Source organism: Arvicola amphibius, chromosome 3, assembly GCF_903992535.2.
Source record: "Arvicola amphibius chromosome 3, mArvAmp1.2, whole genome shotgun sequence".
Classification (NCBI taxonomy): domain Eukaryota; kingdom Metazoa; phylum Chordata; class Mammalia; order Rodentia; family Cricetidae; genus Arvicola; species Arvicola amphibius.
In genome coordinates, this window is record NC_052049.1 from 23,031,310 (window position 1) to 23,175,488 (window position 144,179).

Genomic DNA, 144,179 nt, shown 5'->3' on the forward strand with positions numbered 1-144,179 from the left:
GGATACCATGCAGATAACTGGATGGGCTTCTGACAGTTCACTGATCTGTCACTGGGGTGAGAATCAAGAACTGGAACTGACCAAAATGGCAAGGAGTTTAGAGGAAAGGCTGCAGGAGAGGAAGGACCTACTAGGAGGAAAAAGAGGTAAGGTAGAAAGTTCTAGAAATTAATAGAGAATTCATCCTCACCCCCTTTATCAAATTCTAATCATTTCATGCATGTAATAAAATTACCTAAAGCAAGACAAAAAAGAAAATGTTCACACGAACAATGCTGGCAATTTCATGTAGCTGAGAATTCTAAGTGTTACAGCTCTGAGTGGGAAGGAGAGGAAGGAGGATGAGAGGATAATAGGAGTGAAATGACTAAAATTTATTATATATGTGTATGTGTATGTGTGTGTGGTGTGTGTGAAAGAATAAAAAAGAATATTCAAAGGAACATCAAAGGAGCCATTATCCAATAAGGCAAAGTTTATCTTATGTATTATTCAATTAAAAATATTATTTCAGAAGTTGGGGGTTTAGTTCAGTGCTAGAGCACTTGCTAGCAAGCACAAGGCCTCAACTTTGCTGGGTTTGTTCCTCAGCACTGGAAAAAAAACAGACAAAACAATAATACCAAAAATTACTTCAAAGAAGCAATTAAGGACCTGGGTTTGGTCCTCAACTCTGAAAAAAAGAGACAAAACCACAACTACTACTTCAAAGAAATGAGGAGAAACAGACCCAGAAATGATTTTGTTGATAATTATTAGTAAAGAAGGATAATTTTGGATTCAAGTGACTAGATTATTTAGGAAAAAGGCAAAGAAAGTATAGGCATGATAAAGAAAGACTTGAGAGAGATGAAAAAAGCAAGTCAAACTTCTAGAGATTAAGAAAACAATGTCTGTATTACATTGATGTGAGATCCTCCTCTGTATGCTATGAATATGTTTTATTGCCAATGGTTAGTAAAGAAGCTTCTTTGGCTTATGGCAGGGCAGAATATAGCAAGGCAGTAAATCCAAGCAGAGATAGAGGAAGAAAGACACCATGTAGCTGTCAAAGCAGAAAGACACCAGAACCTCACTAGTAGGTTAGAGTCTCATGGTGATACACAGATTGATAAAAATGGGTTAATTTAAGATGTAAGAGCTAGCTAGGAATACATCTAAGTTATTGGTCAAACAGTATTATAATTAACATAGTTTCTGTGTGATTATTTGGGTCTGGGCAACCAGTAAATGAAGGAGCAGTCTCTACTTACATTACATTGTATTGTTAGTTAATTAGATACTGCAGATCAAAACCTAAATGCTGAAAACAAATACAAAATGTGAAATCTAGTTTGTAACCAGAAAAGTAGGGTAAGGCATTCCACATGTGAGCACAAAGGAGAATGAGACAAATTTTCATCCAAAGCAAAGCAAGCCAGAAGACAATCGAGCAGTCTCTCTGAAATCCTGAAAGAAAAAGGGAAAGCTACCAATCAACAGAATCCATCCTCATCATCCTGGAGGCTAAAGAGTTTAAAATCAGGGCCTCAGAAGATCCACTGTCTGCTGAGTATCTGCTTTCTAGGTTATTTGGACAGTGTTATTCTGTTTCCTCACATAATGAGTTGAACTCTAGATTCTCCATACCATTTGGGAAGATTGAGATTCCAAAGGCCTCATCTACTGACAACATCCATTTAGAATTTCAATTTATAACGTAGAAGGATAGCAACATTTAAACATCTTGAAAACAGCTTACCAGTTTCTTAAAATTATAACTACTCTACCATGACTTAATCCATTCCACTCTTTGGCACTAGCCCAATAAAATGAAAGCAATTACGTATCCACCCAAAGATATAAGGACCATCATTGTCTAAGTTAGGGTTTCAATTGCTGTAAAGAGACACCATGACCACAGTAACTTTTAGAAAGGAAAACTTTTAATTGGGGTGGCTTATAGATTCAGAGGTTTAGTCCATATCATCCTGGTGTGTCATCATGGTGGGACATGGTGGCGTGTAGGCAGACATGGTGCTGGAGAAGTAGCCAAGTATTATATGTCTTAACTACAGGCAACAGGAAGTAGTCTGAAACACTGGGTATGGCTTGAGCATATATGAGATCTCAAAGCCCACCTCCACAGTGACACACTTCCTCCAACAAGACCAGACCTCCTAATAGTACCACTCCCTTTGGGGACCACTTTTTTTCAAACCACCAGATTCCACTCCCTGGCCCCCTAAAGCTTGTAACAGTATCGTAATGCAAAACGTATTTAGTCCAACTTCAACAGTCCCCATAGTCTATCACAGTCTCAACAGTGTTTAAAAGTCTAAAGTCTCTTTTGAGATTCATGCAATCTCTTAACTATAATCTTCTATAAAATTAAAATAAAAAACAGATCACATATTTCCAACATCTAATGCCACAGCATATACATTACCATCCCAAAACATAGGGAAGGGATATCATAGTAAGGAAATATGAGCCAATAGAGTCACTCCCTATGAGCTTATGGGAGTCATTATATTTGAACTACCACAATCATCTACAGCAGTGATTCCCATGAAAGCTCCAACTGGCAATAATCCAAATCTGCCATAAGTAAACTTTATACACATCTTGTAGAATAATACTCAGCAATAAAGAGAGCAAACTACACTCGGAAGTGCAAATAAAACCATTCAGACCTAAGAAGCCAGGCCCTCGCCTCCTCATATATCAACAAGCATGATGCAGTGTGATCTCACACTGATAAACACTTCTAGGGAAAAGAAACTACTTTGCAGTGACAGAGGCACACTAGAGTGAGCAATTCAAAACTGGAATCGATTACAAAGGGGATGAGAGGAAGCTTTTGGATGTGTTAGACTCTGAAGCAGTAAATGTCAGCTACATCAGTTTTAAACATGCTTCCGTAATAGACTCTAATAAGTGATCTGTCTTCTTAAATGGCACCATTGGCCTCATTGGAAAATAGACCTCTGACTCCTCTCTGGCTTTGAGTTCTGTGCCTCCAGCTAATCACATCTTTCTGACAAATCTTTATTTCATTCTCCTCAAGTGATTTTTGGTAGAGACTGGTGAGACTCATTGAGCTTGTGGGACAAGATAGATGGTTCTTTTATTTTCCCTTATAAGGACATAGATAAAGCGAAAGTTGGCATTAAGTACTCTTCCTTGAAACCTTGGAAAGAAGTGTTAGCTACAGGCAACTATTGAACTGTTGAAAGGAACTAGGGGTCAGGTTAGGTGCTTGCCAATGTAAGCCTGGAGTCCTGAATGTAATCCCTGGAACCCACTTAAAGGTGTAAAAGGAGAACCAACCCCACCCAAAAAAGCTGTTTTCTGAGGCGGAAGAAATGGCTCTGTCTAGAAGAAAGAGCATTGACTGCTTTTTCAGAGGACCCAGGTCCATGTAGGCTCACAGCCTTCTGTAATTACACTTCTGTGGCCATGGACCCAGGTCCATGTAGGCTCACAGCCTTCTGTAATTATACTTCTGTGGCCATTCAACACTCTGTTCTGACCTCTGCTGACACCAGATATGCACATGGTGCACAAACACACATGCTAGTATTAATGTATACAAAATAATGTCTAATTAATTAATAGAGTTGTCCTCACACCTTTAACTGCACACCATGGCATGCATGCCCTCTATTTATGTGCTCATGATGCTCCCACATTCACACACACAAACACAAGACCCTAAAAGCTGTACATGAAAATCCAACCAGGTTAGTTAAGCCACATTTGACAGGTTTAGAATGATAGTTAAATTGACATTTTATTTTGTTCTCAGAACTTTGTGAAGTAATGAAGACTGGCTGCAATTTCTTCTGCTAGAACAAGTCTCTATCAGTTCTTTGGGAGTCCTAATGATTAGCCTGAATATAAAAGCCTCCTTATAAGCCGGGCGGTGGTGGCGCACGCCTTTAATCCCAGCACTCGGGAGGCAGAGGCAGGCGGATCTCTGTGAGTTCGAGACCAGCCTGGTCTACAAGAGCTAGGTCCAGGACAGGCTCTAGAAACTACAGGGAAACCCTGTCTCGAAAAATCAAAAAAAAAAAAAAAATAAAAAAAATAAAAAAATAAAAGCCTCCTTATGGCAAATGAGACTGTGCAGGCCTCTCTATGCAAGAAATCACTTCCTATGCTTTAAAAATGTCAGCATCCATGTGTGCAAGGTGTGATGGGGAAACCTGGAGAAGTGTTTGAAACAGAGCTTCCTCATTACTGTAGGCTATTCTAACTGGAAATTGCTTCTTTTTTTTCCTATTGTTAAATGGATGTTGGTGCTCAGGAAAGAACTGGAACTAATGACTCATTCTTGGGTTCAAGCCCCATATAGCTTTCCAGGCCCCTTGTCAAGAGCTGAGGATACAAAACCAGATTAGACATGACTACACTGCTCATGATGCATTCAGTTCAGAGGGCTGTGTCATTGTGGTTTAGTGAAAATAAACACACTAGCGGATGTTCACACAAAGTCCTATGGGAACATAGAAAGAGTGATCGCTTCTCTTTTGGGAGCACTGAGAATTACAAAATCCTCCAAAGAAGAAATAATGTGGAAGTTGAATCTTCAAGACAAATTATTAGTCCAAAGTCAAAGTGTTGAGAATACCTAACCATGGACTGCTCAGTCCTACATGGGACATCTCTATCAATCCCCTGCCCATGCTCCCGGCTCAGGGAACATCAAGGAAGATGGGCAGAAAGAATGTAAGAGCCAGAAGATGTGTAAGAGTGCTTGGAAACACCAGAGGCTGTGGTCTCAGCTGTGGTTACAAACTGCGAAAGACTGAGCCAATCACCATTTCATTTTGCATAGGGAAGGAATTCAAGACATTCTCCAATACCCACTGAGGGACTTGGGCATCTAATGGTTACTAGTCCCTCAGCCCCTCTTCAGTGGAAGCGTCACTGATAAGTTGCCAGTGTTCTGGGAAATAGCACCCAAGTCATGCTCACACAAGTAACTGCAGCTAAACTCGGTGGGGGTGGGGGGCTGGAAGTAGGAGCATGGGAAGGAGAGAGACAGGGATGAAAGAGGGAATGGGAATGGAAAAGACAAAAAAATCCTTATACATGTGTATATAGTTTTCAAAAGAAAAGCTGACAGTGGCAACAATATCTCTAAGAAAGAGAACTTCCGGTTCGGACAACAGAGACGAGCTAGAAATCCCCACCTGAGTGAAAAGAATGTACGTGGAGGACAAAGCAAAGGAGCGAGGTTGCTGTGGCATATGGTGAATGGCTGCTGAGTTGATATTCCTGTAGGCCAGGGCCTGGGAGCTCTAATGACAAGATAATGCACAATACTCTGAAGATCCATGTTTGTCACAAATTGAGGTGTGCCATGCTGGACATCAGAGGCTTCCAAGAAGCATGCATATTCCTACCTACCTATCAGCTATCCTCTTTCCCAGCACCCAGATGCTCTGGCCTCCTCCTGAGACCTCTCTACGAATACCTCTCTGACATAGCAGTAAGAAAGTCAGTCCCTAATACAACTGAGGCTCTGTCCGTGTTTCTCTGGCCTGACCTTCTGAATATAATTTATTGGTCTTCTTCCAGTATCTTGAGTTGGAAGCTTAGATCATTAATGTTAAACCTTTCTTTTTAAAACATATTTTGTGCTTATGAACTTCAGGAATGGTCACATACATCTTCCCTGCAGGAAAAAAAAGCTGTATAGAAAGCTACAGAATCCATTATGTGGGAAGTGTGCCCGAAGAGAAGTACTGGCAAGGTCGGAAAGATGCCTGCTTCTCAGTGAGTTAGGGAACCTTTCTCAAAATGGTAGCATTTTTTTGCTTGCGCTTGAAGCGTACGTGAGACTGAAATATTTTGACATGGAAAAAGAGAAGAAACATTTGCAAGCCTGCCTTTAACAAAGGCAGTGCCAGCCAAAGAAAACAACTTGACATGTGAACGCCCACGGTGGCAAAACTTGATAATCAAAATAATGGACTGGAAGTGAAGAAGGGGCCATGGCTGGCTTAAAATCAAACCGCTGAAGAAAGCAGCCTCTCTTTTCATTTCTCTGCAGGGCTTATGCTCTTGAATAATATCAACAAATTATATATTGTTCAATGTTCATTGGGAGGTTTTCATTTTCAGCGGAGGGATTCAGAGGGCAAATCATATGATTGGTGTTGTTTTTAGCAGCACACCTAACGACATTTCACCCTGACAGGCTTTTCTCCCTTGAGTCTGTATGTGCTGGCTGAACAAAATAGGCTCAACACTGTTCAGAGACATGGTCGAAAGTTTAGCTTTCTCTGACCGTGAATTTCTTTGAAAAGGGAATTTGCCCTTCCATAATTCAAACCTAGTCAAACACAACTGCAAGTTTGTACACATTATCTGTGATTCATTTGGAAAAATAGACTAAGAAATGAAGATCTTTCTAGGCATGCTGGCACTTTGGCAACGCTCTGTGGAAGTGCACATGGGGACAGCCATCTCTGAGGGTTTAGGCTGAGTCCTGTGTTAACTAGTCCTCGTAGCTACTCTGCAGCACAAGACCCTTTCAGATCGACAGGGGCTTAACTGTGACATTAAGAGAATGTGACGAAGCCTTCTCCATATCTCTGTCACCTCCCACCAAGTCAAGTGTGCAATAAACTGGCATGGAGACCATTCTTCTCAGGAACTTAAAATGATCTGACTCGGCGTCTGGAGCTTGCCTCCGAGGTAGTAGAGAGGTGCAAACTTAGGAAAGTTAGAGTCGCCTGACAGAATGTCAAATTGTAGACCTCTGGGCTCCTTTCCAACCCCTTTGAGAGTAAGAATCTCTGGTGTTGGTGTGGGATGTGGAAAGAGGTCTGTAGTCTGTATTTTTAACAAGCTCCCCAGTAGCTTTCATGTTGCATGCCCAGCATCCACCTCAGGCTACTCCCAAGTGCCAGTTACTTCCTTACACGGGAGTCTGAGGCTAGCAGCATCCCTTAACTGTAGAATGGAATCATTAGCTGATTGCTGGGGGTCAGCCCCAAGTTCACTCATTTCCAAGCAAGAATAGCGGAGTTGTAGACTTCTCTTTTCCATATTCAAACATCTACTAACTTGGAATGCCCGTTCCAAGGAGGAGTCTAACCTGATACTTCATTGGGAGGCATCTAAGAATAAGATTGCAGAAACAAACACTTGCCTTTTGTTCTTTCCTTTGCTTCCAAAATGGGCTGTGCTTATCTAGAAGCAGGGTATCCCTGGCTTTGTTTACAACCCCTGGGTGACCTGAAAGAGCTCTCAGCTCAACAATAGTGGAAGGAGAATCGGGGGAATCAACGTGCCTCACTACAAATGGGGCCCTGTTTTCCCAAACTTTTCTTGATTCAGACAAGGCCGGGAGTCTCAGCTATCATGTATGAACCAGAGCTTCTGGCTTCCTGGGAAAATCTCCCAGTTTAATCAACACTCTGATATAATGCCTTTAATAGGATTATCAACTCCATTTAATTTAATTGAGGAGCATTAAGAAGAGAGACAAGGCTGAGATTTGTACATATGTAGCCTAAGAGAGTATACCATGGTATTTTTCTGTATACAGTCTTAACTTTCACCTGAAGGCAAGGCCCTGGTGAATTATTTTCCTAGCAAAGGGAATGTGGTCCCAAGGACTTTTCTGTACCCTGTACACCACTCTTCTACCATAATCTGTCATGAGATTCACAGTTTCTTAAAAATAGAGGAAAAGAGAATGCGTGCAACAGGTAAAACCTGGCCACGTACACAGGCATTTCAGGGATAAGAGATGTTACTGATCTAGTGGGGACAGGTCAGGAGTGCTGGTCACCCTCCCACAATGAAGAATTACCAGTCTCAGAATGTCCACATTTTCCAGAGTTGAGACATTGGAATTGAGCGACACAAACTGAGGACCTGGGAGCCCAAACTCATGACTTTTTCTTTCTTTTTGGTAGTTGTTTAGGTGAATCTTTCAGTCTCTGTCATAGATCTCCAAGAGCAAAATACTAGTCAGCATCTCTGAATTCTTTCTAGTTCCCTTGGCTCCACTTCTTTAGTGGCCAGAAGTCAATGAGACTCTCTTCTTAGTAACATTAGTGGCCCCTTTGCCCAGCATCTTAGACACAGCCTCTTCTTTCCTCTTTTACATTTATGTTTCTTGCCTTCCGTGTCACGTGGTCTCAACCTTCTCCCTTATTCTACCTGTTATTACCAAATTTAGACTTACTGTCTTCTTTGGTTACTTTAATTCTCAAGCTTCCAAAGACAACATGAAACCTGTGATTTCCAACTCTGCTATTAACTCACAAGGTTTTATCTTAGATCTAGAGTTCAGAGTTACGGACTCATATCCCCAGCTGTCCCCCAGTTTCTCATGAATAGTGTTATAAGCATCTGCAGTCTCATTTGTCCAATCTGATTTGTCATTTTACCATCAATTCTTCTCCTCAGTATCCCTCCCACCCAGGGGCAGAGTAGATTCCCACGGGCTTTTGTCTCCTGCTCACTTGTACCTTTGCAGGCCACCCATCAAGAGCCTAGAAGTCAGTTTTCAAAGCACCCACGTAGATTTCATTTGGTTCTTTTCCATCACAGGTTGAACTCAGCCACCTCTGTCATGCATCTTGCTTTAGCTGTTTAATTGATTAAACGTTCCTCTGTGTTCCTTCCATCCAACCCACCTAAAGGGGTTGCTTTGGATATGCAAAGCTGATCTTGCTGCTTACTTTTATGATTTTTTCCTCTCATTGTTCTGCTGTTGAGAATCACAGTTCTTGGGTTAGACACTACCTGACTCAGAAGACCTCACCAGTCCCACTTGCTGGGCCTGTGTCGCAGGAGTTTAGTCCCCATTCTGGCCTACAAAAGCCACCTATTCACCACCAGCTGCTGTCTTCACCCACAACATCCCTTCTGCCCAAATGATCTTTCTTTTCCTGTGGAAAGGGAGGACCCCTTTACATAGTTTCTGAATTTTCTTTCCTTAAGACATAGTTTCCCATGTACACCATTTATTAATTTATTAATAGTTTCCCAGAGAGGAAAACCCTTATCTCATTAGATAATCCTACAGTGATTGGAAATTATTATTGATTTTAAAATGTTTAATTTGAAGAGTTGCTAAATAGATAGAATCAGAAAGTTCAAAATTCCTTGTAGATGGTTTATAATTCATTTTACTTTGTTTTCCTTCCTGAAATTGCAATCAAATAACTTCTAAATATGTGTATCAGCTCTCTGAATATGCAGTTTAACAGATTGTATTTACCACGAAGTCTTCTAGCCCTGGACTAATACCTGACACAAAGCAACATTAAATAAGTATTTGTTGAATGAGTGAAAAAATAATAATGATGAACATCATTAAAATAATAGTAAAATAAAATAATGCAACAAAATGATATGCTTGATCAAGAATTGTTCTAGCAATTGTGCCGCGACAAACTGTCACAAATGTAGTGCCTTAAAACAAAGCAGACCCAGTCTCTCCTGGGACTCAGAATTCCCAAATCATTGTTCAGAGACAATCAAGGGTGCTACTGCATTCTGGAGGCCCCAGGAGAGGGTCCACCACCTGCCTCTTTTCACCTTTTAGTGCCTTAGGTTGTGCTCCTTTTCTATCTCAAAGCAGAGCCTCTTGCTTCTGCTTCACTGTCACGCTGACTTCTCCGATCTCCGCGTCTTGTGCTGCCCTTCGTAAGGGCTTTTGTGGGTGTCTCAGGTCTGTCTTGACAGTCAACGAACATCTCTCTCATCTCATGACCTTCGGTCACATCCGTCTGATCCTTTTGTCCACATAAGATAATATCTGAGGGCCCAGAGTTTAAGATGCATATATTTTGCAGAAAATATTACCTACTTTGTCGTCGAAAGCTCTGGGACAGTTAGATTCAACTTGGGAAGAAAAGAATGATGGAAAAATGCATCACACGAAAGTCAGGAGAGTTATGGCTTAAACCTGCCAGAGCGACTTGTGAAAATGAGCTCATAGTGAATCCCTTCACCTCTTCAGGCCGCCCTTGCATAGCGTCAGGGCTACACTCATGATTCTAGGTGTGCAGAGCTACATACTCCAGTACGTGTGGTGCCTCTGTCCTCACTCAGGATGTTGTGTGGCCCACATAAGTTCAGATATACAACCCAGCTCAATAAAAAAAAAAAAAAGTATCAAGATCCCATATCCAGCCTCTCTGGAGGAAAATGAGCTTCTTTATGCTAACGTGTTTCTCTGTAGGCTTTCCCCTTATATGGTTTATCCAAAGTTAAACCCCCAAATAACCTCCAGCCCCAATCTAAGCAATTGCCCATGATAGTACAGTAAGCTACTTATTACCTACCCACTTCCTGACATACGGGAAAGAGCTGAAATTATTGTCCAGGCATCTGTTGCAAGTCAATTGTATTCCGGATGACTTAATCACACGTAAGCCTAAACAAAAACTTCAGCCACAGTGCTCCTAAACTGCACATTCATTTAGACTGAGTTCCAGAGGAGACCAAAATAAAGGACTTACATCATGGTAGCGTTTCTCTCAACTTAGCTCAGAGCCCAGCCAAATGTGAGATGGCATGAATCTCCTGCAATAAGCTTCACCAAGTGTGTGACTCCTGTGTGGTACTTGGGGCATATCAAAAATTCATGGATGAGACTGGAAGCATGGAGACAACGAAGCTATTTGTGTGGCTTAGGGAGTATTGATGTGAACACACTAAAAACTTAACTGCAGAGGGCTTTTGGTATTGCCACAGGCTTCCTTGTTTTTCAATAGCTTTTGAAATATAAACAAAACAAAAGAAAAAAATTGATAGAGAAGGAAAAAGCTTTTTAAAAATGAAAAAGTGAGCTTGAAGATGGCTATAAAGCAGGGATGCCGAGAGACACGAGTATCCACAGTCGCACACAATTACCAAAGCTTCTTCAGATGATAACGCAACAACTGCTGTTCGGTTTGATTTTTACTAAAGCTCTGGCGGCCTCTATTGGTAAAATAGAGAGTTGCAGCGACTGCAGCCAAGGGCCCTTTTCAGATGCGCCTTGGAATTAAGACATTAAACTTCCTAAGGCTGTTGAGTATCTCTTGCCTTTCTTGTTGTTTCTTTGTTTGGTTAAATGTCTTTACCTCTTCCATTCCATCTGATGCTACACCCCTTAACTGCTGTTTTTAAAGTCAGGAACCCTTTATTATCCCAGAAATTAGGCCAATTTCTGCATACTTAACATAAAACAAACACCCCAAATTCATTAGGTCCTTCTTTAAAAGTGTAGTTTACACCAGAGAGGCTAGTCTGGCATTTAAATATATTATATTCTGAGATGTAACTCCCACAGCACCCCCACACTTTCAGTTTTCCAAACACACCCAATTCTAGGCAAACACCAACCCTTGGAATTCTGTCACGGGCAAACACCAACCCTTGGAATTCTGCCAATCTGCTAATTTAAGGGGAGATGGAGGTCCGCTTTGAGTATTTGGAAAGGATTGATTGCCACTTAGTTTAAAGAAAAAAAAAAGGTGCCACTATTGGGTTGACTGAATGATTTCAATATTGAAGTGAAAGGGAGAATGGGGGGGTGGGAGCCAGAATAAGAAAGGAAGAAAGCATACTCACTCCAGCCATAAGAGAAAATAAAAGGTCAAGACCGCTCCTTCTGCAACTAGGGAGAAGAAAAAGGGGAGTTACCCTTGGAAGCTGCCTCCCCTCTGGGAGGCGCGCGGGGTTCAGCACCTCGGAAAGCACCCCCTTCTACATAGGGATTACGCATGCTCTTTGGGGCTCTTCGCAGAGGCTCTGTGGGTGCGAACGCAACTCCTGTAACTCTGTTAAGTCATTGGGGGATGACAATATCGGACAAATAGAAAACACCAACGGAGCTCCAGGCAGTGACGGCGTGAATCAACCTCCAGGCAGTCAGCGAGACACGGATGTTCCCGATCACTATTTTCCTCTAAAAGGAGAGAATCTCGTCCGGGCAACGGCAGAAGCCGACAAAGGTACTGGGAAGAGAAGCGGCAGGAGACCTGTGCTCTTGAGCAGGGGGGTGTGTCTAAGTGACAACGGGAAAAGGAAGACCCTTGATCCGGGCCACTTTCCTGGAACTGCCCTCCTCTGCTCTAAACCCATTAAGACCTGATGAGCTCAGCCAACCCTTGAGCCAAAGGCGGTTCTGGGTGCGAGGATTCGGCTCAGCATCCTCTTTCCAGGTGTAATCTTCAGTGGCTTCTTAGAAAGCTTCTTGGACCATTTGGGTACCACACCCGGAGCGAGCGGTGCCTCTCGGATAGTTGGCCCGCAGAACATGACCCAGAGGCACCTGCGCACGCAGGTGGCTTCTGCAACCACGGTCGCCACCATGAGTAAGGCGGCTGCGGGTGATGAGCTCTCAGAATTCTTCAGCCTCATCCCAGACTTGCTGGAGGTTGCCAACACAAGCAATAACGCGTCGCCGCAGCTTCCCGACTTGTGGTGGGAGCTGGGGCTGGAGTTGCCGGATGGTGCGGCGCCCGGGCATCCCCCAGGCAGCGGCGGGGCAGAGAGGGCAGACACTGAGGCCCGGGTGCGGATTCTCATCAGTGCGGTTTACTGGGTAGTTTGTGCCCTGGGACTGGCCGGTAACTTGCTGGTTCTCTACCTGATGAAGAGCAAGCAGGGCTGGCGCAAATCTTCCATCAACCTCTTCGTCACTAACCTGGCGCTCACTGACTTTCAATTCGTGCTCACTTTGCCCTTCTGGGCGGTGGAGAACGCTTTAGACTTCAAGTGGCCCTTCGGCAAGGCCATGTGTAAGATAGTGTCCATGGTGACGTCCATGAACATGTACGCTAGTGTCTTCTTTCTCACCGCTATGAGCGTGGCGCGCTACCACTCTGTGGCCTCGGCTCTGAAGAGCCATCGGACCCGAGGGCTTGGCCGTGGCGACTGCTGCGGCCAAAGCTTAAGGGACAGCTGCTGTTTCTCAGCCAAGGTGTTGTGTGGATTGATATGGGCTTCTGCCGTGTTAGCCTCGCTGCCCAATGTCATCTTCTCTACCACCATTAGGGTGATGGGCGAGGAGCTGTGCCTCATGCATTTCCCGGACAAGCTGCTAGGCTGGGACAGGCAGTTCTGGCTGGGTTTGTACCACCTGCAGAAGGTGTTGCTGGGCTTCCTGCTACCGCTGAGTATCATCAGTTTGTGTTACCTGTTGCTGGTGCGCTTCATCTCTGACCGCCGCGTAGTGGGGACAACGGATGGAGCCGGAGTCGCAGCGGCTGGGGGAGGCCTGAGTGCAGCCGGGGCTCGGAGGCGGTCCAAGGTCACCAAGTCAGTGACCATCGTAGTCCTGTCCTTTTTCCTGTGTTGGCTGCCCAACCAGGCGCTCACCACCTGGAGTATCCTCATCAAGTTCAACGCGGTGCCCTTCAGCCAGGAGTACTTTCTGTGCCAGGTGTACGCGTTCCCAGTCAGCGTGTGCCTAGCGCACTCCAACAGCTGTCTCAACCCGATCCTCTACTGCTTAGTGCGCCGCGAGTTCCGAAAGGCGCTCAAGAACCTGCTGTGGCGCATCGCGTCGCCTTCGCTCACCAGCATGCGCCCCTTCATCGCCACCACCAAGCCAGAGCCGGAGGACCACGGGCTGCAGGCCCTGGCGCCGCTTAACGCCGCTGTAGAACCTGACCTGCTCTACTATCCGCCCGGTGTAGTGGTCTACAGTGGGGGACGTTACGACCTGCTTCCTAGCAGTTCGGCCTACTGAGACCTGCTAAGGCTCTAGAGGGCCTTCGGCCGGCCGACAAGGAGAGGGGAGAGCAGTTTGGGGGCTGGAAGAGCGGGATTGGAGAAAAGAGTAGGAAAGGAATGTTGCTGGAAAGAGCGGACTGTGAAAAGGCTAGAGGACTGTCTGCAGAAATCAGGTTAAGGGAGAAACATCCGTACCTGGGTAGAGCCAGCAACCTCGGCTCAGGCTCCCCAATCCCCACTCCCCTGTCCCTTACTCCAGCTCCCTCTCCCCCACCCTGCCAGTACAAGGCTGTGGGACACCTAGGAGCCATGGGAAGTGGGAACAGCACTGGGAAGCGGAGAGATTGGGTTGCTTAGGAGCTGGGCTTAGCTAAATGACGTCCAGACCAGGGATCATTTGGCCCAGAGACTTTTATGAAGAACTTTATGAGGCCTCAAGTAAAATCCCACAGGGTAAGTTGCCCATAAAGCCCACCTAACTGCCCTTTGATCTGCTAGACTGTCCCAAGCAAAGATCTAACTTGTGACTGTCTGGAAAAAGGAAAATGAGAACTAGAATCTTTTATCCTTTATCATCCTGGACAGGGCTATCGTGCACAAGCTGACCCTGATCTCTCTGTTGTGCCTCTGAGCACAAATGTCACCCGTGTCACCAGGAGTCTCTAGGGAGTGATGTGGGGCACCAGAAAGAGTGCTGTGGTTAAAAGGAATGATGTAGAGGAGCCTTTTTCTGATGCAGCCTCTGAAGGAAAGGGGGGACTAGATACAGGGTGGGGAGTGTAGTGTCTCCTCTGAAAGCCTGGGTACTACCCAGAATCTGTTGAGGACAGTGTGGATACCTGGCATGTTGGCTATTGCTGCAGGTGAGGCAGCAAGCACCCTGAAAGCTCTCCTGAGAGTCAGGGTGCTTTAGCAATCCCCCCACTCTTTGGGAATGGACTGATAGATGAGAAACTGAAGTAGCAGATAGAGGGATGGCTCGGTGCTGTTTGGAACTTAGAAGAGCAGGAAATGTTGTCCAGTTGTCTTCTAGAAGTTGGGGGTTTTGATCTTTCCAAGAGGGAGGGTGGATTTGAGTAAAATCTGTCCTAAAGAGAAAGAAGGGACAGTTCCCAAGAGCACGAATGTACAAGTGAAGCTATGTAGCTGACAAAAGGAAAGACTTGGAATTTGAGTAGTAGACTAGCTAACCAAGTTCCAGGTACTCTTGTGTGTTTTGCTCATTGTGCATGCAGGCCAGCCACAGGGCTGTCTGGAAGGAGTGAACAGACTCCTCACGACACCCCAGTTCTAGTCACAAGGTAAGAGACTGCTCTGAGAACTGACATCAACCCCTTCCTCAACCAGGATCAATAGAGAGGCTCCTTTTCTATTTGCCTTTTTCTGGGGTTAAGGGGCTGGTAGAGCAGACACCTCACACTGCGGTGTGCTCACTTGATGAAGTCTCACTAGAAAAGCACAGCTGCTTAAATGGCCTCCTGAACGATAGGACTGCTTGGTAATTTTGTCAACATTGTACTGTTATTTGTGAGACTTAAAGCTTAGCCTACGGAATCTACATGCCTGCCATCAAAACCACATTTTCTGCAACACAGGTCCAGGCACTCAGATACCTTCCCACAAAAAGAACAAAAGCAAAGCAAGCCCTGAGGCCTTGTTTAGAAGCAGTCACACCAGCCCTCCTTTGCTCCTTGGCATTATTAATGCTGGCATTGACTAGCAACCAGGCTAGCACCTGTTGGAATGTGAGCCCCAGTGCTCTGTGCTGGCTAATTTTATGTCAGTTTGACACAAATTAAAGCTAACTGAAAAGGGAGAACTGCAATTGAGAAAGATGATGCTGTAAGATCCAGCTGTAAGACATCTTCTTAATTAGCAATTCATAGGGGAGGTCCCAGAACATTGTTGACTGATGCTGTCCCTAGACTGGTGGTCCTGGGCTCTTTAAGCGAGCAGGCTGAGCAAACCATGTGAAGCAAGCCAGGAAGTTGCACCACTCCATGGCCTCTACATCAACCCCTGCCTCCAGGATTCTGCCCTCTTTGAGTTCCCATTTTGGCTTCCTTTAATGATGAACTACAATGCCAAATAAACCCTTTCTCTCCAACTTGCTTTTTGGAGTGTTTCATTGCAGCAATAGAAACCCTAACTAACACATGTTCCAATTTACAAAATAAATAAAAGGGCAAACATAAGAGGAAACAGACAATACCACGTCCATGTACAGCATCGGTATTAGACTGTTCCTGGAAGATTAACGTCACTTACTGTTCTAATTCTGAGAGTGCCATTGTTTGTGGATAGCCTAGAATTCTTAAGTGAAAGTACTGATGTGTTTATTTTTGCTGTGGGCGTTCGAGAAAGAGAAGATACTGAGCTGGGGCTAGGACTTCATGCAAATCTCTGTAAAAGGAGCCACTCTGTCCAAATCTAAGGCTGAGGGCTTCAGAGAACACCACAGGGGGAGTCAAAGACTATGGATTCTGTCCACTCAAAGACAGAACTGCAGGAGGTGACTGGGCAGCCCCTCTGTGTGCCTGTGGTTAGGGCAACAACCAGCACAGTCCAGACTTCACAGTTAGAACAAACAGCCAGAGAGTCAAGCAAGACAATGCTTAGAACAATGATTTGGACATTACATTGAGGCTACAATAAAAGAAAGGAGTATCAGAATCCAGGAAGAAAAGACGGATTTTGCTCAAAAAAAATATTTTAGCGGGGGTCTAGGTAATGTGGATGCAATGTTGACAAAGATGCTGAGGGTGGTGGGGGAAGGGGAAGCAGAAAGCAAACAGTGTACCCTCCCTTTATCTGTTAGGAGTTCCCTGGATTACTACTGAAAGTGCATACACCCCCTACATTAATTTTGTGTACAGTTAAGATGTTTTTTTTTGTCAGAATGAATTTTATTTGTCAAAGAAAATAAAAATTTGGGTTTTCAGAGGTGGTTAAAGGCTTTTAAAAATTGGATTATGTCCACTCATTCAAATTTAATGGAACTGAGTTCAATGGGTCAAGTATATATGTGTGGGGGAGAGAGAGAGAGAGAGAGAGAGAGAGAGAGAGAGAGAGAGAGTGCTCTAGGTCCTTACTCCAGATCAGTACTCTATCAAATGTTGCAAAATCGACATTGTACATTGATATAGTCATATTTATTGCCTCTTGTGTTAGCCTTTTTTCTCCAAACAATGATCCATTGATGTCTGGTCACTTGTAATAAAGTCCATGTCTTGTGACTGATCAGTGGTGACCGTGTTTGACTTCTTTAAGGTCCAATTAGCATGGCCCTCAGATGAAGGACATTCCCAGCTGAACCATTCATTCATTCCCAAGCCCTCAAAGACCAAAACATGTCCCTGGAATTACACCTAAGTATGACATGAAACTCTCCAGGTTCCGTAAACCTTGTAGAGGTGAGCATATGTAGATGGAGTTTTCCTGTCTCAGCCCCCTGCTCCCAAACAACCAGCAGCCGTTTCTAAAATAACTGACTTAATATCAAGTCAGAGACTTAATATAATTTATAAATACTCGGTTGATAGCTCATGCTCGTTGCCACCTAACTCCTACATTTAAATTAACCAATAATTCTTAACTATGTTTTGCCACGTGGCTCATGGCTTGCTACCTCATTTTCTATACATCTGGCTTCCTCGGTGGCTGTCTGGGGTCTCCTCTGATTCTGTGCTTCCTCATCCCAACATTCTCAGTTTGGCTTTCTTGCCTAAGTTTATCCTGTTCAGCTATTGACCAGTCAGCTTGTTTATTAAGCTAATCACAGCGACATAGATTTACACAGTGTACAGGAGGATTATTCCATTATTCCACAGCAGGTATAAGTAGGAAGAGTGGTAGCTTGGTCTGCTTCTTTTATCAGGGGGACTGACAACAGGACCTCTTAGAAGCTGCTCATCACCGTCTCGGGCTACAGAGTTCAGAGGAGGTGCTGCTTTCCAGGGTCACATTTCTAGTCTGTCAAGTGTTCAGTTCTCCCACATAGATCATGGTGGTTGGGATAAAAACTAGGACAGTTGGGGTGACTTTATGTACACCCCCTAAGAAGACGAGATGATTTTATTTGTGAATTAATGTACCAATAGAACACAGGGAGACCTGACTGAGGGGCAGCCAATGAATGGCACCTATGTGGGCAAAAAGTGTTGGGAGCAATGAGCCCCCAGATCCTGAATTTCTTGTAAACAACTTGTTCTCCCCTGATCTGAGTGCCTTCAGCTGCTCTGAGCAGGAGACCCTCGGGAGTTCCTGATGGCAGGGAAATGGTTTCTGGTGCGTTTGGCTGGGGCGTGGCTATCCCTATATAAGCTGCCCCTGGACACAATTAAGGGGGCATTCTTGGAGCATTCTGGCTTCAAGGGTGACCCGTGTCTCTCTCTGTCTGTGCTGTCTGTGAGTCTTTGTGTGTTTCAATCTCCAGCCCCTTGCCCAGTTCATCAACTGTGTGGCGCATAGAGCGCAGACGGACATCGTGGACCGCAAAAAAAAGGAGAGCAAGGTAGCAGGCAGATTGATAAGTGAAGCAATAGCACACTCAGGTCTGGGAACAAAGCCCAAAAAGCCAGAAAAACCAGGGATCCAAAGAGAATGAGTTATTATGTGGAATCCTGGGGTGCCTACCTTCTGACAAGAAAGCTGTATGTCCTGTAGATGACTGAGGAGGGAGACGAGGTGATGAAGGGACGCAGACAGGAAGCAGCAGTTACTTTAGCACAAGCGCCCCCTACCTTCCACCTACTGGCCACAACTCGGGTATGCGGAATAAATTTAGCCAGAGGCACAGGAATCCAGGTCGCTCCTTGTTCTATGATAACAGAGCAGCGGCGAGCAGGCTCCTTAAATACAAAGGAGACCTCTGGGAGATTGTGACAAGGTGGACATCAGGCAGCAGCCGGAAGGAGAGAGTGGGCGCGAACTATTTGGGACCACAGAGAAACAGGAAGTGGCAAGGAAGCAAGACACACGGTGTCCCTTGTCCGGCTGGGTTCTTAGGCCAGTAGTCTTCAGTGCTGCCCCGTTCACAGGCAATCAGGGCCCACGCCCGCACCACTTCACTAGAAGACGAGGGTCAGCTTCCATCCTCCTAGCAGGGCCTCATGCAGGAACGGAATGTCCTCAGCCCATACTCTCGATCCCAGAAACCCCCACGGAAACAACTCGTGTGGCTATTTGAAAAACCTTCCCAGGCCTTTACTGAGCTCATGGCTTTTTGCCTCAGTTTCCTCACCTAAAAGTGAAGACCAACCATAGCACTCATGGTCAAAAGTGCTGTATCAACAAAGTTTAAATCTGCCGGGCGGTGGTGGCGCACGCCTTTAATCCCAGCACTCAGGAGGCAGAGGCAGGCAGATCTCTGAGTTCGAGGCCAGCCTGGTCTACAAGAGCTAGTTCCAGGACAGGCTCTAGAAACTATAGGGAAACCCTGTCTCGAAAACAAAAACAACAACAAAAAAAAGTTTGAATCTTTGCAACCGTGGGAAGCACTCCCCAAGGGTTAGGCACCAATTGTTACAAGGCTCTAAAAATGAAATTCATCATACCAAATGCATGCATGAGCACGTGTGGTTTGGGGACGTCAACTACGTTGCCACTGAGTACCAAGGAAAAGGATCAAAAGTAGGCAGGCTCTAAAGTTCATAATTAATTTTCCTATTAAATAATGTGCTCTTTCAGCATGCTATCAATGCAATCTCTTCAGGCTGCTAAAAATTCCCTACATGGGAGCCCACTGAGGAATTTGGCTAAAGAAAAGGTGCTTAGTTGGGGTGAGACAGAATATCTTAGGAGGAACCCAGAAATTGTTTCTTGAAAGTGTCAATTCCAGAGGATGAAATGACAGTAAAAGACTCAAGAAAAATATGTTTATTGCATCAATGAAACAGATGAACACTCTTAAGTTGCACAGCTTTCAGAAGGAAACATTCCAAGCAGATCTGTTAAGAGTGCCATACACTAACAGGAACTAATTATGAGCAAATTAAATGTAAATAAATCAACACCATAAAACAATCAGCAATATTTAAGTATTTTTGAATTTGTTGAAATATGTGATTTCCAGTGATATATGGACTGCTTTTTAAAAATCAGATTATAACACCACAGGTAGGATTGATTTGCTCCTCAGATGTTATCCAGGCCGGAAATGACCTTGAGAAGGGGAAGCTGACTTTTCCCCATCCCTGCATCTAGGAGCAGGTGGCAAGGAAGATGCAATGAGGCAGGCAATCCTACCACACTCACCTTTCCCATGTGTGCAGGCACAGTGAGATTCCAGCATGGGACGTACAATTCCCCAAGCCGAAGAGTCCAAGAACACACTGGTTTCTTGCCACCAGCCTCACCTCCTCGTTTGTCCGAGGTTTGATGTCTCTTTATAAACCTAATCTACATATCTAACAAAGAGAGCCACAAAGCAACAGCCTATCAGTGCCACTGCAGAGGCTGTGATCACCACCACAATGACACTCCCAGCCATGTTGACCAGGAGGCCCAGACCGACTCCAACCAAGATCTGAGCCAGCTGCACCATGGAGGTGAGGGCAGCACAGTCCACGCCTTTGCCTCTGCCACTGCTGTCAGAGACTCCTGGGGCTCCCTGCTGCTTCTGCAAGAGAAACACAGGGAAAGATGAAACACTGTCACATGGGGGAGGGAGGGGGGTGTCAAGGGTCAGCTTACTTTTCCTGGGAAGAGTCCAATGGTAAGTGCCTTTGTGTTTCATGGGATCTTGGTTGGAGCTGACTCTGAGCTCACAAATCAAGAATAATTTCACGTAAGAACAAACTACATTCCAATGCAACCTTATTAGATTCCATGCCATTTTTATGCATCACAAAACAGCATCCTTCTTTGAATTTATCAATCTTTTAAAAACTTAAAAGGGATTATCAATCTTATAAACTATCTGAAAACAAACAGTAGGCTGCCTTTGACCAGCAGGCCATAGTTTGCTAACTCCTGACTGAGGGACTCCAGGGAACTCCATTGTTGCTGGCTTCCTTATTTCCAAGGAAGCCTTTTCCTCCAACTTTAGTGACAGCTTAAACATGAACATGGGCAGGATTCTCTTTGTAAGAAGTACATAAATACAATGTTGTAGAAACTCAACGTGATGTCCATTCAAATATTTTTGTCTACCTTGGTGTTCAAAAGGCAAGCGGTTTCAAAGAATGTTAAATTACTTTTAAACATAGGAGAAGAAAATTTCAACCACTTCTTAGCATGGTTATTTGGTTAATATGTTAACACTTGGTAGATATTTGGCCTCTGTTCATTCACATTGCCATTTGGTGTCTCTTACATACATGCAAGGCCTTGCACAAGGCTGTGTTGCAGTTGGGACCTTATTTTGTTATTAGCATTCACCTAGGGCAGATGTTGCTGTCACTGTCTCCAGGACAACAATAACTCTAGCTGTCATTTTTTTGAGTTCTGTGAGGTATTAACTAGGTACTATGCTGAGCACAGTAGTATATATACATATACATATATGTATATTACACACACACACACACACACACACACACACACACACATATATATATATGTCCATCTTTAGTTTCCTACTCACTTTAGGTAGTAAATGTTAATAATCTCTCTTGACTGATAAGGGTATCTGGTGTCTGAATGATCATTCCCTCTACTCGTAAGCAAAATAAGCCTTGGTACAGAAAAAAAATAAATATTATCTTTTCAATACAAATGAATAAATAAGAAAACACATTCATGTTTGCTTTATTTTCATTTAAAAGTATTGAAAGATAAACTTTAGGAACTCCAGCAAGAGAAGTAACATAGTATGTGTGGGTTGGGGGTGCAGAGAGAAAAATTAGGGAGGGAGTGACTTCATTAGAATACTTTTGTATATTGTTATTATTGAACCTTGTGAGACTGTAACCTTTGTAAAAAATGAGCTCATTTTAAATGTTACTTAATGACTAAATTAACAATATAGTCATCCCACACATCTTCAAAGGGGACAGAATTTCAACTTAGTTTTCTGTGACTCTAAAGCTTGTTAGTTTTTTCTTTGCCTTGAGTTAAATACAAAGGAAACTCCATTTCCCCCAGATTCTAGCGGTTAGACCAAAGCCAGTATTTCCCCTTGTGAAGCCAGTTCTCCTCTACCAAAAGGAGTCATTTCCCTTCTCACTGGCAGAATGGAGCAATGAACAGCTATGATGGCTATTGGCATACCAAAATGCTGGCCTCTGGGCTCCCTCAGGATCACAAGAACCTGTTACACATTTCAGAGTTCATGCTAACATGCTAGCTCTTCTCACCTCCTCCCCCACCCTAAACTCCTCCAGTTCATAGACTTCCCTCCTGTATCCTTATAACCCTGCTATTTCAGTCCCTTTTGTGCTCTCTCTCTCCCTCTCTCTCCCTCTCTCTCTCTCTCTCTCTCTCTCTCTCTCTCTCTCTCTCTCTCTGTCTGTCTCTCTCTCTCCCCTTGTCTATGTCCTATCTTTTATTTCCTCTCTGGTCTAAACACTTCCATATACCTCTGGGTATTTTCTCTCCCTCATCCTCATTAAGAAACCCCTTGATGATGGAACAACCATCAAGTAGTTTCTCTACTGCGCCCCTTGAATGCAATCAAGGGGACAACTTAAGGTCTTGCCTTGCAGTCTGAATTCCAAGCCCTAGGTAGATGGTATCTCTCCACGAAGCGTGGTAAAGACCAAGTCATGGCTCCAACCCATAACCGCAAGAAATACCAACATGCTCCTCCTCAGTGCTTGTAACTGCTAAGACATCATTGTGGGCATCTAGAAATACTAAAGTGGACAGGGAATCCCTGTAGGGTAGTTTCAGAAGAGTTTGGTCCCCATTCCTTTCTCGGTCTGATCATGGACTGGTTTCTCAGCATTGCTAAGACTACCTTCTTTAATCAGATAGTTAGGAGTCACAATCATGGTCCTAAAACTCAAAAAGTACTCCACGGTTCACAGCAAGGAGGAGGGAAGAACTCATCTAGGCTGGCCGTCATGTCTGCATGATGATAATAGTTTATGCAGCCTTCTTCCAAATTCTCCCCTCCCCCGCCCCATTCCTCAGGTAAATTCCCTTTGCTACCCACCTCTTTCTCCTCCTCATGGTGGTACTCGGCAATGAGGTTAAAGGGCACAGTGTACAATGTGCTGGACATCACACCAAACATAGAACAGAGGACCAGCGTAGAGTAGACATTCGGGAAGAGTCCTATGAATCCTGTTCCCAGGCCAAAGAGCAAATAGCCAATGAAATAAAGGCCCTTTAATCCAATGTAGGAAACCAAAGCTTTATGAAAGTCTGTTGAGAGAATAAATAGGAAAAATTACAGCTGGCAGGTGCCTCACAATATCTAATAATTTCAGATAATCCTTTCTTTTGAAGATGCATATTTTTAGACAGCTTCCTTTGATACTAAGTCAGGAACAAAAACACTTCCTTATCTGTGTGCAAGAAACAGCAGAATTTGGGGATCAGTTTTAAAGCCTTTGCATAAAAGGCAGCATAAAATTGCCTTGCTGGTTTATTGTCCATAGAAGAGAACCAGGTACTTTTTAGCAGTCAGCCAAATATCAAATGAATGTGAAAAAGAAAAGGCGCAAAAGCAGACCTTGGTAATGGGACCCAGAGCACAAAATACACAGAGGAAGAGTCATGTCCATTCTGATGAGAGGGTTCTGGCCCCAGTGGACCCAATGGACCTTGTGTGCCTATCCTGACCCTACCACCAAAAGTCAGGTTGGAAATATTAAAACAATCAGATTTTGCAGAACCATTCAAATTATTCTTAGTTTCTTAATCCCAACCCGAAGGCAGTCTGCACGGGTAAGAAAGCTGTGAGGTTCTCTGCAGACATTTTCCCCGCCTTGTCAATCACACAAAGGCTGGGAAAGGGTTCCTACAGTTCCCCCATGGCTGACTCCGTGATGGAGACAAGTTTCTTATTTACTCATCATCTTGTCTTTCTTACCTAAAAAATGGAAGTAAAATGTTAGTTAGAATCAAATGAGGTGAAATATATGAAAAATCACCCAGTCCACGATAGGACACATAGAAGATATTCAGTTCATGTGGCTGTTACCATTTTACCAACTGCAGGGTGGGCCAAAGATACCTGACTTTGGACTTGGTACTTCTCTTAGCATACACTTTGCACATACAAATATAAAAAATACAGAGGCTGGGTTATCCCTCTTCTGCTTTAGTTTATTGGTCCACATTAGCCAGAGAATAAATGATAGATGCTTGAGATGCACCCACGAAGAATAAAATGTTGCTCAGCCACTGGAATTATTATTGAACTTACGCTTCAGGGACAGGAAACAAATCTGTATCAAATTTGAATCAATTACAAAACAAAACACTGTCTTGGGTCACTGGATGAAAGACAAGCTGCAGAAATGGCAAGCAGACAACATTACTTCCCCTATCAGATGCATTCCACGTCTGGAGTGCTGTTGCTGAGGCTTGAGAATGGAAGCAGTGCAAAGCTAGGTCAATTTCAGAATAACCCCTGACAAGCCTGTTTGTTTAATGGTTTATGTTTATGCAGAAAATGTAGTCTAAGGTGTCTCAGTGCTCAAAAGATATCAGTAATGCATAGCTCTTTTCTAGGTGTGTACAGCAAGTCAAAGAAAAGCAAAGAAAGATGAAGAAATACTTGAACATATCTATAACAACAGCGTAAAGGTTGAAAGTCTAGCTTAAAGTGCTCTATTTGTGAATAGAAGCCAATACATCTCAGGGACAAAATTCCCTTGCCTCTGCTGCCTATGATATCAGGATGGGCCACATCCTCAGCAGTACTGTCTTTGTAGTGGGAAGAAATGACTGAGTTTAACATTAGCCATGAGCACTGGTATAGGATAGGGCAGGCAGCTATGTCTCCGCGCTCAGTTCTTGCAATAACTGCTAGAAGGCTGTCTCTTGGCTGTGTGGATGGAGATGAGAACAAGTCCAGTTCTCTGTCACCACCCCACCCAGGGATCCAGGTTGACCTGGGGAGCTCTGTGGAGCTGGAGATTCTGGAGATCTACAGATTTGCTAAATCACCTATGAAATCCACAAAACACCTATGGAACCACAAGGGGTCTTGCTCCTACAGAACACGGAGCTGCTGGAATTCACATCTCATCCGTCCAATATCTCACCATCTTACTCACAGAATCCCCTTTTGTTTTCTAAAAAAATATTCCCTAGAAGCCCACTGATTACAAGCACAACTCAAGGGCAATGACTCTGAGAACTGACTATGGAAAATGACACCGCACATGATCCTCTCTACAGGACTAGCTTTTCCTTGTTTCCTAAACATGATCAAGAGTCTAATAAAGAGAAGAAAATAGACTCTGAAGTATAAAATCTGGATCCCGCTGCCAGCCTGTGGAAGACGTTCTTAGGAAAATACTTACACGAATAAAGTGAAGAGAACAGGGAGTTGATGCACAAGCCCCAGCATCCAACCTCAACTCCTCTCTCATAGATGAGGAACTCAGTGGAGTTGTGGGAACTGTAGGGATCCCCATGGTACACAATCTGAAAGAGAGGGGCCAGCGGTTGAGTAACAAGTGCAGGATGGTGCAGCTCTTCTCTTGCTTCTTAAGCCTTGGGGGAAGGGGCCCTTCATCAGGTCCAGAGTCCAATCAGACATCACCAGGTCACTGTATTCATCTAGTATGCCTCCTTCAAGGACCTTCATGATAAATAGTTATGCATCAGATACAAATAATATTTCTCTGGGGTGATCTTTGATGGTCCTCCCTCTCATCCTAACTCCTGGCCCCACCTGACTTAATCCCATTCTCTAGTATGGCTAACAGACTTCCTACTCACCTCTGCCTGTAGTAGGGAGGGCCACTTGTTTGTTCCCAGCTGCTCAGCCCCGAAATAACCACACAGAAACTGTACTAATTAAATCACTGCTTGGCCTATTAGCTTATGCATATTTATAGCTTACTCTAATATCTTAAATTAACCCATTTCTATTATTTTATATTTTACCATAAGGCTCGAGGCCTACCAGCAAGCTTCTAGCTAGCAGCTTGCATCTTTACCCTCTGGTGGCTACATAGCATCTCTTGACTCTGCCTTCTTTCTCCCAACATTCAGTTTAGTTTTCCCCACCTAACTCTCCTCTGCCCTATCACAGGCCAAGCCAGATTCTTTATTCATTAACCAATAAAAGCAACACATACACAGAAGAACCTCCCACACCATCTGCCCACACCCTTCCTATTCCCACTTAGAATTCTTTCTTGTCCTGTTTTAATCTCTGAAACTCTGAGCCATCCCTCAAGGCCAGGATCATGCCATATATCTCTTTTATGAAGCTTGACATGAGCTCCGAGATCATACTTACTCTTGTCAAGTTGTTGTATTTGATCACACAGTGGTAGATCTCAGATTATTTAGGTTTAGGGGGTGTAGCAGCCTACTTCTAGAACATATCTGTAAACCAGTTCCTCGAAGACACCCTTGGCTGTATCTATTTCAAAGGCCTGACAGAAGAAGCTCCCAATGAGTGTGTGAACATAAGGCACAAGTTTACCTGTCCCATGAAATCTGTGAAGAAGAGCATGTTTGACAGGAAGGCCGTCCATCCAATGAGGTGGCTGATGCAAAGGCAGCGATAATGGGAAGGCATGTTCACTAACGTCCTCAGAAGTGACTTCATCGACATTGCCCTCTGACTCTGGAAAAAAGCATGGGTCTTCAGCGTAGGTGCCCCGGCAGCAGAAGGAGTCAGAGCAAGAGCCATGTGACATCTCCGTCACTTGTCTATCATATGACATCATATGTAGGTTTCCACAGAAGAAACTTATTGATAATGTGCTGTTAAAAAATGAATGACTGCTTAGCAGTTCTAGATCCATAAATAACTTTTATAACCTAAGGCTTCAGAGTTCAGGGATGGAGCTACACTCAGTGCAAGGCACAAGTGACAGCTGACACTCTGTCTTTAAATGGTATTCCTGCAAGAGGACGAAGCCCACAAGCCTAAACTGTCCATTAGATAATTATTGTTATTGGAGCATGGTAGGCTAATTCAAGATGAAGTTCATGATCTCTTGTCTGGACGGTAGCCACAATTATGTTTTGTTACATGTAAAAATGGATCTGGAAAATACGCCTAAGGTTACTAGTTAGTGGACCCTGAGGGAATTAACAGATGGTGACCTGGTTAATACTAGCTGAATCCTACAAGTCCTTAGAAAGCAGAGGGTTGTTCTTGTCCCAGTTTGGAACAGAAACAGAATTCTGAGCAACTTCAAGCATGAGGGTTGAAAACAGAAAGGGTCACATGGAAAGGAGCTTGAGAGGAGCCCTTCAAAGCTTAGAAAAGTTCCTGGCCAATGATGCACAAGAAAATGCGGACCTTACTCTCATACGACAAGGAACAGGGCTCTGCCAATGACCTGAATGAGCTGGAAGACAGGTTCCGTGCAGCTGAAGCTCCAGATGAGAACACTACACTGTCGACATCATGACTGCAGGGATGCAGGACACTGAGCAGAAAACCCACGGGAGCCCACCAACACTTCTGACCTACAAAACTGTGAGATGACTGGCGAAAGCTGTTCTAAGCTGCTACATTTGCAGTGATGTTCTAGGAAGTTAACACAGAGAGCCAGTCAGTTCCCTTTTCTAGGTAGGTTCCTCTCTGAGGTCACTTCTCTGCCTCTTGCCAGTGATGGGCAGGTGTACGTGAGCTTTACAGTGCGTTAAAATGTGAACAGTATAAACACACACACATATAAAACATGAATACTCGTGCCCCAGATTCCTCACTATAGATTTATGCATTAACAGCAGGGGCTGTAATTATTCTTATTATTTGCTTTCCACAAGCTTGAGAGAGCTAGAATTGACACCATTGATGACATAAAAAGTCTTTAACATCTTGTCATATAAGAGAAGAAAAAATTAAGCAGTCAGCCTCCCCGAGGACGTCAAGTGAGGTGGGTTGATGGCTCTTTCTTCTTGAGTTTTTTTTTTTAAATTCTGAGTCTTGATCTAATAATAATTAAGACCTAATTAGTAGAGTTATCAGTTTCCTGAGATCGTCTATTTCTTTATAATAACATATTGTCCTAAATCGCCTTTTATCATCTATTGTCATATATTACTGTATTATGGAATATGTTTTTTTCATAAATGGAAATGTGAGTAAAGGAAAAATTTATGATAAGATAACCATTCATTCTGTTATATTAAATGTCACATTCTTGGTAATTTTCTGCACACAAGACTTCTTTCTTGTCCTTGTTCTGTTCTATAACTCTTTAAAAAATAACTTATTATTTTTTATTTTATGTGCATAAATATTGGTATTCAGCCTGTATGCATGTCTATGTGAAGATGTCTGATTCCCGAGAACTGGAGTTACTGGGAGTTGTAAGCTGCCGAGGGGGTACTGGGAATTGAACCCATGTCCTCTGGAAGAGCAGACAGTGCTCTTAACCACTAAGCCATATCTCCAGTCTCCTGTTTTATAACTCTTAAACTTATCTGATACCTTTTTTTATTTCTATGATGAAAATATTAGATTTAACAATTCTATGCTCATCATATGGTTGCTACTTTCAGTTTCATCACCCTTGTTTGCATTTTGTGTGTTGAGACAGGATCTCAAGTAGCTCAGGCTGGCCTTAAATTTTCCAGGTCCCTGAGGGTGAGAGAATGACCTTGAACTCCCAGTTTTAACTTCCCCTCCTAAGTGCTGGGACTGTAGGTGTGCACCATCACACCCAGCTAACTCTACTCATCTTGTGGTATTTAACCCACTGGTGGGGACTATGCTAATTTCCTTACACACACACACACACACACACATATCACTCTCTTACATTTAGAAAAAATAACAATATTCTGTATGAAGAATATAGAACCTAAAATAAAAGGTTACTGTAACAAACATGTAGAATTACTTATTCTTCTTCCTAGGGAAAGGTAGCTATTGTCCATGGAGTGGCAGCTGATCTTTGTGCTTTTAACTGAGCACTTTCTCTTCATTTTGTTTCTCCTTTCACCTAAAAAAACACACACTCAGCCTGGTAAGCAAGCATTCTGCCTCAATCCAAATATTAATGGATCTTTCTTCTTTCCACATAATTTTCAGCCTTCTCCATTGTTAACATAATTTCTCCTTCCTTCCAAAAATAAATGTGAGCCTTCAAATTGAGCTTAGCATTTCTGTAAAAGCTGGAAATAAAAATATTCAGTTTTTAACTCAGAATGAAAAAATCTAGCTGGCATCTTACCCCTGACCCATCAGATCCTTGAGAAAAGCCCTTACAATGGCTTGGAGGCTCTAGGAGTTGTTTTTGAGAGGGTTGGGGAGCCAGGCAAGGGCAACGACAGCCCTGCTAGTAGCCCTCGGAGACCAGGCCTTAATTTCAGTTTACTGGAACCAGCTGGGGCTGAGAAGGCAGTTCTCTGGGTAAACCACACCGAGGAGCAACCAATTAGCAGGCATCCCATAGCCTTCTGCTAGCTCTGCAGAGTTCTATGCCTCCTGCTAGCTAAAGGTAGCTTTCCTGTCCCTGCTGCTGGAAAGTTCCTAACCATTAGAGCTGCCCACAGATCAACCCCAAGACGAATCTCTCCTCTCTGGAAACCCCAACCCATCTTGAAAGGGGCCCTGGAAGCCTCTCCAGCTGTCGCTGTTAGCCACCCCAACATGCTGGCAGGTTATTATTATTATTATTATTAGTAGTAGTAGTAGTAGTAGTAGTAGTAATTATTAATAAACATTTTTGCTGACTGTATATGTGACTGGCGGTCTTTTATGGAACTTCTCGCGGATTCTAACAGTTTTATTGCACAGACTCTACACCATCCATCAGCTGGTGACTGGAGAGTGGTGGGTTTGCAAGTGAACACACTTCAGGGTCCTCAGGAGGAAGGAAGACACACCACACCTGGTCTAGCTTGTCTCTTAAGCCAAACAACAAAAACGATTCAGATTCTAAAGCTTGTATGTGACACACACTGCTGTTGTTTGCCTCATTTTTCTTCTTATTATTCAACTGAAATACACTGTTTGACATGTGCTACACTATGATTGGAAATATGAATACACCATGGAATAACTGGAGAGGATTAACTGACTATGCCTCGTTGCCTGCATTTATCTTTTGTTTTCTCTCTCCGTCTTGCTTCCTCCCTTTTCCATCTCTCTCTCTTCCTCTCTCTCTCTCTCTCTCTCTCTCTCTCTCTCTCTCTCTCCCTCTCCCTCTCCCTCTCTCTCTCTCATTCTCTCTCAGAATGAAAACAGAACAAAACAAAAAAATGAAAATCAAAACCACCAAATCAAACAATAAGATAAAAAAAATAACAAAGGAAAACAAAATGAAAAAAAACTCACACACTCACTAACCCCAACCAAAACAACAACAAAAACCATGGAATCCCTCATTTGATGAGTTCCTTTTGGATGGTAACCGATTGCCAGAGTATATAGTTTACAATTTTTTTTCTCATCTGGCACCTTGCCTGCTCACGCTGTTGATAGTATCCTTTGCTGCGCAGAGATCTTTCTCTCCTAACTTTGCACGTTGGGATGATAACTAATGAAGAGTCTCTGCTCCCAGATTAAGGTCCCATAGTTTTCCCTGCTGTCTTCTTCTAATTGTTTTACTTATGTTTGAGGCTTATGTTTAAGTCTTTGATCCATTCTCGTTGGCTTTCGATGTAGGATGCCACTGTGATCTCGCTTCATTCTTCCATGTGTGCATATAGAGATATTCCAACACTATTTATTGAAAACTATCTTTTTTTCTATTGGGCATTTTGGCTATGTTTTTTGTAATCGATCAAATATGAGGATTAATTCTTGGTTGTCTGCTCTATTCCATTGATCTACACATTGGTTTTCATGCCGTACCATGCTTTGTTAATTATATAGCTTCACAGTAAAGTACTCAATGCCTCTAGCTTTGTTCTTTTTGTTCAGGCTTTGGATATCTGTGGTCTTCATGATTTTATATAGTACTAGAGATTTTTTTCCATTTCTGTGAAGAAAAGTTATTAGAATTTTGATAGTGAGGATATTGAATATGTAGACTTTTTGAGTAATATGGATATTTAATAATGTTAATTATCCTCATTTCCATTTAATTGTTTTCAATATTTTTCATCATTGCTTCATAGTTTTTAATTACAGATATTCCTAAGTATTTCTGTAGCTGCTGTATATTGATTTTAGTTCTAGATAGTATCCTGGTTTACTTTCTATTGTTGTGATAAAACACCATGACAAAAAGTTACTAGGTGTGTTGGCGACTCTTGTGTCAAGTTGACACAAGCTGGAGTCATCCGAAAGGAGGAAACCTCAGTGAGAAAATGAGTCTTTAAGATCCAGCTATAGGACATTTTCTTGATTAGTGGTTGATGCAGGAGGACTCAACCCATAATGGGTGTTGCTATCCTTGGGCTAGTATGGGCCTGGGTTCTATAAGAAAACAGGCTGAGTAAGCTATGATGAACAAGTCAATAAGTAGCACCCCTCAATGGTCTCTGCATCAGCTCCTGCCTCTAGGTTCCTGCCCTATTTGAGTTCTGGTCCTGACTTCCTTCAGTGATAGATTATGAAATGGAAGTGTAAGTCAAATAAACGCTTTCTTGCCCAACTTGCTTTTGGTCATGGTGTTTCATCATAGCAATAGCAACCCTCACTTGTGGAGGAAATGGTTTATTTGACATTCACATCCCAGTCACACACCATCTTGAAGGGAAGTCAGGGCAGGCACTTAAGGCCAAACCTAGAGGAAAGAATAAAGTAGAAACAATGGAATAAGGCCGCGCTTACTGGCTTGTTCCCCTACTTTCTTATATAATCCAGGCCCACCTACTTGGGCCTACTTGCTCACAGGCCAATGTGATGGAAGCATTTCCTCAGTTATGGTTCTTCCTCCCAGATGACCCTAGCTTGGGAGAAGTCGCACAGATAGCCTGCTGGAAATGTTTCCCAATGTACTGACTTATGTATATCCTCATCTCTACTTAATTCATGTTCTTGTTCTAACAGATTTTGAGTTGTGTTGTGAGTCTTATGAATATAAGAGTCTATCCTCCACAAACAGAGGCAATTTATGCTCTTTGTTTCCACGTGGACACTTTCTTTTTTTGACCCTTTCTATTTCCTTCTCTTCACTGCTTGCCCCACTACTATGTTACATAGAACTGACAGTGGGTATCCTTAGCACAATTTATTAAGAGCTTTTAATCATTAAACGATGTCAAATGTTGTCTAATGCCATTTCCACATTTCTTCCCTTAATCACAGTGTTAACCCTTTGTTATATTAATGTGATACACTATGCCACATTTATAAGGAGAAAATTCTTCTTGATCACGGTAAATAATCATTTGGGTGTGTTGCTGTATTTGTGTGTGCTAGTATTTTGTTGAGGCTCTCTACACCAGAGTTTATTAAGAACATCGACCTGTGACTCTCCTTTTGCTTCCCTGTCTTTGGTATTGGCATAGTAATAATTTCACAGAAGCATTCAGAAGTTTCCGCTTTTTTTGGATTCCTTTAAAAGACTCTGAGAAGAATTGGCACTGGCTATTTACACGCTTGGCGGACTCCAATAGGAGCTCATTCAGCTGTAAACATGGCATTGGATACTGTCACACTTCTCTTGAAACCTCTCCTGGGGCCCACAGGCTGCTTACGAGAACGTTGTTCCATTTCAATATGTCTGTGAATAATCTGAAGTTCCTTGTGTTATTCATTCCTAATTTTACACTACTCAAGTTGTGAAAGACCCTCAGTCTGGGGGGGGGGGAATTCTAATTTCTTTTTAATTATAGGTTTTATTTAAATTTGTAATAAAAATTTTTAATTTTCCTCTTTTTTCTTTTTTTTAATTGTTTTTATTGAGCTATACATTTTTTCCTACTCTCCTTCCTTCCTTCCATCTCCCGTTCTACCTTCCCTCTGCACCCACTCCCCATGCTTCCAATTTACCCAGGACATCTTGTCTTTCTCTCTTTCCTAAGTGGATTCATGTATGTCTCTCTTAGGATCCTTTTGTTGTAGACTGTAGGCTGGTTATCCTTTGCTTTAGGTCTTAAATCCACTTATGAGTGAGTACATACTATACTTACCTTTCTGGGTCTGGGTTACCTCATTCAGTATGTTTTTTTTTCTAGTTCTATCCATTTGCCTGTCTATTTCAAGATGTCATTTTTTTTTTTACTGCTAAGTAGTATTCCACTGTGTAAACGTACCACATTTTCCTTATCCATTGTTTGGTTGAGGAGCATCTAAGTTGTTTCCAGATTCTGGTTATTACAAATAATGCTGCTATGAACATAGTTGAGCACATGTCGTTGTGGTATGATTGAACATCCTTTGAGTATATGCCCAAAAGTGGTATTTCTGGGTCTTGAGGTAAATTGATTCCTAATTTTCTGAGAAATCGTCATACTGAATTGCTAAGTGGCTGGACAAATTTGCACTCCCATCAGTCTGTGGGGCTCGGCCCACATGCCTGGCTCACCCTCTCCCCTCAGTATAATTTTAATCTTCTTAAATTCCTAGGGAATATTCTCTGTTCTGTTCAGTTGAGAAAAACGTATATTCTAATGCTACTGGTTAGGTTCACATGGTATAAAGTGTGGTTCTAAGCCCATGTGTCCTTGCCGATTGTGTCTGGATGATCTGTCTACTGTTGTGGAATTTACACTGTGTGGCTAGATGTTGCTGGGATGGTTTAATAAAGAAGCTGACTGGTCAATAGCTGGACAGGATAAGGTTACGCAGGACAGTCAGACTAGGAGAACAGTGGGAGAAGGAAGGGTGGAATCTGGAGTCACCAGCCAGATGGAGAATGAGTGAGACACACCAAATGGGATAGAGGTAAGAGCAATGAGCCTTGGGGCAGCACATAGATTAATAGAAATGGATTAAGTAGGCAATTCGTTTAGTAACAAGCCTGAGCTATTGATCGAGCATTAATACGTAACCTTAAGTCTCCGTTTGATTATTTGGGAGAGGCGGTCAGGACATGAAAACCCTGCCTACAACCTAGCACTGTGGGTGTTGCCCGTGGTCTCTACTGCATTGCACCTCCCTCCAGATCTGTCAGTCATGGATGCTAAAGCTGATGGAGTCCTGCATATTTATAAAGTTTATCTTTCTGTAAATTGATCTGTATATCACTAATACCCTTCGACATCTTTTAAAATTTCTTTTGTGGAGCTGGGGACCAACCCGAGTCTTGCACATGCTAGGCACATTCTCTACCAGGAAGTCCTACCCTTGGCTCTGGTTTTATGGATTTGACTGAAACTCTGTTTTATCTAAGACTGGCCAGTGTGGATTCCTTCCCCTCATACACACTAAGGGGAATTTTGATTTTTTTTTTTTTAAAATTTGTTTGAACTCTATAGCTTTCTGCTCCTCTTTTTTCTTTTTTTTTTTTTTTTTTTTTTTTTTTTGGTTTTTCGAGACAGGGTTTCCCTGTAGTTTCTAGAGCCTGTCCTGGAACTAGCTCTTGTAGACCAGGCTGGCCTCGAACTCAGAGATCCGCCTGCCTCTGCCTCCCGAGTGCTGGGATTAAAGGCGTGCGCCACCACCGCCCGGCTCCTCTTTTTTCTACCATGAGCATTGTCCCCAAATCTCCACCTCAAATCCTGGTCATCATGCAAAGCATCACTCTGGAGTGATTTTATTTTCTTTACCCATGACTCCTTACTCTATTCGCTTAAGAACAATCTCAACTTTTTTGCAAAATCAATTGTACTTGAACGCATAGATGAGTGACTGTCGAAGTGCCGTCTCTCTAGATTTACCACACATTCTTGACAATGGCCACGCAAGATGTAAGGTTCTAGTGCCAGCCTCTTCTGAGTTTGGCTCGGGGGAGGGGGACCCTTAGAAGTGCAGCGCACGCAAGAGACGTCCTTCTCTGCCCTTATCCTGTGCTACCCGCGTCTTGCGCTGCCTGCGACCTGCGCTGCCCTCGACATGCCCTGCCCGCGTCCTATGCTGCCCGCCTCCTGCTCTGCCTGCGTTCTGCTCTGCCCACGTGCCTTCCCTTTCACAGGTGTTTGCCTTTTATCTTGACAGGAAGACACCACTTCCTGCTTCTTCTTCCCTTTGTCTTTGTGGCATCACCCCGAGAATCTCTTGAATATGTAATTCTACCCAAACACCTGCCGTTGAGGAAATCTTAGAGGATACATTGCTTTTATAGCGTTTTCCACTTTGTGCCTTATTGTGAAGGCATAAATGGCTCATGCTCATTTATAATTTCCCAGGCATAGAGTCTGGCTTATAGATTCCTCAGCACAGGGTCTGGGCATCAGTCAATGTTATAGTCTCCAAATACCTAGTACAGTGCCATGCACATGCTCAGTGTCCAAAGCAGTTTGTTAAATGAATAATAATTATAAATAATAGGCTTAGATACTTACTGTCAAGTTTAATATATATAATATATATATTCCACATATAAACATATATGTATACATATGTGTGTATATATACACACACATGTGTGTGTATATATATATATGTGTGTGTGTGTGTGTGTGTCCAAGGTCATACATTTTCAAAGTTGGCAGTGCCAGAATTTGATCATGCTCTAAACCTTGAGGCTATTCTAAAGCCACCCTGTCTGCCGATGAATAATGCAGGTCGGTCACGTACGAGACTTGGATGTCTGTGCTAATAAGAAGATCCTTTGTACCAGAGCCCCAAGAAATGGCTGTTTAAGGGCAGCTAATGGGAGACTGCGGTTCCTGCATCAATGTTGTCCAGTCTGACTCTTCATAACAATGGAGAAGCTCTACACTTGCCATGCTTGTGTCAGCTGTACTGGTCCCATGTGGCTTTGAGCTTTCAAGACATGGTTAACGCATTGATTAATTGCAATTTAAGTAGTTATGTGGGGTTAGTGGCTTCTATATTGGTCAACATGATTCTAATTTCTTCTCTGATCTGACCATTTCCTCTGAAACTTGATCCATTTCTCCGGCATGCAATTGAGGGTGTTGCTGTTGCGGTTTTGGTTGTTGGGGTTTGTTGTTGTTTTGGTTGTTGTTGTTATTGTTTGTTTTTACTTTAAAATCAAAGCTAATGAACATGTTGCCCAGCCAAATCATGCCATGCAAATTTTGTGTGTTCAATCCAGTCATCAACTCAATGACATTCTCACTCAGAGAAGCAAAGTTATAGATGATAATTCTTATAGAAGAGACTGTTTTCTGAGGCCAGAGGATGGTTGGAGAGCTCTCATAGGGTCTAACCTTTGACAGTGCCATCACCTTCCCTGGTCTGATGTTTTGAAAGGAGTAAGAGGCAAGAGAACCACGGAGGCACAACATTCTCATTCTGAAGGCTAATGGCTGGTTGAGGTTTTGATTCAAATAGCATTCACAAAAGTTTTCACATCAGACCAGCAAACAAAACAAGCTCTCACTAAGAAGACCATGAAGAATATTTCCCCCATTGAAGAAAAAGAAAAAGATGACACATCTCTACCTGTTCAGAGGCTTTTTTGTTTGTCCCTCCCTTTACCAGCTCTGTGTCTGCACCATCGGGGTTAACTCTTTCAATAGAACCATATTCGTGAATCGCATCTGCCGACAATGACGAGCCCTGAGGGACCTGGCAAGAGCCAGGGTCTTCAGCAGCGTCTCTGAGCGGGGCTTCAGGGATACTGCACAGGTGGACGAGAAAGCACAAAGTGAGCACCAGGCCAGAGAAGAAGAACATGACCTGGAACTCGGTGCCCAGCAGCCTTCCCAGTTCCAGATGCATCCAGTCTATGGCACCCAAAAGGTAGCCAAGGGCGCCACCAAAACCTGGAAAGCAAAGGAAAGAGTGAGAGATGGGTTGCCATAGTCAGCTAATCACGCTTGTTCCCCACCATGCCCAGGCCCTCCCCTTCTGGGGAAAAACTTCCTGAGGAGACCAGAGACAGCCTGGTAATTATGAAGAGACAATGTAGCAAGAAGCTAAGACATCCATGGTGGAGTAGTGTGGGTTCAAACCCCAGCTCTGGTATTTACTTGCTGTGACCGTGGTCCTTGCTCACCAGTTATGCAGCAACAACTAAAAAGTAAGTACCAGGAAGGTCACGATTTGAAAATGAGGGGTGTTCGACACAGCACCAGACACACAGCAGGTGTGTGAGAAATTACCACCGCAGGAGACAACACGGACTTCCCAAACTGCATTCACTATAGTATTTTTAAAAACAACCAACAACAACAACAGCAACAAAACCAACTCAAATTCTTGATCTAAATGAGTCCGTGAAATCAATCTTTGGAAGCATTAAAAAGAAATGATTTTATTGTCCTCTGTCTAGCATCAAGCTTCTCATGAAGCTACAAAAGTAGCTCACGATGACCCAAGAGCCTTGAGAGCCATCTTCTTCACTGTGGAAGAAATTTAAGGTACTTGTTTGCAGAACAGCTACAGAAATAGAAACAAAAGTTTAGATGTTAATGTTTCTAAGTCTGTTATCATCTCAAAGGACCCTAAAGTGAAGGTCTTCTGGTTCTTGCTTTATATGCTTGAACACAGTGTCGCTTGAGGGGCACTGAGACAGGACTCATCAAAATTGATTTTGTCCCAGGTCTTACATCTGAAACTTCATTATTAGTGATCTGCTCTCTCTTTACTTCTTGCTTGAAACACAAAAATTCCTTCTATGTGCAAGACATTATACAACCCAGCACCGAACCAGTACAGTGGCTCAGACGTTCCTCCCAGCGCAGATGTTGGATTCTGGAGACTTCTTAAAACACAAGCCTGGAAGGGAGATGCGCCAAGAGATTCGAAAATGTGCAGGAAATGGCTGATGCCTGACACACCTTCTCTATACGTCATAAGTTTAGAACAGAATTTTTCCACATCAGCATCCCATCATCCTTAGTGGATCAGTTTGTACTTTTGTTGGTTGAGTGAGGTCTCCATCCCAGATAAAGCCAATGTCCTTACCAACCACGGGATCTGGTTGAAAAGACAACTCAGACTTCCCATCTCTGACGATGAGACAAAGGGCTTGTCCCACAAGCACAATAATCGGAGTTCAGGCCTCCATCCAGCACCCACATGGAACATCTGGCATGGCAGCGTGAGCTTGCAATTCCCCATGTGGGAAGACCAAGACGATGGATGGTACTTGGAGTTGTTAAGGGGCCCTTGTAGAGAAGCAGGAGGAGAAGCGACCACATGTGGAAGGAGTGAAGGATGTGGGAAAGCCTTGTTGTACAACAACTCACTTCATTAAGAACTGGTGCCATTTCCAGGCCAGAAGTTCCCGCAGCTGTTACTAGTGGACTCAGTAGAATGTGTGTTTTAAGAACGAGGATGTGCAGGGGTTGCAGAGCATTCACGGGGTGGGAGGGGGGGGTGCACATGTCTCCGTCAGCCGCTTTGGCCGTGACGGCCCAGCTTCCCGGCAGACTTTCTTGGGGTTGGAGAGTTGGGGGCGAGAAATAGCTCTCCCCTCCTCTCAAGGAGCTTGGGGAATCTGAGACTAGAAGGGGTCCCCACGAGGCCGTAAAACCTCCATGAAGGAATGACCGTGCAGCAAATCCGGACAGAGGGTGACTTTGTTGTGTGCCTCACTCCGTTCTACTTGTCACCAACCGCCACAGCCAGTCCTCAAGACACCGCTTTGAGGAAATACGCCAGTTCTTTGCAGTCACCACAACCTATGGGGCTGCCACTAGCAATGCGTCAGTACACCTTAAGCCCCTGTTCATGCGGAAAATTCAGGCTGGAGTCCTGCGAGTCTCCGTCTTGCCACATTTGTGGTTGAATTAAAGTTCTACACAGAACTTTAATTCATGTTTCTGTTTAAAGACGTTTTTACTCTAGTCCGTTTATAGCATAGCCTCGTTGGGCTTAGAAACACCAGACAACAGTTCATCTCTACACCCAAGGCCACCAGAGTTTCCTTTGGGATGAGGACGCTAGCCTTGAAATGGCGATCCGCCTGCCTCTGCCTTCTCAGTGCTGAAACCAAAGACCTGACGTACCATGCTTAGCTACTCTGGGTCCATTTAGATAACTCTCCCATAGGGGGCACACAAGTGTGACGTACAAGGCACCAGATATACCATTCAAAGGTGTCTATTTATAGAACATGAGAATCGAAACAAGAATGCAGAATTTCACCTTATTTAAAGACACTATTCTTACTACATTCTATCTATTAGCCCGGGAACTCAAATGGCAATGTGCGAACTTCCTGACTCAAATATCTTCAACTCTGTAGAGGTCCTCCATGCAGATACTGGCTTTGGTATCACACATAAAATTCTGGTGTGGAGAAACACACGCGCGTGTGTGCGTGCGTGCGTGCGTGCGTGCGTGTGTGTACTTCAACGATAATAAGCATCTCGATTGTATTTTATCTTTCTGTTAGGATGCAAGGAAGCCCAGGTGTGGAGAGTTAGTGGCTCAGAGCTTATCCTACCATCACAGATGGCCTGGGGGAAGCTGAGCGACTGTGGTCTGAGGGAGCCTTGTAAGAAGAGTGGCAGATGACTCAGTGGTGCCTGTTCCACCTGACCACTATGACGTGGTGGGGCAGTGGGCACCCTCGTAAATGTGGCTGGGGGCAGATGTCGCTCAACCTAAGCGTTTTTCCTCCCACACCTTTGCTTTCTATACCACTAACGCTTGGATGCAACCTCTGAGGAAAGAAATGGAAACCATTCCAATCCAATTGAGGCCACGTTCCCCGGTCCTGTGGCAAGGCCCTTATTGTAGAAGCAACTGAACTGTTTGCCTTTGTGGATTCACAACCATTTTAAATATAAGTTTTCATCCAATGTTACCCTTTGCTGGATGATATCTATACCTCAGGCTAGAAAATTTTCAGCAAACCATTGTCAAAATCACAATGTTCTTATTCAACCAAATAAATGCTGATAGCATGCCAAATGCATTTGCCCAAAATTGTATATTCTCTGAGATCAGAATTTTTTTTTTCATACTGGAAGTTTCTAATTTTTGCTAACGTGCCTAATACAATAATGGTTCATGAGAAAACATCAACTGTAATTACCTCGCCATTTTTCTAGAAATGAATTTCTCATTTCAGCACAGAAAATGGCTCACCAGTCTAGTTCAGAAACTTCCCATTTTCTGATTAGACTCATAAAACCTGACTTCTGTTTCTTTTCATGACTAAAGATTAGAAATGAGAATATTTTCAGCTCGTTAATTGATCTGGTTCTTGAGCCATTTGTCACTACCTACAGTTAATTTTTCAAGTCTACAGAAACGATATTTATAACTCTTGCGTGTTTATGCATCAATGGGGTGAAGTCCTTTGAAAATGCACTAGCGCCGTCTAGTGGTGACTAAGAAGAACAGAGTACAGATGTTAGAATGCGCTGAGGGGAAAACCCTTTTGAACCACACTGCAAATCTCAGCCTAATTCCCTCTTGCTCCAGCAGTGGCTCTGTTGAATTTTGCAAAGCCAAGCAGGTGCATCTGGACCTCCCTTCACCCCAGAAAACCACACACATCTTGGAACCACTTTGGGTTAGCGGAGGTTGATTCTTCCATCCTTCATCCCCTGAGATAAAGAGTTTTGAGATACACTTTACTAGGCTCCTCAGGGGGCATGGAGAGACGGAAGGCAGAAGCCAATTCCATAAATTGGCATATTCTATAACAATTCCCTCCTTCTTTATGGAATTAATTCCCAAATAAACTGTGCGTCCATATTCCTGGGGCTCAACTTGTACCGTAATCCAAATGAAAACAGACACCACATCTTCAGTTAGGTGTTGGCTTGTTGGATTTTACCCCTCCCCAACACCCAGTCAGGTGGCTTGGGTTAGTCACTTTAACTCCCAACAACACAACGCAACCATTGTGAAAACTGAGGATGTTAAAATAGAATATTCAACACGCCAACAGTTTTTGAGGCCTTTCCATATTCTATGCACTATTGAAAGCGCTGGTCATAAAGCAATGAAAAGACAGTTCCTGCCAGTTAGGGGGTGAGGAAGGAAACAAAGAAACCACAAATGAATGAATGAATACTAAGAGATCACATGTGAGCACAGGATCTGGAAGGAGAACAAGGAGGCAAAGAGGGCTGTTGGTATCAAGGGGCATTGTGCTAAGTGGCAAAGCTCTTCCAGGGACATCATGTTAAGTGACAAAAGAAAGCAGGAAAGTATACATAGTGGGTAGAAGCAGAAAGAGCTTGAGCAGTAGAAGAAGAGCCTAGAGTAGAGCACAGAGGCACAGCACAGAGGCAGAGCACAGAATAGAGCACAGAGGTAGAGCACAGAGGCACAGCACAGAGGCAGAACACAGAGATAGAGCACAGAGGCACAGCACAGAGGCAGAGCACAGAGGCACAACACAGAGATAGAGCACAGAGGCACAGCACAGAGGCAGAGCACAGAGGCAGATCACAGAGGCACAGCACAGAGGCACAGCACAGAGGCACAGCACAGAGGCAGATCACAGAGGCACAGCACAGAGGCACAGCACAGAGGCACAGCACAGAGGCAGAGCACAGAGGCACAACACAGAGATAGAGCACAGAGGCACAGCACAGAGGCAGAGCACAGAGGCACAGCACAGAGGCACAGCACAGAGGCACAGCACAGAGGCACAGTACAGAGGCACAGCACAGAGGTAGAGCACAGAGGTAGAGCAAAGAGGCACAGCACAGAGGCACAGCACAGAGGTAGGAAAGAGGCACAGCACAGAGGCACAGCACAGAGGTAGAACACAGAAGTAGAGCAAAGAGGTAGGACAGAGGCACAGCACAGAGGCACAGCACAGAGGCACAGCACAGAGGCAGAGTGTAGAAGAGTAGTCAGTTCATGGAAGCAACAACGGTGAAAGGGGCAAGAATGGTGATGGCCCTGACCGCTGTGCACTGTACACAGGCATTGACGACATTATCACACTGAACCCTGTAAATAGAGATGGCACATGCTGAGTTTGAAACTAAACTAATTAAAGCGAGGTGGGGGGATGTCTATGGTTTCTGTTCTGGCTGTGTCCTTCCCAGGGTGCCTGAGGGAGGAGATGTGAAAGTCCCCCACAGGCACAAACTTCAAAAGGAATCCAGTAAATGAAACAAAACCACTCACCCCACAATTATTCACGAGTGAGAAAAAGTGAATATAGCCCCAAACATGAAAGGCGATTCTTCCAAACTGAATCAAAAGTTTGGTTAAATGGGGCTCTATCTGAAATTTATTTTTAGCTCTCCTCTTGGTCTTTTACTTTCTAAGCAGAGCATTTTATTTTTACATGTTAGTATTTTGTGCCCACTTTAAAGTACTTTTTTGAAATCAGGAGAAGCCAAGCCCACCGAGTTTCCTCCTTTTCTTCTGCAGGAATACACAGGGTCAGTTTCTCCCTGCAGCATTCATTCCTTTGCAAATACGACTTTTTCAGACGGAAGCATAGAGAAGCCAAGTGAGCAACAGCTCTGGCCTTTGACCCTTGGCACGTCTCTTTATTCTGTGTATGGGTCCTTTCGCCAGTTTGTTTGCAACTAACATCATAGGCTCACAGGCTTGGGGACAGGGGACACAAAGTTCAGACCTCCTGAGCCTGCACTACCGCAAAGGGGAGGCAGGATTTCCCAGACTGCCAGCTGCAAGTTTGCCACCCACAGATAGATCTCACTCCCAGGACAGCACAGTCCGCAGTTTGGTTTAGCACAGATACACTGGGTTAGGAACTCTCAACACAAAGCCACCTCCTCCCACTAAGCATGGGTTTGGTGGCTCACTGGGCTGATCTCCACAGTGACTGTTGTGCATGCAGAGAGGCTGAGAGTTTGTCCACCAAGCCCTTCACAGCTCCTGCTGAGCCAGGGCCGGAGAGATGATGGCTACTTTTTACTGGGAGAGACAGAAGGCCAAATAAAATAGCTTTCTAGGGGACAGAAAATTTCCTCTAATACAACCCACACACACTCACATACTCACGCATACACACACGCACTGTATGTGCTGGTTTACATACACAGAACAGGGAATGCTGCATTTTACAAATGGCCCAGCTGTCACTGTTATGAATAATGCAGAGTGATATCATCAAGTAGTCTGAGACCTTCAAAACGAAGCTCTAAATTGGGTGGGGCTTCAGACTACTTCTCTGGAAGGGGAGGAGCTTGATCCTGCTCTTCTCTTGAGGAATGGACTTGCTAGAAGCTAGCCACACACAGTGACCTCCCACAGGCCTTGTAGACACTGACTGACATCTACAGCTTAGTGCTTACCATGAGACAAAACAAAGGAAAACCTAGAAATCAAATGTTTCGTAAGTAGTTAGGTCTATATTTTTTTAACTATTGGATTTCTTCAATTTAGTAAAATATGCCTCTTCTCCCATGGTAATGGATCCCAGTTTGCTCCAGGGAAGTAAGTGCCACTGTCCCTAAAAATTAAAAGCTAAGCAAACCCTCACTTTTCAATTTCAAGAGCCTTAATGACCTAATTGTGCTCAGTGAGAAACAAATAAATGTCTGGGGAGTAGAAAGCTCTTGCTTTCCTCGTTTAAATAGATGATGCAGGTTCCTTCCCCAGCTTCCTCCCTGACTCTGCTCTCCATCCCTCCTGTCTAGAGGGAAACATGACAGCACTATAGCAACCATCCTGTATCCAAGAGTAACCAATGAAAGTTCAGTTGGTGCTGATGTGGACGGCTGACCAAAAGCCACTATGTATTCACTCCCGGGCTTCTTGTTATTTTTTTCAAAAAAGTAAACCAATATAGGTGTTTAAGCCACTGTTGTGTGAATGTTGTTAAGATCAAGTCCTTCCCTAAGCAATGCGTTCCGTGAACACCTGCCATGGGAGGATGGGAGGCATTGATAAAGCATAGTGACTCCAGCAGGATTGGAAGTGGCTCACTAATCTGCACAGAAAGCTGATATCTCGGCCACATCTTCCTCACCTTCTCGCTCATTAACACACACATCTTCTGTGGATAGTTCCTTCTTTGGCAAAATGTGTGGTATAACTGGAGTGACTAGAAATGTCCTAAAATAGGAGACAGAACAATAGCAAAGGCCAAGAGGATTATATGACAATCTCCCATTGAGGACAGCCTGGTCTTTAAACTGAGAAGTACTAAATTGTTTTCTCATAGGTGGACCCAGCTTTCCCTTGTCACCAACTGCTCTCCCACCAGAACCAGGGGCTGCAGGTACTTTAGGAGACTTTAAAAGAAGCATTACGTGGAAGGACCTGAGAACCAGTGCAATGAGACCCAGTAGTCGTGGTCTTTGGACCATGAGCCGAAAAATATAGAACATTAAAAAAAAATCTCTTTATAAAGAACTTTTGTGCTCTTATGGTTATTCAAAAGAAGAGAATCTCTTCAGTATGCTGAAAAGGAAAATGAAAGGGATTGGGGGAGGGAGCGAGAAAAACGGGTATGCTCAATCAATATGCCATCTTTTCTTAGAAGGGAAGCTGAGCTCAGGGTCAATGACCATTTTATGGCCTAGAGCACACCTGTTCTCACATTCATGCACTGATATCTTAACCCTAGTGTGACTGTTTTTGCATGGGGTCTTTAAGGGGGTGCTGACAGGTAAATGAGACCTGGAGTCACCCTAGTCTAGCAGCCTGACTTCCCTGTATAAGAAACACCCCCGGGGGGCAGTGAGAGTGAAGTGGGAGGCACCTGAACAGCAGCGAGGTCACGAGAGGACTCAAGAAGATGCATGTCTGCAAGCCAGGAAGAGGCTTTGGCAGAACCCACTTCGGCCGACATGACCTAGATTGCAGCCTCTATAAAACTGTGAGGATAGCCTTCCTGCTGTTCAAGTCAGTCAGGCAGCAGTCCTGGGGTACAGCAGTCAGGCTGACCAGAGAACCCCCGGGGTGTTGCACTGAAGGATGCCTGAATGCTGAAGTTCAGCCTGTCTCTCCATGCTGGAGCCAGCCACCAGGTCCCCTTTGTATCCACTCGATAAACTCTGTGCTTTGATTATTTTCTGGATTAAAAACCAGTCAGATATTAAGTCTAATTGCAATTTAGAAGAGAGGAAGAGGTGGGAATTCCAGACCATTTTTGATTTCTAAAGGGATTTTCTGAGAGCCAAGACCTTGAACCCAAAGAAGAAAAGAGAAAGGGTCTGGGAGGAGTTGGGGAGGGAAATAAATATGATCAAAATATATTGTCTGAAATTCTCAAAGAATACATAAAGGCATTATTAAAATAAAAAAGGAAGAAGGGTTAGATTGGTATTTATTTTGAGCATCGGCAATTTGACTGCTGGTGGCTGAAGAGCCAGGGAAAGTGTAAATGAAACAGACTTGATGTGCTGGGAACATGCTGAGAATTATTCCACGCACAGAGAATATGGAGGGGCCCATAAGACATAAAGCTTGAGGTGCAGAATGAAAATAGCGTGTGGGCTCTGTGACAGGGTGGAGAGAGGACTTAGTAGCTAAGAGTGCTTGTTGCTTTTAACAACAAAGGAAAACATTGATGGGACCAGACAGCCAGGTGAGAAAGTGAGGTTGCTGAGCAATAAAAGCAAAGAGGAGGCAGGAGTTTTCTCAAACGCCAGCTTTGTTCTGCAGCATTTAGACCTCCAGAGACACGGAGGTCAGACGCCACTGACACACAGGACTGCCCCTCTGGCCTTGCACCTTCACCCAGCGTGTGCAGGAACAGCTGGCTGTACTGGGGCCGCCTCGCCCCTTCATAGATTCATTACTCAAATATTTTCCAAAATGACAGAACTAGACTTCATGGATTCCACGTGCAGGAACTAGTCTTGGCTCTGGAGGTAGGATCCTACATGGCCAGGATGCTTCAAAAATTAACGTACATTTGGCTTGACTATGAAGACAGTATAATAAAGTGCCCTGATAGTTTCCGTGCTAAATAGAGAAATCCCCCTGGCTCAGGATCCTGCCTTCACTTGACAGGCTCAAGGATGCCTGGTGTACTATCAAGAACTGCTTGGGAAACGGCCCAGTGACAATGGAGGGAGGCCGGCAACAGCCCCCTAAGAATGGCGAGAACCCTCCCTGCTCACACAACACGGACATTTAATGTGAGCAGGTTGATTTTCTTTATATAATTAAGAATTCTTTTTTTTTTTTTTGGTTTTTCGAGACAGGGTTTCTCTGTGGCTTTGGAGCCTGTCCTGGAACTAGCTCTTGTAGACCAGGCTGGTCTCGAACTCAGAGATCCGCCTGCCTCTGCTTCCCGAGTGCTGGGATTAAAGGCGTGCGCCACCACCGCCCGGCTAATTAAGAATTCTTGAAGATGATGCGGGTTCACTTGGTTTCTCAAGTCTAGTTTGAGATTTCAATGTATTTCTTACAATACCCACCACATTCTCTGGGGTCCTTATTCAAATAAAAGGCAAATTCCTGAGCCCCACCTGGAATGCATTGAATCAGCATAACTGGAGAAAGAACCCAGAAACCTGCAGTTTCAACACATCCCTAGGCAAGGCTGATGAAGCACGACGAACGCCCGAGGCTCGCTGCTTTAAAGAGAGGAGTCAGTGCACAGGGCTCCTTTTCACTTCCACTGCACGGGTTTCCACAGCATTCTGAAGAAACCTCTTTAAACCTCTTGCGTGAACATCCTTTTCAAGAACTCTGAAGCCCCAGTCATGAGCTTACTTTGTTCAGGGAAACCAGCGGAGACAGGCCGGAGCGCGTGATAGGCGCTTCCTGTCAACTGATCCATTCATTCAAAAGATGCCAAGGGAAGAGACCCTGGCTGCCTTCCATTGAAGTTTCTCCCCATCTGCAAAGCCGAAGGAGAAACTTTTCGGAAAAGTCCCTACCTGTGAAGAGGGCGTGGTAGTGGAGGCCCCTCTCCTTGTCCTGGTGGGAGCAGACATCGAACAAGTAGGCTTTGATAGGCCCGTCAATGAAGTCGGCAGAAAAATCGAAGAGAACCACACCTGTCATGGTGATGCTAACGGCCCAAACCAGCTTCCTCCTTGGGTTAGCGACCAAAGCTAAAACAGAAACAAACATTGGTCTTCTACAGTATGTCTATAACAACCCATATATTTTTATTTCACTTAAACTGTCGTCAAATCATCCCTTTTCGGTTATGTAGTTTTATTTTTACATCTAAAAATGACTTTTTTTTCATGTTTAAAAAAGTATGCAACTGAATGCCCAGGAAAGACAGATCTATAGACAGGAAGTAAATTAGCGATTGCCTGGTACCTGGTGCCTGGGAGAAAACAGGGGGTGACTGCCAGTGGGGAATGGCTTTCTTTGGAGAGGAGCATAAAAATATCCCTTATGGGCACAGGGGTGATGGTTGTTCAATCTCATGACTATTCTAAAAATCACTGGGTTATATACTTTATCTGAATACGCTGGGATTTTAATGACATCTCTTTACATTAAAAAAAATAATAACAATGTGAAATAACCTGAAGAAAATCCTTTAAATCCTAGACCCAGTGGCAGCAATGATCTGGGGTTTCCCTTTCTGCACGTGCAGACATGCAGTTCTACAGAGGGGCCGAACACAGGACTTCTCAGACTCTGGAGAGCCTGACTGCCATCAGAACCACTGATTGCTGGTGCCATTTCCCAAGGCTCTGATTGGGCAGGTGTAAGGGGTGAGTATGACAGCTCGTAACTCCACAGCCCCTTGATACACAATTTTGGGCAACCCAGGCAAATGCGATCATGGAATATAAACATGTCTATCCTCAACCAACTCCCCGATCCTTCCATATTTAAAAAGCCACTGTATGCTTTTAGCACTTGAGTAGAGTCCATACCACATGCTCTACTCATCCGCCAGATCTGCCGAGAGAGATATACTGTTGTGTCCTTTGTTTATGGTTTGTTAACCTAAAGACAGTGTGCAATGTAGAAACGTATTTGAAACATTCCAGTAGAAAAGTAAGTGAAAATGAGTCAACCCTCTCTTTCTTACTTTAAATTCCCTTGTTATATCCTACATGTTTCCTTATCTATACAACCTTCTAAATCAGTGGTTCACAACCTGTGGGTCATGACCCCTTTGGGGGGGGGTCACATGTCAGATATCCTGCATGTCAGATATTTACATTACAGTTCATAACCATAGCAAAATTACAGTTACTGAAATAGCAAGGAAATAATTGTATGGTTGCGGTTCACCCCAACATGAGGAAATGTATTTAAGGATCACAGCATTAGGAAGGTTGGGAACTGCTGCTATAACTATATGCAAATATTACCTACTTATCTTGTGTCATAATTACTTATTCTCCTGACATATATGGTCTAAAACTATGTGATTCCTCATGATCTCTTTTTCAATGTGCTGCCAACGAGTTCTTAGGAATTGGTAGCTGGTTTGTAGCTAGAGACAATGCTTTAACATCAAATTTCTTTTCCAGAATTCACAATACAAAGATATCTCAAGAGCTGGCAGGTCTGTGCTCTGTTCCTATTAAAATGTCATAGGCCCAGAATCAACTTGTATTTGTATACAGCAGCAAGTGCTTTGTTACAAATGCTCAGAGCTGGACAATTTGACAAAGTATTCTACGAGACACTATATGCTCAAAAGTCCTTCCACTGAAAAAAAAATAAGCAAGAATATTTAGTTTGGAGAAATGGATAAAAATTCAATCCATTTGAAAACCTTACAATAATAAAAGACAATGTTGTAATGTTTCTAGAAGTAAAGGCTTCTCACCCACAGGTTTGGAAGTCATTCAACGGTAGAAGGAAGTTTGCCTCATGCTAGGAGAGACCACTGATTATAGCCAGTTTCTGGCAAGCACTAAAAATTATTTTACCTTAACAGTTAACTATTAGGCCTGTGCACACTACTTACCTGATATAACAGCATCTCCATTGAGGTACAGGGCCATCCCCAAGAGCATCATGATGCCCAGTGTCAGGATGTAGGGTCTCCGTCGGCCCCACCTGGCCCTACAGTGATCACTGATGGATCCCACCACAGGCTGCAGAACGAAGCCCAAGATGGGGCTGAGGAGCCACACCATGCTGTACAAACTCTTAGGCAGGCCCACGCTGAGCAGAACCGGAGTCACATAAGCGGCCTCCACGGCGTAGCAAAACTCTCGGCCAAACATGGCCATGCTGTGCATGATGAGTCTCCCTGTGGATCTCTTGGGCTGCTCCACAGATCCAAACAGGCAGTCCTCCGAGAGGGATTGATAGGTGTGGGTGTCAGTTCGTCCATGGCTGCCACTCATGACCTCAGAGATAATCACTTTCCTGCGAGCTCCTCAGGTTTGGACTCCAAACCGGCCCTGACATGGAGCCTGTCCGAGCAGAGATGGGCAGGCTGGAGGAGGGGCTGAAATTCTTTCATGCCTCCAAGATCACAAGTTATGATGAGAAGCAAAGGGGGTGTTGGCACTTGGAAGCATGACAAAGATTAGCTGTTACGAGCCCTCTGGCTCCTTAGAAGGCTGGTGTTTCTCTAAAGTCTCTCTCTCTCTCTCTCTCTCTCTCTCTCTCTCTCTCTCTCTCTCTCTCTCTCTCTCACACACACACACACACACACACACACACACACAATTGTACACATTGTTTCCTTAGTTTTCAAATCATAAAGGCTCCTAAACAGAAACTAATAAATGTAAATAAATCTAATAATTTCTATAAACTTCTTTCTATCAAGCTGGATATTCTCTTTCCCTGAATTCACATTTTCTACACACAACTTAAAAGATAAATTAACTAGACTTAAAATAGTGGGGGGGTGTCACCCTTCACCCAACTCATTGTCACCTAAGTCCCTGAATGGTTCTCTCACTGCCCTCAGTACATTTTCAAATGAGATATTCAGACAGTTTGTTCTATCCTTTGTTATTTCCTTAATATATCCTTTGATAAACCTTGATCTTCAGGTTTATTTATAGGATTCCCAGAATGTAGCCTGGCACCTCTTAGGTCTCCCAAAATATTTGCTAATAAATACAATGAATTTGAATGAACAGAGTATAATAAGTCTGTTTTGTGCCCTTCACTGCCTACTTTGCTTAGATCTTGGGACTACATTTCCCAGGTTCCTTTGTTCTTTGGCTTCTGGGTATGTTTGCCCAACGGCAAGCTTTGGTGAAAAGCTAAGGAGGAAGGGAAAACATGTATAATCCAGTTTTCTTCATCCCAAGGTATTTTTGGCATTGACTGTACATCCACCGTGAACCTACCTTCTATCAGCCACACTGAACTGCTGGATTTCCTTAACTCCCCAAAGCCATTGTTCCTGCAGCCCTAGATGTGACCCTGGCTCCTTGACTCTGCTCACATCAGGGTGGCCTCACGATCTCTGCTTTTTATCGCCCATGTAATCCTCCAATTAAATTTACTCTTTTAAAGACTTCAGGTAGGTCACATTTTCCTTACTGGACCCTAATAAAAATCCTTGGTAGGAAAAGTATCTTAGAAGAAATATCTTTAAAAATGGTTCAAGTACAAGGTACGGAGTCGGAATCTTCAAATTTAAACTCTTGGTATGCCTCGCGTAAGCACTTCCCTAGGCAGCTCCTGATTTGATGCTTTTCAAACCGTGTCGAGGCATCCGAATATCGCCCAGCACTCACTGCTGTGTCTCAGAACGTTTTTTCAAATCAAGTCAACAGTGCAACCTGACATTTTGGCAGCAAATTTGAGGTAGTTCAGACTTTCAAGGTATGATGGCACTATCATCCCTCCTATTTTGTTACTGTGGAGCTGGGTTTCCTGGTTGCCCAGGCACTGTGATTCCAGGGCATTGGAAATCATGTAGGAACAGAAACAGGCGTCTTCCTGGTAAGCAGCTCACTTACAATAAAGAAAAACTAGAATGTTTTCTTTCCAACTGTGCATATTATGCTTTTCAAACAGCTCTTGAGTTCTTAGGGTATGATATTGAAGTTCCTTGGACTTGATTATTTAGAGCTGGAAAGGTTAGGGTTTGTTTGTTTGTTGGCTGAGGGGTACCATGCAGGTTTCTAGGACTTTAAAAAGTTATGCATTTGCTGTTGTCATCTGAAACATGAGGAAAGCTGCTCTCCTGTCTCCCTTGGGCCTATGGAAGGACAGCTGTCATACTGCATAAGATGGCCCTTGTTGGCTGTCTGCCAATATCCACTCTCATCTTGCTGGAACTTGGGTTAGATTCTGGAACCCACATGACCATCTCACATCAAAGTGTGGCAGGAAGCTGAGATCATGGCAGCTCCAGAAACTGGGTGGTGTTATCTAAGATTATCTTATTGTCACTACCAAAGGTTGGCATAAGGACGGCAGTGATTTCATTCTGTTCTGAGACATAGGACAAGGTTAATTCAGGCTCCTCTTCAGGGATGTCACTATGTATAGATTCAGAACTTACGACCAGCCTAAGGGGATCTACGCATAGAGGTTGGAAGCTCAGAGAACAGGAAACTGTAGAGAAATAAGGCCGGAGAGACTCTATGCAGTCAGTCCTAAACTCTTTATCCCTCTGGACTCAGGGTCGTAAGTCAAAGCACGTCCTCCCTTGTGAACAGTGGTTCTTGAAGCAGAAAGCACCTGACTTTATGTAGAGGAGGAGTTTTGTAAGTGATAAAAAGCAATGCCATTGCTACTGATGTCTGGGATGTAGCTAGGAAGAGGAGGTGGACACAGATAGATATGTGGTCTGGATGCATCTGTTTGATGTGATTTGTCCTTACAATTTGTAAGTTCTCATCACTTCCAATATGGCACCATCAACAGAGTGAAAATACACGCTGAATGATGTGTGCAAGAATATCATTCCTCTTTCCTTACATTTTCCTATGTTTAATTGCCGGCTTCTTTTCCATCCTTCCCAAAGCCCACACTTTCTCCTTTATGACTATTTTCCTACATCTACAGCTTCAGTTTTTCACACAGAGAACTTTATTTTTTTTTTAAAAGAGGAAGTATGGAATTTTCTTTAGTCCCTGATCTCTAGAAAAAGGGAAGCACACATAACTAACACACTACTAACATTACTTATATACATTTATTCTTTAAATTCACAACCTACCAAAAACAGCGTCTCATTCACTTTGTGTAATCACCTTAACTCAGAAATCAGCATCGAAGTCAGCTCCTCTGATTAGCCATAGATCTTAACCAATTAGCATTTATCTTTTTTCTAACCACTCCACTGAACAGATTTTTTTTTTTCCGAGAACATATTCTAACAATAACGATGGTTTTAAAAAGACTTGCTTGGTTTATATCTCTTAGAACAATGCCACTTGTAATGGTTAGTTCGTCTTTTATGTATGTGGGTGTTTTTCCTGCATGTATATCTGTGCACCACATGCATGCCTGGTAGTGATGGAAGCCAAAAGAGGGTAGTGAAGCCCCTTGACCCGGAAATACAGACTGTTGGGAGCTGCCATGTGGGTGCCGATTCCTCTGAGCCATTTCTCCAGCCTAGCGATTGCTAATCATGATTACCAACAGGACTGAGTTTAGAAGTCCCCAGGAGATTAGTGAAGCATATTTCTGGGTGTGTTGGTGAGGGCGTTTGCATACGGGATTAGATCATGAGGACTTTCACCTGAATGCTTTAATCCACTGATGGACTGATAATATGGATAGCCCCTTGGCAGGCAGTGAAGCTGTGGGAATGGAGCCTGATTGGAGATGTTTACTGGTGTAGGAGTGCCTCCTTGGGGGGGGGGGAGTTACTTCATGCCTTGGGCCCTCCCTATTGTTGCTCCATCTGCCCCTGCATGCCATAATCCTTGCCTTGCCTCGATGGTCTGAAACTTAGCAAAAGTAAACCCTCTCCGGCATTACCTGTCTCAAGTACTGTGGTCCCAACAGTAAGCAAAAGCAACAGAAATTAAGCAAGGTGAAGCCTTGGGGTTGTACGTTATATACAATCGCTTGGATACTTTATAAAAATGCAAATGTGTAGGTATCATCCTTGGCTCACTCTACCAACTTTCTGGGAGCAGGGCCCAGATTCTGTGTTGGCAGATGCCGTAAGCGGTGTCTTTGAACTAGATATAAATACTACAGTCATTACCCCAGGCAATCATGGTTTAATGAACAACTTGTAAGCCATAATAAAAAGTAATTTCTATCTTTGGACACATAAACAGAGTACATTGGGAACAGAGCAAGGGCCCTAACAGAAAGAATGAACAACTTCTGAACTTTTACAATATGTCAGGTACTTCCAAAGTAATGAATCAGACATCATATGGGAGAGTGAATTTTGAACACATGACCTTTCTGACATTATAGCTCATATTCACTGTGTAAAACCATCCTAGGGTTGAGAAGGGAGGAAGTTTGACAAAAAAAAAAAAAAGACTGCATTTGAGTCAGCATGAGTTTGCTGACCAAGTGGCAGGATCAAAAGGTGTATTGTTTGTCCCAGAAAATGATGCAGTGCATGGAAGGAACGGAAGCAAGAGATACCACAACATGTAGACATTTGAGTTGGTCCAAATGGCTGCAGAGCAGGAGCTGAGGATGGATTGGTGATCTAGGCAGCTTGTTGTTGTTGATTACTGTTATTTAAGATTATATTTTACCCCATAGGAGAAAAATGCACTATTGTAAAATTTTGCATGCCTAAAAGGCTAGTCTTCCATCAAAAAAAATTACCAATAAGGTGATACGACAGAAATAAGAGCAAAGTAGTGGTGAACAAGTAGAGAAGTGGAGACAAATAGAGAAATCGCAGTCACCTGTTGGGAGGGAGTTCTGTTGAGGTGGGGGCTGGAGAGGGGAATGAAGGGTAGATATGCTCAAGCTACACTGTTTATGCAAAGGAAAATTTCAAAGGATAAATACATTTTTTATTTAAGAAAAAGAGCATTTCAAAGGAGTTGGGAAGCCATTAAGTGATCAGGGGTTAAGCCACTATAGAAATGTGAACTCTAGCACTGAGCAAGGAAAACCGTGACTCTCTGACCCAAGACCAAGGCTGACAAAGCCATTAGCATCTTTTGAAGTTGTAGTAGAGATGTCCAAAGATGAGGTGCCCACTTTGCTCCTGAAGCTTATCCCAGTCATGGCTCTCACTGAGGGCCAGGCCAGCGTTAAGATGTCTTCTTCACACTGATTGGTCTCCATGTTGTCTGTGGAATACCTCCTGACTTACCTGCTTAATTAAATCTGCTTATTGTGATTTTCGAGAGGATAGGCAGAAAATCTGGGGCAGACAGAGACATGATCAGTTCAGAGGCAGACATTGGTGGGAGGAGCTTGGCACTTTCATTGGACACAGGACAGTTAATTGCCAGGTGATAGAGAAGGTCACCAGGCTACCCCAACACAGCCCAGCCTCCAGCACACTGATCTGAAGCCAGGTTTATGAAGAAAACTTAAAACCATTTGCTAGCATCTGAGTTCAAAGACAAGGAGGGAATGAAAAGGCTTCAACATTTTTAAGGGGTGTGCATTTTTTTTAACAATAGTGTCCCAATATTTCAATGTATCAGAAAGTGCTATTTAAATAACATTTAAAGGGCTTCCTAGACCGCTTTTACAACTTAAAAACACTGTTCACTTCCAGGTGAAAAAAAAGCTTTATTTATTAAAATTATATTAATCCATTTAAAATATACCATAGTTATATTTCTATAAGAGCATTAATACCAATGAATCATGTTATCAAGTAAATTGAAAGGCAGAAAAGCCATGACAAGTTAATATTGGTACACACACACAAAATATTCCTCAGTCAGAGGCTCTGGAGTTAGCTTCAAAATGCAATCATTACTCTGTAATCAGCCTTGAGCTGTGTCTTGATTGGAACACTTGGATCACTTCATTGCTATTCATCCGCATTTCCACGCACACCATGGGTGTCATTCTACAGTATAACAGCATTCTGATTCCCTGGAGCCATGCGAGTCAGAGGTGGGCTTTCGGCTTCGTATTCCCAATGACTCCATCTGAGCACAGCTGCTTGATCTCGTCTGGACTGAACCCAAACTCTCTGAGAACCTCTTCGGTGTGCTCTCCTACAAAAGAGTCCCTTTTGACAGAAGGGACGCCTGGGGTTCTGGACAGCAGAGGTGCAGGGCGAGGGCTTGCATGCTGCTCCTCGTCAGTGACAAACGAGGCACGCTCCCTGTTGTGGCTGTGGTGGACGGCCTCCTTAATCGACAGCACCGGGGTCACACAGGCGTCTGTCCCATCAAAGATCTGGCACCACTCGGCCCTGGTCTTCTTTGCAAACACATCTGCAAATTTCTTCTTCATTTCTGGCCAATCAGCCATGCTCATCTGGGTGGGGAGGTCTTCAGACTGGAGTCCAAGTCCTGAAGGGAAATGCAATGTCTTAGGTCACTAGGATCTGAGCGCAGTAATAATCAGCAAAGAGTCCACCATGACAACCTAAATCAGAGTTTCTCAAAGGAGTGGCAAGGAAAACACTAACCAGTTTGAAGCTGGAGCCAACGGCTGCAATAGGCAGGGGTGGAAGCAGGGACAGCTCAAAACAAGCCTGTCATTGTCAAGAGATTTTTACTGACAATTTAAGAAAGGCAGTCTGTTTTCAATGATCTAGTTTCCAGAAATTGACATCTTTCCTGGTAGATTTCTTTCGTAAGAAATTTCCTCAGGATAGCATTATCTGTCTAGTTGAATTAAGGTAACTCTATACTTTAGATAAAAATAAAATTTTAAATATTATACCTGACTATCACCGCTGACGACAATGGAAGCTCAGGATAAGTGGTAAGCACAGCTGTAGCTTTCTAAGTAATATTCCTTTCTCTTCACTTTAAACTAAGAGCTCAAAGGTTTTTAAGGTAGCCAAAGTCTAGGTGAAGATTTTTAGACCTCACATTGGTGTGAAAATTTGCCAAACAACTATTATTTCTCCTTGTCAGTGTTCAATAAATTATATGGGATAGTCAACAGCTTATTATTTTTAAAAAGCCATGCGTTAGAGGAGCTTCCCAATTGTATAGTCTCATGTAAGTGTTCAGAGCCCATTAAGCTATGCTGTTCAGCAGACGCATCCGATGCATCTTCATGAGTTTGTCTACAACACTGTCCCAAGTGAAGGAAGAGTCACTTTACAGGGTATGGATATAAATCTCACTTTCCCTCTTAAAAGTGAGATTTTACAGCTGGGCGGTAGTAGTGCAAGCCTTTAATCCCAGCACTCGGGAGGCAGAGCCAGGCAGATCTCTGTGAGTTCGAGGCCAGTCTGGTCTACAAGAGCTAGTTCCAGGATAGGCACCAAAAAAGCTATAGAGAAACCCTGTCTCGAAAAATACCTTTTTTAAAAAAAGTGAGATTTTACCTAGGTTAGCTGAGCACTAAGCTCACTGGGCAGACTTCAGTGGCTATACATACAAGTAACACAGATTTAGTTATGAAAATCATTAGAAACACAAACCTGCAGAGAACTCAACTATCTAATCTGAGGAACAGAATGCCATATTAATAAAGAGAAATGAACAGACTTCTAAGACACTACCAAATATATTTACAAAGACATTAACAGGGCCATAAAAAGGAGAGAAAGGCCAGAAGAAAACGATTGAATAAATAATTATCTTAAAAGTTCCAATATTCAATGAAAATCCCTAATCCACACGTATAAGAAACTACTCATCAAAGAAGGAATTCAAACTACAGCGCATCACTGAGATTACAGATGAAAATAAAGCAAGGCAAGTAGCCTAGGTAGAAGGACTTGGAAGTTTAATATGGCTAAAATGGTAATATCCTCAGATCAGGGCTTACTCAACAGAACCCCCGTCAAAATCTCAGCTATGGGTTGGAGAGATGGCTCAGTGGTCAAGTGTTGCCACAGAAGCAGGAAGACCTGATTTCAAATCCCTAGGACTCACATAAACCCAGGGGTAGTGATATCTGGCTAATCCCAGAGCTCCTACAATGAGATACAAGGCCAGAGGACCCCTAGCTGATGTGCCAGCCAGTTTGGCATTTGCAGCAGTGAACAATGAGAGAGACCCTGTCTCAGGCAAGGTCTAAGGCCATCACTGGCCCCCAAGGCTGTCCTTTGAACTCCTCACAAGTGCCAATGCCCACACTACCCCACACAAATGCATGTGCACACACATAAACACAAACACATTAAAAAATCAAATACCTTGCTTGCTGAGATTGATAAACTGAACCTAAAATTTATACAGAAATCCAAGGAAATCCCAACAGCCAAGACAATGCTGAAGAAGAACACGCACCTCTCAGTTTCAAACTTACTACAATAATCAAGACACAGCGACATAAAGACAGGCAATGCAGCAGAACTGAGAGTCAGGAGTAGTCTCCTGCCACACCCTGACCGTAGCATTACTTGACAGGGAAAATGCCCCCATGATACACTGATGGCTATGGTTACATTAGCTAGAAAGTTGAATGTGAAAAACAACAACAACAAAAAGACATCGTGGAATTCAAAAGGTCTCAAAATCCAGGTTAAAGAGCTCACAGTAAAGGGGGAACAAGAGGCTCACAACAGGCTACTTACCTTTGACCAGCAGCTGATAGAACTGGGGCTCTATTGCACCAACAGCCATGAACTCCCCATCTGCTGTCTTGTAGGTTGTGTAGAAAGGGGACCCACCATCTAACAGGTTTTGTCCTCGAGGCTGTCCCCACAGTATCGTGTGCTGAGTCTTCCACAGGAAAGAACTTAAGTAGGCCGTTCCTTCCACCTTTGAAGAAGCAAGGCACTTTAGGTTGCAGATGCTTAGGTAAGTATAAAGGAAGGGTTATTTAGGGTTTTGAATATTTATATATCTGCCTATTTTACAAGGCATGGCAATTATATCTAACCATATGATTTCACTAATATTTCTGCAAACTGAGGCAGACAGGGTTTATAGGACATTGCTATTGATCCACTCTTCAATTTGGGAAATAGTGTATGACATAGAGAACTATATTTGTCTTCCTTTCAAATACTGCCAAAGTGTTAATGATTTTTGAAGTTAGGTAACAGTGCATGGACACTCACTGAATTTATTCTCCCCACTTTTGTTTGTGTATGAGTACATAGAGATCAGAGGTCAATGTCAGGTGTCTTTCTCAATTACAGGTATACCAAACAATCCTATAGGTCAGGCAGTTATAGAAAGATCAAATCAAACTATAAAGAATATGCAAAACAAACAGAAAGGAATGGAAAATACCCCCCAAAATAGATTGCATAATGCTTTATTAACTTTTAACGCTCATGAGAAAGGAACAATGGCAGCAGAGAGACATTGGATAGTAGAAAAAAACTTCTGAATTAAATCAACCAGTGTATTTCAAGGATGTATGGACCTCACAATGGAAACCAGGAGATGTGCTATGTTGGGAAAGAGGTTTCATTCTTGTTTCCACCACAGGAGGAGAAAAGCTATGGATACCATCAAAATTAATAAAGATTCACTTTGAAAAAGAGAAACATCTTGAGAAAGAGAAATGACAGCTTATCCACAGAGGTGACAACCATACGGGTGGTAAGGAAATCTCATAAGGATTGGGCAGGGTTCTGTTCTTGTCTTTACAGGAAAATATACATCTTCATAAAGTCAAGAGACCCTGGATGTTTGGATGCCTAAAGAGGAAAAAATAACTATCCAGAAAGGATCACCAAGCAAAAAGAAGTATGACCTATGAGGACAGGTAATCTGAGGGTTAAAAAAAATTCATTATATATATATATATATATATATATATCATATAAGCATATGATATATATAATATGATTATATATAAATATATAAAGCTGGCTTTGGAGTTGACAATGGCTATCCTTCTCTAAATCTAGGCATGTTGTTAAAAGAAAAATTCAGAGTTTCTGTCTCATGTCAGGAGACATCTGGTATGGGACAGAAAGAAGATAGATTTTAAGGAAATATTTTACTTTTTTCCATATCTATTTTGTCTATTTCGTATCTTTCATTGAGTATATGTCTATAGGAATAATATTTAAGTTTTCCACAATGAACAGTAGATTTTCCTGCAGTAATCTTTGAAGTTTCCAGGAAGAAGATGGAGCCCCACAACAATGACTCTACCTGGTTGATATGACGTCATGATGCTGATAGTACTACTATAAGACTGGTTTTGGGTACCAACTGCTCAAGATGGTTCCAACTTGATTAGCTGAAATAGTACACCTTCTTACAACATTCTGTCCAGAACTCCAAATAAGAACTTCAGAAAAACCCTATCAACTCCTCAGAGACCATTTGCAATTATACAAGACAGTAATGTTGAAACTTAACCATCATTTTACTTTTATAGGTTCCCATAAAAAGAACATTACCCCTATAACAGTTGGAAGCAATTCTAGGAGACGATGTCCCCTCTCCCAACAAAGTTTGTCCTCAGGGTTAGGGACATCATTTAGGGGTTGATAATTACTCATATAGGGTTGGGGTGGAAATTATGTAGGCCCAGAGATCTCCTTGAAAAAAAAAGGGAGATTGAATGCAATGATAGACAGATTAGTATGAGTAAACTCACACTAATAATAATATTAGTGAGTAATCGAGTGAATACTTGTGAGCTATTATTTATAGACAATTTATATAAGTGCAAATTCTATTTGTTATATTGAATATGCTATTTCTGTGTACAATATTTGTACACCTATGCAGTTATTTTGTCAGATTGTATGTGTGCATGTTTCTACCACTATTTAAGACATTTTATATATTGATACAATATTAGAATATATTTATCATATTGTATTATATGTTTATACCTATGATCAAGATACTTATACACTGTTTACATTTTGAGGTCACTGTCCTCTTTTACTGTACAGTTGTTTAAAGATTGTTTAATATTCTGATATGAAGTCTTAGTCTTTAAGTTATATAGGTATTAAGTATTATAGGTCAATAGTCATTCATGTTTGTCATACTTACAGTCAGATAATTAGGTCTTTAGATATACAGAGATTGTATTCTGCATAGATAGGTAATCTTCAACCACTTCAAAGATCTGTAGAATATGGCATTTAAATAATTTAGGGTTCTATTGATGTGAGACATGATTGCTCCTGGCAGCCCTGTTCTATTTCTGAGAGAGTGTTGCACCAAAAACACTCTACTTGGAGTTTGTTTTCTTCTTGGCACAACTGGCCTTTGGGCAGGGAATACCATGCCTCGACCACTAACAAAGTACATGATGTCCAGACTGGACAAGCAGGATACAAGAAAAAAGACTAAAGGAGTAAGTCACAAAACAATCCCATACCAGTTTGGAATTATGATTAATAAAAGAATTATTTAAAGGAAAAACTTACAGATCACCATCCTAGACAACAGCCCTCTGCACGACCAGGAAAAGGAGTCTGGTAGCCTGTAGCAGAGTCCAAAGCAAGAGAGGGAGCACACGGCTACTGCTGCTTTTTCAAGTCAGAGACCATGCCCAAGTGGGCTGGTATCTTAAAGACTATTGGCTGAAGGAGCCAAAGGAGCTCCCACAGCAAAAGACAGACTGCAAAACCTTGCCAAGACAGGGTAAGATGGTTTTGAAAATTTTTCCTGCCTCTGAAAATGGTCTGTCAGTTACTCTAGGCCTTAGCCAAAGTTGGTTGCTTCAGAATTGCAAGTGAGACTTTGGCTAATTGTTCAGGTAGCCAGTTGTCTCTGTCATCTACTGCACATTTTAGAAGCTGCTTGATTGCACTTCCTGCCTACTCAAGTAATATTATCCCCCTTCTTAGACCTTCGATGGAGTTGAAGATTAGATAGTGGTAGTTACCTTCCTCTTATGATCCACTCAAGCCATTTCTAACACAAGACTTAGACTTCTTAGGATAGAATGATTATTAAAACATTTAGCATATGTTCCTTGCTTAATATTGTTTATGCTGGTGGTAAGTCTAATTTTATACTTGATATCTGTTCTGAGTGTATATAGTTTTGTATTGGGTTTGGAACTCTCTAATTTAGACAAAAGGGGGAGGTGAAAGGACGCCTCCTTCAGCCAATGGCCTTTAAGAGGCTAGACCAGGTTAGAGTGTGAGTTTTGGGTACCCAAAAAGCCGCAGTCCCTCCCAGCTCTCTATCTCCTCTTCCTGCACGACACACCTTGATGTTGGATCCCCATTCCTGTTCCATGAATTCTCCCTTTAAATAAAGAAAAACCTTAGAATACTTTATTCAGAGTTAGTTTGGGATTATTTGATTCGCATTCAGCATCATGCATGGACACTCACTGAACTTATTCTCTCTAACTTCTGTTTGTGTATGAGCACATAGAGGTCAGAGGTCAATGTCAGGTGTCTTTCTCAACTACTTTCTGACAGTTTCCAGCTGAACCTGGAAAACATCAATCTATATTAGCCAGGAAACCCCAGGGATCTCCTGCCTCTGCCTTCCCAGAGCTGGTACCACAGGCAATGCTGTGGATTTTTACATGGGTTGGCGTCTGTACTCAGGTCCTCATGCTTGGACACCAGACACTTTATCAACTGAGCCACATATGTTAAAAACTGACTTACACACACACACACACACACAGAGAGAGAGAGAGAGAGAGAGAGAGAGAGAGAGAGAGAGAGAGAGAGAGAGAGAGAGTCTGGAAGCACATACATACAAACACACGAAGCATGCCACATTGTAAAGGGAACTCATAAACCTAGTCAGTGTCTACAAAGCCTTAGAGGGCTGAGGATGTGATAAATGAGGTTTACTCAACCCTTTGCCTTGAGTCATTAACCAACAACGATGACTGCCCAATGTAAATATGAATCCCAAGGGAAATTCATACTTTCACACACACTCGGACCTCACCATTGTCTATTAGGGAAGTCTAATTAGATATATACTGATGAAAAGCGAAACCATTGCCGGGCGGTGGTGGCGCACGCCTTTAATCCTAGCACTCGGGAGGCAGAGGCAGGCGGATCTCTGTGAGTTCGAGACCAGCCTGGTCTACAAGAGCTAGTTCCAGGACAGGCTCCAAAGCCACAGAGAAACCCTGTCTCAAAAAATCAAAAAAAAAAAAAAAAAAAAAAGCGAAACCATCTTCTATTTACATTTAACTATAAGCACTCAATTACATGTAGCACACTATGATCCCTTATAACTCCCAAGGCCACATGTTTGTTCTTAGTCCATTCCTTTTGGATGGCATGCACTGTGCCCACGGCGGGCAGTAGAGGAAAGCTTTTGAAAGCCTGGCTTGGGTTAAATTGTGCTATGGTTCTGTTTCTGAATCTTTCTAGCTACCCTTTAAAAAACAGGATCTGGAGCCTTCAAATTTTCAGTAGCCAATGGGAATGAGCCTATCACCATTGGGCTGTGCGGCTCACAGAGAGGTAACCACAAGGCACTCCGTGATACAATAAGAATGTTTTGCCGCTGTTGCTATCTCATGTTGAGACTGTGCAGTGACGAGGCCAGGAGCCAGGGTTAAACGGTAAACCCCACATTGCACCTCCCAAAATACACAACAGAGGGACCAAAAGGACAAGGTGAGCTGTGCCTCATGACAGAATCACAAGAAACAGGCATAGTGCAGGGCTGGATATGATACACCCCTGGGAGAAGAAAGCAGTCCACCAAGGCTTCAAGGCAAGGAGGTGCAGTGGAGATGGACTCTGTGAAGGTCACCCAGTGACCCAATCCAATTTACACTGTCCAATTATTAAAAGCTGAGGTACTGACAGGCCTTCCTTTGACCCTTTGGCCATCAGTGTTCCCTGGGCACTGTCTGACTTTGGTCTCCCTTCTTGTTCTAGGCTTACCCTTCCTCTACCATTGTCTCTCCTCTTCCTCCTACACACTCCCTACGCAACAGCAGTTTGTACCCTCCCCAGGGGACCACGGGCTCTCACCTGGCTCCCACTTTATTCCCAAATGACTGCAAATCTGTCACTAGTCCCTACTTGAGCATTCCCCCTGGACACCGAAAAGCTCCTTCAAGCTTGAAATGCGCAAAACTAAATTCATTTTCCTCTAGGGGGAAAAAGACAATCACAGATCCTTGAGAGTCAACTGGGGGCACCGCTGACACACCACACAGAGATGAACTAACCCTGTAGCAACTCTAACAAGTTGACATGTCATTCTTTGACACAGTTGGAAAGTGACCCTCCAAGAGGCCTGCAGAACTAGGAGGAAAGAAGTCAGCTGCCAGCCTGGGCTCTGCTGCTTCATGCCATCTGTTCAGAGGGCATGACAAAGGAGGGCACTGGCTCTCCCAAGCTGCCCTCTGACCTCCAGATGTATTGTGACACACTCACACAAAACAATTAAATAAACAAATAGGTTTAAAGTGCTGGCACCATAGGCGGCTTCAAGATGGCATTCTAAAGAATATGGCGGGGGAGGGGCGGGAATATTTGAAAAAAAAAAAAGATACCTTGTTAGGCATGGTGGCATACACCTTTAATACCTGCATGCAGGAGACAGAGGTAGGTGGAACTCCATGAGTTCCAGGACACCCAGGGCTATTCAGAGAGATCCTGTCTCAAAAAGAAGAAAAAAAAATCCTCTTTGGTCACTTGAATATTAAACTTTATTTATTCCTTGTCTTATTCGGAGAGTTTCTGAGGCAATCATACATCACACGGCAGCCCTACCATCCCCAGCCCACAACCCAGTTAATACTCACCATGTTCGCATCAATGACCTGACCCTGGCCAGAACGTGTGCGTTCCAAGAGAGCGAGCACAATGCCCAGTGTGCACATGAGGCCACCACCACCAAAGTCAGCGAGGAGATTCAACGGTGGATATGGGTTCTCACCACTTCGGCCAATCTTTGACAAAACACCTGCGCCATGGACAACAAATCGAATGCCCCTTTTAAATAAACACACGAGCATCTTCGAGGGATCATAAATTTTTATAATCATCGACCTAAGTGAGAATGGTACACGGTGCTCTTCAAACTATGAACCCTTTTGGCTTAACTTTTCCTCTGCTAAATTGTCCTAGAGTCAGGCGGGGTGGCACAGCCCTGTAATCCCAGCACTCGGGTGACTAGATCTAGATTTTTAGCCTGGGCTATATAGTGAACTCTCCCAGCAAAATACATAAATGAGTAAAAATTAAAAATCACTCCAACTGACATTTTTAATATTTTATTAAAGTTCTCACTAAGTTTAAGAGAAAAAAATTACTGTTAATTTGTTTCCTGGCTTTAAAGCAGTACAATGCACTTTCGTGTTTTATCAAAAGGAGATGTAAGAAAATAATCACACACAAAAGAGCAGCAATTAAGTTTTGAAAAGATGTGAAAAGCCAGTATTATACTCACTTCCCCCTCAACCTTTGAATACCTTCTCACAGAAAGCAAATTTATTTTCATCAGAAATACACCACCCTTAGACGTAATAGAGTCGGGCCATTCTAACACATGTTCTCACAGGCACGGATTCCAATGGAGCGATGGAGAGACCTGAAAACTGTGGGTTTTTCACAGAAGTCTGAAATGGTGGCTCAAAAGGATTCTTGGTAAGGGAATGTCAGAATCAAGCTGAACCATCTTTTTCAAAATGTAGAATAACCATCCATCTTATTACCTTGTTCCTCACTCCTCGTAGGGGCCTTTCTGAAAGCTGACTTCCCAATCGTAGAAAACAGGTGTTACTAGTGATTATCACCCATCAAATGAGTTGTGGGGGGGAGGGGCAAAGGTAGAGCTTAAGAATGACAGTTCTAGGAACTCAAACCAACCCGTTTTCAACAACCACGTTCTCTTTGCCAGTTCCAACACGAATTTCTATCTTTACACTTTAAAGTTCTTGCTAATCAGGGCTGAGTGCTAGAGAGATGGCTCAGTCATTCAGAGTGTGTGCTCCTCTAGCAGAGGACCCCAGTTCAGTTCCCAGCGCCCACACACAAGGGCTCACAACAGAGACCTTTGACCCTAGGTCCAGCCAGGACCCTCTTCTCGCATCCAGAGGCATGTGCACTCACATTCATATATCCATATACATACACACAATGAAAAATAACAAATAGTTTTTAAACCCTTGTCAATCAACGGAACTGCACTTCCTGATGCTGAAGCCAATCCCAAGGGTTTTCACAAAGCAGTTCCCACATACCTGACAAAGCCAAATAGTTGATGTCATGGCCAGCTGCCTTGGAGAAACTTCCCGACTGGCCGAATCCACTCAGCCTGGCATAGATGAGCTTTGGATTGTCCTTCAGTAGGGTTTCTGGCCCAAGCTGAAGCTTCTCCATGATACCTTTAGAGAAAAGTCATCAACTGTTTGGGGGTTTTTTGTTTTTTAAGAGAGCACGAGACGGGGGATAATCCCTTCTACAGGGCAAACTAAAAGTGTGCTCATGCAAGTAACACTAACTAACAGTTGTGATTTTGATGACAGCTGTCATACTTAAGAGTCATTTGGACCACTCTCATCCTCAAATGGGGCTCTTTAACGCTGTAATATAATCCCAAATGTTACCGTTACTGTCCTCAATACGCCTGTGACGACTAAAAGTTACATATAAATACACCTGGTGCCCCATCCCCATTCCGTTCATTGTCCAGCTTCCACCAGGCAGTGTCAGTAAGAGTGTTAGCAAGAGTGGCTAAATCAGGGATCGATGGAAACACAGGTGCATGGGATGCTCTGGACTAATATAATACGGGAGGAAAGACCATTTTTAAATGGATGGAGAAAGACTTGACTCAGGGTTTGTGACAGTTGCAAAGGCCTGTGGACAGCCAGATGGGGGTGTACGTCACTAAGTATGCAAGTCTACAGCTCGAAAACGGTGTCTGTAGAGCATTAAAACAGTGTCTTTGCAAGGGCCAAAGTAAACGAAGTGATCTTGAAGCCGGAGTTTAGGAATATTAACATTTAGGGAAAGGTTAGCATGGACTGTGGATATTTAGAGCACAGACATGCCAACATATCAAAGGGTCAGTGGCAATATTCCAACGAGAAGTTTTCCAATCTACCTCTTGCATTAGATACTCAATCGGTTCAAGACCCCCAAGAATAAGGGCAAATGTAGAAGAGCTTTTAGAGTCAAAAAAAAAAAAAAAAGCAAATTAAAAGCCTAAGGAACCAGAGAGGTTCAGAGTAAGGAGCCAGGAGGGAAGGGCGAACTCGCGGCGCGGCTCACCGCAGCGGAAGGGCTCCAGCAGCACGTCCGCGCTTGCGCATATGCGCCGCAACACGGCGGCTCCGCGCGGCTGCTTCAGGTCCAGCACGAGCGAGCGCTTGCCCCGGGCCAGGAAGCTCACGTCCCCCGCGGCGCCCGGCCGGTCCACGCGCACCACCTGAGCTCCGAAGTCCGCCAGGATCATCCCGCAGAACGGCCCGGGGGCCAGGCCCGCCAGCTCCAAAACCCTGACGCCACGCAGCACCATGGCCAGTCCCGCGGCGACAGCCGAGCGACCCGGAGTGCCACCCGCCCTGTATCATCTCTGACCCCCGCACCCCGCCTCCCTCACGCGCGTGCGCGGGGGCGCCCGGGAGGCTGTGCGCTTGCGCACTTCTCGCCTACCCGCGGTAGACCCAGGCTAAAGTTTAGCCTGTTTTTTCACTTACTGGTTTAAGTCAGGTGCCAGCGTTTAGTCTTTGACCTTGAACTCCCGCTTCTGCCGAACCTCTCTGGAGTCCCTGCTCCCATCCCCCATAAGTGACTAAAGGTACTTTAAGCCCTTTACTATTTAGAGCAATATAAGGAGGCAAGCACATTTCCTTTCGTACGCCACAGGGTGTCTCCCTCGCCATCCTTCCAGTAACAGTTTGAAACCCCCTCCTAGACGCCCTAAGATTTAAAGGGACGACCTGGGGGTGTAGCTCAGTTAGTAGACTGCGTGCCTAGCATGCATGATGACCAGCACCGCTTAAAATACCCGTGATGTGGACTCCTATAACCCCATCATTTAGGAATCATATCAGAACTATTGTTCAACCGGGGTTGAGTGAGAGCCTTAAAAATGGTTTGGGTTTGTCAACTGTCGGTTTTATGGACAACTACAAGTTCAAGTTAGAAACTCTTTTTTTCAACCTTTAAAAAAGTACAGCAAACAAATACCCTACCCACATTTACGGGGCGTTTTCCCAGTAGCGGGTGGAGACTGTGTGTAGGTGGCCAAATGCAGTTTTTAAGAGCTCTAGGAAACTGAATAAAGCGAGAGAGACATGAAATCTAGAAAACTCTGGCACCTATTCTTAACAAGTGAGACATATAAGAAAAGCAAAGGCGAAATGCTACGTAGTTGTAGCCAAAACTCCTTTAACCAGCTAAGTTTTAAGATTCTTCTGGGCAGGGGGGATGTGTGCTCTCCCAGAGTGAGCTGCCTCCTGCCAGGGGCAGGCATTCTCTGCATGACCTCCAATGCTCCCCTCTGGTCAGTTGTTGTTGCTTGTCTATCCTTGTTCCAGCCTAAAGTTTCCTATTATCGCCGCTTTCTGTCTGTGCATTTTGAAAAACTGGAAAGGAAAGAGAAAATTGCGCAGCCTGGTATGGCTGGCCTCTGCACCGAGATATTAGCATTTTATTGGAGTTGCTTCCGTTCTGTTTTTCTGGAAAAGTTGGTACAGGTGTGACTTTAGCTAACATACGGAATCATAGCCACATGAATAGAAGGTCTTAGCCGGTATCATGCTTTATAAATCATTTCAAAGTACTGAGTTCTCCAGAGGCCCAGGCGATGTACTAAGAAATATCAACACTCCAGATCTTTCCTCTGGCACAGACTGTCTTCACAAAGTTAATCAGAGGGAACGATAATCTAAAATCTTTGGTATGGTGTCAAACAGCTGTCATCCCAGCACTTGGGAGATAGAAGCAGAACTATCAGAAATTCAAAGTCATCCTTGACTATATATAGCAAGTTTAAAGCCAGCCCGGGCTACATGAAACCCTGTTTCAAATCAACCATAACAACAATAAATAAACAAAATATAGATGCAAACAAAAAGCCTCCTAAATAAAAAAGATTAAATATTTAAGAAGCATTATTTTATACTTTTTTATTGGTATGGATGTTTTGCCTGCATGTATGTCTGTGCACCATGGGCAAGCCTGGTACCTGCAGAACTAGAAGAGGGTGCTGTATCTGAGGATACAACCGTTCCCTGAGAGAAGTGGAGTTACTGGTGGCTGTAAGGTGCCAAGTAAGCACTAGGAATCAAACATCTAAAAAAAAAATCCTCTAAAAAATCAGCTAGTGTTCTGAAGTGCTGACCCATCATCTCTGGAATTGTTCTGGAAGTGCTGACCACCCCTACAATTATATTCACAATTGGGTCTCAGTAGCAAATGGGAGTTCTCTGTTGGGTCAAGTCAGGAAAATAAGTAGAAAGCTTGTCAAATGATGTGTCTTATTACTGTGTTTGAAAATAAATGTGTAAGTCTACGGTCGTAGGTCAGTCATAGAGTGTTTGTGCTTAAGGAGATGGGCTTGAAACCCTAAACAACGAAACAACAAGAAAGCCACAAATGCACACAGAAAAGGATCTGGCCCCTTTCGGTCTGTGGCTGTTGTAATCTGCTTCACACCATGCTCCCACCTACGTTTAGCCTACTGGCCTCTGTTGAAAACTCAGAGAAGGCAGACTGAATGGCTGAGTAGCATGTGTCTTGCAATGGGTAGACATTTACCAACTCTAGCCTAGTCCTTTGGGATTTACATTCTCATTGGAATACACATTTATTTTGGTTTAACTTTATGTTTTGTTTTGTTTTGTTTTTTCCAGTAATGGGATTGAGCCTAGTGCCTTGTCTATGCTAGGCAAGCACTCTACCTGGGCTGTATATCTAGCCCTGTTTATTTTCTAGATTGATTCAGGGTCTTGCCAAGTTGCCCAAGCAGTATAGAACTTGTGATCCTCCTGCCTCAGACTCACAAGTAACTGGGGTTACAGATTTACACAATCCAGTACTGATTTTTTATTTAGACTTCAACTCTTTCTCATAATGCACTCCCTTATTTTTTTATTATTTCAAATAATGCAAATAGCATCTGAGAATGTTCTTAATACATAAGCTCAAATCCTAGAAGACTGCGTGTGTGCGCAAGTGCTCATTGAGTGTGAGTATTTATTTCCATATATGCTTATGAAGTTTTTCTTGCTGCAGTTTTACCTGAGGATAGCCCAAAATCTTCTTCCAAAACACTTACTAAGTTAGTAGGTATTCTTCTTCCTCCAAACACTTAGTAGTGTGTATGTTTATGGAATTTTTCTTATAAACACATTCATGAGTGTAATTTTTCCCATTATACTATTCACTTAGGGTTGTGGCTCTAACTTACGCCGTTTGAAGTCGAGCATCGAAACTGGCCCCAGCTTTTTCCTTCTTCACACGGCCACAGGCGGATGTTATGTCGTCTTAGCAGCCTCGCTATGGGATTTTGTTCTCTTTCCTTTTTAAACACGGAACTTTCCCCTTTTCACTCAAGGGGAGCGCTTCATGGCTTCTTTGTGGCATGCCCAGCTTGTCAATAGCACGGCTTTGTGTTTATTGCCATCGTTGAGCAAAATAGGTGTTTCTTGAACCCAGGTGCTGAGATGTGAGATGATAACCAAGACAGACACTAAGCGACAAACAGGCTGGCAACATACATAGTGTGGATATGCACAGCAGATGTGCCTATCTTGTGGTGAAGGAGCAGAGAGCATGAACCCCATTAGTCTACTGGGAATGGCATATAATTCAGATCTTATTATGAATGTCCAGGGTGTACTACTTAGAATCTTCAGACCTCAGTTAACCACATGTATTTGAAACTTGCAGAAGACATCACCCCAGGGAAGTGACTACTGTGTAATTAGGCAATGAGCTGTAGAATCATTGATAAGTACTTTGATCTTCCAGCTCTCTCACGAATCACCTTCCTTTACCCACTGGTACTCTTTTTTTAAAAAAAAATATTTATAGCCGGGCGGTGGTGGCGCACGCCTTTAATCCCAGCACTCAGGAGGCAGAGGCAGGCGGATCTCTGTGAGTTCGAGACCAGCCTGGTCTACAAGAGCTAGCTCCAGGACAGGCTCTAAAGCTGCAGAGAAACCCTGTCTCGAAAAACCAAAAAAAAAATATTTATTTATTTATTATGTATGCAATATTCTGTCTGTGTGCATTCCTGCAGGCCAGAAGAGGGCACCAGACCTCATTACAGATGGTTGTGAGCTACCATGTGGTCGCCGGGAATTGAACTCAGGACCTTTGAAAGAGCAGGCAATGCTCTTAACCGCTGAGCCATCTCTCCAGCCCCCCCACTGGTACTCTTTTGCAAGCCAGGTAAATTCATCCTCCACAACCAAATCCATGTACAGCTCTGCTAGGATGAAAATTAAGATTAAATTGTGACATGAGCATAAAAAAGATTGTAGGTGTATGATGAAGACCCATCCACTCAGAGATACTCGGTTCTTAAAAGGGAACTGGTACCCACAGATGTCTTAAAGGGTTAACGATATGGAGTAACTGGAAGTGGAGTCTTGTGGAGACAAGAGACCTTGCGGTTTACACATCTCTGAGTTGCATGACTGGTAACACTGACAGGAAAATATTATTGCTTTACATTAGCCACATGGGTTACAATTATACCACAGTTGTGCTTATTAAGAACAATTACAAAACAAACATGATCACCGAACGTGTGTTTATTTCCACATATGCTTAAGCAATTTTTCTTGCTACAGTTTCCTCTAAAACTATGCCAGAATCTTCCTGCAAGACAATTAGTAGGTAGTGGATACTCTTCAGATATGAAATTTCTTTGGTCATTATGTAACAGTCCAGTATCTTATGCACTTCTGTGAAATGTGTGTGGCATTTAATCGCAGTAAAGCTTAACATTGTGACCCCATATGCTCTGGGCATAGAACTACACACTAAATCACAAAAATACTTTCTGAGAAGGCAAATAATGACAAATAGCCTTTCACTTTAAAAGAGTGTTATATGCAGATTCACGAAGAGTTTAAACAAGTTTGTACGTTTTAGGGTGAAAGGTCGGACTGAACCTAGCCACCAATGAATTAGGCAATAGGACAGTCTCACTTGACCTTCATTGTCTCTAGCTGTAGGGTGATAACTTGAAGGAAATCTCCGGTTTAAATGCCTTTGCATAAGTTTAAATTGTTGTAGAAAATAAATTAAGGGCTCATTACTTTAAAGAGAATTGATGATATGCTATTTTTCATATAAGAATCTCATTAGTGCATTTTATATATGATTTAACACCAGAGTAAACATTGTGCAGTGCTATGCTTCAAGGAAACAAACTTGGGTACTGAAGATGTGTCTCAGTAGAAGAGCACATGCCTAGCATGAGCAAGGCCTCAACAATACACACACACAAACACACACACGTATGTATGTATATTTATGTATATGTGGTACTCTCTGTGAGTGCCAACTTATGGCACATTCTATGAAGGTCTTTTGATGACAAATTTAACCCTTTTCTGATAGATTCTGGGGTGGCAAAAGTTAGTCAAACACCAACAAGCACCATCTGTAACATATTACTGCTTTGTGAACATTAGTCAAGTATGATAATAAAGAAAATAATATTACTTTTATTGCAAACATTTAAGATGTGTTATTTTGTGTCTCTTAAATGGAATACACTTATTTTTGCATCCATTAGTCTGCCTGTATATAATTAAGTTAATGAGTTCTTCAACATAACATGGCATACATAAAATATAAATATTTTGGGATAGTTCTCAAATTTAAAAAATGTGATAACATCTGCACTATATCAGCTTAATCTTACCTCGGCTGGTTGTGCAGAGTCAAGATAGTTCTACTGTGGTCTAAGTAATGCCATGGCAAAGAGGAGATCTGGCAAGCCAGATGTGATAAGTCCAGTTCTGGATTATAAGAAAATTTTATATCTGAAAATCTAAACCATTAGAACTCAATATTAATTGCATGTTTGTTTATGTTCTTAACAAGTAGCCAATTATTTGTGGACATTGGAAATAATTTTACTATTTAAAAGTTATCTGAAATAACTATAGCTTTCTTATAATTTATTCATGAGCATAAGAACACAAATCCATAAAACCAAATGCTATTTCGCAGTCTAGACTTTGCAAGAATTTCTTCAGATAGGCTCTGGTAAGATAGGCTCTTATTCTCACCCTAGCCCTGCTAATCAGGCTGTTCTCTGGAATGTGAAGATCAGTGAACTAGAACTTGGTTGGCTCCAAAGCTGATACTACATTTAAACAGAGCACCAAAACTCTTTGCAGATGCTTTCTTTGAGGTGAACACTTATTCCCCACCTCTATCAGGTGACAATTCCTTCAGACATGGAGGGAAGAGTGATAAAGATGCTGAGTGTCTCCCAAGGTCATCTGGGAAGGTTACCTTGTGGTCTATTCTTCTGAGTCTCTGAAGCATCCAACATTATTGGCATACCAGTAGAACAAGTAGCAATGTGACCAATACAACAGTTAAATATTCCATATAGATCCCCCAATTAAACTCCCTTCCACTCATAACACCCCAAGCTCAGCTACAAGTCTCCCCGAAAGTGGAGCTATCCTATCCTTCCTGTCACTTAGTCTCAAAGAGCAGGAAGCCTGCGAAGGTAGAGAAGCGCTGGTGGTCCCCATGGAGGGCACCATTGCCCATTCTCAGCCAGACTTCATCCCCTTTGGCCAGTTTGAGCACTGCGTGGTTGCTGGATGTGTCTGACTTCCCTTTTGTTTCATAGCTGGAAAGAAAGAGAGGGACACACTATTTAATCTTCACCATGCAAACCCAGCCCTTGAGCCCATCCTGTCTCTACCTTCTCCTATGCTTTAGGTAGAGTCGTGTGTTAAGTTCTCTAAGTGGGATGCAAAGGGGAATAGCATAAATCACTTCTAGACCTGTCCAGTAGGATTACTATATAGAAGAGAGTTTCTTACCCTACTCAGACTAGAAACTTATACCCAGCACTATCTTACCAAACCTCCCCTGGACTGTTAGGTGAGGAAGAACAGCTCTACTGTCTTTGAAGCTTTACATATAATCTTTTAAAAAATGGTTTATTTTCTTCTTGCCAATCTGGAATTTGGTATTGAAAGAAGGTACTTTCAACCGTCAAAATGAAAATGCACTTGCTAACAGCCAGGCAGGAGGCAATGTGGAAATAAATTCTGTGAACTGAAAAAAATAAAGGCTTATGTGTGGTGGTTTGAATGGGAATGGCCCCTCTAGGAACATGTATCTGGATACCTAGTCCCCAGTTGGTGGATTGTCGAGGAGGGACTAGAGAAGAGATGTGTCCTTGGGGGGCTGTCTTTGGGGTTTCTAAAGCTCATGACACGCCCAGTCAGTCTTATATTCTCATACTCATATATATTCTCTCTGTGTTTCTCTGTTTCTCTCTCTCTCTTTCCTGCCAAAGTGTGGATCAGGATATTAGCTCTCAGATACTGCTCCAGTGGCCATGCCTACTGCCGTTCTCACCACCATGATCTTCGAGAACTCAGCCTCTGAAACTGTAAGCAAACCCCCAGCTAAATGCCTTATTTTATAAGTTGCCTTGGTCCTGGTATCTCTTCACAGCAGTAGAACAATAACTGAGACACCATGTTATGCTTGAGAGATATTTGAAAAAAAGCAGGATAACATAGACCTGGTATACACTTACCACTTAGGATAAAGGATTCAAAAGAGGTAAATATTCTTTGCAGATTTATGGTGTTTCTTTAAAAAGATGAGTTTGGAGAAGAACAGACGTGCTTGAAAGCTAAATAGAGTCTAGACAATCAGGACTACAACAAGGTTGGAAAATAAACAAACCAATAAAAGAAGTTGTTTTTATACCTGAAGAGCCAGGACAGAGCTGATGTGTTCCCATTAGGAACTTACACCCAGAGTCACATGCCACTTATAGAATATGTTGCCTTTCTAACCAAATCTACTATTTTAAAATGTCTCTTGGCAATAATGACTGCGTTTAGAAAAGGGCAAAACAATGAAGAGCCACAAGAGTAACAGGCTAACTGTCTAAAAGGTGTATTGGTTATCATTCACTAACACATGAGCAAACAGCACAGACCTGATATGTTCTATGGAAGTCATTGCCAAAGACCCAGCCTTACTTGGAAAGACTTGGGATATCTGGCTTAGTTCTCAGATTTCCACTGGCAGGAAGTAGAACATGAAAAAGCTCTAAGACAGAATGACTTACCCTTTAGATGTGACCGTGGATAAAAGTAGACAAAGAAGACCCTTCAAAGGATAGAATCAGAAGCCAAAGAGAAAATTAGCTGAGGACTGACTTAAGAAAAGGATTGTTCATCTCTAAGTTCTGCGTTTGAACTAGTTTAGGCTATCTCCCACGAAGACCAAGACAGAGAAGTGTGTCCTACGGAAGGAGGAAGAGCTGGGTGGATGTTTAGGAATGAGGAGCCTGAAAAGGGCTGGCTTTTTACCAGAATTCATTGTCTCCTTGTTATGGATTTGATAGAAAATGTCCCGCTCCAGCTTGTGTGTTTGAACACTTGGTCCCCAGCCAGTAGAATGCTTTTGAAGGTTGTGGAACCCTTGGAAGGTGGAGGCCGGCTGGAGAAAGTACGTTGTAACAATGTTTTCTTGAGTGGGTGTTTTTGTCACTTGGTGTGATTGCTATGTTCTTCCACAGTCTGGCATCAGTAAGAAAGGAGAAGGATGAGTTAACAGGTAACATCGCTGTTAGCTATCCAGAACACACTGTCTCAGACATATCAGAACCCTGAACTTTCCTTGTTCCTTGTCCACTGAGGTGTGTGGAGCCCTGCCACACCAGGCTCTTACAGAACTCTCCCATGCTGTCCTTGCTGTGATGAGCTGAGTCCTCCCAATAAACCCTCCCTTAAGTTGCTTCTTTAGGTGATGATCACAGAGATGAGAAAAGCAGTGAACACCCTCCTACAAGGAAGCTGTACTAGTTCATGCTGTCCTCGGGTTGGGTAGGTAGAGCTGGGATCAGGGGGATTAAATTCTCTGAATAGAATGGCAAACAAAAGTGTTCACTGTCTGTTCTTTCCTCCTTCTGACTCTGGAAAGGACCCATAATCAGTGAGAATTTAGGAGTCAGTTTTATAGATGCTTAAGCTGCTTCATCAGCCAACATCCCTAAAAAGAAAAACAAACACAAAACAGGAAGAACAGCCCCCATCCACACTGCTTTACAATGCTCTCTTCTTCCCTACCTGCCAGCCTTTGTTCCCCATTCTGGAACCCCTGCCCTGGTTGCTCAAGGTTCTGATATGACAGTGTGTGCTGGGTGGCTAACAGTTCTGTTACCTGTTTTAACTCTTTCCCTTTCTTACAGATGCCAGACTCTAGAAGACCACAGAAATCACAAGTGAGGAAAAAGTACAGGTGAAAAAAATAAGAGACTAAAAGTGTTTCACTTAATTACGGGGTGGGGGTTGGTGCGCGCTGGCTGTCTGCATGTCCTAACAGCAGAGCAGGATATGGTGCTTTCTAAAACGTTATACCCCAAGGAACTCCAGGGCCAAAGTAATAAGCATCAAAGTAATGTACCGCATTAGACATAAGGACCTATTCTGCCTTCCTCATGAGCAGTGAAGACTGTGAAGACCTCTAATAGTGCCCGGCTTCAGGCAAAGCAGGAGTAGGGAAGCAGAAGAAACCAAAGGGAAGTGAGGAGTTAAAGAAAGGATCTGAGTGGTGATTGTGAGGAGTGCTGCTGGCCATTTGCCCAAGGTCCCTTTACTTGATAAGTTCATTACTGCTCTTCCCAAACAGGAGTGATAAGCTGACCAAATAGACCAGAACAGACCTGCTCTAGTATGCTCTGTGAATGCCTAAGCTCTTCCTGAGATCAAAGACGGCACGTACCTGTACATGCTGAAGACGGTATTGCCATTGTGCATAAGGTACACGTACACTTCCTCTACGTCCTCATGCTTCATCATGCTGAAGGTGAAGAAATACACACCTGGGAAGGACAAGGATTCACTCGTTCACTCATGCGGAGAAGATGAGTCAAGCGATCGCACACATGGCTTTGCTGTATTTGTGTATTGTCTAGTTTCATGGTCTGTTCATATGAATATACTTTTGTTTGCTTCCTAAAAAGTGCTTAGGTTTTTTGGGGGTGGGTGTTCGAGCAGGGTTTATCTGTGTAACAGTCTCGGTTGTCCTGGAACCCACTTTGTAGACCAGGCTGGCCTCTCTAACTCATTGAGATCCACCTGCTTCTGCCACCCAAGTGCTGGGATTACACCAACACCGCCTTGTACTTTGGTTATTTTTAACTCAATGTGCTTCGTGTTTATACTTAGTAAGATTACAAAAAAATTAATAAAATTAGTCAAACATGAAATTTAAATGTACAGCTACATTCCCCAAATGTAGCCAAGGGAGTGAAATATTAGAACACAAGTAAATGTTTCCTAGTTCTAAAGAAACGGTTTGGGTCATTTCTCATGTGACCCATTGTAAACTCTTCCACAACACCTTGTTACTAAAAGTATATTCTTACTGATTTCCATGTTACAATTTTTGATCTACTAGCTATACAAAAGAAAAGCCCAGAAATATCTACAGGAAAAAAACTAAAGCAATGTACCAGTCATATTTCTTTTCAAACACCTATTTCTTTTCTATGAAGATATCAGCTATTAGGATCCCTCTGATGTTGAGCCAACTTACAGAGGGAAATTATGCTTTGTTAAATGTTAGGGATACATATGTGATGGCAATCTGTTCTTCAAGAAAGAGTTTGTATGTATCTATTGTTTTACATTTTATAGGATATCGTTTTATACACACATGACAATTATCAATGCCTGCAGAAAGTAAATTTATAATCAAAATGACAGGGAAGTACCTTAGCCTTCCTTTAAAAGTGTACTGTAAATAAAAGTAGATACAGAAACACTTCAGAAAGAGCAGGCTACGAAACCAGATGGTAAATAATGGAACTCTTAGGATTAGAATTGCAGAAGCGAGCCTGTACCGTAAGCACACGGGGCTCTCTGTACCAGAACGTGGGATGACACACTTGTGCTCTGGTTTTCAGGTCTTTGAGCTGTAACTGCAAATATCAGCATTCTCTGGCTTATCAACTTCAAAGGTGAGAAAGATGTTCATTAGTTTGAAACCACTCTGGAGGTTAAAAGATAAGCAGAAAGTAAACGGATTTAAATTATTATTATCAGAATGGTGTTCAAACAAGGGAGCACAAAAATTTATTTATGGAGTCACTGAACTCAATGGGACTATTGATCCAAGATAGCTAGACTCTTATCTGTGTCACAGGTCTTGATTTGCAAAAATTTTTACATGAAACTTAAAGCCCTCAGAGCAAAAAGATCCCAAAAGGGACATGGAGTGGAGTATGATGGGAAGACTGTCTCTGTAGTTGCATGAGTTGGGCCATTTCTTACTTTAACAGGGTGAAATAAGCCAAAGCACACATTAAAAGCATATGTGTAACTTCAACACAGCCAGCACATTCTTAGAATATTTTTCCCTTGTATGTACCATGGAGGGTAACAAGGGAAGAAAACTGAAAAGCAGAAATTGAAAAACTGTCAGATTTATGTAAAACTAGGACACTGATGGAAATCAATACGCTTTAAGTATGTAAAGGTGCTGCCCAACGCAGCAGAAAGCTGGACAGGGCTTCTAGGAGCAGCAGAAAATAGATCTCAGCCCTGCCAGGAAAAAATATTCTCCCTGATGGAGAAAGGCCACTCTCAAGTGTTGAAAGACAGTCCTGGGATCAGGCCTAAGAGGGCAGTTTGCTAGGAAAAAACACAGACTGCAAAAGTGTTTCTTTAGTGGCCGTTATCAGGATTTGCCAGCAATGACAAGATTCCTGAAAACCAGGGAGTGTCAGCGCTGGTTCAGAAGTCTTTCTCAGCAAGTATGGGGAGGAACTGTGGCCACACGGGATGAAAACACGGAGGAGCTCTGCTTAAGAATCTTGTGCTGTTGGTATCCCTGGGAGGCCTGCTCTTTATGCAGGGAAATAGAAGAGCAGTGGACAGGGGGAGGTGGGGAAGGGGGGACTTGGAGGAGTGGAGGGAGGGAAACTGCAGGTGGGATGTAGTGTATGAGAGAAGAATAAATACAAAGAAAAAAATCAGTTCCCTGGCAACAAAGAGAGGCATTGAAATGCCACATGATCAAGGATGCCTGGCTCCATTCCCAGCAGTCTTTAACAGACAGCTGGTCAAGGTGAGCCAGTCATTCAGTCATCAGCTGCCTTTTAAAAGCAGAAAAAAAACAGCAAAAATTATACAATGGATGATTAGTCCCAAAGGACATGTTGTCATATACCCGACGGATGATACTGCCGAATATGCACACCACTGGTTGTACATAGACCAGTAAAGCAACAGCTTTACTGTTCTAAAACAGAATTCAAGAAAATAGCCAGGCAAGAAGGAACTAAAAGCTGAGACACTGGGAAAACCTGGTCGTATTAATCATTTTCCCAATAGTTGTGACCAAATGCCTGACAAGAAGCAATTCAATGGAAGAAAGGGTAATATTAAGAAATGTTGTTAATACCCCCAACTGTGATCACAAGTGCAAGATTGACTCTTCTGGAATCAAGGTATTCTCTTAACGTGGGTCTCTGCACGGGTCAAAACCATATTGTATGCTTCCATCAAAGTGACACAGAGTGAATATTCCCATTCTAAAGGAGAGGAAGGGGAGCAAAACCAAAACCTGCAAGGGTAAGCACCAACCCTACAGCTCCCAGTCTGGGATCTGGGGTCCGTTGCGGGATTACCTGCTCTGAAGGGCTTTGTCTGGCCTACCCTGCCAAGTCAGCTACCTGTAGCATGTATAGCTCCTCTCTCAGGGCAGAACCACTCTATGACTGCAGATTGCCTCCCTGGAAAATCCCAACTTTCCTTCAAAGTCGAGCATCTCCAACATTCTAGGGTCCCTGCTGTACCTTGACTTCTTCACCTTCATAGCTTCATGGAGCAGCCTCTCAAGTCCTCTTTGTAGGGGCTCTGACCCTGCACCCATCAGATGGTCCCAGAGGCTCTCTGAACCCTTGGTACCACCAGACTGCAAAAGACTCTACAACCCCGTGCATCTTACATTATTAATGTCTCCAAAATCAATACTGTGAGAACGATGCTGCCAACTTCTAATGCCAGCTCAAAATGGAGCCTGGCCCACCTTGCACCACAGCTGCAAAAGCTTCTATGTGCCTTTTCCACCTTGGAAAAAACGCTTCCCTGGGTGGCCTTTAAACCCCCCCCCCCCCCCCCCCCCGTATACTCTGCATTCCTGTGAGCGCTCTGGCTTCCAAGCTACCATCAGAAGCTTCCACTAAGATCGGCTCGCAGCATCCTAGGGCTTTTCTAGTCTGAAGTTCCAAACACTTCCACATTCCTCCTGCAATCCAACTCCAAGTATTTGAGAACCACATGGTCAGGCAGATGACAGCAATGGCCCTACTGTCCCATACTGGGTTTTCTGTATCACTTTTCTCTTTGCTCTGACCTACTGCTTGTAAAGAATCAAGTTAAAGGAGGAGGGTTTACTTTGTCTTGCAGCTTAGGAAAAGACACTATCCGTTACTGCTGTGGAAGTGGTGTGAGGCAGAGATCCCATTGCCACTGAAGTCAGGAAGCATGCATCACAGATAAATGAAGCCAGACTAAAGGCTCAAGACCTGTCCCCAGTAACCCTCTTCCTTCAACAAGACCGGTCTTCTAAGGTCCCACCACCTTCCAAAACAGGGTCACCAGTGGGGGCCAAGTGTTCACACATACAAGCCTATGGTGGACATTTCACATTCAAACCACAGCACTATTGAATTCTGAATAAATTCCAAAATCAGTGGCAGTGTTGTGCCCAGTTGATTTCTTCATTTTGGTAATCAGATTTTAGTTCTAGTAAATACAAACTTCAGAGGAAACGCACTAAAGTGAGCACAAAACTTTGGCAATATTTTTGTAACTCTTCTGTAAGTCTAGATGACTTTAAAGTTAAAAAATTAAAACAATAAAGCTTTGTGTTTAGTTTTTAGTTGGCCAGCTGTCCAGACATTTCAAAGATTTTGCTAATGGCATTATAGATAAATGAGTGTTTCCCTATCCTAGTACGAGGAAGAGATGGCTACAACCCTTCAGAGAGCAACCTTGCAGAGCTGGTCAAACTAATAAAGACAATTTGGTGTGGGAAGTCCTTCTGTCTATGTGTTGCTGTTATTGGTTAATAAAGAAGCCACTTTCGGCCAATGGCTTAACAGAATAAAGCCAGACTGAAAGATATACAGAGAGAATAGGCAGAGTCAGGGAGAAGCCATGTAGCCTCCAGAGAAGAAAAACACAAGCCACAAGCTGGAAACTTTGCAGTAGTCCATGACCTCGTGGTGATGCACGGACTAATGGAGATGGGTAAGTTTAGAATGTAAGAACTAGTTAGAAATATGCTTAAGTGATCGGCTATGCAGTGTTTTAATTAATTTAGTTTTGTGTAATTATTCTGGGTCTGAGCAGCCGGGAACGAGCTAACAGCCTCAGCCTACAAGAGTTTGTCTTTGCTTCCGTGATTCTGTTCCTGGTACTTTAGCCTACAGATATACCTGTATGTGTTCAATTATAAATTGGCATAGGAAAACTATTGGAAGAAGGCTTATTTTAATAACAAAATGTGGGAACAACCCAAAGGGCCAATAACAAGGAAATCTGTAGGTACATTTTCATATGTTGTTTATAAAAGAAAGTCATTAATGGAAATATTTTTAAACATTATGCCAAGTCTTTCTTTAAAAACACAAACTATATTCAAAATATAGAATATGCTAACTTTTAAATAAGACTAAATATGTTTTCTTAAACAAACTTCAAAAATTGTATTATTTACTCAGTTTTCAGTATTAAAAATAGAACAGGTATTCCTTGGGGGCAATGACGAAGGAACACAGTTTTCACACAGTGAAACTATGAGAATTATGTTCTGGGGACTTTGAACATCAGAGGTGTCTAAACCGCCTCAGGGCCATCAGACTGCTCTCAGTTCTTCCCTCCCTCCCTCCCTTCTCTGTTCTCAGCAATCCTCCTTCCCACCTCCCCTTCCATCTTTCCTTTTCCTTCCCATGTGTCTTCTTCCTCCTTCCTTCTTTTTCTTCCAACCCTTCCTTTCCCTTCCATCTTCCCATCATTTCCTCTTTCTCTCCCTCCTCCCTCCTTCCTTTTCTCAATGGCTTCATTCATGGATGTGTGAATCTCACCTGATACAGGAGCCCCAAATCTACCAGTCATAACATCAAAGAAGTTTCCGATGTTGGTCTCAACACTGCTGAAGATGATGCCACTGTTCTGATTGCTGAAGTGAGTTGCTAGAGAAGCCATGAATGCGATCTAAGGAGAAAGCTGGTGGTCAGTGCAAATTTGTCTTAAAGAAAAACATCCTTGTACAGGTAATTTTCTTGCAGTGTTATTTGTAATGGAAAGCTCAAATACAATAAGTACCAAACAATAAACAAAGAAGTAAACCAATGATAATAATTTAATATATTTTATTTCATATAGACATAGTCTACATTAACAATTCTGAACATATTTCAAAAACTACTAGTCCTTAAAAGATACTTTTTTATTTTATTTTTTTATTTTTATTTTTTATTTATTTATTTATTTTTTTTTCTGGTTTTTCGAGACAGGGTTTCCCTGTAGTTTCTAGAGCCTGTCCTGGAACTAGCTCTTGTAGACCAGGCTGGCCTCGAACTCAGAGATCCGCCTGCCTCTGCCTCCCGAGTGCTGGGATTAAAGGCGTGCGCCACCACCGCCCGGCAAAGATACTTTTTTAAATATTAAGATTGTGTTAATAAGTAAAACTGGAAAATTTTGGATAAAGTTCTCAGGCTGTAATATTAGATGCTTATTTGTATGTTAAATGATTAGAGAAACATACAGTTGAACAATTTCTTACTTTTGTTAACCCTAGGGAAATGTCTTTTAATACATTAATTAAAAAGGCAACACAAGATTATTTTGACTTAATATCAGACTTCATTAAGTATTCTATTTAAGTGGAGTTGTTCTGTAGTCAAACTGAGAAAAATATCTTCAAGAATATCCATAAGTTGATAGCAAGGTGGTTGAGCAGGTAAAGGTACTTACTGTTGGGTTCAGAGACCTGAGTTTGATCCCCAGGACCTACACTGTGAGCAAAGAGAACCAACTCCTCAAAAGTTGTCCTGTCTTTTTATTTTACAATGAAAGGGTGTTGTATGAATTACCTTTAACAGGCAAAAGAGAGGTTTGCAGTTATCCAAAAGATAGCAAAAGTGGTTAAAGAAAATCAGAAATCTATTTGACTATTGGAAAAGCAAATTTTCTGAGCATAATTCTGCATAAAATAAATATCAAACAAACTGAGGCCAGAAAATTCAAGAGAACCGGAGAATCGGTTACTGTGAGCAGCCCCACCTGTAACTTACGACTAATCCCTTATGTTTAGGAAACCTTGAGAGCCTCAGCTTAATTAATGGAAGCTGAGTATTAACAGTTACTCTGAGAAACCTGTTCCGTGATCCTACCACGAGATCCTGTGGATTGGGGAATAATCTATCTATTAGGGTCCTGTCTTAGTTAGGGTTTCTACTGCTTAATAGAGACACCATGACCACGGGAAGTTGTATAAAGGAAAATATTTGATTGGGGCCGCTTACAGTTTTAGAGGTTCAGTCTGTTATCATCGTGGCAGGGAGCATGGCAGCGTGCTGGCAGACATGGTGCTGGCTACATCTTGATCAGAAGGCAACAGGAAGTGGACTATTGCACAGGGCTTGGCTTGGGCATATATGAGTCCACCCCACAGTGACATACTTCCTCCCACAAGGCCATACCTACTCCAACAAAGCCACACTTTCTAATAGTGCCACACTCTGTGAGCTTATGGGTGCTAGTTACATTCAAACTACCACAGGTCTGAAGATACATGATTGAGTCTCAGCTTAAATCTGAACCTCAAATATCCATATCCCTTAGGTTGAAAATGAGGCACCATTATTGCTCCTTTATGGGTACTGCCGTTGTTACTGCTAGTAGTGTTCTAAACTAGAATTTGAATAATTAAAAGAGCATTAGAACAACTGTCTCTATCAAGAAATGATTTCACTTGATAACACTGTTGGAGATTTGAAAGTCAATGACAATCCCTTAAAAATAAGCAGAAGTAAGAATAGTAAATTCTTTAACATGTAATGGATGTTAATTCCCCTTCATAAGTTTTTGTAATTTTTAATTTTAAAATTTTAAAATTAAAATATGAATTTAAAAGTTCCCACTTCCCTTTAAAATTCATGGCATCTTTTCTATTATTTTGTTATTTGTTTGTTTGCTTTTTGAGACAAGGTTTCTCTGTGTAACAGTTCTAGCTGTCCTGGAACTCAGCTTTGCCTGATTCTTCTATGAGCTGGGATTAGAGATGTACACCACAAAGCCCAGCCTGTGGCCTCTTTGTAAAAAAATATCATTGTTTTATATATATATATATATAGATGCACAAATACATAGATATAACTTGCTGAGTCCATTTAGTATCGCATATATATATGCATATATGTGTGCATCTATAAATATAAACACACACACACACACATTTTCAGGACTGAACATTTGGTATTGGGTAACCAATTAGGGGACTCATCCCTGAAGAAAACTAAACCACCCTCTCTCAGTGCTTAGTTGTCTATATCTCTTTGTTTTGAAGTGGGGTCTAAGATTCTTTCCATCCATGTTAGCATGTCTGTTGGTGCTGTCATTGTTCAGAGACAACATGTGGCTGACGTTTCATGAATGTATGATTCCTGTTATTGCTAGGAGACACAATCTCACAGCCGACTTTCTGTTCCTCAAGCTCTAATGATGTCGTTCTGCCTCCTAGGCTTTGATGTCCCCTGAGACTTAGCTGTGGGGTTGGGTTGTAGATCAACTGGGGCTGGCCACCTCACAATCTCTCTGCATTTTGAGCAGTTGCTTCCACAAACTTAAGTCTTCCATGAATGTGTGAAAGCGTCATCCCACATGAGCGTATTTGTAACATTCGGGAAAACAGATGACATTTAGTGGTTGCTCAGGTGTCCCCATTACAATATCTGTCCCATGAAAAGACCATTTATACATTCTTTTTTGCTAGTTTTCATATATCTCTAGACCATCATAGAAATTACCTTATCCTAGCTAGATGGCCTCCCACCCCACTCATTAATTTATATTGACTTATGAATCCCATCATGCTGAAAGTATTAAACAGTATTAAGAAGTTACCGCCAAGCCCCTCAAAAGTCAGTTCTGGTAACACACAGGACATCTTATTTTACACTTGAAAAACAGGAGCCCAAAATAATGATCCAGTGTACCCAAGAGTAAACATCATGACTTCTGCCCAAATAAGCAGCAGTTTCCTCTGATCTTGCAAACAAGAACGGCTTTGTATACCCATTCTCAGAAAGTCTCTCTTGTTCCAGAATTTTCTCCCAAATACTTAATTCTAACCACAAATTGCTCTTTGAGGAAGACAAATTAGTCAGACACAACCTGAACAACAACAACAAATCCATTTTTAAATATTAACAAAAACTAACATAGATTTAATCATTATTCTGGGTGACCTAACTTCAATATTTACAAATTTTAGATGTTGCAATAAGAATTATAAACATGAGTTCAAAGAGAAATAAAGAATGCATCCACCTATAAAGGGGTTATGGCCATATAAATGTATTTTAAGGCTTCATGTTGAGATGGACATAGCCTGATCTACTAAATTGAATAACTCAAAAAGTAAAATCTACATAGTGAAGAGAAGACTCTGATGTGAAAAGTTTATATAAAATTGAATTATAAAATCTAATTTAACAGAAAGAATGTTAATATACAAAGATGAAATTTAACTACATAATGTGGCAAATTAGCAAATAAAATATAACTAGATGCTTAGCCATTCCATTTGTATGTTTAAATGTTTTAGTGCAACTTGGTTATAACCCTATTATTTAACTCATTGTCTCATCTGGAAAATAGGATTTGAGTTCATATTTATGGCTGTTTGGTCCTATGAGGGAGCTGGGTTTCACCCTTGATAAATACCCTTTCTTAAAGCTGTGTTTGAGAACAGGCCTGTCATGTTCCTGAGCAAATTGAAACTGAGATTTTCTCAGGATGACTGACGGTTTGTTTACTGGAGCCATCTGGCCCCTGGTCCCGAATGTGCACGCAGAATTGGAAGTCACCTGGGGATGTGCAGAAGGTGGTTTACCTGCAGTTCTGGTGGCACTCCTGGGTAGCCCTTCTCTCCTTTGGGGCCGTGCTGCCCCCGCTCCCCTCGAGGCCCTAGATCTCCTTTGTCTCCTTTGTCGCCTTTAGCCCCTTCATGGCCAGTGGCTCCATTATTTCCATTGTTTCCATGGTTTCCTTTAAAAGTCAGAGGTCATGTGAGAAACTGATTCACTCCGACCACCATGTGCTTCTAGACACACACAGTTCCTGCCTTCAGAACCAGTCAGACCATTAAAGAACCCTGACCACAGCCCTTTAAAGGGCATTAGACGAGTGATCTTGTACTGGGCTCCGGGATACGATTAGAGACTAAGACCACAAAGCATGCTTTTCTACAAGCAAGGATTGAGTGGAAGACTGTGTAAAGACCATCAAATTGTCATTGGAAACAGTGAAGATTAACAAACACAATACCCACCAGTGCTAGAATGGCTCAGTTTTAGTAATGGTGCATTTTATTACATTACATATTTATAAAAATATCTTAAATGATCAATGTTACAATAAACATAAGTGATATTTTAGTTAAGGTTGTAACAAGTAGGGATGGCATGGCACTATTTCAGTTTGAATCATTATATATTTATATATTATATGCATAGATAAAAGCTAATCCTAGTTATTATCCACAATTATTTTAGGTTTTCATGAATAGATGAAGCACGGGTGATTTTTGTGTTGTTCTATATGTTTTTCCATCTCCTTCAAGTCTTATACAAAAGCAATTTTATAATTGGGAGGAAAAAACTCATATAATTTTTCAATAATTTTTCAAATCAAGAGTCAGGTAGTAAATTCAAAGGTTCACTCTGCTGGTCAGACCAGTTCCGCACCTATTTCTTATTTTCATATTTGTTAACCTTCAGTCTCTTTTGCATTATACTTTGTGTGTTATCTTTGACAGGGCAGCAAATCAGGTTTGCAATGCTCTCAGACCAGTGAACTTTGTTGGGTCAAAGTGTTCTGTCCCAAAGGTGTTTCTCCTGAGAAACCTTTAACCAAAGCCAACTTGCCCTGTCACCTGAGAGGAGGTCAAAGAGCCTAAAGATCCTTTGCTTCGCATCCCTGACCCTGTGAATGAATGAATGGCTTTGGTGGACAATAACATAGGACAGGTTATGGGGGTGGTGAGGAGTTGTTAGGGTTTTTTTCTTTCATTATAAGTTTGGTTTTACATGAAGGTACAAGGAGTTAATCCACTTTTGATAAGTATAAACATCAGTGGGGGAAAGTCAGGGAACACAAGAAGATTTCTTGTAGAAGGAACTCCTCTGGGGTGGGGCAAGTAGAAAGGTCTGTCCTTTGCCCACTCTGTTCGCTGTAGTAACGCTCTAACAGAGTGCTCCTGAGCCTAATCAGCTGGAACAATACAACACAAGTTAACCATGATTCCAGAGCAATGGCTCTCAACTTGTGGGCCATGACCCCTCTGTGGGATGAACAGCCCCCTTTTGCAGGGGTCACCTAAGACACCAAATATTTGCCTTATGATTCATAACAGTAGCAAAATTAGTTATGAAGTAGCAATGAAAATCATTTCATGGTTGGGGTCTTTACAGCATGAACTGTATTAAAGGGTCACAGTATTAAGAAGGCTGAGAACCACTGTTCTAAGGGGTCTGATGAGCTCAAGAGCATTTACTTTGCTGTTGCTGCTGCTAGAGCCCAAAACATACTCATGAGTCCAAGTAAGGCATGGAAATCAACTAGAAACAACAAGGATCTGAAATTAAAAAACAAAATCAAAACTAAACTGACATAGAAAGTCATATCCCTCAGTGGATAGCAGAGCAAAATCCAGCAGCAAGCTTTCCTCTCTACTTTTCTACCGGCCTCCCTTTAATAAGTTTTAAGAAAGTTATGGTGTGTTGTGTAAAGTACACTATGGCAGAAATACTGACGGCTGGGGTTTAGATAAATGCCTCCCCAAAGCCCATGTGTTCGAGGCTTGTTCCCCAGTGTGGTGTTGTTGGAAAGTGGTGCAAACCCCAAGGGGTGTGGTCTAGGTGGAGGTTAGAGGTCACTGAGGACATGTGGTTTGAAGGAGGTGGTAGGGGCATGGTCCTTTCTGCTCCCTCACTCATGAGGTGAGTGGCTTTGCTCCCTCACAGCTGCCCTTACTACAAAGTAGTCTCAGCCAGCCATGGGAGAAGCCTCCAGAATCATGAGCAAAATAAACTTCTTCTCTGTGTAATTTGATTAGCTCAGAAATTGGCAACAATAATGGAAGGTGACTGGTACCTAGGTGCTAAGGTGGGTCCCGGTGCTAAGGTGGGTGTTGATTCTCAGTAAGTGGCCCTGTCCACGGGCTGGTGATGACCCTTCTCTCTTTTGAGTCTCAGCTTGCGTGCCTGAAGCTTTGGATTCTCGTAGTGTGGAGAATAAACACCATAGGGCAGTGTTCCACTTGAACTGACCTGATAAACCCAGCTCTTCGCCTGTTCTTTATCTTTGCCATTCCCATGCATACCCAGTATGTCAACCCGAAGGGTTTGCGTTTGCTCTTGGCTTTTGTTTCTGACACTGTTACTGAAATTGCTGTGCAAACTGTGGGTCCTTACCTGGAATGCCAGGAGGGCCTGGAGGCCCAGGGGGGCCTTGGTAACCACGGAATCCATAATCTCCATGACAACACTTGCTGCAGTCTGGGGGCAGTCCTCCGGTTTGTGGAGACTTAAAAACAACGGAAAAAGAAACTTCGGGTAAATATATTTACAAGCACTTAAGAGCTTTTTAACTTCCTCTGGCCTTCACCATTAGGTAAGTTTGACTTCGCTCAACTCACCGTCACATCAGAAAAGATGGTGTGGGACACGGGAATATCTGTGGCCTGGGAGCTAGGGAGTGAGTAAGGCGAGTGGTGATCAGAGGTTAAGGCAACAGGGATTCCACAGAGATGTGCCTTGGGGTGGTGTGAGGGCTGTGCAGAGAACCGGGGTGGTCTTGGACAAGCCCATGACAGCAAAGGCAGAATCTTGTTCTGAAGAGGAAGAGGACATGGAAGCCCCTTCTCCCTCAATACCCAGAAGTCTCAGGTACAATTAGAAGACTATGGTAAGCCTCAAAGCAAGTGAGCAACAACTTCCAAGGTAGCTACTAAACACCTCACTCCTGATGCTGGCTTAGAGGTCTTAGGACCTCTGCAACTCCACCTTCCCAAACTTCTAAAACACACAAATTGCTGAGGAAACTAAGTATTCCTTCATCTGTACATTATTTATTTTTAAGTTGAAAAGTAGAAATATAGTTATCATATACAACAGCTGTTCTGAGACACGCATGTACGTCCTTGCTGAGTGACCAGTTCCTATGCATTACCTCGCTTGTTTTCCTCTGACGCGTCCATTCGAACTCTTCTTCTTGGCAGTTTTCAGGAGTTCAATACACTGCTGCTAACTGTGCCCATCCAATTGATTCTTATTATGTACACATGGGGCAACTCTAACTTCATTATAAGTATTTAATATTTTATACATTCCTCTTCTAAATTTAAAGTGATTATCTCACTATGCAAACTAATATTTAATAAGTGCAAATGGACACTATATGCTCAACTGTGACTCCCATATAAGAAGAATATAAAAATATAGGAATAAAAACATTCTTATTTACACAGAGATAAAATTCTGAAGTGTACTCTTGCTGTGAAGGAATCAAGGACCTAGTGGGCTGACTGGCGGGAGAGTCAGAGCGTGTAAAAGCTGGATTCTCGTCTGCACTGGCAACTTGCCTTTTGCTTGTGTCATGCACAATACTTGTGGAAACTTTCCTAGACACCAGCTACAGTCCAACAGTTTTGAAAACAGCATGTTGTTGCTAGGGGATTCATTGTGAAAAGAAAAGGATCCAAAATGGAGTGGACAGAACAGAGGACAAAGATAGGACACGAGGCAGGGAAAGAAGAGGAGGGGGGAATTTACGGTTCCGGTTTTCTCTGCCACTAGACGTCCTCCAAGGAGAAAACTGGGTGAGGAAGGCCTCACATCACCACACAGCTACACCTTCCTTGGATTGGTTGGTCTTAAGAGACTTGGTCACTGTCCTCCCTTTCCCTGAAGTTTTCCATTAAACCATTAAGGGAGTAGCCCGCCCTGGACCAAGTCTCTGTTGCCACAGCTCAGAACCCAGTGTTGAGGGATCAAGAGTTAAATGCTGGAGATAACTCTTAGTCTCAAGTCTGCCAAGCCTAACCGCAGACAAGTATAAATTCATATTGGCTAAGGAAAAAAATCAACTAATACACTTGGTTAGAGATGAAGACACTTGATATCAAACTCCACAGGCAACCCCACCTACCACACATCTGAGAAGTGTGTTCATCATCTCCTGGGATGCTTTGCTAATGTGAAATACAGCTTCTAAACCCCAGGACCCAGAGTTTGGCCAATGATGGGTTTCATGGATAGAGGGGGGAGGCTCTGTAAGAACAGTATGGAAACTCTGAGATGCTTAGGACTGTTAGAATAATCACTGCACTGGGACCAGGGTCCCTGCTCAGTTCTGTGTGGCCTTCAAAAGTCACCATTCCCAGACATCAATCTGAGTTGGCCCTGAATTTCCTTTCTAGTGCTAAGATGCAAGCAAGGATACTATTGTGTTTAACTTACGATAATAATTTTGAAAGACCTTTAATATTTTTTATTCTTTTTAACAATTTTATTATATGTATTTCTTTCTTATATGCATAGGACACATGATGTGACACACATGTGGCAGTCAGAGGACAAACATGTGGATCCTGGGGAATCAAGTTTAGGTCGTCAGGCTTGACAACAAGCACCTCTGCCTGCAGAGTCAGCTCACACACAAGATAGTCCCAATACTCCCATTTGTAAATGTCTAGTATCTGAATACAGGGAGGAGGTGTTTCTTAGTATCCCAGCTAACAAGGTGCACGTGCGAGCTATCTGGAGCAACGCCAGGAGCTGCCACCAGTGCAACAGGCAGGCTCCTGGTTCTCCTAGTTGGATGCCTCCCAGGAACCCTCCTACGATGTTTCGTCACGTGTTCTTCCATCTGGTCTTGTCTTTCAAGGTCTAGTTCAGAGGGAAAATGATAGTGCAGCAAGGAGGGAGGGAGAGAAGAGACACACACAGAGAGAATATGTTGTATATATTTGTTAGTGTAGGTGTGTGTTCATGGGTGTGCATGGTGGGGACCAGAGATGAGTGCGAGTATTCTTCCTCCACCATCATTGTACAAGACAGAATCATTGAACCTGAAGCTTGTAGGTTAGCTAGGCTGGCTGGCCAGTGAACTTCAGGGATCTGCCAGTCTCAGCAGACCCCTTTCCCCCCAACCAGCACTGGGTTGCAGATGTGAAGGCACACCTGTCTCTTTAGATGAGTTCTGGAAATCTGTCTTCAGGTCCAGTGCTTACATAGCAGCCTGTCAGAGCCATCTCCCCAGCCCTCTCGTGAGGCTTTTGCTGGACTCCGAAGTCGGACAGGATGTGATCTAGACATTCTAGTCTCAGTAAGGAGGAATTTGTGTATGGGAAGTCACTATCCACAGCCTCTTAAATTTGTCATCCTCCTTCCCAAATCGGATAGTTATATACTGGGAGTGTGCAGTTGAGCAGCTGACGGGAGAGGGGTGTCGTCTGTAAGACAAACTCCACTCGTTTCGCAGAACTGAGTTCTACTCTCAATGACGGTAGAAAAACGATCCACAATTCTCTTCTTAGAGAAACAAGATGGTAGGGAGGGGAGAGGAATCATGCTTTGGCAAAGAAAGCGCCCGAAAAAGAGAAGGGAGAGATGTAGAATTCTTCCAGTTCCAAACCATCACGGACTCGATAGCCAGCTCCCTTTCTGGTACACAAAGCTTATTACCTCCCTGCTCTGCTGTCCCAGGCTGAACTTTCAGGAGCAAAGCTTGGCTTTAGAGTTGAGAGTCCTCCCTTGCCGTCCGGACACGCAGGTCATGTGCCGTCTCCTCGATCAGCACAGGGCCCAGCCACACCCAGCTGCTCATGGGCTCCGTAGTCCTCAGTGTGGCACAGGTCTGTCTAGTACGCTTTACACCTCTGCTATGAACAGCCATCTTTTGGTCTCTTCTCTTTACTATTTTTTAAGGCCCAGTGACCAACACTATTCATTTTTCTCAGGTTTTCTTTGTGCATTGACCTTATTTACCACACAGAATTTAATCAAACATAGTTGATAAGTTAACAAAAAAGACTGGTTGAATATGAGTAACGAAACCCATTGCTTTAGAGCTAATATTAAAACTTAATAAAAATTCAAAAGAAATAAAAAGGTTGAAAAATGAGTGAGTGAAACGCATGAATTAATGAATGAATAAATGAACAAACAAATACCGACAAAATTTTGTTCCTAATAGAGCACTTCAGAGTGGTTGGTGATGGGGGCTTGGGTGTGTTTATGGTCTCAGTCCCCATCCTATAGCATGGAAGAAGTCAAAGCTGGGAAATGCTTGGGGAGGAATTGATGGGGGAAAGGAGAATAGCCTAAAGAAGAGGATGGGGAAAGTAGCGAGAGAAAGAAGAGCTTCACATGATCCTAAATTTGGTATCCACTTGTAGAGAAATGGTACAGAAAACTTCCAGGATGTTACTGGCTCTGAATCTTCTGGGCAGTTCCATGTGGGTCTTTATCTGAGGATGCTTCAGGAATCCAGGGCTAGAAAACTAGAATGTGGAGTGGAGCAAAACTATAGTTGGTGTTGGTTACCAGGAAATAACCAAAGACAACCTATTGCACCCCATTGAACACCTAGGAAAGACACTGTCCCTCAAGATGGAAAGCCAGATTGGGCACTGGACACAAATTAAATGAATATGAAAAAGTTAGATGAAGATTACTGAAGCAAACGTCTTTAAATAGAAGTCTCTGAAAGAGTCATTTTGTTCATACACGCACACACACACACACACACACACACACATGCTTGACAAAACCCCACAGGGTGACTAAGAAACTGCCCCGTGTGGTCCGGTTACATGTCTCAGGCTTATTCCAGTTCTGCTGCTGAGTCTGTGTGGGATCCTAGTCTGACCACAGAATCGGATAATCAACCAAGACTTCTCAGTCTGGGCTGGGGGTTAGATTGCAGCCATGTGAAAAGAAGTTCCAGGGTCTCTACAAAGCATCCAGTCCATGGTTCCTGTGCTCATATGTCCTGCTTCAAAGATCGTGTAGTCCAAGTGCCCTTCTCTCCACTCCATCTAACTTTAGCATTTTGTGTGTTAGATTTCAAGTACAAATAAGTTTCTTCCTGTTTTTGCTGCTTTTGATTAAATTGAAGTTTGCAATTCACTACACCAAAAACCTATCCTCATTCCTAAAAGATGTAAAGAAATGTCCTCAGATGCTGGGCTTTTGTCCCAAGAAATCAATCAAGTTCTCTCATTAGGAGACTGAGTAATTCAATACCTTGTTATTTAAACATGTAATCTTTTTTGTTGTTTGTTTCTTTTTCTTTTAATGAGTTAATCTTTTTTTTTAAGAAATGTTTAAACGAGAAGGCTTAGCAACCTAGACTGCTACAGAACAAATAAACAAAACTAGAGGGGAAACATTACAGAAAATCCCCAAATCAAAGTAAAGCAATCTAAACTGGCTTTTGGCAGAGGCAAAGGGCAGCTTTTCCCTGCTGGGGAGGATTAAAAAGAATCCAATGCTTTTGGGATCAGCAAAATAATTATCTACAGCAATGCATCTATCCACATGGGTCAGCCCTTCTTTCTGCATCAACAGAGCAATAAAAATAACAATAATAATAAGGTCCCAACACAAAAGGAAGCTGACTCCTCCTGGTCCCTGTTCTCACCCAGCACATCATGCCAGCAACTAGGAGTCCCTGTTAGATCCCAGAACACCCCAGAGACACCCACAAGCAGCTCAGCAAACTGCTCACAAGCGCTGACCCTAAGAATCATAGTTAACAACAATAGTCATTTACGTCTGCAAAGAAATCCTTAGAAGAGAATTCCGAGTACCTGGCCCCAGAACGGGTGGATCTGGGCTAGGTCCTCTACCTCAGGGTGCGGAAGCTCATCTGGTCTCAGGGGTTTTAGGTCTGTAGAAGTGTTATTATCCACAGTCCCAGTTTTAGGATGGCTCCGCTCTCTCACTTTCTCCCTCCTGGAGCCGCTACGGCCAGTCTGCTGGTGGCTCTGCACTATCCTGGCCACCGCTTTATTAGCTCTTCCGCTCACCTCCATGTATTCATCTTGACACAGGCAAAATGGGAGGGAAAGCAAAGCCAGCAGGTGCCACCAGACGATCTGCTTCCTGAGCATGGCTCACAGCAGAGCTACGGAGTCTTCCCGGGCAGCTGATGGGGGCTGTAGGTGCCGCGGTCGCCTCAGGCAAATGCCAGGTCTGGAGATGAGAGCTGCAGCCGGCTGGGTGGTTTTATACTTTCGGTGTGTAATAAATAAGGCTGCAGTCCTGCCAGAGTGACGGCGGCCCTCCCCCCACAGACAGAACAGCCCCCATTCATCACATTCCTGCACCACAGGCAGGACAGTGTGCGCGCGCGGCGTCCAGTTGGTGGGGTTCATAAATGTCACACCTTGGCATGTTGTTTTGTGTAAGAGCTAAGAAAATGTATACAACCGGCTGGAAACAGAGACTGTGTATCCAGTGGTTCGCTTTCGTGATTAGACGCGGAAAGGCTGAGCCTTTGTGGTCTAAAGCAACTTTTGGAAAAACCTCCCCCTGAGCTTGCCAGGGAATCCAGCTCAACTGCATCAGTTCCTGCAATTACAGCAAGAACCGGTTCAGGTCAACGGAGAGAGGTCTCGCTCTGAGCAGTACAGTTTGCTCGTTCCCACTTTGGGCCACTGCAAACCGTGTGTCCTCCCTCCCAGATACCAGCAGTAGCCAGCAGCCTGTGGACTAGGAAAGACTGATCAGAATCCAGGGGCAAAGGCTGAGTTTGGCCCAGATGTTTCCCCCATGCTAAACATTATTTTCTTCTCCTTTGCCACTCTAAAAGCCAACCTTAAACACCAGATGGTCTAGGTTCTTGCTAGGTGGAAACACAACCTACTTCCTTGTTAAAGACATACTTCTCTGGCTTCTCGGAATTTATGGAATGCTGATGAACAGTACCAAGAAAGGTGGAAAGCACCCAACTAAACATACGATTCTAAGGGCTCAAAATGGAGAGAACTACCACCTCTTAAAGCTCCCGTGCTTGCATTGATTAAACCAAAGAACAAATGGACACGCCTAACCTCTTTAGTGATAGTAAGTTTAGAGAACTGATCCTGTTGCCTTTAAAAATCGATTCTTTTGTTTTTGTTTTCTGCTTTGAGACAGGGTTTCTCTGTGTAGTCCCGACTGTGCTGGAACTTGCTCTGTAGACCAGGCTGGCCTTGAACTCACAGAGGTCTGCCTGCCTCTGCCTCCTGAGTGCTGGGGTGGAAGGCGGGTACCACCACTGCCCAGCTAAAACTTGCTTTTATTTACAGATCATTCCATCTGTTACTCACTGATCAGAAGGTTGTTAGCCCACCCCCTTGAGGCTTGCCGCCGTCCTGAACTCTTAAAGGGGATTCATGGGCTAGTGTCTGGTCTGGGTCCTTGAGGGCAGTTATAGAAGACAGCCAAGACAGTTTTCTATAGAGAAACCAGGGTTACTTACTGAGCAGCCAGAGCAAGCGAGGAAGGAGCTGCCCTGTTTCAGCAAAGGGACTTGGGAAATAAATGCTGCCTCTGGACTGACAAACTGGCAATTGCTGCCTTGGCCAGTCCTGCCACTCATTCCTGGCAAACTATCTCCCAGAACCCACATGAATCCAAAGAAAGTGCCAGTGGTAGAGTTTCCCCATAAAATCAAGCTCCCTAGATCACAACAAGGGGTTGAGTGTCATGATCAGTCAGGGCCGGCAGTTCTCATCTTCTGCACAGAGATACCCCAGTTCACCAATGTGCTAGCTGTGTCTCAGATGTCTTCTGTCTTCTTTGAGCACACACAAGCAACATGTCGGACGGCAGTCCAGCTTGGATGCTCTCAGGGAACCCCCTCCCAGGCCTGGATGCAATCCAGCAGGATCACAGCCTGTGTGAGCACACATCAGTGGTAAAGACTCAACTGTGGGTAAGAAGGACAGTGTCTCAGTGGGGTGGTCCAACCTCAGAGAGGCCTGGAAAAAAAAACGACAAAGCCAGAAACAGCTGTGAAAACTAGGTCACCTGATTCACTGGCGCTCCTAAAGCTGCCCCGGCTTTCTCCATCAGGCGTGTGCTCTCCTCTCCGTAACAGCAAATTGTCTTCTCTTGCCTTCTCGGCATAGCAAGCCCTTCATTAGGGTTTCATTCCTGCTGTCCATCCTGGTGCTTCTCAATCCTAGCTGCACATTAACATAAACCCAGGGACTTCTAAAAATACCAGCGCCATGGTCCTGCTTCATGCCTTCCAGTCAGAATCTCAGGGACACCGGAATACCAGGCGATTCCAGCCGTTTTCCCCCAGGATGAGTGAGGGCTAGGAGTCATTGATCCATGTCCTCCTGGACTTAAGGAGAATAGGTAACAATATCGTGATTTGTTGATACCATATGCCAGCCAAATACTTCTTTAGATTGGCTCGCTGGCTTCTCTCAGCAAACTTCTCCATTTTGTAAAACTTAGATTAGTTTTCTCATAGAAGTCTCAATGGAGAGACAAATTACTCTTAAGGGGAGGCTGTATGCCCAGAAGAGGACAGCCAATAGGAAATGAACTCAACAGCGCCTTTGGAGGTTCCTTATATTATAATGTCTAGTCAGGGTGTTTGTTTTTATTTATTTATTTTTCCCTCTTTTTACCCTTCAGGTTTTTGGGGTATATATTATGGCTTCCAATTTCGTGTTTTTATGTGAATCCTGAGTGTGCAAATGAGTGGGTTTCTGTCTGTCTGTTTCTTGTGCCTTTTATCTGACCTGGATGGGAGGGGAAGTGAGGAGGAACTGGAAGGAGTAGAAAGAAAGGAATCCATAATCAGGATACATGAGAAAAATCTATTTTCAATAACAGTGTGAAAAAACCCTGAAGACTGCCATCTTATTCCTGAGGAGATGGTAGTTTGATGGTTTAGCCAACTGCACAAGTTCAAGGGTGATGGATGGCAAATCTGATTCGCCAAGTCCCTGGTATTTCAACTCAGGTTCTTTCTCCTTTACACTCGAATTTCCCATTAAATTGCTTAAACCATAGCTTATTGTTAACTGTTACTTGTGCTTGTCATCCATACCTCTTTCAGGATGTATCTTACCTGGTGTTCAAAGGCGAAGACATAACTATGATGCTTGCCTTGCCTATGGGTTAAGTATCAACAACATCTGGAATCTTCCACCTCCCTGTAGATGATGGAGTTCCAGTTCTGTATAGCTAGCTTGGGCTCTGAAAGCTCCCAGAGGATGTATGAGGACATTGGGCTCCCAAAATATCCAGGACTGCCCCCTACATCCTTCCTGTTTTTCCTCCAGCTCCAGCATGGGATGTTGGCACAGCTTGTAGTACAAGCACAAAGATGTAGGTGCATAGGAATATATGCATAAAAACCCAGTCCCCTAGCTCAGCGTTGCATGTTGGAGGCAAATATTTGTTTAGCCTTACAAAGGAGGCTGTTGTGAGGTGTGTAGGTGCCCTGTGGCCTCCCCTGCTATGCTTCAACATGGCCTGGGTCCAAAGAGATCAGTTATGGTCTGGCGGTAGACAGTCAGGAGTTATGCTGGATTCAAGGTCTCTTTATTTCAGGGCCAACTTAAAGAGTAGCTAATGAAGGAGACTATCTGGCCAATTTTCAGAAACACTTGATGAGTAACCCACATTTCCCTAGTCCTTTTGAGTAAAAATAAATACTCCTTATACGCACTTGGGTGAATTCAGAGATTCCACAATCAAGGCTTTATCCCTTTGTTTAAAAGACAGATGTGTTAAACTACAAGTAAAATTAAAAGCATCCCCCAAAAGAGCTAAGTTAACTGTGTGGTCATTTATATCTAAACATTTAAGCCCTCTCCAGATCTTTTCTGGGAAGTTTTATTTAGAGAAAAATTTAAAGACCAAATGGGATCAAAGAGTTGACATTGTCTCTAGATAGGAGATATTTACATCTGCAGAAAATGCAATCCCTGCTTGCTCAAGATGTCTCTGTTTGCTACTATGGGACCAAAGCAGGAGAGGAGCATGGCAGCATGGTGGTCAGCAAGTCAAAGGTGCCATTGCCTTGGTTGAATTACATGGTTCAGGGAGGGACCCTCATCTGGCACATGCAGGAAGCCCAGCTTCAGAATCCAAGTAATGGACCTGTCTCTATGACCAAAATAAGCCAATGAGAAATGGATATGCAAACACCAGCTCTTACACACAGTTCCCTGTTAGTTAAGTAAGTCACACTATTTGATGAACAATGGGTTCTCTGTAGGCAATAGACAAGAAGCCAATACGATGAGAGAAGTCTATGATGGTGTGTGTGTGTAAGGGAATTTGTTGAATGTCATCAAGCATTTGTATCTGTCAAGGACAAAACAGAAAAACAGAACCGTGCTTGGTGTTTCAACAGAAAGAATTTAATAGGAAGAATGTGTTCAACATATATAGTGATTTATGTTGTTATCTGAACTTAAAAGCTTGGAGAAATGGCTTTGCATGCAGAAAGGTCTGTGGAAGAGGGCAACTATCCAGCTAAAGATGCCACCTGTACTGGCATCCAATGAGACACATTTTGGAAACATGAACAGGTGTGACTGCCAATATGAAGGCCATCGTTCTAATGACACAAATAGCAAACAAAAGAAACAAGTGTCTTTGAATCTTTCTACTGTCCGGCATCTTTTGGTACTCTGTTAGTTGAAAAAGAAACTAAAAGGTTTGTGGCGTCCAAGTCCCTACAGCATAGAATGGCATTGTGAAGGCTGGATTAAAGCCAAGGAACCACTGCCCATTTTCAAGGACCTCTTCCCTGGGAATGTTCCCGCCACAAGGAACCCATGCTCTGGTTCTGGGAAAGCACTGGGGACATATATGTCAGCCTTGTCTGTCCTACTTGTCTTTCATAAATATTATTCAGATCATTTTAATTTTCATATTTAATTTGTTTTTTGCACAGAGGACAATTTATGATTTATACAAAAGCATTATTTTTTGTGTACTCCCCTGGAGCTTTGTCCAAGACACCTACCTCAGAAACCAGTCCCAGCTCTATAGTGCCCTTCATTTTAGCCTCTAAATTCAGGTAATGGCAGTGTCTCTCTCTGTCCTCCAGCCTCAGGGGATAGCTGTTTCTTTTCATGGCTGTGAGTAGTGGGAGCAGCAGGCAGCTTCCTGCCGCCTGGCTCCCGGCCGCCTGGCTAGCTTATGCCCTGAAATAACAACACACAAATTGTATTCTTTTAAACACTACCTGACCCATTAGCTTCAGCCTCTTATTAGCTAATTCTCACATCTTGATTAACCCATATTTAGTAATCTGTGTAGCACCACAAGGTGGTGGCTTACTGGGAAGATTCTAGCCTGCATCCATCTCTGAGAGGAGAGTCATGGCGACTGCCTGACTTCCCTTCTTCCCAGCATTCTGTTCTGTCTACTCTGCCTACCTAATTTTCTGTCCTATCAAAGGGTCAAGACAGTTTCTTTATTAACCAATAAAATCAACACAAAAGAAAAGACCCTCCCACATCAACTGTATTTATTGACCATTCCCCTTATGGTAAATTATGTGTTGAAATGTCAAGTGTGACTTTGTTCTTCTCTTTAGTCCCTGACAAACACAAATGCATCAGCCATATCACTAAATGTGATTGAAGTTGAGGTGTTCTCAAATGATCTTGTGGGTGTCATTAAAGTGAACTGCCTTCCCATTGGTCACTCTGGCATTCACTTTTCTTATTGTGAATAAGTGTACCTCACAGAAACAACGTAAGGTTGAGGGTTTGTTTTGGCTTCTAGTTGGAGCCACAGACCATCATGGTGGGGAAGGAGGAGCAGCCAGTCAGAGAGAGAGGTGCAGGTGCCCAGCTGGTTTCTCCTTTATTGTTTTGTTGTTTTTAACAAAATCTCAATCGTTCAATTTTACCAATGAAGACTCAGGAGCCGGATGCAGGGGTGAAAGCCTGCTAGCCCAGAGAGGCAGAGAAAGCACCCAGCTGACCTTTCTCCTCAGCTGTCATCCCCGGAAACTCTTTTGTCCTATGCTGTTTTAAACCAAAACCCTCAGACTGAATGTCTCTCCCTTCTACTTCCTGTGTGTCTCTCTCTCCATACTCCTGACTCCCTTTTACTCTCTATGGTTTTTGATTGTTCACTTCCTGTCAACTGGTTGGTTGCTCTGCCTCTTGACCTACGGTTGATCTTATTTAATCCCATTTACATTAATCGGAAAGCTCTTGGATTAAAGGCGTGTGCAAGGGATAAGCCACACCACAACTAGAAACAGTTTTTTGCAGTTAATAATGGCAATCTCAGAGTTCACGAAGTGATCAGATATCCTGCAGCATTGTTTATTATTCCGGTGTGTGTACCTGTGCGTGTGTAACTCTGCACAGAGGCCAGAGGCATGGGAACCTCCTGGAGCTAAAGTTCTAAGCGATCGTGAGCTGCCTAACATGGCGCTGGGAAACAAATGTGGGTCCTTTGCACGAGCATCATGTACTTTAAACCGCTGGGACATCCCCCCAACTCACATTCTCCTTTTTGTTTGGGGTAGGATCCCAGCCCATGAAATAGTGCCACCCACATTGATGGTGGGACTTCTCACTTCAGTTAACAACCTAGGAAACGCTCATTAAAATGCCCAGAGGTTTGTCTCCTAAATGATTCTATACCCTGTCAAGGTGACAGTATTAACTATCACAGACACTAACATAACTTTTCCAGGGCTGGCCTGCTCAACGCCAATTCACTCACTGAGAAATGGAGGTTGACTTCTATACATGGAAGCCATAGCGCGATCCAGGCTTCAGTGAAGCCAGAAGCATGAATACCTTTGACAATTAGGGTCTCATTTCCCAGCATTACTCTGCTACATCAGCTTCCTAGTCATGGAAAAGCTATATTCACAATAAACAGGAGACAGTTTTCTCAAAGATCTTCCTATTCTACGACAAGATCCAGAAAGATTCAAGCTTTCCTCAAAATGGTAGACTACTGTTATCAAAACCCTTGTATTAATCAGGATTCTCCAGATAAACAGACATAAGATACATATACATGTCATACAGATGTGTATATGCAATATATACATTATACATGTGTAAATATATTTGTTCCTCTGTGTGTGTGTGTGTGTGTGTCAAGAGAGGGGGGGAGAGAGAGAGAGAGAAAGAGAGAGAGAGAGAGAGGGGAAAAGAATGAAGGAATGAAGAGAAAAGGAAAGGAAAGAAAGAAGGAAGGAAGAAAGGAAGGAAGGAAGGAAAAGAGAGAGAAAAAGACAGACAAAAAAGACATAAAGAGACATATTAATTTTGAGGATTTGGGTAGGCTTCTATAGAGGGATAGAACTACTAGAAAACGTGTGTGTGTGTGTGTCTGTCTGTCTGTATATGTCTGTCTGTCTATATATATATTGTAAAAATGGTTTCATGAGTTAGAGAGAAGGCTCAGTGCTTGCCATAAAGCATGAGGACCTGAGTTCAGGCTCCCAAACTCATATAAAAAAAGCCTAAGTGTGGTGGTGCTTGTTTATAATCCCAGCAATGAGGAGACAAACAGGTGGATCCCTAGGGATCCTTAGTCACCCAGCTTAGCCAAAGCAATGAACCCTGGCCAATGCTATCTCAGAAAAACAAGGTGGAAAGTGATTGTGGTAGACCCCTGAATTTGACCTCTGGCTTCGTTATACACAAACACATGTTTATATATACTTACATACTTGTGCATGGACACTTACAGACATACACACACACACACACACACACACACACGGGAGGGGGGATTCACTAGGTTGATTTGAATTGGCACCTAAACACTGGAAAGTCTGAGAACCTTGTAGTTGTTCGGTCTACAACACATCCAGCCATCTCAACCAGGAGCTGAGAAGATTCCTGGGGAGTCTCTGTTCTTCAGCCTGCATTAAAAGGCTGAAAAGCTGGAGTCTAATGTCAGTGGAGGACAGCAACAGCAGTAGCAACAGGGATAACTATTCACCAATAAGAACCAGAGTCAGGCAGGCAAGCAACATTGCTTCTTTAGACCTCTTTGTATCTGACCTGCCCATTGGAGAGTGACACCCGCTATGGAGAAGAGTCTTCTCTACCAGTCAATCCTTTCTGGAAATGACCTAATGGACCTGACATGAGGTGTTAGTTGATTACAGAGTTCTTTCAGTTAACAACGCTAATGACCAGAGGCCTAATATGATCAAGAAGGCTGTCACTCTGATGGTCTTGGGACAAGCTAGCAGGCTGGAAAGCATGAATTGGTGTTGTAGTTTTGAGTCCATTGGAATCTTCAGGCTGAACTGCTTGCTGGTTGAGGACCTCTGCCTTTTCCCTGAGACTTAAAACTGATTAAATGAAGCTGCCCTACCTTCATTTGTTCCCGTGATAAAACGTCCTGATGGAAGCTTCAGAGTCAAGAGTAAAGACAAACGGATGCTCCTCTGCTGCAAGCAAGCTGCTATGCAGCCAGCCCATAGCAATCCTTTATAGACCAGGGCCCCAAACCAAGATATGATGCCTCCCACAATGGTCTGGCTCCTTCTACATCAATCAACAGTCAAAACAATCTCCCACAGACCTGTGGGCCAATCCGATCTAGGCAAGCCCTCATTTCTTTTTCTAGGTGATTTTAGGTCGTGAAAAATGGAATTTCAAAACGAACCCTCGTGTAGGCTTACTACATCATGAAGGTAACTTAGTTTCTTTTCTACTCTTATGGTAAAACACTGTGACCACAGCAACTTACAAGAGGAAGTTTATCTGGGCTTATGATTACGTTAGAGTTTATGGTGGCAGAGCAAACGTGTGATAGTTGATGGCTAGAGCAGCTGCTGAGAATTCACACCATCTACAAGCAGGAAGAAGAGAGCACTCTAGGAAAAACACAAGTATTCTAGATCCTCAAAGCCCATCCCTAGTGACGCACCTCCTTGAACAAGACCATACCTCCTAATCATTCCCAAACAGTACCACCAACTGGGGACCAAGTATTCTGCTCATGTCTTATGAGCCTGTGGAAGCCCTTCTCAGTCATACCACCACAGAAGGATATTGTAATTTATCCAAAGGCTAATAATTTACATCAGTCACATTGAAAAAAAAACCTTCATAAAAACATCTAGATTCGTGTGTGACTAAACAGCTCGGCACTATAGCTGGCCAATTTGACTCAAAATTCACATTTCTTAATAATTTCAATTAATTTTTTTAAAAAGAAAACTATCTTTTTTCATTTTACATACCAATCCCAGTTCCCACTCCCTCTCCTCCTCCCATACCCTTCACCTACCCCTCCACCCCACCCCCAATCCAAATCTCAGAAAGTATAAGGCTTTGGGGAAGGTACATGGCCCTCCCTACTATATCTAGGCTAAGCAAGGTATCCATCCAAAGAGAATAGGTTCCTAAAAGGCCAATGCATGCAGTAGGGATAAATCCTGGTGCTACACCAGTGGCCCCTCAGTCCATACAACTTACACCCACATTCAGAGGGACTAGTTTGGACCTGTGCTGTTTCCTTCTCTGTCTAGCTGGAATTGGTGAGCTCAGATAGACTGTTTCAGTGGGTGAACCCATCATGGTCTTGACCTCTTTGCTCATATTCTCACTCTTCCCACTCTTCAACTAGAATTAGGGAGCTCAGTCCAGTGGTCTGATGCAGGTCTCTGCCTCTGTTTCAACAGCTGTTGGATGAAGGTTCTATGGTAACATTTAAGATTTTCATCAATCTGACTACAGGGCAAGGCCAGTTCAGGTACTTGTGGATTCCTGGGAATTTTTCTAGTGCCAGGTTTCTTGCTAGTCCTATAATGGCTTCCTCAATCAAGATATCTTTTTCCTTTCTCTCATCTCTGTCCTTCCTCCATCTCAACTATCCTGTTCCCTCGAGTTCTTCTCCCCCTTCCCCTTCTCCCCTCCTCTTCCCCTTCCACCCTTCTTTCTCTTCCACCCCCATGCTTCCAATTTTGTCATGCAGTCTTGTCTATTTCCCTTTTCCAGATGGATCTATGTATGTTTTTCTTAGGGTTCACCTTGTTACTTAGCTTCTCTAGGATCATGAACTATAGGCCCAATATCCTTTGCTTTACAATAGTATCCCCTTATGAGTGAGTACATACCATGTTCATCTTTCTGAGTTACCTCACTCAGGATGTTTTTTTCTAGTTCCATCCATTTGCATGCAAATTTCAAGATGTCTTTTTTTCCCACCAAGTAGTACTTTAATGTGTAAATGTGCCACATTTTCTTTATCCATTCTTCAGTTGAGGGGCATCTAGGTTGTTTCCAGGTTCTGGCTATCACAAATAATGCTGCTATGAACATTGAATAGATGTCCTTGTAGTATGATTGAGCATCTTTTGGATATATGCCCACGAGTGGTATTGCTGGGTTCTGAGATAAATTGATTCCCAGTTTTCTGAAAAACCACCATACTGATTTCCGGAGTGGTTGTACAAGTTTGCATTCCCACTAGCAATGGAGGAGTGTTCCCCTTACTCCACACCCTCTACAGCATAGGTTATCATTGGTGTTTTAGAAATTAGCTATTCTGACTGGTGTAAGATGGTATCTGAGAGTCGTTTTGATTTGCATTTCCCTGATGGCTAAGGATGTTGAACATTTCCTTAAGTGTCTTTTGGCCATTTAAGATTTTTCTGTTGAGAATTCTCTATTTAGTTCTGTACCCTATTTTTAATCGGATTGTTTGAAATTTTGATGTATAATTTTTTGAGTTCTTGATATGCTTTGGATATCCATCCTCTGTTTGATGTGGGGTTGGTGAAGATCTTTTCCCATTCAGCAGGCTGCCGTTTTATCTTATTGACTGTGTCCTTTTCTTTACAGAAGCTTCTCGGTTTCAGGAGGTCCCATTTATTTATTTCTCTCAGTGTCTGTGCTGCTGGAACTTGGGAGATGGCTTAGCTGCACAAGCTCACACATCCTTAGGGCTGCAAATACATTTCCACCCCAGTCTGGCTGTTCCTTTTATGCTCCATCAATCCTAATACATTCCTATCTCTTGGTCTTGGCCATTGTTTCTTTGGCCAAAAAACTTCTCATTCAATCATGTTTCTTCACATTTTCCAATGTATTTTCCTAATGTTAAAATGTATTTCCAAGCTGTTCCACTTAACATCATTTATATGATAGATGAAATTTATTTTTGTCCTGGCAACTATTATTCTCTTACTTCCATGTAAAAACAAATCTCACTCTTGTTCTTCTGTCTTTCAGAGGTAAGTCAGGATGTGTGTGACATGCTGTGGTCTGAGATACTCCATGCCTAAAATTGGACATAGAGAAAGAAATGTACTTTTCCTGTCTCTTTCTCCACAAATACTACTGTGTTTACCTGTAAAGTGGGACACTATAGAAACCTATAGGATTCCAGAACAAAATAATGGAAGATGCTTTTCCTCTTAACCTCTATTAACCACTGATCTAGCCAGCCTCAAACCCACTCAGCCGTCTTCCGTGTGTGACATATGGGTGCTGTGCTCATAACTTGAGATGTCTCAACACTGTCTTCATCATGATGCTCCTAGATGTTCTCCACATAACTGTCTTTTCAGCTGAGATGGTGATAGGAATAGAAATACTCCAGTTATCATGATATAGAGCCTTGTTCTACAACCGACATATCAGAAACATTTCATAACTTCACATCAAGAGAATAAATTGAAAATAGAAAGTAAGCGCATAGATTCATAATGAACTGATTAATTAAAGACTGCCTAAGGTAAAATATATACAGTGGAGGTGAGGGAAATCTTTCCCCCATTTTCATACCCCCAAAATATTTCTGTCAGAAGCTGAGTAATTTCTCAATATGGTCAGTCACCACTTCTTCCTGGAATCCTGCCAAAGTCTCTCTCCACAGAAACAAAGTTCTGTATTTAGTCAAAATGTGCTTCTTGCACCCCTCCCAGCCTCCTCTACAGTAACATTGGGGCCACGTGACTGGGTTCTGGCCAGTAGACATAAGAGGCAAGCCACTTCTAAGTTTGACCTTCAACAGGAAGACCATCTGACTGTCCCTTTCTTCAAAGACTGACTTCGGAAGCTGCATACTCCATATGGTGGAGCTGTGAGGCCAGAGCTTCTGCCAGCCTTGGTTCCAGGGAAAGTGTCTGGAAATGGCTGTCTGCTGACCCTACAGCCATGTACTCTAAGCTGGTAGCGAACTTCATTGTGCTCAGCCATTGCCTTCAGAATTAATTTGTCGCTATAGGCAACAGCTAATTTACACCCTTAACTCTTTTCTCTCTTGAATGCTTTCAGGGTACTAAACTATTTTTTGTAAGATTTCCAAATCAAAATTTGTATGTATTTACTATATTCTTTTGCTATTTTTTCCTTACCGGCATGGTAAGGTATGTATACACCATAATGAAAACTTTTTCTCATTATTTTACTTTTTTTTTGAGACAGGGTCACATATACCACCTTGGTTCCAAACTGGTTATATAACACAAGCTCCCCTTGAACTCCTGATCCTCCTGTTCTACCACATTATTGCTATAGTCATTAGATATCACACTGACTTCACTGCTGTATTTTTAATGCCTAACATAGTGTTAAATATGATAAATATAGTATTTGCTAATGAATAAATAGGCTTACAAACAGATGTGAATTGATTTTAGCTTCAGACGCACCTGAGTTTGAGTACCAGTTTCTCAGTGTTCTAGACTGGTTACCTTAACCTTTGGAAGCCTCGGTTACCTCATTAGTAAAATAAAGTGTATAGCTTATAGAATTGCTAGGAAGATTTAGAGGGACATCTTAACAGTCTCTAGAGCATTATTCCTAAGATCCACTGTCAATACTAATCATTGTTAATTAGAATTTATTAGGAAGACAATGTCAAGGCAATGCAAGTTTTATTCTGCTTCACACAAATGATTCAGCAAATGTAATTTGAATCAATGAACCAAACAGAAAAGAAAATTTGTGCTTCATTTATAGACTAAAACAACCTCTTCCTGTTTATTTTAATTGACAGTGAAAAATTTCTGCTTGTCAAAATCAGTATTATAGGGCATTGGTGTTCTTTTGCATTTGGGAGCCTAATGCATTTTGCAAATATGTCTATATCCATTTTATTTCCCAAAGGTGTATCTGAAAAAATCAGGATAGCACTCTGGAGAGAAACAAAGACAAACATCCTGAAAAAATAAAGCTAAGTTTATGAAAAATCCAGATGAAACTTTGAGTCTGCCTTCAGAATTAATCATCTGATTCTGCCAATAGCGACACAGCTCCATCTTGCCTGCTTTCATGGTTTGCCACAGTCTGTTCCAGGACTTTGCAAGCATTAAGGAGTGGAATGTTTCCACATGAGTAATGCTGATGCTAGACACTCCACCCGAACCACAAGGGGAGCAGATCTGGGGCTGGCGGCCTAGATACATTTCTTTATTCCCAGCCTTAAACTAAGCAATAAAGGAACGCCTCTTGGACGGTAACCCTGGAGCATCTCCAACCATGTCCCCTTGGTTCCTGTCTGCTGGTGTGACAGACACAGTGCTCTCATCTCTCACCGCCATTCGCCTCATTTTTCTGCCTACTTCTCCACAGACACAGTCAATACCCACCCTCCAAGGCAGCCTTCTTGCCTGGCCCCGTTGAGGATGGACTTTGATGCAAAAATCAGGTGATTTTTATGCACTTAGTGGAAAAGTGTATTGGCTGAGAGGACATGTGTTTTATAAGCAGTCAGGGCACTCAGGAACTTTAGGAAAAGCTGCAGCCCACTTAATTGAATTCTGCCACCTTATTGGTTTGAACAATGGCATAAACAGGAGAACTAGCATGCCGAAGATGATACAGCTCTCCAGTAGCAGCGCCAGCACTAAAACATAGAACTGTTGACGGCTAGATGAGTGTGTTCGTGATTCATAATGTTTGATGGGTTCTGTATATAGCACAATGAAATATTGCTCTTTCGTACAGCTGTCTCCCAGATAGTCAAATGCTTTATAGACAATGCACAGTATTTTAATATCACTTGTAACCATTGCCCAAATATTTCAAACCATACCTAGATTACCTATGATCTCTAAAACAATGCAAATGCTATACTAATGGCTATTATACTGTCTTGTTTCAGAAAACCCTTGTGTTTTTAACTTTCTATTGTTTTAATCTTTTTTCACATTTTCTGTTTCTTTTTCTTATTTTTTCTTTTCTGTTTTGATTGCCACCATCACTGCTGGCCAACATATGTTGTCCAAAGTCATGTGCATTATTTAGGGATTTAGAGGTAAACAACTGAAACCCTCACAGGATGTCTTCAGCAGAAAAGACTTGCTGGGAAGTTGTAGGGATCACAGAACAGATGGGGAGCTAAACCTCAGACTTAAAACATAAATCAGAAACAGTTAAAGAGTCTCATACAAGAAGCTGTTTATTTTTGCACAGGAGCATGTAATGTCATATCAGTGGAGTGAGACCTGCATATCCCTGTATACTCGTGAGGCTGTCAGGACTAATATGTGCCTTCGTTGACTGATTTTAAATAACATGCCCAATCCATCATTGTTAATGATAAGAACTCACCATGCTCCATGACAGAAGGTAGGCTTGAGTATTCCGCTCATGCTACATACATATAAGGAGGAATTCTCACATAGGAGGGATGCAACATTTGATAACCAACATGGTCTCAAAAGGCAATGAGCATATATGAAGAATTCAGGGTCTGTGAAAAACACCCAATTCACCTCTGAGGCTGGCATACCAGGGGAAATATAAAAATTATGGTCTTTTTACTTGTGCTTTGCCTATGAGTTCGGGCAAGAATAAGAGGTATATATTGTCTCCCTAAGGAGATTCACATTGCTATAGATGGATTTTCAAGATGCAAAGGGAACTGTGAGACTTCTGACTTATCACTGACATAGATTCCCGACCATGACCCCTTGGTGCTAAGAAGCCCACATCTGTTGTTTAAGCCTAAGGCTTTACTAATAAGTTAAAGCTCCAGAGACAGATACAATTCTCCGGCAGTTATGTAAATCAATGTCTCATATTTTCCAAGATGCAGTGGGAAATCTGCATACATCTGTCTTCAGCTCTGAAGCACACAGCAGCTGTGGGGCAGCTGTTCAGCCTTGGGAAGATAGAGTTTATTGTCCCGGGGTATACACCGCTCAAAATCTGGTCCTTTTGTTCAAACCCCTACAGTTCCAGACATTCTAGACCCAAAAGGAGAGAGATTCTCCAAAGATTACTACAATTGTTCAAAATATTAAAATGGGAATCTGTGGGTCATAGTAAATTATGAACATAGTCAGGGAGGATGGGACAATGGGAAACTTGTAAAGAGGGGGTGGGGACTACAGAGGTTGATACACAGGGATAACGCATGGCTGTTATAAGGCTAATACCAAGGGCAGGTGCAGCTAACCAAGCAGATTGCTGAGCAGACCTCGCGGGAAGGTTTTCTGTATGAGGCTACTATAAGATGGTGGAACTGTGGTTATGGCTAAGTGTCTAGTGCCAGGTGTTTATATGACACGTAAGGTGCTGTGTGATGTTTCGCTCTTTAGACTTTTTGGATCCCCAGCACCCAGTTCCCAAATAAATCATACATGGAAGCTTATTCTTAGTAATGGATGCCTAGCCTTAGTTTGGCTGGTTTCTAGCCAGTTTTTCTTAACTGAAATTAACCCGTCTACCTTTCACCTCTGGCTTTTTTCCTTTTCTTCCTTCTATATATCTTGCTTTCATTCTTATTCCATGGCTGGCTGGGGAGTGGGGGTCCTGGGGACCTGGCCCCTGATGTCTTCTTCTCCTTGTTCTCTTCTTCCTGGTTTCACCTTTTATTTATACTCTCTGCCTGCCAGCCCCGCCTATCCTTACTCCTGCCTCGCTATTGGCCGTTCAGCGCTTCATTAGGGCCATCAGGTGTTCTAGACAGGCAAAGGATCGCAACTTCACAGAGTTAAACAAATGCAGCATAAACAAAAGCAACACATCTTTACATCGTTAAGGAAATGTTCTACAGCATAAACAAAAGTAACTCACCTTAAAATGATATTCTACAACAATAATCACAAGATCCCCTCCTTCATAACTTCCCAGGTTCATTTGCTTATTTTTGGTTATGACTTGAGATAAGAGACTCTTATTTTGACCCTGACAACTTTCACAGGAGAAAGCTACTATGGGGTGTGTCACCTAGCTTAGTCACTGTCACTAGAATTTCAAAACTTCGCTTTGTAGGAGCAGCCTCCATCACCTTGACCATTAAATATGTAATTTTACATTTTATAATAAGATGAATTCTCGGTTTACTCTTTGATGACATCCTTAGCCCAAGGCTCTTTGCCACAGTCTTTAACCAGCTCACAACTGTAATCAACCACCTTATCCACTTCCTTCGACGATCATTTTTGCAGGCACCTGTCCACTCTCTCAGTGTCTTACTGTCAGCATCCTTAACTAGATTGGTTTGGTGTTCAACACAAAGGGCTTCCACCCACTTGACCTACACGGGCTCATCACAACTGGCAACAATCACAGAGATGGGTTTAGTGCTTGTGTAAGCCTTTCACAGCTTTGTAAGTTCCATGCGCTAGGCCATCAGGGCTGAGGGCCGCCTTTGGCACCTCTGTAAAGCAATCTTACCATCCGTTACATACCCAACAGCAGTATCATTTTCAGCCGTGGCTGTAAGTTAGGATGAAGCAAAACTGTGTACGCACCCAAGCACTCCGCCTCCGCAACGCTCCATGGGGAGAAATGTGTGATTTTTTTTTTTTACTATGGTTCAGAAAAATTTGATAAGTCTCGAAGAAATCAAAATTTGATTTGCTCCTCTAATAGAAAGTTATGCAGTCATGGTGAGTTGCAGACCATTGTGTGTGGGCTCACAACAGACCTTACATCTAAGTGTCACAGCGGGATCCTCTCTCACATCTCTTTCCTTTTCTCTCTGTTGTGGATGCCAGTTGAGGTTACTTCTCACTGGAGATGTGATTCTTACCTGTTACCTTTGTTCATCTTCTCTGAAGCTCTCTGAAAATCTGGATTTTTTTCCCTCATTATCTCAAAGCTGTTGATTTCAGGGTTGTAGACAGATGGGAAGTAAGACAAAGGGATGTGGAGAGAGCGGTGTCAGGAAGGAGCAAAAGGGGAAAGGGGCAAGCTGAGAGCCGCTTAGCGACCTCCCACTCAAGTTCCTGCCAAGATTAACATGTTTAACCACACCTTGTTTCCATAGTGCACCGGGCTGCCACTTAGGACACTCGAAGACAAAAAGATCCCAGAGAAATGTCATTCTCATCAGAATATGATAGCCTCGAGCCCAGACAGGGATGCCTGAGTAAGACAAATGACGCGCTGTCGAGCGGGGTTTGGCTGACTCTTGGTGTGTTCTGGAGCAGGGAGGGGATAGAAATGGCAACTAGCAAGCAAGCGCAGTGTTTCCCTGCTCTCTTTAGGAGGTGGTTTAAAGCTTAGGTAATGTGCTAAGTTGCAGAACATAGACTTACAAGTAAATGCTGTTGGCATGCGCTGTAGTCAACTGTCCATTGCTAGCATTAGCTGTGGGGAGGACGTCATCTCAAGCATATGCTGGGTCCTAGTCTCGTCTGGTCTCCTCTCCTCTCCCCTCCCCTCCTCTCCTCTCCCCTCCCCTCCTCTCTTCTCACCTCCCTCCCCTCCTCTCCCCTCCCCCTCCCCTCCCTCCCCTTCCTCCCCCTCCCCTCCCTTCCCCTCCTCTCCCTTCCCCTCCCCTCCCCTCCCTTCCTTTCCCCTCCCCTCCTCTCCTCTCCTCTCCTCTCCTCTCCCCTCCCCTCCCTCCCCCTCCCCTCCCTTCCTATTCCCCTCTCCCCTCCTCTCTCTCCTCTCTTCTCCTCTCTTCTCCTTGGGTTGGATTGTGGGCATGTTTTAGTCTATTTCCCTTAGTGGGAACTATACTTTGTCCTATTTGCAATATTTGTATATACAAGTATATTATATTGTACATATATTGTATATATTGTACACTGGTATATTATATTGCAAGTATAGACATATGAATTCATAAGTCCCCTTAGGCCTAAAGCTCATTCTATGATTTTGTTTGCCTGGAAGATAGCATCATACTGGATTTCATGGAATAAACTCTGAATGGTGGTGTCTTAATTAGGATTTCTGTTGCTGTGAAGAGACACCATGACCATAGCAACAGGAAAAACATTTAATTGGGGTGGCTTACATTTTCAGAGGCTTAGTCCATTATTATCATGGTGTAACATGGTGGCATGCAGGCAGACATGGTACTGGGGCAGAAACTGTGAGTCCTTAAAAATACATGCACACACAGACACACGGACAGACATGGACGGGTCATCCTTGATATAAGAATGCCAAACTTTATTGTGCTCAGGGGCAACTTATATAGGGATCCTTAGCCACGCCCAGCTCTCAGGATCTTTCAGCCTCAGATTCATCAGGCTCAGAGCAGCTGCAAGCAAGGTCTCATGCTCAGAGCAGCTGCAGGCGCAGGTGTTTTGCTCAGTTCACTCCAGCAGGCAAAGGGTCTAAAGCAAGCAAAGAAAGTCAAGGGGCCAGTGATCTGCAGCTCCCAACAGCTGAAGATGGTGTAGGGCTTTCTTATAAGGACACAGTCATAGGGGATTAGGTCCACACTAATCTACTACCTCATGCCTTAGTCTGTTTGAAGATTGTAAAAAAATCCTAGAAATGAGGTAGTTTTATTTCTCACGTTCTGAGGATGAGCCAGCCGAGGTCCCAACAGATTCAGTTTATGGTCAGGGCCCCCTTTCTAGTTCACAGCAACCATTTCTCTGTGTCTCCATATATCCAAAGGGTCCAGGAAGCTCACTCTTAAGAGGTCATGAGTCTTATGAGAGTTCCACTCTCAGGTAATTATACCCTCCAAAGGGAGCTATATCCTGGTATCATTACTTTGGTGGCTAAGATCTAAACTTAAAAGCTTTGGGAACATACAAGCCTTCAGTCCATATCTCCTCTGTAAGGAATCAACCTCTGGATACAGTCACTCTGAGGTCCTGGGGTAACAAATGGACTTCAACACATATATTCTGAAGGGACACAACTTGGCTCAATAATTATGGCCCATGAATAACCCAGAACTGCTGTGGGAGCACATTCCACAGCAAGATTTGACAGTCTTTTTCCTTGTGTCCTGCTTATCCATTTCTGGATACTATGTACTTTGTCAGTGCTGGAGGTATGGGCAGTTCCTTGCCCAAAGGCCAATTGTGCCAAGACAGAACTTTCCTAAAGTCCAAACAACCTGAGTTCCAACATGTGCCACATCCACTATAATTACCACAGACACTGGGTGTGGGCCCTCCATCTCCCTTAGAACAAGACAGACTCTGAGGTTTATAACATGACAGCAAGTGCCATAGTTCTAAAGACAGATCTGGAATAGAGCTTAATTCTCTGTTAGTTTTCTGACAGAGGCTCTTGTATAAATATTTCCTCATTTAAAAGTCTTCACTGTCGAAGCCGGGCGGTGGTGGGCGCACGCCTTTAATCCCAGCACTCGGGAGGCAGAGGCAGGCAGATCTCTGTGAGTTCGAGGCCAGCCTGGTCTACAAGAGCTAGTTCCAGGACAGGCTCTAGAAACTACAGGGAAACCCTGTCTCGAAAAACCAAAAAAAAAAAAAAAAAAAAAAAAAGGAAGAAAAAAAGTTTTCACTGTCTGGCTTCCAGGCTAGCCCTCATTTATTGTGGCCTTTGTGATCCCTCATATTACCACAGAGTCGGCCTCCTCCCTCTTTTACACTATGTCTAGTTTCTAAGTAGCTTCATTCTCTTGAGAGCAAAAAAAAAAAAATTGTGTTTACTGATAAGCAAGGGACTAGGGCATTAACTTTCTCTTGAAAGTTACATATTTAAAGATATAAAAACTTTAAAATCACTTTTTACACATTTAGTGCTGTGTGTGTGTGTGTATGCATTCATATGCACATACATGCCACAGCACAGGAGATGGAAGTCAGAGGGTATCTTAGGGTTTCTATTACTGTAAAGAGACACCATGACCTTGACAACTCTTATAAAGGAAAGCCACTATTTAGACATAGTGGCTTACATTTTCAGAGTAGTCTAGTCCCTTATCATCATGGTGAGACATGGTAGCATGCAGGCAGACACAGAGAAGGAACTAAGAGTCCTACATCTTGACTTGCAGGCAACAGGAAGTGGCCTGAGTTTCATGGTGAGTGTAACTAGAGCAAAGGAGACCTCAAACCCCCCACACAGTGTGACACACTTCCTCCAACAAGGCCACACCTACTCCAACAAAGCCACACCTCCAATAGTGCCACTCCCTGTGAGCTTATGAGGCCAATTACACTCAAACTACCACAGAGGGCAACTTGTGACACTCAGTTCTCTTCTTTCTCTGTGTTTTCTGGAGATTTAACTCAGGTTGTTTAACTCAGGTTTTGGTGGCAAATAATTTTAATCACTGAAGTATCTCTCCAGCCAAAATTTATTTTTAAATTTTATTCCTTGTATCTTTCACACCAAGCCTCCTGATCCCACCCATCTCTCTCCCCACCCATGCTGTCTCAAGATAGATGAGCAATGGGGACAGCTCTCCTATATTCACAACTTCAGGCCTGGCCCACCCACACCTCTGCCAACAGGGGTTGGCTCTATTGTGCTGCCTGGGCAAGGTGCAGGGCCTGCTCTCCCGAGTGTTGTAGCTGGTGTGGGGCCAGGGACAGCACTTCCACTCTTAGGACCTCAGGGCCAGCCCTTCCTCACGCATCAGACACTGATGGGCAGATGTGGGGAGGGCAGCGTCTTTTCCCAGCCCATGCTGCTTCAAGACAAATGAGTAATGGGGGCAGCTCTCCCATGCTGGCAAAAACCAGCAAGAATGAGGAAGGACTATGAGGAAGGACTAAGGGTAAGGTAGATCTCCAAAAGACCACATCTCCACAAGCATTAATAGTTAATGAACAAGTAATTTACCATTACCCAGAAGAAGACAGAGTTTTGCTTGGTAGGTATGATGGTTCATCTCGATTTTCAACTTGACTGGGTGTGGAATCAGCTAAGAGACAAGTTTTGAGCACACATGTAAGGGATTTATTATTGTTATATATTAACTTAGCTGGGAAGATATTCCAAATGTGGATAGCACCTTCTGGCAGAGCTCTTTATGTTAGACCCTCAGGGGTAGGTTCATCAGGTCTAAAAGAAAGCAGCTCTATTCTCGGAGCCATCTTGCTGGCCCAGGTCTCTTCATTTTTCAAGTACTGAATTGTCTTTCAGCTGTGTCTAATATCCTTCACGGACCCTCCAACCTGGACTGAAAACCACTGGCTCTCCAAGAATCCTCCAGACCAGCAGTTCTCATCCTCCCTAATGCTGCAGACTTTAATACACTTCCTCATGTTGTGGTGACCCCAACCATAAAATTATTTTTGTTGTTACCTCATAACTGTAATTTTGCTACTGTTATAAATCAAAATGTAAATACCTAATGTTTTCAATAGTCTTAGGTAACCCCTGTGAAAGGGTCATTTTACCCCCCCCCCATGGGTCTCGAACAACATGTTGAGAACCTTTGCATCATATTGGGATGGCTAAGGCATCCAGCTACGGGTTCTCAGTCTTTTCAATGTGGAGACAGTTATCACTAGACTGCCAAGACCATATCCTATAAGCCAAGCTAATACATACCCTTTTAATATACTTAATGTATATGTATGGATAGATGAATGTACGTACGTATGTACGTACGTATGTACATACGTACATACGCATGGATGGATGGATGGATGGATAGATGGATGGATGGATGGATGGATGGATGGACAGCATATCAGTTCTGTTGCTCTACAAAACCCTGACTACTACAGCAGGGATATGATGGTTGTCTGCAGACTGATTTTCTTGGAGTCTTTCTAACATTTGAAAGTGGCAGCTACTGCCCTAAAATATGTAGACTGGGCACTGGTTGAATGTTGGCTTACATAGTAATTAAGGGTTAGTCTGCCTCACGATGGGTGCAAACATATAGGAAAATGAAGTCTTTTGATTTGTGTGGTTCCCCCCTGTTGAGTTCTTAAGGGGAGGGACCCTGCTTTGTGGTCTCTCAGCAGTGACTTCTTCCACAGATTACTGTCCTTTGACTAGTACTTCCCCAAACCACCCACAAGGATCAGAACCACTGCATTCTATGTAACTTTATGAAGTTAAGACAGTTCTGATGACCTAGGCCCCATTGTTCCAGGACTTTCTATCAGGGAAGGCAGCCATTACAGTCTGAAAAGGACGGCTTCATACAAATGGACCTTCTGGATGCTGGCCATCATTGTGACTTCAGTTCCTAAATGCAAATCACAGCTTCTGGCTCTAACTTGACCACAGGCCACATAGCTCTGCTCTGGCTAGTGGTGCCAAGCCACTCTCGGCAGCTCATCTGTGAATCCTCCTCTCCTAGAATTAGAGAAACATCTGCAAGATTCATTTTATCCCCTGGAATAAGGCGAAGGAAAATGCACATGCTGGCTTACTTGTTAAAAATAAGAGACTTTCCACTGAGCTGGACCCTTTGCTTCTGAAGAGCGATGTGGATGTGGTTACTCTGCAGCTAGGGTCTCAGCCTTCACAGACACTCAGGCTTGGGGGGGGGGGGCTGTCTCTGCCAGGTCTCATCTTGGTGGGTAGAAGATTTAAGGGTGAGCATACTGAGTCGTTGTCTCCTCTAAGACCCTTAGCCATAGAAAGTGAGACAGACAGGGAACATCTAGGCTGAACACACTGTACCACTCAGAAATAGGCATAGGGTTAGGAAGCCTGACATAAAACACTGTCTGCACAAACAAAATAAAAGAATACTTTATTCTAAGTCAAATATGAGCAACCGTGGCCCAGGATCAGAAATTCAGGTCACGCTTGTCACTGACAAGTTTCAATGTGAAAATGGTTACATGAACTGTTTTATTATCACAGAAGAAAAAGGAAGTTATAAGCCAGAACATTTACCAACCACATTGCTGAGGACATCACACAGATAGGATACAGAAATGTGGGGACATTTCTGCTGTAGATCTCAAATGCTTGTGACATTCTTAACTTTTGGGTTGGTAGAAACTAGAAGCCTGTTATATCAATATATTCCAAAGTTTTTACTTTGGATCCTGTACAGAAAGTGGGTTGTTAAAGGGACTAAATATAGTCAGAAATAATTTAGGTTCTGGATCTGCAACATCCCCATTCTCCACAATGTAGTCCTAATCAGTCAGTCAGTCCTGTGTAGTCTTCAGAATGAAGAGATACTCTTCAGGGAAAGGGATTTTACACAGTTTACCTTCAGGAACAAAGGCCTCATTTTCGCCATCCATGAAGAGGTAATATTAGCCCACCCAAGACATTCATTTCTACATCTGATATTTCTTCTTTGATCTTTCTCTGAAATTTTTGTTTTGGAAATATGAATTTTATTGTTATTTATTTTGAAATCCCATCTTTAGGAAAACTCTGATACACACAGTAGTCCAGGCTTAGAATGCCCAGAGTTTAAAAAAAGTAAGTTTATGGGAAAATCCTTGTATGTATCAGATGGGTAGAACTCCAGTTAGAAATTCAGTTCTATGCATACGTAATCAGAGATCAAAGGCAGCCCCTGGTGTCAACTGAATCATGTTCAGATTTAATTACAAATGCATGTGGATCAATTCTCTAAAGGGTATCTATATGAAATAACAAAATTTCAAAGCACTATATTGCAAAGATCTAAATAGCTCTTATTAACTGTTCATAAAAGGAGTTATATCCAGTCATCAAAACGGAAACCCCTCCATTGGGTGTTTTGTAAGATAGATGAGCAAAAACACAGAAACCACAAAGAGTGCAAAGCAAATTGATTAACAACAGCTCGCTTTGCTTGTACAGATTACAGTTGGGATTTGGCGTGGCTTCTGTTACCACTGTTCAAATATAGATACTCAAATCTGGGGCTCCCAAAAGACCAGATTCTTCCATTCACTGCTTTGGGAACCTAGAGAGTGAGTAATGCAGAAGAGGTCATTGGTGATGTGGAAGGCCTAGCGACTTGAGCGCTGGCTTTGCAATGCTGGCACGTGTAGTCGTGCTGTCTTCTTCACAATGCGCTTTGGTTGAGCATTGCCTCGTCTCTGTGGTGTCCTGCTGGCAGCAGGGAAGACAGTTGCCTACAAGGCCTAGTGTTCCTAATCGTGAGAAGTGCTGGGGAGAGACGGCTCAGAGCATGAGTCAGATGAGCACAGCAGAGGGACTTGGAGTTATGCCTGGTCCTCTTGTGGGTAATGAGTAGACACGTGTAGGCGCTTTTGTGCTCTGAAGCAGACATCATACAACAACAAGATGGTTAAAAGTTTCTTGGTTATATATCCCTGTGAATGTTGAAAATATTTTATTTGCCTATATCTTGAATGTCTTCTGGAGGTGAGTGAGAGAAATTAGGTAATTGGGTTTTTTTTGTTATTGCTATTGTTCGTTTGTTTTGAGACAGGACAGGTCTTGATTGTATAATCCCAAGAGCTGGCATTACAGGCCTTGTGCTACCACACTCTGGCAGACACTCCTTAAACAATACGCATGCCTATCTCCAGAGTAAAGTAGAATTTGTCCCAAAGAGATGTGTAATGTGAAGGCAGAGGTGCCCAACTTCCTGTTGGTTCTAGGTATCAGGAGATCATTTACAGGAAGACACAGTACTTTTGGCAAAAGCAGACTTGGGGTGCCTGTCACAGCTCTGCCCTAGTTTTTGTTCATTTCTTAGTCCTGAAATGACTGAGACGTTGACAGTCTAGCTGACACTGCTCTTTCATGACATCAATCGCAGCCAAAGTCTTGGGGCAAGTCTGTATTCATTTGAAAGCATTTTAGGGTCCCACGTTGTCAGCTTTTCACCAGGAAATCATGCACAATAGCATTTCAGTTAAACCCACTTGACTTCCTTTCCTTCTTGGTGGGCTGACACATGCGGCTCCATTTTGATTTTGACAACATTTCAGACTTGTCTTTGGATAATGTCCTCTGTAGACATGCCCAATCAACGTTCATGTGGCTTGGTTTGAATGACCGTTGCAGATGGCGTGAACCAGAACCTGTCCTGGTCCCAGGTCCAAGAGAAAGTGACATATGACAAGAAGTCAGTATTAAAATCTTTTGGCCACATTTCAGCAGCAAAGTGATTTAGAAGTGGTTCGTAGACTGAGCTTCCCTGGAGCTTTTGTTAGTTTTAATCTTATCTTTCATTAGTTTAATCTTTTCTAGAGAATGACTAGCATCCTTGAGTACTGAGCCAAATTACTTTGTTAAGAGTTATAATCCTGAAGGGATGTTGTAATTTGTTAAAGGCTTTTTCAGCATCGAATGAGATTATCATGTTTTTTTTTTCAGTTTGTTTATATGGTGGATTACATTAACAGATTTTCGTATATTGAACCATCCCTGCATCTCTGGATGAAGCTAACTTGATTATACTGGATAATTTTTCTGATGTGTTCTTGGATTTGGTTTGCTAGTATTTTACTGAGTACTTTTACACCAGTGTTCATGAGTGAGATTGGTCTGTAATTCTCTTTCTTAGTAATGTCTTGGAGAGAGCACCAGTGATACAAGGAACATACCTAAACATAATAAAGGCAATATACAGCAAACCAACAGCCAACATCAAACTTAACGAAGAGAAACTCAACACGATCCCACTGAAATCAGGAACAAGACAAGGATGTCCACTCTCTCCATATCTATTCAATATATTACTTGAGGTTCTAGCTAGAGCAATAAGACAACAAGAGAAGATCAAGGGGATACAAATCGGAAAAGAAGAAGTCAAACTCTCACTATTTGCTGATGATAAGATAGTTTACATAAGCAACCCCCAAAACTCTACCAATGAACTTCTACAACTTATAAACACCTTTAGTAATGTAGCAGAACACAAGATTAACTCAAAAATCAGTATCCCTCCATTACACAGATGATAAATGGACTGAGAAAGAAATTAGAGAAACATTACCCTTCACAATAGCCACAAATAGCATAAAATATCTTGGAGTAGCTCTAACCAAACAAGTGAAAGACCTGAATGAAAAGAACTTTAAATTTTTTTTTTGTTGTTTTTTTGTTTTTCGAGACAGGGTTTCTCTGTGGCTTTGGAGCCTGTCCTGGAACTAGCTCTTGTAGACCAGGCTGGTCTCGAACTCACAGAGATCCGCCTGCCTCTGCCTCCCGAGTGCTGGGATTAAAGGCGTGTGCCACCGCCGCCCGGCTAGAACTTTAAATTTTTGAAAAAAGAAATTGAAGAAGGCACCAGAAAATGGGAAGATCTCCCATGCTCTTGGGTAGGTAGAATTAACATAGGAAAAATGGCAATCTTACCAACAGCAGTCTATAAATTTAATGCAATGCCCAGCAAAATTCTTCACAGACCTCAAAAAAAAAAAATACTCAACTTCATACAGAAAAGCAAAAATCTCAGGATAGCCAAAACAATCCTATACAATAAAAGAACTTCTGGAGGCATCACAGTCCCTGACTTCAAACTCTACTACAGAGCTACAGTACTGAAAACAGCCTTGTACTGACATAAAAACAGACAGGAGGACCAATGGAACCAAATCGAAGACACAGATATCAATTCAAATACCTATGAACACCTGATTTTTTACAAAGAAAAAAATATAAAATGGAAAAAAGAAAGCATATTCAACAAATGGTGCTGGCATAACTGGATATCAACATTTAGAAGAATGAAAATAGATCCATATCTATCACCATGCACAAAACTCAAGTCCAAATGGATCAAAGACCTCAACATAAAACCAACCACACTGAATTTCATAGAAGAGAAAGTAGGAAGTACACTTGAATGCATTGGCACAGGAGACAACTTCCTAAATATAACCCCAGTAGCACAGACACTGAGAAAAACAATTAATAAATGGGACCTCCTGAAACTAAGAAGCTTCTGTAAAGCAAAGAACACAGTCAACAAGATAAAATGGCAGCCTACTGAATGGGAAAAGATCTTCACCAACCCCCAAATCAGACAGAGGTCCAATCTCCAAAATATAAAAATAATTCAAGAAATTGGTCATCAAAAGAAAAAATAATCCAATAAAAAAATGAGGTACATACCTAAACAGAGAACTCTCAACAGAGGAATCTAAACTGGCTGAAAGACACTTAAGGAAATGCTCAACATCCTGAGTCATGAGAGAAATGCAAATCAAAACAACTCTGAGATTCCATCTTACACCTGTAAGAATGGCCAAGATCAAAAACACTGATGACAGCTTATGTTGGAGAGGTTGTGGGTAAAGGGAACACTCCTGCATTGCTAGTGGGAGTGTAAACTGCTACAGTACCTTTGGATGTCAGTGTGGCGATTTCTCAGAAAATTAGGAAACAACCTTCCTCAAGACCCAGTAATACCACTTTTGGGTATATAACCAAAGGATGCTCAAGCGTACCAGAAAGACATGTACTCAACTATGTTCATAGCAGCATTGTTTGTTGTACCCAGAATCTGAAAACAACCTAAATGCTCCTAAACTGAAAAGTGGATAAGGAAAATGTAAATTATTTAAACAGGAAGTACTATAGAGCAGGAAAAAATGACATATTGAAATTTGCGGACAAATGGATGAATCTAGAAAACATTATATTGAGTGAGGTAACCCAGACCCAGGAAGGTAAATATCATATGTACTCACTCATAAGTGGATTTTAGACATAAAGAAAAAACCAGCCTACAATTCACAATCCTAGAGAACCTAGACAATAATGAGGACTCTAAGAGAGACATACATAGATCTAATCTACATGGGAAGTAGAAAAAGACAAGATCTCCTGAGTAAATTGGGAGCATGGGGACCATTGGAGAGAGTAGAAGGGGAGGGGAGAGAAAGGGAGGGGAGTGAAGAAAAATATATAGCATAATAATAATAATAATAATAATAATAATAATAGCTGTAATCCTGAGGAATTTTGAGAGGCAATATTTATGGAGTTTTGAGGAAACTAAATTAGATAGATAGATAGATAGATAGATAGATAGATAGATAGATAGATACACAACCAAAACAGAAACATATCAAATTTTTAGTAGTTTACAACCAAGAAATATGATATTTTGGCTATACTAATTTCTAGTATATTTAAATAGAAATACACCTGTTTGTAAAATAAGTCCTGTTTAGTAGAACACTCTGTTTAGTAGTATTTGCAGAATCTATCCGAGATTCTCATTGCAAATGCTTTAGAGAACAGTCAGAGCTGCTTGATTACACCCCTTAACAACAGCAGTGACTCCATCTGCATTGGTCTGTCGGGACCCACATCAGTGTCTATTCAGAAGAATGCCTTCCAGTAACCTTTAGCTAACACATTGAGGTCTCTCCTCCCTGTGGCTGATTTGGATATAGGATCACTGAAGATATAATTGACACAGTCTTACTGAAAGAGGGGTGATAATCCAGTGTCTGGGGTTGACCTTGCAAGAGGAGAGATTTAGACGCCATACACACATAAAGAAACTCACCTGGTGACAGAAGCTATCATTGGAATGATGCAGCCCCAAGCTGAGAAGTCGATGGGCTAATGGAAGCCACAGCAGAAGTGAGAATTCTATCCAGGGCCTCAGATGGAGCATGGCATTGCTGCCATCCTGACCTTGGACTCCTAGTCTCCATAATTACACTGTTATAGAATAACTTTTGTTGTTCCAAGCCACCCAGCATGTGATTAGTTGTTTTAGGAGCTCTAAAGAAACTAATAAATCACCTGGTTTTTTTTCCTTTTTCAATTAAAAAAAAATTTACTTGTGTGCATGTATGTGTAGTGTATGAGGACATGTTTGTGTGTGCATGAGGTTTTGCCCAAGGGTACAGTGGCAAGTGTACGCACATGTCTGTGGAGGCCAGAGGTCAATATTGGATGTATTTCTGATTGGCCTCTATGCTAGAGTTCCTGTTGCTGTGAAGGCACACTATGACTGTGGGAACTTTTATAAAGGAAACCATGTAATGGGGGTGGCTTGCAGTTTAGAAGTTTAGTGCATTAGCATCACGGTGGGGCATGGCAGCATGCAGGCAGATACAGTGTTAGAGAAAGAGCTGAGAATTCTACATCTTTGATCCACAGGCAACGGGAGGTGAACTGAGACACTGGGCATGGCTTGAGCATATATGAAACCTCAAAGCCCATCTCCACAGTGACACACTTCCTCCAACAAGGCCATACCTACTCCAACAAAGACACACCTCCTACAGTGCCACTCCTATGGGTTTATAGGGACCAATTATATTCAAACCATCACATTCTGCTACTGGTCCCCATAAGCTTATAACAACTTTGACAGATTGTATCTATTGCTTTGATGAGCAAGCTTCAGCTATGAACCTGAACAGCAAAAATAAATCTTACAATCCGAGTCAACCAAAGAACTGCCTTCTTTATGATTTGGGAGACATGTTAGTAAAACCATGTATACCATGTGTTAGTCAGGGTTATTATGGCTGTGTTGAAACAGCATGGCCAAAAGCAGGTTGGGGAGGAAAGGGGTTGTTTGTTTGTTTGGCTGGCTGGCTGGCTGACTCTTCCACATCATAGCCCATCATTGAAGGAAGCCAGGACAGATATTCCAACAGGACAGGAACCTGGAGGCAGGAGCTGATATAGAGGCCATAAAGAAGTGCTGCTTACTGGTTTGCTCAGCCTGCTTTCTTTTAGAACCCAGGGACACCAGCCCCAGGAATGGCACTACCCACAAAGAACTGGGCCACCCCTCATCAACCACTAATTTACAAAATTCCCCACTGGTTTTCCTACAGGCTTTCTTTTGGAGCATTTTCTTAACTGAGGTTCCCTCCTCTCAGATGACTTTAGCTTGTGTGGAGTTGACATCAAATTGTCCAGCATGTGTGGTATATCCCTGACCTGTTTTTTTTTAAAGGTGTTAATTTGAGGGAACAATCTTGTGCATTGGCTACGGCATGACATATTGAGCATAAAGACACCTGGGAAAATGACCCAAGAAATGAAGAGAACCAGTGTTGCTGATGGCAGAGAAAAAATACACTGGGTTCAAGGTGCTGTGTGGCTCCATTGGTAGCATGGTTGTCCAGTGCACAGCAAGCCTTGGCTTGGATCCCAGCTCTGATTAAAGCTGCATAAATCTATCAGCCACGTATGGTGGTGCATACCTATAATCCTAGCATTCAGGAGGTGAAGGCAAGAGGATCAGACGTTTACAATCATTTTAGCTTAGTCTGGGGCAGGGAGGAAAGCGGGAAAGAGGGGCTTTTCTCTGGGTTGAACTGCATGCTTGTCGTTTTTGAATGAAAGGCTTCTTCCCTGTGTGAAAGGGTTCTTCACTGTGTGTTCTCAGAACCTAATGAAGGAGTGACAAAGCCTACACAATTTGGACACACAAAGTTAATGTTGAGCGGCGAATGATTCATGTAGACTTTTCGAAAATTAGCCCTTAAAATAAATGCCACCACGACTCTGAAGCATATACAAAGGACTAGGGCACTGGTTAGATATGAGCAGGCTTGGAGGCCATTAAGGATGACCCTTGCCTCATAGCCTGTAAACCCAGAAACTAAAACTGAATGGCGCTGGTTGCTGGTCCAAAGCCTGAGAACTGAGTTATGTCTCTGCCCCCAGGTGGAAACAAGATATTCTCAATTGCTGGAACAGAACTAATAGCCATTTAATTGTGAGATTGCTGTCTAGCTGAAGGCTTTCTGGAAATAACAAGGACATTGCCTAATAGTTCATCCAAATAGCTCTGCTACCGGGAGAAGAAACTAAAGCTGTGTTCAGGGACTTTAGAGATAGCATGCAGGGTGCCTGAAATGAAGGTTGACAATAGACTAATAGCAATTGCTTGGTGGCCACTGTCCACGCTCCCCTTAGAGAGGGCCCCACTTTACTCCGGCACAAGCTCTGCTTCTCCTCTACACGGTGGTCTGTGTGTCTTGTCTCACTTCTTTCTCTAGAGGCCACAAGGACCACAGATCTGAGGGGAGTCCAGGACAAGATGCTGGGGGCAGCGCGATGCTCTGTGAGGAGGTACCTAAGAATGCTCAGCAGTGGGTCAGGGGGTAAATCCTTGTCCCAGCTGGATAGGGAGTCTTTTGTGCTATCAGTTCTCTCCCACTACCCACCCCTTGTTCTTCATAGATGGTGATTTCAGTAACCCCAAATCCTCTTTCAGAGAGGGTCTGTCAGGAGCAGACCGCAGGGAGTCTGTTTTCTTTTCATTCTTTATACTTGGACGCTTCCTTCAATACCTCATACTGAGTTTCTATGCATAAGAAAATGGTGCATGCAACTGTTCAAACAGCCTGCTGTGGTTTGGAAAAAAAATCCCCCCCCCACCCATGAGCACCGTAGGTTCCTATATTTGAATGCTTAGTCGCCAGGAAGTGGCACTATTTGAAAGAATTAGGAGGATTAGGAAGTATGGTCTTGTTTAAGGAAGTGTGTCATGGGGAGGGGGGTGAGCTTTGAGGTTGTAAAGCCCGTGCCGGGGGGGCCCAGTCTCCCTCTCTTTTGCCCCCTGCCTTGGAATCAGGATGTAGTTCTCAGCGACTCCTCCAGCATCATGGATGCCGCCATGTTCCCCATCCTGATGATGGACTAAGCCTCGGAAACCGTAAGCAAGCACCCAGTCCAGTGCTTTCTTTCCTGAGAGTTGTCGTGGTCTTGTTCGGGTGTCTCTTCACAGCAACGGAGCGGTGACCAGAGCACAGCCGTTAAGTTCCGCCTGGCCCCCAAGTTTCTCTGCCTTCGCCTTTGGATTATTAGAGTTCAAACTCTTTCTTCAAACTTCTGCACAGTATGCTGTTCTCCAGCTCTGCCATTAACCCATTCTGGAACTGGGGGGGGGGGGGGCGGGGGAGCATGCCACTGCTACTCTCTCCTGGGGAAATCTGAATTAACATCTCCCTGGATGTTGGCACCTGCTGTGCCCCCTTTCCCCAGCCTAGGTGGCCTCCCCTTGTGTGACACGGCCTCCACCATCACTTAACTTCTGCCACAAAACGCCCATTGGCGTGAGTTTCTGTTTAACAAATAAAAACAGTTAAATCTTATTTAGTGCTGAGTGAATAACCTGCTAGAGAACTCAATTATGTCTTAATAAATCTTGATGTTAAATACTGTAGCTATGAATCAACATTTCTAGATACCTAGTATATGGCAGGCATAAATGCCAGTGATTGGTGAAATCTTCTGAATCATCTGGGATAATCAAGGCTTATCCATCAAGACCTGGCCAGGGGATAAACTGAATGTTAGGACGTCTCAGTGAGTGCAAAGCCAATAAGCATCACCAGAGAACAAGAGCACGGAGAGGTCACTGGGCCATATCCTGAGCAGACTCAGTCTAGAGGGCACAGTGCGGAACAAGCTTGGTGTAGGTCCCTGGCTCAGAGGAGAGGTGCCAAACACGTGCCTGGGCATGCTGAGCCCAAACTCATGGAGAAGATGTTTGAAGGTTAAAACAGAACGCGATTGCGCATACGCATACCCGGCTGTGATATACAAGACAGTAGATAACTTAGTTGGGACGTCTACAGCCAATTTTAGCCTGAAGGGTTTTGGTTAGAATCAAAGAAAAAGGCACTGTGAAGGTGACCCCCTTAGGAGGACTTTTCATTTAGAGGTGCCTTGCGCTTGCATGAAATCTCTGTTATTCTGAGATGCAGAGCCTTTGCTTTTCATTTCTGGTCCATCTTCTCAAATTTCGTTCACATGTGTGGAGGTGTTTGCGTATTGGATCTCCTAAAATAAGACTCAGGTACAGCCTGTGTACAAGGGTCATGTACATCCTGTACACAAGACTCACGCTCATGCTGTATACAAAACTCACACTCATGCTGTACACAAGACTCACGTACATCCTATACAATACTCACGTGCATCCTGTGTACAGTAAAATAGTGCCATGCAAACTGTTCTCCTAGGTGTCCTTGGTCTCAGCGAGTAGCTACATCCACTCTGCAGCAGCCTGTGCTCAGCAGAGATTCTGTGATAAACAGACCTCTCCATCACAGCTCACCAGGAAGCTAGGAAAATCAATCTGCTCAAAAGATGAATTTCCATAGCTTGGGATGCAAAGGGAAAATTTTTTACCCAAATGAGAACTGGTTTTGGATATGAGAGTAGCTTCTATTGGGGCAGCAGCGCCCTCTGTCGGAACAACAGAGTTTTTACACGTGAACTGGCTATGGGAGAGCCATACTGTCAGAGAAGCTTGAGGCATTAGCTCCCTTGTCTTTCTGAGCCTGATTTCCCAAGCCTGACATCCATAAGCTGCTCAGAACGCACTGGTTCCGCTCCCTCCCCTAGCCAGGGTAGCTTTCCTACGATACATCCTCCTGCTCAGGCCCACATTACTTCCTTTTCTTTCTCGCCCTTCATTCTTTCAAAACTGTGGCCTAAGTCCTTGAGATCTGGCGGTAACGACAAAGACAGCGCTCTGTGCTCAGGATAATGGATACACACAGCCTTCCCTTCAATCTCAGCATCCCTCCATGAAGGTTAATGGTGTCTTCTTCAGACGGTGACCTAGCTCTGGCCGCCTGGCTAAACGGACTACCTAAAAAGGGAGTTGTACGGCTGGAGAGACGAAGCAGTGGCTCAGAGCATTCGCAGCTCTTGCAGAGAACCCAGACTCAGTTCCCAGCACCTACATCAGGCAGCTGCCAACTCCCTACAACTTCCACTAAAGGGTCGTATTCTGTGAGTAACTGTAGCGTGCACTACACACAGACTCCCACTTACACATAAAACAGACGAATGAATTTTTGTTGTTATTGTTTTTTCGAGACAGGGTTTCCCTGTAGTTTCTAGAGCCTGTCCTGGAACTAGCTCTTGCAGACCAGGCTGACCTCAAACTCAGAGATCCACATGCCTCTGCCTCCCGAGTGCTGGGATTAAAGGCGTGCGCCACCACGGCCTGGCCACGAATGAATTTTTTAAGAGGAGAATTGGGGGGTATGGAGAGGAGGGAGGCGATAAGACATCTCAGACCAAAAAAAGGGGGGAAAGCTTTTATAATGTTTCCTTCAAATCAAATGAGTAACAACCGTACTTTACCAGGATAGACCATAGATGCTTTTAGGGAGAAAAGGAGAAAGATGTGTATTAAGGGTCAGAGTTTTCTTGGGTAAAACATCCATAGTACTGTTCTGGAAGAGGTCACTGAAGTACTTAGAGATGTTATCATGACCCCAGATTTCACTTTAGGAACTGAAAAAGAAAAAAAAGAAAGAAAAAAAACCTGGTCTCCCTCCATCCATTCATTCAGGAAAAAACATTCTGCAACTCGTGTCTCAGCTAAATTCCAGATTAGCTAACGAAATACTCTCCTTAAATTGACAGTGAAGCATCAAGACTAAACACCTGTTTGTAAATTTCCCTTTGATTTGAAGATCCCTCAGGGCCCGCCTTGGTAGTTTCGCAGATGTCCTCCAGAGGACACCATGCCGGTGTCTCCTGACACCTGTGGACGTTGAAACACAACACAGAAGCCACATCCTTGTGGAACACTGTGGAGGATTTGCCCCAGGCCACCCGGCCACAGCCCACTCTCCCAGGTGAACTACCCCAGTGCTGACTCCCACCAACTTCACATGGTTTCTCTGTGGAAGTGGTTTGCTACGTTTTTGTGACCCTGGGGGTCTAAGCTCTAATAAAAAAAAATTGAAAAGGAGAAGGGGATAAGACAGTGTTTTTTTTTTTAAAAAAAAAAAAAAAAAGGAGAAAACTTTAAAGCACTACAGTTTTATTTCAGATTCATTAATGTATATTTGAAACTTTGCTTCACGACTTCCCAACTCTTCAGCAGCTTCAAGCTGAGTGGCTTGGGTTGATACCACTAAGCCTAGAGGAGAAAAGCAAACCAAACCGAAGGAAAATAGAAGCTTGTTGAGTTGCCATTCTTCTGTGTTGGGTTGAGCCTGTTTGATAATCCTGTTCCTTTACAGCTGTTCTCGCTGGCTGAAAGGCTCTCCCGAGCATTTTCTGGGTGTCCACGTTTCCCAGGATGCCAGTTGGATACTAGGATCATCCGAGTTCACGGGTGGGAGTAGATCCTCTCTGAGGAGACAGGGGCTACGCAAATTTCTTAGCTTGAGGTGATGGCACCGCACAGTTCTTTCCCTTGCCGTCTCCACTTTACAGATTGAGAAGTACACTGTGTCAGCGGGGCACGGTGCATGTATGTGTTCCCATTTGCTTTCTGCGCTGTGATAGACTCTGTGATCTAAAGGCAGCTTCAGAGAGGAGTTTATTTGGCTTGCTTTTCCACATCATGCTCCGTCATCGAACAAAGCCAGGGCAAGAGCTCTAGTCACAAAGTGAAGCAGAGAGAGTGAGGCGTGCTGTTTATGCCTCGTTCTTCTTGGCTTACTGAATTTGCTTTCTTAAATAACCCAGGACCACCTGCCTAGGGGCCACAATGCCCATGGTGAACTGGCTCCACACACACTAACTAGTAATCAAGAAAATCTGCATAGACATACCTACCCACAGGTTAATCTGATGAAGGCAATTTATCTACTGGGGTTCCCTCTTCTCAGGTTTGTATCCAGTTGGAAAAAGCTAATCAGCATACCTGTGACCCCAGCTCTCAGGAGGTGGTGGTCAGAGGACCTTGAGCTTAAGCCTGGCCTTGGCAGGTAGAAAGATTGTGCCTGAAAACAAAAGCACCTTGGCTGACATTTGCAGTGGGCTTCCTTCCAGACAGTTCTAAATGCAACCTAAGGGAACCTCATTTGCTCAGCCACATTGAGTGCAGCCAGTGGCACTTTTCTTAGAACAAAGTTGAGGCTTCCTACATCCAAGGAGTGATGTAGTCTTCTCAACAGAGAATTTGCTAAGTTATTCACTTATTTGTGTTGTCAATGCTAGTGGAATCTTTTTTATTCAGAAAAAAAAAAAAACCCAGAAACAAAACCAAAAAAATTTCCAAACACACACAGCAAAGGATATGGATAGGGGGAAGTGTCTGTCCAGCCCTAGTCCCCAGCTTTAACACTAATAAGGAATATGGAGTAATGACCCAAAAAGCAATGGTGTCTGTGTAAAGAAAGAAGGAGCGAGACAGCTGAAGGGAGAGCATGGGTGGGGACAGATGAGGTCAGTACTGGGGACGCAGCAGGTGGCAAGTCTTTCCATAACATTACTTATTGATCAAGCCACCATGGTACCTTCTCTGCCCACCAGCAGACTAGCATCATGGTGACAGTGACATTGAAGGTAGGGGCTCCTCGGTTCTCTTATTATGACAATCCACTGTAAATTCCCCATCCTGCAGCAGCGAGCCCAGGACCACACAACATTTCTTGTCCCCAGGTGTTGTCAGTCCATTTATGAAAATCTTGGACGGTCTTCACCTACCAGGGCACGGCACGGCCACCGGGCTCAGGCTGTCGGGCAGGCTCAAGAGAGAATTTATGTCACCCAGCAGGTAACAACAAAATATTTTACAGCAGCATAATAAACATGAGCAATTTCAGTGATGGCATCTAATCCTCACTGTTCTTCCCCTTCAAGAACCCGTCACTAACAGTTTGATTTAGTGTCAAAAGCTAGTTCTTGTATCAAATGATAGATCCAACAAAATATAATGTTTTGTCTCTCATGTAAGGTTAATTCTCACGTAAAGCAAATCTGAAGAGTAAACCTAGGGTTGGCATAGCAACCATCAGTTATGAAGGACACAAGAAACTTTGTCTTGATGTTCTGCCAACCATAACGCAATCTTCCACTTCTTGACTTTTAGACACCATGCACACGTTCCAAATTGCCAGGAGCTACAGAGGAGAAATCCTGAACCAGAGGAGGCCACTAGGAACGGGAACCTGAAACCTTTGTTCTTTGTTCTAGAATCCTGTGTCACAGCTAAAATTGAGATGCTGGAGGACATCAGAGAGAAAGGTTTGATGTCAGCCTTAATATTCATTTTCTCGCAATTCCTGCCTGAAAATTATGGGCATTGGATTGAGTCGTTGCTTCATGTTGTGAGGACCTTGAGGGCTTCTTCATTCCCTACTACCTCATGGGCCTGCTGACCCACTAATTTCATAGCTCCTGAGCACCAGTGGGACTGAAAGACAATGGAATTGCAACACTCCTCCATTGCTTCGTTTCCGCAAGGCCAGCTCTGTATATTTAACCCATTGTTTGCTGTGAAATCCTTCTCATATGCATTAGATTATGTAGTGTAGTTGTGCTTTTCTTCATTCTCCAAAGAGTCAAATAGAAAATACTGAATGAACTCTCTCAGCTTTATGTGCCAACACTTACACGGTTGCAGCACTAGGTGGCGGGCGTGTTGCCAGAAATCATCCTGATCTCTTGAGGCTTGGAATGGGGTGGGGGGGGGGACAATAGAAATGAAATTTGGTCCCTAAAATCTAAGCGTGAGAAATACTAATGCCTTCATTTTCTATAAATCAAATCGGTTTATTCAGTTTACTCAAGACCCAAGGAAAGTTAAATCTCAAAGTCATCCTTAGGGCAACTCTTCCACTGCACCCTGGGGAAGAGCAGTACACTGTAGCACAGATATTAAAAACCCAGAGACAGAAATTGGGGTTCAATCCGAAAACCAGGAAAGCAAAGCAGCCAAGACTTTAGAGAAGTCTTACCTCTACCAAGGCTGGGTAACCGCACTAAGGAGACTAAGCCTCTCTCTCATCCCATTTTATATTCCTTCTAGTGCTGGGATTTAAGGTTTATGTCTCCCTAGTACTGGGATTAAAGGTGTAGGCAGCCACCACCTAGATTTGATTCTCTATACTTAGTGCTCCATCTCACTGAGTTCCCCACTGAACATGGTTGTAACAAACCACGCTCTTCCCACCTTCAGGTCTTCACTTCAGACTGTTCCTTTAGTTTAAAAATCTGTCTGTTTCATCCCTGTTGACAAGCTCCCACTATATTCTAGACCCAGCAGATGCTATCTTCTCCAAAGAGCTCACCATCCCTCCTGGCAGGTGCACAGCTGGGGGTGGGCTGGGCATGGCTTTGAGGACCAGTCTACTGTTATATTACTCTTCCTGGGGAGGCATTAATGTCTGCTCACTCCAGATAGAGTCCCCAATGGCACAGCTAATAATTCCATTCAAGTCCAGCTTGAAGAACCGGCAAATTTATTGGGCTTATTTATAACACTCCTCTGGCTCAGAGTTTTCCTCTTAGGCAGCTCCTGGCAATTTGGAACGTGGGCATGGTGGCTAGAGATCAAGAACCTACTTCAGAGGGTGGAAGAATTTGTCATAGTTTGCAGAACATCGAGACAGAAGTTTCTTGGGTCTCGCTAGGCTTAATCTCCAGGTTTGCTTTACATGAGAGAGAATTAGAGTTGCTTTACATGAGCTATAAAATATTATAAATAAACATATGTAATAATAAATATAAAATTAATAATAAATAAATATACACATATTTTTATAATTTGATATAACTTGATACCGAAACCCAACTTTTGACACAGGAATTACACTGTTAATAACAGTGAAGAGTGGAGCAGTGAGGACTAGATGCCATCAGCAACCATCACAGGTAAGGAGTCACTTACAAGGAACATGGATGACCCCAAACAGTCTCATCACTGAGAAGTTGCACCCCAGCATGAGTAACGACCTCCCAAAGCTGCTTCATAAAATTCCTCTCCAGTTAACCTTTCCTTAAATGACTGGGCTTTCACAGAGACCCACCTGCCTCTGCCTTCCAAAGGCAGCCACTACACCCAGCTGGAGAACCTTCGTCAGGGCACTAATCCTATTAACGAAGGGCCCCACCCTGCCTCTAACGTTACCGCATGCTTGTTAGGATTTCAGCACGTGATTGGGTGAAGGTGTAAGCGTTCAGCCCCTAGCTCCCACCTGCAGCAACAAGGTAGAGTGTAAGTGGGGACAGCATTCAAGGGAGGTACACTTTATGCCCACCTTCTAAAATCAGGAGCACGCTTTGCGTTTCTACACAGACTTCCCGCAGGCTGTTGAGGACACTTGATTTGATTTCTAAAAAGCCTTTTCAGACCACATTAGCGCTGTTAAGGTTCTATCTTAGAACAGAAAGCCTACTGGGAGTCTTCAACAGCTCCACGCTCTCCTACTTAGTCACTGCTCTGATGAGCTGCTGAGACCACCTGTTCTCTTTTTCGGTTTCCACATCTGTCCTTGCGGGCAAAGTGTGATTGCCAAGGAAAAATGGAGAAGAGACTACACACGCTGGATAGGCAGGCTTGCATTTATTTATTTATTTATCTATCTACCTATCTATTTATTTATTTTTGGACAGTCTTGAAAATCACACTGTCAATAGGAAACACAAACTAACACGAGTGAACAGACAGCACCAAGGTACCAAACCTTGGGCCTCAGAGGTAAGACCACAGACCTGGGATCCCGAGGCAGCTCAGACCCCTTCCCTGCAGGCCTGACCCAGTGGTTTGGGCTTCAGTCATTGTCCTTTGAGAGCTGAGGAGTTAATTCAGAACACATTTAATGTTACATGGAGGATGTTCGCTAACATTTTCCCTGCTTCCAAATAAGAGAAGATTCACATTACCTATTTGAATTCATTTGCTGTCTCATGGTGGGGGGGCGGGGAGCTTCTACCTAGGTGTAACATGAATTCTAATCGGTCCTAATAATAAAAACCCGGAGTCAGATATTAGGGGGTGAACGCTGGAAGATGTGAGAAGCAGAGCTGAAAGAGCAAGATCCTGGCTCTACAGATCCTCAGACTAAATGGGTAAGATTCTGGCTCCACCCACTTTAGAGTCCTGACTCCTCCTCCCAAGTGCCGGGATCAAAGGTGCAAGCCACTATGCCCACCCAGCTCGGTTTCTTTTAGACTTGTTCAGTCTTAACTAGCCAAGAGTGGCCTTGAACTCCTGATCTTCCTGCTTCCTCCTCCCAAGTGCTGGGATTAAAGGTGTGTGTCACCACTACCTGGCCTCTACGGTTAACTAGTGGCTAGTTCCACACTCTGGTCTTCTAGGCAAGCTTTATTTGTTAGAGCACAAAGAAAATGTCACCACACCTGGGGGAGGGGAGGGGGGAGGAGCCAGGACACTCTGTATGGAAATGTGGTCTGAAATCAGTATTCACTTTACTACTAAGCCTGTGGAGGAGATGGGGTGGGTGTTGCTACTCCTAGATTGCATTTCCTCTTCACAAACGAGAGTGAGGGTGCAGGCAAGAGTGATGGCTTAGCAGGTAGAGGTATTTGCCACCTGGGGACCCAAGTTCAACACCCAGAATCCACATGGTGGAGGGAGAGAACCAGTTCCCACAAATTGTTCTCTGACCTCTCCCAAAAAGTAAAAATAAAACTACTTTTAAAGAAGTATACTGAAGGTTTATAATTTTTTTTGGTTAGCTACATACAATTTCCCCCCAAACTTTCATATTTAAGAAAACTAATATAAGTTTACATATATAAACAACTTCATATGTATATAGATTATTGCAAATCAACAAAACAATCCTATTTTTTGTATCTTAATTTGATTGCTTAGTATCATAAAAAAGTGTCCTGATTAGTATAAGAAAGCATTTGCAAATATTGATCGCTTTTCTCTTTTTTTCACACCTGACCCATGATGGCGTCATGAACTCGGGGTACTTATTAACTAGAATCGAGCAGGTTTAATTCTGACACCCTCAAAAAACAAATATGCAAACAGACAAAAAAAAGAGGAAGAAAACATTTCAACCCCCACCCCCAGAAGACCCCTGGGATTAACACAGTTCTCAAACGTCTGCCTTTATGGTCTGAGTGCCTTTGGTCCCTGCCTGGGCCACCCTGACCCAGTCCCCACTCTCCAACTAGATAACTATTTATTAAACCCTATTGTGAACCAGGTCTGGCTAGGCTCTTGAGACACTTAAGCCCCAAGCACATGCCCGCGCACCCATCCACCTACCCACACCCGCTCCCTCCAACACACACGGAGCACAGTCACCTTGTTCCGACTCCTGAGAGTGTATAGTTTACAGCTCTGAGGCCTGTTATGGCTGACTGTATAGATAAAGCCCAGTTCTTTCTGGGGGCCCGAGTTTCCCCCTCAGCTGCTGGTCCCTGGGCATAAACAGAAGACAGGAAGCTGCTAAGAGGTGCTGCTGACAGCGGCTGGTCAGTCTGCAGGCTTTTCCTGGCTGGCTGAATGGAGAAGCCTCTGGTTAAGCCAAGTCCCTGCTTTGCTAGGTCCCACTTCCGGTAGTTTCAGAAGGCAGATTACTTTAACCATTAACAGTTGGTCTGCTTTGTCTTTGATTAGTATTTTGTATGACTTTAAATAAAGTTGGACATTTTGAAAAATTACAATGGCCCATTCAGAAGAACTCAGTCTTCCCCAAATGCCCCCAAAGATCTAACCATCAACGGGGGTTGGGGGGTGTTATGAATGTTGTTGGAGGGGCCTGGTTTTCTTTTCTTTCTTCTTTCTTCTTTCTTTTTTTTTTTTTTTTTTTTAAATTTTAAGCTCCTTGTCCTTTTAGAGACAACCCTCTGAAGCCACATCAAGCTTGTGGTAAGATAATTAAGACTTTTATTGCTCAAGAATGCCAGTGGGGTTCACATTATGTCTTTTGCCTTCTGTGATTTGCCTTCTGAAAAAAGTAATGCCAAAAACTGGGAAAACAAACAAACAAACAAACAAACAAATAAATGAGCTTGAGAGTCTTTGCCCAGCAGGTGGCGCTGTTTCACTGTGCCAAAAGTCACAAAACCATTTGATTTTCTTGAAGAAAAAGTAAAATAAAATACAGTAAATGATCTTAGCCAGATGGTGGTGTCCATGCCTTTAATTCCAGCACTTGGGAGGCAGGGACAAGTGTATCTCTGTGAGTTCAGCTCAGCCTGCATCTCTAGGGTTAGAAACTTGTCTAGTTTTACACCATACCCTAAGCTCATACTCAGCACTGAGAGCAAAAGGAATAAAGAATGGTTGAAATTCTCTGATAACCTTCCGTTCAATCTGAGGTCTAAAATAAAGGAACTTTAGAAAGTATGTACTACGGATGCCTGTGTCTAGGACCTGCCATTGCGGGATGAACATGGTAGATTGAAGCAGTTAATGATTGGCCCCCTCTACCGAACTCCTACCCTGAGCTTGCACAAGTGTGCGTGTGTAGTGTGCACTCCCAGGTGATCCAGAACTCTGCCTTTCTCAAATCAGCCCTTTCTGCCTTTGGGGAGACTCAGTGGAGTCAGGGCCTTTATTATTCTGTCCTTTGGAGGCTCTTGGGGCAAGTCTGAACTGGCTTCTTCATAGCTGGTTCTTCGCGGCTCTGGTGCTCTCTGTCTTTACCCCTCCAGAGTAAACGCCATGGCGGTTGCAGCGATCCTGGCAGAGTAATAGTGGTGGCTCTTTCTTGCCATTGCCAGTTACAGAAACAGGCTCTGACTTGCTTTGTTGAGATGTCTCAGAGAACTCAGGTAAGCATTATAAGAGTCGGGAAAGCTGTCCCTACATCTCTTTCATCTTAGCTTCAGCCGTGTGGTCCGGTGACTAAAAACTCCTCAACTCATGACCTCAGCCATAAGGATTTTGATTCCATTTCCCATTATAGCAGAAATATAGACCAATCGTGTTTTTTTAATTTACTGATTCAGTGAAGTTTAATTTTGCGTGTAAACTGGAGTTTGTCAGGAGAGCATGATAGTTATTTCCCTACTACACAGGGACATCACAAAAAATTAACAAGGCCCAGCACCCACTGGTAATCCCAACACTCCAGAGGTAGTGAGTGGCAGGAGAATCTGAGGTTCAGGATCATTCTTGGCTTCATAAAGAGTTTGAAGTTAGCCTGAGCTACGTGAAACCATTTATCAAAAACCAAAACAAGAAAAATCAAAAATCCTCCAAGATATGATAAAATACATATTATGTAATATAAGTTTAGTAAAAATCTAAGTGCTTTCAATGAAGAATTTTTTTTGGTCTGTTTGTTGTTAACAGGCTAAGCCGAAAGACAAACACTAGGCTAAGAACTGCGGCTTCTCTCTTACTGAGTTGGTGATGTTATTGACATCCTTATGTTCAATCACACAACACAAGGGATGCTTCCCTCAGCAGGGGCTGCATATGAGAGCACAGTCTCTCTCTCTCTCTCTCACACACACACACACACACACACAGGGTTGCTGTTGCTTTAAGAAGTCTTACTTTGTGGTCACTTGTGCAGCTCTCACTGTTGACATGCCCTTCACCTTTCTGTGGCTAAGGAAGTTTTATTTGCTTGAACCATCCCAGACACAGGATTTCCTTCCCTCCCATTCTGCCCCCCTCATGCACACACATTTTTTTAAATAGTGGAACCACCCAAGAGGACTTCCTGCAGAGTCACCCCAGTGCCTTCAGACCAAAGGCTTCAATGCCTATCTCTGTCCTCTGGTTCCCGACCTGAGCCCCTGCTCCTCGTGGTTCTGCCATTGCTGGACTCGTCCTGCGGAGCTGGCCTTACCCATGTTCTGAGTTTATCACAGGAGGAGGAGAAAGGACACCAGCACCTTGGCCCCGGGCCTCATGGGGCCTGACACTGTCACGAGTCCCTGGCCTCTGTGTATGGGTTAGAACACTGATACTGTAGAAATCTTGGGTAAAAGTGTTTCTGCTGATGACGGTGTTAAAACTGGACTCCCTTGCCCCTCACCCAGTCAGCTTCTGTCCTTCTTAAGACACATTTAATTCGGGGTCTTGGCACATTTGCCTGATGTCCCACCTCCCTGCTCTGGCCTTGCCAATGACATCTCCACCCCTCACTTTTCACAGTCCCCTAAGTTCCTGAAGTTCCTGCAGGCTGGCAGGCCTCTCCCTCTGTTTTCTTCTTGCCCTTCCCGTCATGCCAGTGGGAGGTCTTGGCTTCTGCCCACCCCAGGTTTGCTCTTGTGCCTTGGCCCAGACTCTCTCTGCAAATGAACACAGTAGTGTGGCTGGTACCTCTGGTGCTAGGATTGTTGGGGAGCTCAACTCAGGGAGCAAGACTGAGGGAGACACGACATTTTTAGAGTTGGGTGTGGTGGAATTTCTCAGCACTCCCAACATTCAAGAGGCCAAGACAGGAAGATTGTGAGGGTCATCTCTTCTGTGCTGCCCAGTCAAAATGCAGGGCTAATTTTCCAGTGTGTTACGACTGGTCAAAGGGTCAGCTCCCTCACCATCTCAATCCACTCCTTCCTCTCTTGTCTTTTCAGATATGTCTCTGTCTGGAGGACCTGAACCATTCTCTGTCTGTCTCTGTCGCTGTCTGTCTCTCTCTCTGTCTCTCTCTGTGTATGTGTCTCTCTGTCTCTCTGTTTCTCTCTCTCTCTCTCTCTCTCTCTCTCTCTCTCTCTCTCTCTCTCTCTCTCTCCATAAAGCACCATACTATATCTCTGTTCCCTCTAATAGTGTCCATCTGGCTGGTTCCACAAGGTACCAGGTGGGTCCATGTTTTCTCCTCAGAGCCCAGGTGGACAGCCCCAAGTCTGCCTGTGTGTCTTCTCGTTCCACTCAGGTTACCATGATGCTGCTTTGGGCCATGCATCCTCCTCACAAAGAGACCGTTATACTGACCACAGATGCTGGGCAGGCTCCTGGTTAGTGCATTTGGCTGCATTCTGCCCACCCCGGCCACATAGCGTGGGTTAGGGGCTTCACTGGAGTCCAGCTGTGGGCCAGGATTAGCTGCTATTTTTGAATAGCCATATAAGAGAAAGTTAAAAGTTGACAAGTTTTAATATGAAGTGTCCCCCAAAAGGCTCCTGCTTTGACTACTTATCTCTCAACTGATGAGCTATTGAGAGACACGTGGGTAAAGACACTTGGTGAGCTTATAGCTAACCAATGAGGTATTGAGTTACCTGAAGAAATCAGATTTGGATGTATTCTTGCAACATGTCATCCATCCCTCTTTGTCTCTCTCTGCTCCGTGGAAGCCAGGAGATAAGCAGTTTAGTTCTGCCAGCTTCTTCTACTACGATATTCTGTCTCATCACTGACCCAGCAAAACAGATAGCTGACTGTAGACAGAAGTTCCTGCCCTGCCTGGTCCTGCAGCCATTCAGTCACCCAAAAAGCACACAGAGGCTTATATTAACTACAAATTGGTTGGACTCTTTGATCAGGCTTATTACTAAGTCTTAAAACTTAAATTAACCCATAATTCTTATTTATGTTTAGCCATGTGGCTTGATACCTTACTCAGTGAGGTATTATCATCTTGCTTCCTCTGTATCTGGTTGGTGACTGCAGACTGAGCCTTTCCTCTTCCCAGAATTCTCCTAGTCTGGTTACCCCACCTATACTTCCTGCCTGGCTACTGGCCAATCAGTGTTTTATTAAACTAATACAAGTGGCAAATCTTTACAAGGTACAAGAGCGTCATCCCACAGCACTTATTTAACCGTGGACGAAATCTCTGAAGCCATGAGCCACAATGAGTCCTTCCCATGTAAAATTGTGTCAGGAACCCACCATAGCAGAAAAGAGAAACCAGCAAAACTGATGACCCTATGCCGATCTCTCTCTACTGTATTTTTGAGATGAGCTTCCTCAGTGAACCTGGAACATACCAATTTAGCCAGACGGACTGGCCAGTGAGCTCCTGGGCCCCACCTATGTCTGCCTCCCCAGCACGGAGATTATAGGTATGTGTGGATGGAGATCTGAACTCAGACCACCATGCTTAAATTACAAGCATTTACAGTCTGAGCTCTCTCCCCAGAACCCCCTCGGCAGAATATTTCTGAGAGAATAAATTGGCCTCAGTAGCCCCAGCTGTATCTAGAACTGCAGGTGACAAGGAGGTTTGGGCGATCTTGCCGAGTCTCTGGCCCTCACTCACTTCCATAGCAACGAGTTGGAGACAGCTAACACAAGAAGGATCTTTGCAAACTACAAAGAGGGGGAGATGAACACAGTGGGGAGGGTGCCTTTCTTTACTTCACAGTCTTCTCAGTAAGATTTCTCTGGAAGGGGAGTTGCTGAGGCTAAAGAACGGCTAGAGAAAACTGTCAACATTTTCCTTGCGAAAATGAAAGGACTTCCTGATAGCAGGTAGGTATTTGACTAGCTTTGATGCTCTTAGCCAAGCCCAGTCATGAAGGTAGTAAGCCAGACCAGCTCTTCTCTCGGGGTAGAAATAGATGTTGTTGCTGAGGACTGAGATAACCAAATGGAGAGCCAATCCCTGGAACTGGCTCTGGGAGCTCTCAAGGGAAGCATTCAGAGGAACCACCAACCCTTTGGACAGTGAAGGGCCTCACTGGAGACGTCTGGGCCAAAGAAAATCCATTCCCTGCCTTTTCTCTCCAGCCAATGGCTGGTTTCTCACGACCTAACCTCAGTGGGTAAGGAATTCTCATTCATGAATAAGCTAATAGCAAACAGCTTTGGAGACACCAATTTAGGATTCTCCTAACAGTCCTTGAGCCTCCTAGGGAAGTGTTCCTTCATGTAACACGTTGCTTCTGGGAGTGGAACGGTGCTCCTGGCCCTTGTCAGGGCCACAGCAAATTTTTAGAGTGGGTATGGAGGTGTTTTCAATGATAATTAGGTGGGGAGGAAGTGGGACTGGAACCCATAAAAGTGGGACTTGCCTGAGGAGAAACTGACAGAATATGTTCTCTCTGGGACTTGGTTCTGGAGGCAACAATTGTTTCTTTTCCAGGAAATTTCAGACTAGTTCAGAGACCACCCTGAGCTTACAGAGGAACTGCTAATAAAGTGGCCTCCAGCAGGGCGGGAGCAAGAAAGGGCAAAAACCTCACCTCAGCCCTCCTACCACACCCTAGCAGACAGCTGGTTCCAGCAACAACAGCTGAATCCAGTTTGCTGCTGCCTTAAATGTAGTATTCTAACTTGAGGGGCTATCAGCCTGCCAGAAGACCCCCAACAACCACTAGCCAGCATCCAGCCTCAAAAAGCTGAATCCCAGCCCAAGCTCTGTTGGGACTATTTGAAGTCCTGGCCTCCAGCTGCTCTTCCCTGCTAGAGAGCTTTACTTTCCTTCTGATTGGAGTTACTGAAAGCTGTGTCAAAGTTGTTTACCAGCTCTGCTTCACGAGCACGCGTTGCCTTGGCCTTGAGGATCAGAGGATAAGGTTTTTACCTGTTGGCCCACCTGACTGTTGGGTATATAAGCCTCCATGGTGCTACTGAATAAAGGGCTTCTTACCAGTGACTAGAGGTCCGTGTCTCTGTCTGTCTGTGTGTCTCAACCTCCAGACCCGTTGCCTGAAGCTCGCAAACTGTATGGTAGAGCATAGAGCGCAGACAGGCATTGTGCACTGCAAAGCTCTGGGATGTCAGAGGAAGTATTTGCCCCACCTGAAGATGTCTGAATATCTGGCCCCAAACATTTGAATGTTATCACTTTTTGTCCTGCTTCTCAGCTGGAGAGACTGGAGAGGAAATGGGTTCTTTCTTCAGTTCACTGTGCCACGGTTGCTTTGCATTTTCTTATGAGAACAGAGAGAAGGAATTGGGATTTCTGAGTCACAGTACAGAGAAAAGCCACCCCATTCAGATATATTCATCAAATGGCCATTAAAATGAGTCTAAAACACACGTACACACATACACACACGTACACACATGTACACTCATAATACACACACGTACACACATACATTCACACACGTACACATACAATGCACATATACACATACAAACACACACACATACACACATGCACACATACACATGCATACAAACACGCATGCACACACATGCATACATACACATATGCACACACGTTTACACACGTATATATATACATATATATATACAAACACACACATACACACACAATATACACACACACACACAGTGTTTATGGGCAATTTGTAGAAAACCACGAGATGAACACTATAACTGGGAGAAAGATGACCTGGTTCCAGGTAACCTCCATTTTCTGCAACAGAGATTTTTTTTTTTTAATTTAGGTCTCAGCTGAGGAATATGGGGTCCAAAAGATCTCACTTTTGAAAGAGAAAAGAAAAAGCTCTCTTTCTTTTTTCTTTTCTCTTCATTTTCTTTTCCAGATAGGGTCTCCTGTAGTCCAGTCTGGGACTTGTTATGAAACTGAGGATGACCTTGAACTTCTGGTCCCCCTGCTTCCACCTCTTGAGTCCTCCACCACAGCTGGTTTCATATGGCTCTGGTAGTGGAACCCAGGGTTTCTTGTTTATCTATTAAGCAGACTGGTTCCTGGAAACGAAAATTTTTAAATAGTGATAGTCTAATAGCTAAAGGGAGGTGTGCAAGGGTGGTGGCACACACTTTAGTCCCTTAACCTGGGAGGCAGAGGCAGGTGGATGTCTTTGAGTTCGAGATCAGCCTGTTCTACATATTGAGTTCTAAAACGGGAGGGCTTCGTAAAGAGGCCTTGTCTCAAAAACAAGCTAACAGACAGAACATCTCCTCTGCTGCCAGAGCTTCAGGGTTGTGGCTAGTGGGCCCACCAGTACAACAGACACCGGCCCCTGGACAGGCTCCAGGTAACTTCCTTCATAAGGGCTAAGTCTTAATACAGAACCCCGAAGGGTAGCAAGTGCATTCTCATCCTTGCTGCATGCAGGACACCCACCTAACATCTCAGCCTGATAGGTAAAAACATTCCTCGGAAGCTTAAAGGCATGTTGCCACCATGGGAGCACACCCAGATTAGCAGGAGTTACTGCCAGGAGGGAGGGATAAAGCTTGAAAGCCTTATGGGTGTGACTTTTGGCATGCAGAATGGAATGGAAGGGAATTGAAAAACCCCTGGGCATTTCAAAACCAACAACCAAAACCTAAGAAAGCTTTTCACTTATTGACAGAAGTTCTTAGAACTTGGACTAAAATAGACCAAGGATATTTGAAACGGAAAGGCTCTGAGGCTCCCCACATTCTTCAAGCAAGAAACATGCAGTGAAAACTGCTTGATGGGAGAGGAAATGGAAAGGTGAAGTGGGGGTTAACATAGGAACGTCAAGGGCCATAGGGAAAGGTGGAGAAGGGAATTGTCCCCAGAGAGCTCGGACTAGATGAGAAACATCACTCTTGATGCAAAGCAACAGCCCTCACTCCTCAAAGTGAATAACAGATACTTCAGTGTATACCCAAGGGGTATACACTAAAAAAAGTGAAATAATACTTTAGTGTATACCCAAGGGGAGGTAGGCGCTAAAGGCCCAGCCAGGAACACGGCTTTTATTTTTCAACATGGTGCTAGTTGTGTGAGCTTTTACATTCAGAGAACAAAGGGGAGTCATAATTCAAGGCATTTATCAGACACATTGGTAGGAATGTTAGGCTTGGGATGCGATTCTGCCAAAGCTGGGTAAAATGACGGCTGTTTTAGATAATGTCTGATGAACGTCTTGGCTCAAGGACTGGTGAAACGTTGGTGGCCTGGCGAGAATATTTTAAAGTTTTAGCCCAGTAACTGACAGGATATGAAGTCAGATATCGAAGACGGATGTCAAATGGCTACTAAGGGGGCCAAAGATAGCCTAAGATAGGAGAGAATTTGAAGCAACACAAAGTAAACCATTCTGGTCTCATCACCAAAGCAAAGCATTCCACTGTTATCACTGGAGAACCTGGACGCCTTCAAAGATGGGCAGAGGATGACGTGAAGGTACCACGTGTAGACGGATGGTTTAATTTACACCTGTTAGGAGTACACACTTATGAGCAACTAAAAAGCAGGATCAATCCGGTGACAGTTTCCTGAGCAAAGGAAGCTATTACCTGATTAGTATCTCTACGCTGCAGTTTCACTTTCTGTCAAATAGATGTAAAACATCTCCCTCACAGATTATGTGTCTTACTTGATAAGTTCCATCCAGTGATATTCACTCAGCACGCGTCACCTAAGCATCGGTTTCGCAAGGCTTGCTCTATCTGCGTGCTATCCCGTCTACTCAAAACCCACTATTTCCCTTTAGCACACTTGGTACCCTCTGTGCTTTGTTGTGCACGGTACAGTAATCAAATGGATGTGTAAATTTAAGATCTTCGCCCATTCAATCCTTTAAAAGCATCCGTTCACATTGTACTCCTTAGGGAACTATGCACAGGTGATAGATAGCTACCATTGTCAGCATGACACACCTGGACTTCAGCTGAGGCATGGCCTCCATCATGTTGGTCTGTAGGCATGTCTTGGGGGCATTGTCTTGTTAGTGGATGTGGGAGGGCCCAGTGTGGACAGTATTATCCCTGAGCAGGCACACTGAGCCAGCCAATGCAAGCCAATGAGTAGCCTTTCTCAGTGGTTTCTGTTTTGGGCTCCTGCCTTGAATTCCTTCCTGTCTTGGCTTTTTTTGATGATGGACTCAAATGGTAAAATGGGATAAACCCTTTCCCCTACAGATGGCTTTGGGTCACATGTTTATCACAGCAGTAGGAAACAAACTTGAATGATTTTAGAAGAACCACAATTCTCATCAGAGTAGAGCACTAGCTGCTCTTCCAGAGGATCTGGGTTCAATTCCCAGCACCCACAGAGCAGCTCACAACTAGCTGTAACCCCATTTCCGAGGAATCTGATGTCCTATTCAGGCCTCCTTGGACACAGCACACATGTGGTACACAGATATATATGCAGGCAAACTACCCATTCACAAAAATACAACACAGGAATGAAGCTGGAGAGCTAGCTCAGCAGTTACAGATCACAAGGCAGTAAACCAGAGAAGACTACACAAATGTAAATCTCAGGTGATGTGTTTTCACACTGTTTTTCAGGAATTTGGTGTGTAGATAACAAAACACAAGGAAAGACTTGCAGGGCCAGACAGATATTCCTAGTTTCCTGGCCAGTCACATGTGTTTGCACATCAGATACCTTGTGAGGGTTTCATGTACTCTACACACTAGTATGGGTCTCTTGGGATGGCTGGATGAACATAAAACAGATCTGAAAGCTCTGCTCTTGTTGGCTCCTTCGTTCAGGAGAATAATAGAAATTCCACGGGGAAGAAATAATATAGATCATTGTTTTCTTATAGCTGCTGTGTCTACTACAAAGGACGTGCTTTTTTTTCTGGCCTTATTCCAATTTCATATTAGAGATATACTAACTTGCCTATTCTTTGGGCAGTTTAAGCCATGACTCTAAATTTTTCCCCCTTTTTGTATATTTATGCCAGTGTCTCCTCCGCTTGAGCCTGGCTGGCTCTAAAAACTCACTTAACAAATAAAATAAACCAAGTGATGTTTTGTGACTCCTGAGTTTAGGCATATTGATCATCTCTTTTTATTCA

General features: G+C 43.3%; 4 protein-coding genes and 1 long non-coding RNA gene across 6 annotated transcripts; 2 read left to right on the forward strand and 3 right to left on the reverse strand.

Moving 5' to 3' along the window:
- Positions 1–12,262: 12,262 nt before the first annotated feature.
- On the forward strand, positions 12,263–13,699 carry Rxfp3 (relaxin family peptide receptor 3). Its single transcript, XM_038321164.1, has one exon. The coding sequence runs from the start codon at positions 12,263–12,265 to the stop codon at positions 13,697–13,699; it is 1,437 nt and encodes a 478-aa protein (XP_038177092.1).
- Positions 13,700–20,077: 6,378 nt separating this feature from the next.
- On the reverse strand, positions 20,078–48,876 carry Slc45a2 (solute carrier family 45 member 2). The gene is made up of 7 exons (XM_038324419.1): positions 48,492–48,876; positions 46,480–46,656; positions 36,188–36,510; positions 26,240–26,383; positions 25,104–25,227; positions 22,781–22,992; positions 20,078–20,302 (listed from the first exon to the last, which is right to left on the reverse strand). The coding sequence occupies exons 1-7, from the start codon at positions 48,874–48,876 to the stop codon at positions 20,078–20,080; spliced, it is 1,590 nt and encodes a 529-aa protein (XP_038180347.1).
- Positions 48,877–54,158: 5,282 nt separating this feature from the next.
- Positions 54,159–65,982, reverse strand: Amacr (alpha-methylacyl-CoA racemase). The gene is made up of 5 exons (XM_038321767.1): positions 65,676–65,982; positions 64,643–64,786; positions 63,203–63,363; positions 57,105–57,291; positions 54,159–54,915 (listed from the first exon to the last, which is right to left on the reverse strand). Exons 1-5 carry the CDS (start codon positions 65,920–65,922, stop codon positions 54,506–54,508), a joined length of 1,149 nt encoding a protein of 382 aa, XP_038177695.1. The 5' UTR covers positions 65,923–65,982; the 3' UTR covers positions 54,159–54,505.
- Positions 65,739–75,858, forward strand: LOC119809070. Its single transcript, XR_005284618.1, has 5 exons — positions 65,739–66,204; positions 69,655–69,806; positions 72,919–73,014; positions 74,833–74,882; positions 75,273–75,858. It is a non-coding gene; the product is annotated as an uncharacterized LOC119809070 (long non-coding RNA).
- Positions 70,154–93,059, reverse strand: C1qtnf3 (C1q and TNF related 3). Of its 2 annotated transcripts, none has more exons than XM_038321769.2 (6): positions 92,976–93,059; positions 87,355–87,466; positions 84,774–84,928; positions 80,740–80,869; positions 75,366–75,465; positions 70,154–72,240 (listed from the first exon to the last, which is right to left on the reverse strand). In XM_038321769.2, exons 1-6 carry the CDS (start codon positions 93,057–93,059, stop codon positions 72,081–72,083), a joined length of 741 nt encoding a protein of 246 aa, XP_038177697.1. In that variant the 3' UTR covers positions 70,154–72,080. The 2 variants fall into 2 exon arrangements, with proteins under 2 accessions (XP_038177697.1, XP_038177696.1); XM_038321768.2 differs by having other exon boundaries at positions 92,757–93,059.
- Positions 93,060–144,179: the final 51,120 nt, after the last annotated feature.

Bases quoted from the DNA above. Each gene is read 5' to 3' on its own strand.
- Rxfp3 (XM_038321164.1), top strand. From the start codon at position 12,263: ATGACCCAGAGGCACCTGCGCACGCAGGTGGCTTCTGCAACCACGGTC.
- Slc45a2 (XM_038324419.1), bottom strand. From the start codon at position 48,876: ATGAGTGGCAGCCATGGACGAACTGACACCCACACCTATCAATCCCTC. The intron at 46,657-48,491 runs GTAAGTAGTGTG...TTTCTGTTTTAG, and splicing joins TGGAGATGCTGTTATATCAG to CTTTGGTCGCTAACCCAAGG. The intron at 36,511-46,479 runs GTAGGGACTTTT...TTTGCTTTCCAG, and splicing joins CTACCACGCCCTCTTCACAG to GTTTTGGTGGCGCCCTTGGC.
- Amacr (XM_038321767.1), bottom strand. From the start codon at position 65,922: ATGGTGCTGCGTGGCGTCAGGGTTTTGGAGCTGGCGGGCCTGGCCCCC. The intron at 64,787-65,675 runs GTGAGCCGCGCC...TTTTCTCTAAAG, and splicing joins GCTGGAGCCCTTCCGCTGCG to GTATCATGGAGAAGCTTCAG. The intron at 54,916-57,104 runs GTAAGTAGCCTG...ATTTCCCTTCAG, and splicing joins CTATCAGCTGCTGGTCAAAG to GACTTGGACTCCAGTCTGAA.
- C1qtnf3 (XM_038321768.2), bottom strand. From the start codon at position 93,059: ATGCTCAGGAAGCAGATCGTCTGGTGGCACCTGCTGGCTTTGCTTTCC. The intron at 87,467-92,756 runs GTACTCGGAATT...GTTGTTTTTAAG, and splicing joins TCCACCCGTTCTGGGGCCAG to TCTCCACAAACCGGAGGACT. The intron at 72,241-75,365 runs GTACGTGCCGTC...CTTTCTTTCCAG, and splicing joins ACCGTCTTCAGCATGTACAG to CTATGAAACAAAAGGGAAGT.